This window comes from Crinia signifera, chromosome 2 (genome assembly GCF_055691185.1).
Source record: "Crinia signifera chromosome 2, ASM5569118v1, whole genome shotgun sequence".
NCBI lineage: Eukaryota > Metazoa > Chordata > Amphibia > Anura > Myobatrachidae > Crinia > Crinia signifera.
In genome coordinates this window covers 4118142-4242166 of record NC_139218.1, presented here as the reverse complement: position 1 = coordinate 4242166, position 124025 = coordinate 4118142, and the positions used below count along the sequence as shown (strand labels likewise).

General features: G+C 49.7%; 2 protein-coding genes and 1 pseudogene across 7 annotated transcripts in view; 1 reads left to right on the top strand and 2 right to left on the bottom strand.

The window, feature by feature from the left end:
• Positions 1 to 5829: 5829 nt before the first annotated feature.
• LOC146059332 (butyrophilin-like protein 3) lies at positions 5830 to 77550 on the bottom strand. Of its 3 annotated transcripts, XM_083171466.1 has the most exons (8): positions 77450 to 77550; positions 74476 to 74597; positions 40240 to 40420; positions 37358 to 37403; positions 36627 to 36947; positions 33372 to 33650; positions 32781 to 32831; positions 5830 to 7128 (listed from the first exon to the last, which is right to left on the bottom strand). In XM_083171466.1, exons 3-7 carry the CDS (start codon positions 40252 to 40254, stop codon positions 32797 to 32799), a joined length of 696 nt encoding a protein of 231 aa, XP_083027592.1. In that variant the 5' UTR covers positions 40255 to 40420; positions 74476 to 74597; positions 77450 to 77550; the 3' UTR covers positions 5830 to 7128; positions 32781 to 32796. The 3 variants fall into 3 exon arrangements, with proteins under 3 accessions (XP_083027592.1, XP_083027594.1, XP_083027593.1); XM_083171468.1 differs by lacking the exons at positions 74476 to 74597; positions 77450 to 77550 and adding an exon at positions 68408 to 68557; XM_083171467.1 differs by lacking the exons at positions 74476 to 74597; positions 77450 to 77550 and adding an exon at positions 68313 to 68551.
• Positions 77551 to 114350: 36800 nt separating this feature from the next.
• The window catches only part of CD58 (CD58 molecule), an 83720-nt gene continuing 74045 nt past the window's right edge, over positions 114351 to 124025 (bottom strand). For all 4 annotated transcript variants that reach the window (XM_083171462.1, XM_083171463.1, XM_083171465.1 and 1 more), the window contains one exon: positions 114351 to 117527. In XM_083171462.1, coding sequence (XP_083027588.1) covers positions 117517 to 117527 — 11 coding nt within the window. In that variant the 3' untranslated portion in view covers positions 114351 to 117516. The remainder of the gene's footprint in view (positions 117528 to 124025) is intronic.
• Positions 116158 to 116277, top strand: LOC146061093 (5S ribosomal RNA; annotated as a pseudogene).

Here is a 124025-nt window from a genome sequence, read left to right as displayed (position 1 = left end):
CTTAATTAGATTATCTGGTGTTCATAATGATTTGGATAATGCTATAATGGTGTCAAAAATAGCACATTCAATATACAGTATATAGGCAACTAGGTGATTCATCAAGCCCTACAGGCGCTCTTCACACCGGCGTAAGGGGATGCGCCCCCTTCATTTATGAACGTTTGTATATGAGAAATATGGTTAGAATTGTATGAAAGATGCCTGTATTGCAGCTTCTGCCAGTGGATGGGGGTAGTAGTAGTACGTTTATTTACTAGCGGGGCCCAGCGTGGAAGCACAGGAGTACAGGACGGTGGCCCTGAGTCAGTGTCTCCTCCTACTGGGTGGGAGTTAGGGTGCATGAGAGCAGGAGGCTGGGCTATGAGGCATGATAGGGGTATGTGGGCAACACAGCGTCAGCGACTCCCCAGTGGTCGAAGTTACGGTTCAGGAAAGCAGGAAGCTGGGTAGTGATAGGGGTGTGTGGGCATACGGGGGACTAAAGAGGAGGGTGGGGGACACTGTGCAGCTTCTGCCAGTGGGTGAGGGTCCAGCGTGGCAGTACAGGAGTACAGGACGGTGGCCCTGAGTCAGTGTCTCCTCCTACTGGGTGGGAGTTCGGGTGCATGAGAGCAGGAGGCTGGGCTATGAGGCATGATAGGGGTATGTGGGCAACACAGCGTCAGCGACTCCCCAGTGGTCGAAGTTACGGTTCAGGAAAGCAGGAAGCTGGGTAGTGATAGGGGTGTGTGGGCATACGGGGGACTAAAGAGGAGGGTGGGGGACACTGTGCAGCTTCTGCCAGTGGGTGAGGGTCCAGCGTGGCAGCACATGAGTACAGAACGGTGGCCCTGAGTCAGTGTATCCTCCTACTGGGTGGAAGTTAGGGTGCATGAGAGCAGGAGGCTGGGTGGTAAAGCATGATAGGGGCATGTGGGCAACACAGGGTGAGCGGGTCCCCACTGGTGGAGGTTACGGGGCAGGAGAACAGGAGGCAGGGCAGTGATATAGGTGTGTGGGCATGAGAGGTAGTGAAGGTTTTTGGCTGTTGCTGAGTAGGGATAGGCATTGGTGCAGACGCCATCAATGGTTGGCATTGATGGCGATTTTACACCCTGCCATCGATAGTAGTAAAATATTACTTGGCTAACCATCAATTGTTGTAGCTATCGATGGTCATCCATGATATCTGAGTAAATAGGCTGTGGGACAATCAGAACTCGGTGGTGGGACTTTCAGGTGTGGGGGGGGCGGAGCTATGCTCGGTGTCCCGGCACCATAAAAAAATGTGAAACTTGATCGGTTCTCCTTTGCCATCGATGTAGGGAAACCATCTGGTCCTCCCACATCGATGGCAAAAGTATTCAACATCGGCCATAAACCATCGATGATTTGAAATCATTGATGGTCGATGGGCATCCCTAAAACTGGAGGAGGGTGGGGGACAGTATGCAGCTCCCGACAGTGGGTGAGCGTCTCCTCCCACTGGGAGGGAGTGAGCGTGCATGAGAGCAGGAGGCTGTATAATAGTGGTATGTGGGCAAGACATTGATAAAAGTTGTGGCGCTGGTGCAGAGGACCGTGGGGTCACTTCTGGCAGTGGGGGAAGCTGCAGCGCGGCAGCCAGGGCTGGCTTTGCCATCTAGGGGTGGCACCTGCTTGTAGCGGTACGGGATCCCCCATTCTCACCGAGGGTACGTGAAATGCGTGAGCGGGGTTGCGGGGGGTCCGCTGGGGGGTGGAATTGCCAGAAGGGGGTCAGGGGGGTCTGCAAATTGCGGGAGAGGGTGTGGGTCCGCAAATTGCGGGAGGGGGCGCGGGGGGGCATTAATCGCGGGAAGGGGGGTCCGCAAATTGCGGGTGGGGTTGTGGGGGTGCCGTGAATCAAGGGATGGGGGGCACAGGGGGGGCTAGAATCGTGAGAGGGGGGGCGGGGGTCCACGAAACGCGGGCGGGGGTCCGCAAATCACGGGAGGCTTGCTCGGGGGGAGCGTGAATTGCCGGAGGGGGGGTGCCGTGAATCGCAGGGGGGGTGACGCGAATCGCGGGAGGGGGGGTCACGGGGGGCGTGCCTCGAATCACGGGAGGGGGGTGCGGATGGTGCAGTGAATCACGGGAGGGGGGTGCGCAGGGAGCCCGCGAATCGCAGGAGGTCGCGGGGGTCCGGGCAGACCTGACGCTCACCTGGTGGCTGTGGAGTAATGGTGGATGGTGGGTGTGTACTGTAGCCCTGGCTGGGCGGGGGGAGGTGATCTCAAGGGGGTGGTGGTGTGTAGAACACTGGTCTTTTCCCTAGGAGGGGCGGGTTTGTGTATCCCGCTGGGCGGGAATGTTATACACATAGAACACTGGTCTTTTCCCTAGGGGGGGGCGGGTTTGTGTATCCCGCTCGGCGGGAATGTAATAAACACAGGGGATGAGTGACAGATCTGGCTAAATATATAAGAGATGCCTACAAGATACAGACAGAGTGTTCACAGTAAAATAACATCTAATACACTGAAAAAATCCTGCATTGCATTTAAAGTTTATTGCATCACATAAATCATGTATATAATCATATTGTGAGAGAGAAGAAATATCACAGTGAATATATATAGCTGCAAATAAGAAACCCCAGAAAGCAGAGTTACTATCTATACGGAACTTCCTTATCTTTGCAACCAACGCTACGTCAGTTACGTTAGCTGCTACGTAAGGCTTTTCAGCGAGGGAACCACGCCACCACCCTGCATCCACGCCACCATGTATTACCTTTAGTAAAGTTGTGGCGAGCAAAGCGGGCCCCCGAGGGTACGTAAGTACAGTAGCGTAAGCGGCGGCCGCAAAGATAAGGATGTTCTATCAATACCTGCAAAACTTCCCGAATATATATTGTTACTAATGTTATATAGAAATATCTCACAACTACCATTGAAGCATAAACACGCCCATATGTGGAGCTAGACACGCCCATGTGAGCTAGACATGCCCATATGTGGAGCTAGACACGCCCATGTGAGCTAGACACGCCCATATGTGGAGCTAGACATGCACATGTGAGATAGATACGCCCATATATGGAGCTAGACACGCCCATGTGAGCTAGACACGCCCATGTGAGCTAGACATGCCCATGTGAGCTAGACACGCCCATGTGAGCTAGACACGCCCATGTGAGCTGGACACGCCCATATGTGGAGCTAGACACGCCCCTCGTCACCTGTGAATCTCTCTGACCTTTTGACCATGTCACCCTAATGTATTCTGACCCATTGATGGTCGACCTAATTACTGTCTACCCTCCGCCTCATACCAGGTACAGCACAGGTCTGGCGGCCTCCTAATAACCGGGCAATAAGTGGCAGGCTGGCTTTACCAAATATATGGCTCCGCGTCCCAGGAACCAGTCCGGGATGTGAAGTATTCAGTGCTGGGTGAGCGCCCCCTATGGACAGCTTTTGTACATCACAGAGTGTAACGTGGGAAGGGAAAACAAGACGTGTGTTATTATTACCAGTTATCTCCATGGCGCACATTGGGGCTGATTCAGAGATATGCGCTAATGCAGCTGTGTACTTCCACAATACGCAGCTGCTAACGTCAGCACGTGACTCTGCTTCGAGCCGGTATATGCAGACTGGATGCGGCAGTGGTGACGCAGACGCCATGGGTGTGTACACAGCAGCTGACACACACACCCGACACGCCTGCGGTTTTACAACACCGTATTATCACCAACAAACCGTTGCTTCCTGTCAATCACTTTGTAACTGAAACCTCATTGCGAGCGTCACCTGCTGAGTCTGATGATAATCATTCACTTGCGAATACATCGGAATAGCGCACAAATCTGAAGTGGCCCTTCCGTAGCGCTGTAGAGGATATCTGGTCATTTACACCTATCCCTGCCCCAGTGGAGCTTACACTCTAGGGACCTTATTTTGTGATGGGGGGAAAGGGGTCATTGGAAAGACAAGTGCACAGGCGCGGGAAATCTGGTCTTTTCAGCCAAAATTGTGTATGTTAATCCACAAGTAACTGAAGTACGATGGTAACATAACCATATAGGTAATCGGTGTGGAGTCGCACCCTTGAGAGGAACTACGTTAGGAATTTGAAGAAGGAGAGACTCTCTTTTTGTTGGGGCGCTCAAATTGTTGAGGCAATGTAGAGGTCCAACTGAGCGTCTTCAGAAAGTGTAACCATGTATCAGATAAACAGTAACACTATAGAGAACATGTTACAGGGCCTTATTTTGGTTCATTCTTTCTGACAAAATCCTTCTTAGATGGGCAAAACCATGTGCACTGCAGGGGGGCAGATGTAACATGTGCAGAGAGAATTAGATTTGGGTGAGTAATTTTGTTTCTGTGCAGGGAAAATACTGACTGCTTTATTTTTACACTGCAATATAGATCTCACTTTGAAGTAAAACCCCACCCAAATCTAATTCTCTCTGCACAAGTTCCATCTGCCCCACCTGCAGTGCACATGGTTTTGTCCATCTAAGAAGGATTTTGTCAGAAAGAATGAACCAAAATAAGGCCCTTTGTCTGCCAGTACTTTGTATCTAGAGAGTATCCAGATGTCCGCTCAGGGTTATATAATGAGAGAGCGATGGTGCGGACATTCACTCTGCAGAGAAGATGTCATCGTTCTAGTATTGGTTTTGGAGGACAGGGATTCAAGTTAACCCAATGGTAAGTAACACTTGTTCCGTGTAATTAACACTAATTAATATCCATGTGTGAGCATCTGACGCACAAATACAACATCGATGTCACAGTGATTGTGGTAATTAGCGTTAATAATACTCAATTTATCCCCAAGGACCGTCAATGGGTTGTGTGATACTGTATATGGTTATTTTACACACAATTTATACCATAATAGTCCAGACTCCAATCAAAGCGAAACATATTCACAATAATACGGACAGCCGGCGACATTGTGCAAATACGCCAATGTGTTAATAGATTCCGCAGTTTTAAGGTAAATAGAATAATTCTAGATCATTGACTCAGGTAGACAGATATTCCACATTCGTATATGATTAATTACCCCTTTTCCACTAGCTGAAATATCCCGGGTTTTTGCACGGGAGCGCGCAAAACCCGGGATTTTAGGCAAGTGGAAACGCTCCCTGTTGAATAACCCAGGTTGTGAGACCCGGCAGAGCTGCCGTCCCCGAGGGTGACCCCAAGCCATTAGGCAGAGGGAAGCCTACCGAGGATCTCTCCTAACTTCGGTGCGGAGGACCCACCCGCCCTAACCCTTCCAGGGGTTGAGGGAAGAGGGTCTCTCTGAGCTTCTGTGAAGAGGAAACACGATCCCTATTTCAGCAGCCCCCCCGCCGTGCATGGTGGTCTCCGCAGCACTACTCCCGATCAGACACGTAGAGACGGGGTGACTGACTGCGCTTTGAGTGACGGTTTGGCACTGGGTTGCTGCTGGGTGTCTGGGTGAGACTACAAGCTACCCAATAGACATACAGTGGAAGAAGGGGGGGGGGGAACACACCTGCGCACACCTCTACCGTACAACAATATAATACACTAGACCTTCTAGGTGTATAAATAAATATTTTATTGTGACCTTTTTTTGGAGTCCAGACTCCAATTTAATATATTAATATAATGGACTTTTATGGTATAAATTGTGTGTAAAATAACCATATATGTATCACACAACCCATTGACGGTCCTTGGGGATAAATTGAGTATTATTAACGCTAATTACCACAATCACTGTGACATCGATGTTGTATTTGTGCGTCAGATGCTCATACATGGATATTAATTAGTGTTAATTACACGGAACAAGTGTTACTTACCATTGGGTTAACTTGAATCCCTGTCCTCCAAAACCAATACTATAGCGATGACATCTTCTCTGCAGAGTGAATGTCCGCACCATCGCTCTCTCATTATATAACCCTGAGCGGACATCTGGATACTGTTCATCTGATACATGGTTACACGTCACGGACCGCACTTATTCCAGTGTGTGTATAGTCCCACAGCACATCACCAATACTATAGCGATGACATCTTCTCTGCAGAGTGACTGTCCGCACCATCGCTCTCTCATTATATAACCCTGAGCGGACATCTGGATACTGTTCATCTGATACATGGTTACACGTCACGGACCGTACTTATTCCAGTGTGTGTATAGTCCCACAGCACATCACCAATACTCCTATCACTAACGTAACAATTTCATTTTCAAGAACGCCCCAACAAGCAGAGAATCTTTCCTTCTTCTTCAAACTCTAGGGACCTTATTCGTTCCATACGCTCACATGCAAATTCGCATTGAAGCGGGATGTTTTCTAAATGCGCATTTCTGTGGCTGTGCATGCGCCAGGTGCCGGTGGGAGGGGTTTATTGGGCGGCGGGCCAGGGGACTCGTCCATGGGAACGCCCAACATTTCCTGGATATTGACCGGTGACATCACTGATATTACCCGCAGATGTATGGTTGCTCTGAGCATCCTTAGATGTGCGAGTGCCTTCCACATCATTCGATGGTCAGTGAGCATCGAATGATGTGGGTGTTCCCGGCTGCGAATCGATGTTTGTGTCAAACATCCATTGTCAGCCAGTGCGTGCGATCACACGCTGAGAATGGGTGGTGGCCGGGCCTCCATTCACAAGGCAGGTTTGGTGAACTCGCAAGGCTGCGAATTCGTGCTGACTCCATTCCCCTCTATCCCCAAGTGCCCCCCCGGATGGAGCCAGAGAAACTGCTACTGTAATTACTATAAATCTTGTTATTCTATATATATATATATTTGTGCTGGTGAAACATTGGATCATCACCATCAGGCCTTCATAAACCATCATTTCCGATATGAGAGGCCGCCGGGTGCGGGGGTCCTGCTGTGCTGCCCAATAGGCAGCATGGCAGACACTGGGGGAGGGTGCGGAGTAGCGGGATGCCCCCCTGTGATTGGCGGTAGCAGGCGGATTCTCTTCTTGCCGCCGCCCACGCTGTGTATCTGTTTGGGGACAGGTCAGATAACGCACCGCCCGGCGTGGTCACAGTGAAGTTACATCATCCAAATATTCTTCTTTGGGACAGATATATAGGGGCGGGGAAACATTCACATCATGGGCGGGCAAGCCTTACACACACCGGCCAATAGCAAGAAGCCCAGTCCTGGGGAAACAAAGAATGAAAAGAGAGAACAATGTGTATTATTGTATTACTGACACCAAATAGTACAAGACACACACACACACACACATCACATACATATCACACACACATCACACACACATAACAACGACAAACACATCACAAGACACACACACACATCACACACACACACATACATATCACACACTCATCACAACGACACACATCACATCACACACACACATCACAAGCACACACACATCACACATACACACACATACATATCACACACTCATCACAACGACACACATCACACACACACACATCACAAGCACACACACATCACACACACACATCACACATACACATCACACACACACACACACATCACACACATCACAGACACACACATCACACACACACATTCATATCACACACATCACAATCACACAAACACATACATACATACACATCACACACACATTACAGACAAATACACACATACACATCCCACACACATACATACACATCACACACACATTACAGACAAATACACACATACACATCCCACACACACACATCCCACACACATACATACACATCACACACACATTACAGACAAATACACACATACACATCCCACACACACACACATACACATCCCACACACATACATACACATCACACACACACACACACATACATACACATCACACACACATCACATACATATCACACACACATCACACACACATAACAACGACAAACACATCACAAGACACACACACACATCACACACACACACACACACACATACATATCACACACACATCACACACACATCACACACACATCACACACACATAACAACGACAAACACATCACAAGACACACATCACAAGCACACACACACATCACATACATATCACACACACATAACAACGACACACATCACATCCACACATCACAAGCACACACACACATCACACATACACACACATACATATCACACACTCATCACACACACATAACAACGACAAACACATCACAAGACACACACACACATCACACACACACATCACATACATATCACACACACATCACACACACATAACAACGACAAACACATCACAAGACACACACACACATCACACACACACATACATATCACACACACATCACACACACATAACAACGACAAACACATCACAAGACACACACACATCACACACACACACACATACATATCACACACTCATCACAACGACACACATCACATCACACACATCACAAGCACACACACATCACACATACACATCACACATACACATCACACACACACACACACACACACATACATACATACATACATACATACACATCACACAGATCACAGACACATCACAATCACACAAACACATACATACATATCACACCACACACACATCACACATACACATCACACACACATTACAGACAAATACACACATACACATCCCACACACACACATACACATCACACACATAGGCGAATCTAGAAATATGCTAATGAGTGGTCCTAGACTGGAGATAATGAATTTGCGTTCGGTGAAGCGGGGGCGTAGCTTAAAAAGGGGTGTGGCCTCATTTGAAGGGTGTAGGGCCTGTAGGGCACTGGGCAGGGCATCGGGAAAGATTACAGCCTTTTTTTTTAAATTAAAGCCATTGCTGGGCACACAAACACACGTGTGCGCGCTAGTCCCGCCGCAGCAGCACAACACATGCAGGAGCCGGAGGGGGAGGAGGAGGAAGTCACGGCGGGAGCCGGCGCCGCCCGACGTCATGTGGCGCACACTCCGCAAAGGACCATGGGAGGAGCTGCATGCAGTCGTGCATGCGCGCAGCCCTCCTGGGTCCTGCGGACATATATTTAATGCAAAATCCGGGCAACGGCGGTGAAAATTTACATTTAAAGGTACAGGTGCCGGGCAGTCTAATGGGTGGTCCGGTGCACCCCCGGACCACCCCTTAGATTCGCCTATGATCACACACACATTACAAACACATATACACACAGAGACACATCACAGACACATACACATCACAAACACACAAACACACACACAGACACATACACATCACAAACACACAAAGACACACACAGACACATACACACACACACACACATCACAAACACACAAAGACACACACAGGCACATACACACACACATCACACAAAAACATCACACACACATCACAAGCACACACACTCACAGACACACAAACGCAGCACAGACAGACACACATACCACACACAGCACAGACACACACACACACAAATATACACACGTCACAAGCACATACACATCAAACACACACATACACATCACACACACATAACAGATACACACACATATACACATCACAGACACACAAACACAGCACAGACACACACACACACACACACACAGCACATGCAGGGCTGATTCTAGACAATTTATCTCCCAGTGCTAAGAAATTAAAATGCGCCCCCCCCCCCCCATACATAATGTGGTAATGAAGAAATTGTGCGCACTGCAAAAAGGGGTGTGGTTTAAACTAAGGGGTGTAGCATAGTTATAATGGGTGTGGTCTAGCAGAAAAACAATCACCTCACACCTCACTTTTGCAGCCTGCATGACCAGACATTGGTTACTGCAGGAATGGTCGTTGTCCTCCAACGCTTATAGGTTAGAAGGTTAGGCTGCAGGTGGGGAGGTTAGTGTAAAGCTGCGGGCAGGGCCGCCAAACAAGGGGGGTCTAGGGGTATTTGAGTCCGGGAGGGGAGGTTAGGGTTAGGCTGCAGGAGGGGGAGGTTAGGGTTAGGCTGTGGGAGGGGAGGTTATGGTTAGGCTGCGGGAGGGGAGGTTAGGGTTAGGCTGTGGGAGGGGAGGTTAGGGTTAGGCTGCGGGAGGGGAGGTTAGGGTTAGGATGCGGGAGGGGAGGTTACGGTTAGGCTATGGGAGGGGAGGTTAGGGTTAGGCTGCGGGAGGGGAGGTTAGGGTTAGGATGCGGGAGGGGAGGTTAGGGTTAGGCTGCGGGAGGGGGAGGTTAGGGTTAGGCTGTGGGAGGGGAGGTTAGGGTTAGGCTGCGGGTGGGAGGTTAGGGTTAGGCTGCAGGAGGGGAGGTTATGCTTCGGGAGGGGAGGTTAGGCTGCAGGAGGGGAGGTTAGGGTTAGGCTGCAGGAGGGGAGGTTAGGGTGAGGCTGCGGGAGGGGAGGTTAGGGTTAGGCTGCAGGAGGGGAGGTTAGGGTTAGGCTGCGGGAGGGGAGGTTAGGGTTAGGATGCGGGAGGGGAGGTTAGGGTTAGGCTGCGGGAGGGGAGGTTAGGGTTAGGCTGCGGGAGGGGAGGTTAGGGTTAGGATGCGGGAGGGTAGGTTAGGGTTAGGCTGCGGGAGGGGAGGTTAGGGTTAGGCTGCGGGAGGGGAGGTTAGGGTTAGGCTGCGGGAGGGGAGGTTAGGGTTAGGCTGCGGGAGGGGAGGTTAGGGTTAGGCTGCGGGAGGGGAGGTTAGGGTTAGGCTGTGGGAGGGGAGGTTAGGGTTAGGCTGCGGGAGGGGAGGCTAGGTGAAGGCTACGGGAGGGGAGGTTAGGGTTAGGCTGCAGGAGGGGATGGTTAGGGTTAGGCTGCAGGAGGGGAGGTTAGGGTTAGGCTGCAGGAGCAGAGGTTAGGGTTAGGCTGTGGGAGGGGAGGTTAGGGTTAGGATGCGGGAGGGGAGGTTAGGGTTAGGCTGCGGGAGGGGAGGTTAGGGTTAGGCTGCGGGAGGGGAGGTTAGGGTTAGGATGCGGGAGGGGAGGTTAGGGTTAGGCTGCGGGAGGGGAGGTTAGGGTTAGGCTGCGGGAGGGGAGGTTAGGGTTAGGCTGCGGGAGGGGAGGTTAGGGTTAGGATGCGAGAGGGGAGGTTAGGGTTAGGCTGCGGGAGGGGAGGTTAGGGTTAGGCTGCGGGAGGGGAGGTTAGGGTTAGGATGCGGGAGGGGAGGTTAGGGTTAGGCTGCGTGAGGGGAGGTTAGGGTTAGGCTGCGGGAGGGGAGGTTAGGGTTAGGCTGCGGGAGGGGAGGTTAGGGTTAGGCTGCGGGAAGGGAGGTTAGGGTTAGGATGCGGGAGGGGAGGTTAGGGTTAGGCTGCGGGAGGGGAGGTTAGGGTTAGGATGCGGGAGGGGAGGTTAGGGTTAGGCTGCGGGAGGGGAGGTTAGGGTTAGGCTGCGGGAGGGGAGGTTAGGGTTAGGATGCGGGAGGGGAGGTTACGGTTAGGCTATGGGAGGGGAGGTTAGGGTTAGGCTGCGGGAGGGGAGGTTAGGGTTAGGATGCGGGAGGGGAGGTTAGGGTTAGGCTGCGGGAGGGGGAGGTTAGGGTTAGGCTGTGGGAGGGGAGGTTAGGGTTAGGCTGCGGGTGGGAGGTTAGGGTTAGGCTGCGGGAGGGGAGGTTATGCTTCGGGAGGGGAGGTTAGGCTGCAGGAGGGGAGGTTAGGGTTAGGCTGCAGGAGGGGAGGTTAGGGTGAGGCTGCGGGAGGGGAGGTTAGGGTTAGGCTGCAGGAGGGGAGGTTAGGGTTAGGCTGCGGGAGGGGAGGTTAGGGTTAGGATGCGGGAGGGGAGGTTAGGGTTAGGCTGCGGGAGGGGAGGTTAGGGTTAGGCTGCGGGAGGGGAGGTTAGGGTTAGGATGCGGGAGGGGAGGTTAGGGTTAGGCTGCGGGAGGGGAGGTTAGGGTTAGGCTGCGGGAGGGGAGGTTAGGGTTAGGCTGCGGGAGGGGAGGTTAGGGTTAGGCTGCGGGAGGGGAGGTTAGGGTTAGGCTGCGGGAGGGGAGGTTAGGGTTAGGCTGCGGGAGGGGAGGTTAGGGTTAGGATGCGGGAGGGGAGGTTAGGGTTAGGCTGCGGGAGGGGAGGTTAGGGTTAGGCTGCGGGAGGGGAGGTTAGGGTTAGGATGCGGGAGGGGAGGTTAGGGTTAGGCTGCGGGAGGGGAGGTTAGGGTTAGGCTGCGGGAGGGGAGGTTAGGGTTAGGCTGCGGGAGGGGAGGTTAGGGTTAGGATGCGGGAGGGGAGGTTAGGGTTAGGCTGCGTGAGGGGAGGTTAGGGTTAGGCTGCGGGAGGGGAGGTTAGGGTTAGGCTGCGGGAGGGGAGGTTAGGGTTAGGCTGCGGGAAGGGAGGTTAGGGTTAGGATGCGGGAGGGGAGGTTAGGGTTAGGCTGCGGGAGGGGAGGTTAGGGTTAGGATGCGGGAGGGGAGGTTAGGGTTAGGCTGCGGGAGGGGAGGTTAGGGTTAGGCTGCGGGAGGGGAGGTTAGGGTTAGGATGCGGGAGGGGAGGTTAGGGTTAGGCTGCGGGAGGGGAGGTTAGAGTTAGGCTGCGGGAGGGGAGGTTAGAGTTAGGCTGCGGGAGGGGAGGTTAGGGTTAGGCTGCGGGAGGGGAGGTTAGGGTTAGGCTGCGGGAGGGGAGGTTAGGGTTAGGCTGCGGGAGGGGAGGTTAGGGTTAGGCTGCGGGAGGGGAGGTTAGGGTTAGGATGCGGGAGGGGAGGTTAGGGTTAGGCTGCGGGAGGGGAGGTTAGGGTTAGGCTGCGGGAGGGGAGGTTAGGGTTAGGATGCGGGAGGGGAGGTTAGGGTTAGGCTGCGGGAGGGGAGGTTAGGGTTAGGCTGCGGGAGGGGAGGTTAGGGTTAGGCTGCGGGAAGGGAGGTTAGGGTTAGGATGCGGGAGGGGAGGTTAGGGTTAGGCTGCGGGAGGGGAGGTTAGGGTTACGATGCGGGAGGGGAGGTTAGGGTTAGGATGCGGGAGGGGAGGTTAGGGTTAGGCTGCGTGAGGGGAGGTTAGGGTTAGGCTGCGGGAGGGGAGGTTAGGGTTAGGCTGCGGGAGGGGAGGTTAGGGTTAGGCTGCGGGAAGGGAGGTTAGGGTTAGGATGCGGGAGGGGAGGTTAGGGTTAGGCTGCGGGAGGGGAGGTTAGGGTTAGGATGCGGGAGGGGAGGTTAGGGTTAGGCTGCGGGAGGGGAGGTTAGGGTTAGGCTGCGGGAGGGGAGGTTAGGGTTAGGATGCGGGAGGGGAGGTTAGGGTTAGGATGCGGGAGGGGAGGTTAGGGTTAGGCTGCGGGAGGGGAGGTTAGGGTTAGGCTGCGGGAGGGGAGGTTAGGGTTAGGCTGCGGGAGGGGAGGTTAGGGTTAGGCTGCGGGAGGGGAGGTTAGGGTTAGGCGGCGGGAGGGGAGGTTAGGGTTAGGCTGCGGGAGGGGAGGTTAGGGTTAGGCTGCAGGAGGGGAGGTTAGGGTTAGGCTGTAGGAGGGGTGTCACACGTAGCCGCGACGGAGCGCGGCGGGTACAGTACTCACCCGTCCGCGCCCGCTGCCGGCTAGCGTGTGCAGGCTCCGGTCTGCGGTGTGCGGGTAGCGGCAGCTCTGGGTAGGGATGGCAGCAGGGGAGCGTCAGGTAGCGGTGTCTTTGCAGATAGTGGTGCTGGGAGGCCGGCGTCGCCATCTTGGTTGAGGGCAGGAGACAGATTGGCCCAGAGTGGAGGTTCCCTCCTCATCCTGCGCTGACAGCCAATGGCAGCCGTCCCCTGGGGATATAAGGGATCTGCCTAGGCTGTTCAGTGTCAGTGCAATGAGTCTTTGGAGTCATTCACAACTCCTAGCTGATTCCCGGATCCTGGCCCTTTCTCTCCTGACTCTGGTGCCTTGCTCCCTGCATCTTGCTACAAGGAAGTTTTTTCCTGACACCAATGCTGCAAGTCCTACCTAGTGCTTGTTCCTGCTTGTGTCCCAGAATTACCCTGCACAGCATTCCGCTGCCCTCCTTCATACAACTCAGTCATTCCATCATCTTTCAGTCATCCGGATCCATTTCTTCTGTCATCAAATCAACCTCTTTCCGGATCTTCCTCTATGTACTCTGGCTCGTCAAGTACACGTTTCCAGATTTACCTGCTCGTTATTAATATTGTGCTGGACTCTATTTAATTTATCCCAACTGTCACTTAAAGAAGTATTTGAGTGAAGTTTATCATTTATGAAATCTGTTATTAAACCTGCACGTTTCAATCCTACTCCTCCTGGTCCGTCTCCGGCTTCTGTGCACCACACGACTCCATCCAGCCCTTTAGCCGTGACAGTTTGCACTGACCCGATGGAATCGGGTGAAGCACAGGCCTCCATGACGGATGTTCTTCAAGGCATCATGGCTCGCTTGGAACAGGTAGAGGCTACCCAGCGTCAAGTGGCTCAATTTCTCCAGACCTTGTCACCACCTCAGGCGGCTCCCCCAGTTTCGGCAGCACCAACCTCCGGAGCTTCGACCTCTGCTGCTCCTCCTGGGCCAGCTGCTCCTCACCATCTACAACTATCAACCCCCAGTAAATATGACGGGTCCCCGAGGGGGTGTCGAGGATTCCTGAATCAATGTGACGTCCATTTTACCCTCCAGCCTTCCAATTTCCCCTCTCCCAAGACTCAGGTGGCTTACATCGTGTCCCTACTGGCGGGTCCAGCCCTGGAGTGGGTGTCCCCCCTTTGGGAGCGTGCGGATCCCATCCTCAACAACTATGAAGAATTTGTGGCCTCCTTCCGTCGCATCTTCGACGAGCCTGGCAGAGTGTCCTCCGCAGCCACGGAGATCCTAAGGATTCGTCAGGGCAGTCGCCCAGTGGGACAATATGTCGTACAATTTCAAACCCTGGCTTCCGAACTTAGATGGAACGAAGAGGCTCTCGTTTCTGCCTTCTGGAACGGCCTAGCCGGGCGCATCAAGGACGAATTAGCAACTCGCAATTCTCCTTCCACCCTGGCTGAACTCATTTCATTATGTAACAAGGTCGATCTGCGACTCCAAGAATGCCAACTTGAGAGGAATCGCTCTGATCGCCTTCGCCCTCGATTCCCTTCCAATGTCGCACCAGCTTCCAAACCAACCCCGCCTCCTGCGGTGTCAACAGATGAGCCCATGCAAATCAACCGCTCCCGTCTTTCTCTCGAAGAGAAGTCCCGAAGACGGCGAAAGAATCTGTGCATGTACTGTGGTTCCTCAGCTCACTTATTGGCTTCCTGCCCGCTGCGGCCGGGAGACGACCGCTCCTAATCTCCCCGAGGGAGGTCCGATTAGGAGTCTTGCTTCCATCTCCCTCTTCTTCTGATTCCACCATTCCGGTTACCCTTGTGTGTCCCCAAGGGAGAAAAAGAGTTCAGGCCCTATTGGACTCTGGAGCAGCGGGAAACTTCCTTTCTTCCTCATTTGTCACCCAACATGCCCTGCCTGTACAACCCCTGGATCACTCGCTGGTCCTCACTGCAGTGGATGGGAGTCGAATTCGTAGTGGACAAATCACCCATCAGACCACCCCGGTGACACTGCTCATAGGAGCTCTACATCAAGAGACCCTCGAATTCTTCATTCTTCCACAGTCCTCACACCAAATGGTCCTGGGCCTTCCCTGGCTCTCCAAACATAACCCACACATCGATTGGACCAATATGGAGGTCAAGGCCTGGGGAACAGATTGCCAGTCTACTTGCATTCCTCAGATCCTTCCGGTCTACCAGACCCATCCACAAAGTGAGGGTAACTGTCCTTCATCCTCTTCAGTTCCACCCTTGTCAATACCCGCACCATATCGTTCATTTACAGATGTCTTCAGTAAAGGTGGTGCCGACACCCTGCCTCCTCACCGTCCTTGGGACTGCCCGATAGAGCTGGTGGCCGGGAAATTCCCTCCTCGTGGCCGCATCTATCCCCTGTCGCTACCCGAGACTGAGGCCATGTCCTCGTACATTCAAGAGAACTTAAACAAAGGTTTCATTCGACCATCTACTTCTCCGGCCGGGGCCGGGTTTTTCTTTGTGAAAAAGAAGGATGGCGGTCTTCGGCCATGTATCGACTATAGGGGCCTGAACGACATCACCATTAAAAACCGCTATCCCTTACCTCTTATCGCAGAACTATTCGACAAGATCAGAGGGGCAGTAATCTTTACTAAATTGGACCTGCTAGGGGCCTACAATTTGATCCGGATCCGTCCAGGTGACGAGTGGAAGACGGCTTTTAATACGCGCAACGGTCACTATGAATACCTGGTGATGCCCTTCGGCCTTTGTAACGCCCCCGCCGTCTTCCAACAGTTTGTAAATGATATCTTTCGGGACTTGCTGTACCACTCCATCGTAGTCTATCTAGACGATATACTCATCTTCTCTCCAAATCTTCAACTTCACAGACAGACAGTGTCCGACTACGACGTCTTCGCCAAAATCAACTGTTCTGCAAGTTGGAGAAGTGCGTTTTTGAGGTCACGTCCATTCCATTCTTGGGTCACATTCTCTCCGCCACTGGGATAGAGATGGACCCAGAGAAGGTGAGAGCCATCCAAGACTGGGCAGCCCCCACAACACTCAAAGGAATTCAGAGATTCCTAGGGTTCTCAAACTATTACCGGCGATTTATCCGGAACTTCTCCACTATCGCTGCTCCCCTCACTGCTCTCACTTGCAAGGGAGCTTGTCAGCCGTCGCCGTCCCAGAGCGTCACTGCGTTCTGTCACGTCCGGGACGGGCGGCGGAGATGGAGCGCCGGGGGAGCGTCGGGGGCGTTGCCTAGCAGCGCCCCGAGCTTCCGGCTCTGTTGCTCCGGCTGCCAGGTATCGGGGCGTTGCTAGGCAACGTCCCCGAGTCTCCAGACAGCGTGCGGCGTCAGCGCAGCTGACGTCCGCACAGTCACAGGCGGCAAATTCAAATAAATAGCCGGCGTCTGCTGGGAACAGACGCCGGTTATAGCTTTGGTGTGCCCTGCAGCCTTTGTGTTCCTGGTTCCAGCAGCTCCGTTACAGTACCCCGTGCCGTGATCCTTGCTGTGATTCGGATAAGTCCTTACCTTTTGTTCCTTTATTATATTCCATCTTGTCAGCATTGTTGCTTGTATCTCATATTATTATATTCCATCTTGTAAGCATTGTTGCTAGTACCTTATATTATTCTATTCCACCCTCTGGGCATTGTTGCCTTTATTACCACTGTTATACAGTTATTCCACCTTTTCGTATTGTTACGTCTGATATACCCCTTGGGTCTGCCTTGTCCCTTGCGTGGCTACCCCGTGGGTATCCGGGGCCTCCTTGCCTTCTGTGGGTTTAGATAGTTTTACCCTTGCACTCCACTAGCCTTGGCGGTCGTGTTGTCCCTACGTAAGACCAGGTGGCATCGAGGTGGGAGCCTGACTAACGGGCTCTCACGAACGCGGCTATTATTGGTGAAGCTTAGCCCTCTGCACACGTCCGCCAATTCCGGTTGGAGGCAACGGAGTTAGGGGTGGCAAGAGAGTTCCCGGACCATAACATTATAACCGGCCACAAAATAATAGTAACACAACCATATTCCCTCTACAGTGGTTGTGTGTTTCTTGGTTTAGCATGGATCCCAATGCGGGGGTTCCGGCCCAGGTTTTTGCTGATCAGTTACACCTCCTCACTCAGCAGTTGCAGGATCTTACTCTCAGGGTAGAGTCTCAGGAAGAGGTTCGCAGAGCAGCTCCTCCAATGGCTGTGTCGGTTAAGGAACCCAAGATGAGTCTTCCCGATCGGTTCTCTGGGAACCGAAATCAGTTCTTTAATTTCAGGGAGAGCTGCAAATTATATTTCCGGTTACGGCCCCTTTCCTCCGGGTCTGAACTACAGAGAGTGGGGTTGGTGATTTCCTTGCTCCAGGGGGATCCACAGACATGGGCTTTTGGGCTGAAGGCAGACAGTCCGGCTCTTCGGTCTGTGGAGTCCTTTTTCCAGGCAATGGGGATTTTATATGATGACCCAGATAAGGCAGCCGCAGCAGAGGCTCATCTTAGATCTCTTAAACAGGGTCGCCAGGTGGCAGAAGCTTATTGCTCTGAATTCCGGCGATACGCCAAGGATTCAGGGTGGAATGATCCAGCTTTACGCTCCCAATTTAGGGTAGGGCTGTCTGACCACATAAAGGATTCTCTGGTTCAGTATCCCACACCGACGTCCCTGGACGATCTCATGCAGCTGGTTATCAGGGTGGATCGCCGGCTCCGTGAGAGACGTTCAGAACGGGGGGCAGGTTTGGCGCCATTGCCCAGTGTCTCCGAGGACTCCACCGTCGACCTCGGGGAACCCATGCAGCTGGGCGCAGCTCGCTTATCTCCACAGGAGAAGGCGAGACGGCGTTCCCAGGGCCTCTGTCTCTACTGCGGGGTCCGGGGACACTTGGTGAATTCCTGTCCTGAGCGTCCGGGAAATGCCAAGGCCTGAGGATGCAGGGAGACATCCTGTCAGGCCTATCTCTTATATCTCCCAGTAATTCTTTATTAATTCCCATATGTATTTTGTCTGAAATTCATAGGTGGGATGGCCAGGCATTTATTGATAGTGGGGCTGCGGGTAATTTTCTGGACTCACAGTTAGCTCAGGAACAGGGGATTGCTCTCATACCAGTATCTCCAGAGATTTCGGTCTATGGCTTAGATGGCAATCGCTTGCCCAGTGGGGTTATTACACAGCGTACCGTCCCTCTACTGGTCCAGGTTGGGGTCACCCATTCTGAGTTCTTATCTTTTTTTATTTTTCATAGCCCTGTTACACCCGTAGTACTGGGATTGCCATGGCTCAAATTACACAACCCACGTTTTGATTGGCAATCAGGGGAACTTGTAAGTTGGGGTGAACAATGTTCTCATAATTGTCTGGCCCTTCCAGTCCGCATGGTGACTCCCTCAGTTTCGGAGGTACCTGAACCTTATTGGTCATTCTCTGACGTGTTTTCCAAAAAGGAAGCAGACGTCTTACCCCCTCATAGACCTTATGATTGCGCCATTAATCTTGTTCCTGAGGCCAAACTTCCCAAGGGGCGACTATACTCCTTGTCTCTCCCTGAAGAGAAGGCGATGGAGGAGTATATTGAGGAAAACCTCAAAAAAGGGTTCATTAGGCCCTCAAAGTCACCCGTCGGAGCCGGCTTCTTTTTCGTGGGGAAAAAAGACGGCTCCTTACGCCCGTGTATTGATTTTAGACAGCTTAATGCCATTACAGTAAAAAATTCGTATCCTCTTCCACTCATATCTGTCCTCTTCGATCAACTACGTAAGGCATCCATTTTTTCTAAAATTGATTTGAGGGGGGCGTACAATTTAATTCGCATCAAAGCAGGTGATGAGTGGAAAACGGCGTTCAATACGCATTCTGGACACTATGAGTATCTGGTAATGCTGTTTGGTCTCGCTAATGCACCTGCTGTGTTCCAGGATTTTATTAATGACGTCTTAAGAGAGTTTTTGGGAGTTTTTGTCGTAGTGTATCTGGATGATATCTTGATTTACTCCCCATCACTGGAGCAACACCGCCTGCATGTATGCGCAGTTCTCAAAAAATTGAGAGAGAACAATTTATATGCTAAGTTGGAAAAATGCGAGTTTGAGGTGGAGAGCATTTCTTTTCTGGGATACATTATTTCCCCTCGGGGTTTTCAAATGGACCCAGGAAAGCTTCAGGCCATTAAGGATTGGGTACAACCATCAAACCTCAAGTCCACCCAGAGGTTTTTGGGGTTTGCCAACTATTATAGGAGATTCATTCCATTCTTCTCCGATATTGTGGCCCCCATAGTTGCATTAACCAAGAAGGGCGCCAATCCTTCGGTCTGGTCCGACGCCGCTGTCAAAGCCTTTACTAAGTTGAAGGCAGCCTTTCTCTCCGCCGGGGTTTTGCGGCATCCCAATCCTGAACTGCCCTTTGTTGTTGAGGTGGATGCCTCAGAGGTAGGGATTGGGGCAGTCCTTTCACAGGTGGATGGGCAAGACGGTTTCTTACATCCATGTGCTTTTTTTTCTCGGAAGTTTTCCGCAGCGGAATGTAATTATGACGTCGGCAATCGGGAACTTCTCGCCATTAAAGCAGCCTTAGAGGAATGGCGACATTGGCTGGAGGGGGCTAGGTTCCAGGTTACCATCATAACAGATCATAAAAATCTGGCATACCTCCAATCAGCCAAAAGAGTCAACGCCAGGCAGGCGAGGTGGACTTTATTCTTTGCCCGATTTAATTTTATTATCACTTACAGGCCAGGGCCAAAAAATGTCGTTGCCGATGCTCTTTCGAGAAGTTTTTCTGCTGTCCAAGACCCCCATTTACAGCTGGAGCCTATTATTCCTGCCTCTTGTATTATTGCCGGGTTTACTCATAGCCTTCTGGACCAAGTCATTTTGGCACAAGCCTCGGCTCCTAAGGCCATTCCAGAGGGTAGACTTTTTGTGCCTTTAGAGCTCCGCAAAAAAATTTTTTTTTAGTTTCATCAATGTAGATCGGCGGGACATCCAGGCATTGATAAAACGTTATCCTTGTTATCTAGAGCTGTCTGGTGGTCTACCATGAGGAGAGATGTCAAGGAATGGGTGTCTGCCTGCGACGTCTGTGCCAGAAATAAAACTCCCCGTTGTTCTCCGATTGGTCAGTTGGTTCCCTTGTCGATATCCAGGAGGCCATGGTCACATATCTCCATGGATTTTATAACCGATCTACCACAATCTCAGGGTTGTGACTCTATCTGGGTGGTGGTAGACCGGTTTAGCAAAATGGCACATTTTGTCCCCTTGACTGGTTTACCTTCCGCGGAAAGGTTAGCTTCCTTGTTTGTATGCCACATTTTTCGATTGCATGGCCTTCCCACAGATATTGTGTCAGATAGGGGCGTTCAATTTGTGGCCAAGTTTTGGAGGTCTGTTTGCTCTGCGTTACAGATTAAGCTCAGTCCATCTTCGGCCTATCACCCACAATCCAATGGGCAGACGGAACGTGTGAACCAGACACTCGAGCAGTTCCTGCGATGCTATGTATCTAAGTCCCAACAGGATTGGGTGGAGAACCTACCATTTGCAGAATTCGCCTATAACAACGGCTGGCATTCTGCCACCAAGATGTCTCCTTTTTTCTGTAACTATGGTTTCCACCCTCGGGCTAATTCTTTTGATCCTGTTCCCGCCAGAACAGGTAAGCCCAGGTGGGTGACCAGTAGGAGGAGCACCTGAGATATGGTCCGTAGGGCTCTCCTCTCTGCGACCACGGCCGCAAGGCGCTTTTCCGACCGTCACAGGAGACCTTGTTCGTTTAAAGTCGGAGATTGGGTGTGGTTATCCACCAGAAATATCAATATCCATCAGGCATCCAAGAAGTTGGGTCCTCGCTTTATTGGTCCCTACAAAATCGTTAGGAGAATCAATCCTGTGGCCTTCCGTCTCCAGATTCCACGCTCTCTGAAGGTCAATCCCACGTTCCATGCCTCTTGTGCTTACAGGCCAGCACCGGTCATTCGGCAAGGCATCAAGGAGTTTGTGATTGATAGTATCCTTGATTCGAAAATCACCCGCGGTCGTTTATTTTTTTCTTGTCCATTGGAAGGGCTATGGACCTGAGGAAAGGTCCTGGGTTCTGGACAAGGACCTTCATGCCCCATACTTAAAAGAGTTATTTCATAGGCAAAATCCGTTGAAGCCAGGATTTGGAGGTCGGTTGACCTCTCCTCAAGGGGGGGGTACTGTCAGCCGTCGCCGTCCCAGAGCGTCACTGCGTTCTGTCACGTCCGGGACGGGCGGCGGAGATGGAGCGCCGGGGGAGCGTCGGGGGTGTTGCCTAGCAGCGCCCCGAGCTTCCGGCTCTGTTGCTCCGGCTGCCAGGCATCGGGGCGTTGCTAGGCAACGTCCCCGAGTCTCCAGACAGCGTGCGGCGTCAGCGCAGCTGACGTCCGCACAGTCACAGGCGGCAAATTCAAATAAATAGCCGGCGTCTGCTGGGAACAGACGCCGGTTATAGCTTTGGTGTGCCCTGCAGCCTTTGTGTTCCTGGTTCCAGCAGCTCCGTTACAGTACCCCGTGCCGTGATCCTTGCTGTGATTCGGATAAGTCCTTACCTTTTGTTCCTTTATTATATTCCATCTTGTCAGCATTGTTGCTTGTATCTCATTATTATATTCCATCTTGTAAGCATTGTTGCTAGTACCTTATATTATTCTATTCCACCCTCTGGGCATTGTTGCCTTTATTACCACTGTTATACAGTTATTCCACCTTTTCGTATTGTTACGTCTGATATACCCCTTGGGTCTGCCTTGTCCCTTGCGTGGCTACCCCGTGGGTATCCGGGGCCTCCTTGCCTTCTGTGGGTTTAGATAGTTTTACCCTTGCACTCCACTAGCCTTGGCGGTCGTGTTGTCCCTACGTAAGACCAGGTGGCATCGAGGTGGGAGCCTGACTAACGGGCTCTCACGAACGCGGCTATTATTGGTGAAGCTTAGCCCTCTGCACACGTCCGCCAATTCCGGTTGGAGGCAACGGAGTTAGGGGTGGCAAGAGAGTTCCCGGACCATAACAGAGCTGATCCAAGCCGATGGTCGCCAGAAGCATCCTCTGCCTTCCAGCAGTTAAAGAGAGCATTCATGACAGCACCAATCCTCCTCCAACCAGACCTCGACAAGCCCTTCATTCTCGAGGTGGACGCATCCTCGGAAGGGATCGGGGCCATCGTGTCACAAAAGGGTGAGGATCAAGAATTACACCCTTGTGCCTTCCTCTCCAAAAAATTCCTCCCGGCAGAGAGGAATTACCCCATCGGGGAACAGGAGTTGCTTGCAGTCAAAACTGCGTTAGATGAGTGGCGCTACCTTCTGGAGGGGGCGCGGCATAAGATCACCGTGTATTCAGACCACAAAAATCTGTCCTTTCTCAAACAAGCTCAGTGCCTTACTGCCCGCCAAGCCCGTTGGGCCATGTTCTTTGAACGCTTTGATTTCCAAATTAAATTCCGACCTGGAACCACGAATACTAAGGCGGACGCTCTATCCCGCTCCTTTGAGACGACCTCTGACCTAGAGACACCTCCTCGTCCAATCCTCGATCCGGTGGTCTTCGCCCAAGTAACCGTACAGCCATCTCCTCCAGGTAAAACGTTCGTTCCCCCCGAACTCCGCAAGAAAATATTGTCATGGGTACACTCTTCCCGCTTCGCAGGGCACGCAGGAGCACAAAAGACCTTGATGTTCCTGTCACGTTCTTATTGGTGGCCAACCATCCGCCACGACGTAACCAACTTCGTCGCCTCTTGTGTAAAATGTGCTCAGCATAAGGTGCCCAGAACAACTCCCGCTGGTCCTCTCCGCCCTCTAACCATTCCCACAGAACCATGGACCCATCTGTCAATGGACTTCATTTGCGAACTACCTCCCTCAAAAGGTCATACTGCAATCTGGGTAGTGGTTGACCGATTCTCTAAAATGGTCCATTTCGTCCCACTAAAAGGTCTCCCCTCTGCTCCAGTACTGGCTCAGCTATTTATCTCAACCATTTTTAAACTTCACGGACTGCCCAAAGAGATTGTATCCGACCGCGGAGTACAGTTCGTTGCAAAGTTCTGGAGAGCTCTCTGTGCCGCGGTACAGGTCAAACTCAAGTTTTCCACTGCCTTTCATCCCCAGACCAACGGCCAGACAGAACGGGTGAATCAAGACTTGGAGGCCTTTATCCGACTGTTTGTCTCGTCTTCCCAAGATGACTGGGTGGATCTTCTCCCGTGGGCAGAATATATGCATAACAACTCCTATCACTCTTCCTCCGGAACCACCCCCTTCTTTACAATATTCGGCAAACATCCACGATCTCCAGATTTCTCAGAATTATCCTCTTCCGAAGTTCCTGCAGCAACCACTTCATTACAACGCTTTGCTAAAATCTGGTCGGATGTCCACACCACTCTCCTTAAATCTTCCGCCCGATACAAGAGGATGGCAGACAGGAAAAGAAGGGCAGCGCCCAGATTGAAAGTCGGAGACCGGGTATGGCTGTCTACCCGCCATATACGCCTCCGTCTGCCCTCTATGAAGCTGGCTCCCCGGTTCATTGGACCATACCCTATCACCCAAGTCATTAATCCGGTCGCTTATAGACTTCAACTTCCTCCTTCCCTAAGGATTTCCAATTCCTTCCATGTGTCCCTCCTCAAGCCTTTAAGGTTGAACTCTTACCAAAAGAAGATTCCCAAACCGCCCAAGATTAACTCCGAGAGTGGGGCTGAATTCGAGGTAAGACGCATTATAGACTCTCGCTGCCGCAATTCTCGTACCCAGTATCTGGTGGAATGGGTTGGGTTTGGTCCCGAAGAGAACTCTTGGGTGGATTCCATTGATTTGCACGCTCCGAAACTGATAAAGCAATTTCTCCAGAGAAATCCGCAAAAGGCCCATAGGCGCCCTGGGGTCACCCTGAAAAGGGGGGGTACTGTCACACGTAGCCGCGACAGAGCGCGGCGGGTACAGTACTCACCCGTCCGCGCCCGCCGCCGCGGTGTGCGGGTAGCGGCAGCTCTGGGTAGGGATGGCAGCAGGGGAGCGTCGGGTAGCGGTGTCTTTGCAGATAGTGGTGCTGGGAGGCCGGCGTCGCCATCTTGGTTGAGGGCAGGAGACAGATTGGCCCAGAGTGGAGGTTCCCTCCTCATCCTGCGCTGACAGCCAATGGCAGCCGTCCCCTGGGGATATAAGGGATCTGCCTAGGCTGTTCAGTGTCAGTGCAATGAGTCTTTGGAGTCATTCACAACTCCTAGCTGATTCCCGGATCCTGGCTCTTTCTCTCCTGACTCTGGTGAATTGCTCCCTGCATCTTGCTACAAGGAAGTTTTCTCCTGACACCAATGCTGCAAGTCCTACCTAGTGCTTGTTCCTGCTTGTGTCCCAGAATTACCCTGCACAGCATTCCGCTGCCCTCCTTCATACAACTCATTCATTCCATCATCTTTCAGTCATCCGGATCCATTTCTTCTGTCATCAAATCAACCTCTTTCCGGATCTTCCTCTATGTACTCTGGCTCATCAAGTACACGTTTCCAGATTTACCTGCTCGTTATTAATATTGTGCTGGACTCTATTTGATTTATCCCAACTGTCACTTAAAGAAGTATTTGAGTGAAGTTTATCATTTATGAAATCTGTTATTAAACCGGCACGTTTCAATCCTACTTCTCCTGGTCCGTCTCCGGCTTCTGTGCACCACACGACTCCATCCAGCCCTTTAGCCGTGACAAGGGGAGGTTAGGGTTAGGCTGTAGGAGGGGAGTTTAGGGTTAGGCTGCGGGAGGGGAGGTTAGGGTTAGGCTGCGGGAGGGAGAGGTTAGGGTTATGCTGCAGGAGGGGAGGTTAGGGTTAGGCTGCGGGAGGGGAGGTTGGCGTTAGGCTGAGGGAGGGAGAGGTTAGGGTTAGGCTGCGGGAGGGGAGGTTAGGCTGCGGGAGGGGAGGTTAGGGTTAGGCTGTGGGAGGGGAGGTTAGAGTTAGGCTGCAGGAGGGGAGGTTAGGGTTAGGCTGCAGGAGGGGATGTTAGGGTTAGGCTGCGGGAGGGGAGGTTAGGGTTAGGCTGCGGGAGGGGAGGTCAGACTGCGGGAGGGGAGGTTAGGGTTAGGCTGCGGGAGGGGAGGTTAGGGTTAGGCTGCGGGAGGGAAGGTTAGGGTTATGCTGGCCACACATCAGACAGATATCGTTCCAACCAGCCAACTTTTGGCTGGTTGGAATGATAATCTTTCTAGTGTGTGGGAGCAAACGATTATCAGCCGTTTGCTCCCACACGGCCAAAAACGCTGCTAAACGGCCCTGAACGGTCGTTCCAACTTGCTGGGAAAAATCAAACCTGTTTGATTTTTCCCAGCTGATCGTGCAGATGTGTGGGGAAAGTTCCCCCAACTGCCCGATAAGTAGGTGGACACTGACCAGCAGTGTCCACCTACTTGTGTCACCAGTGGAGTCCAGTGCCAGCAGAAGCAGGAGGAGAGGTGCCAGTGTCACACTGGCACCAGCACCCGCAATCAATACTGCCTGGCCCTCTGCCCCCCACCCGCTGCAGATCGGATATCTATTTCTGTGCAGCAGCAGCCTGCGGGAGGCAGGAATCGGTATCCCTGTTTGAGCCAACCGTGTTCGGGCTGCTGACCTGGCTGTGCCCGCGATGTGTGTCCTCCTGTCAGTCTTTTATGCGCTGCACTTTCCCTGCTCTTTTACTCGGTGCTGCTGTATGACTGCACTAATGCGCTGTGGCTGCCAGGTGCACCTTTAACAAGCGGCGCCAGCAGCATAAAGTGCAGCTCATGGGTCCTACAGATGGTTCTGGCGGCAGTAGGGGGCAGCGGCTTTGTGAGGAGGGAGGATAGGGGATGCACTGCCTACGCTCCGCTCTCACCCTGCGTCCAGGTTTCATCACTGTGCCACCGCTGGTCCTCTACCTGCTTCTGCCGGGTGCCCTGTTCTCACCCTCGGCCCTGCTGGGCTCTCATAACTGCGCCGCCACTGGACCTCTCCCTGCCGCTGCTGGGCACAAGACTCCAGCGGTGTCTCTAAGGTGAGGGCTGCTGGCGGGGGTTTCTGCTATACCTTCTCCCAAAAGGTAACTCCTGACCCCCCCCCCCCCCTTCTCTCACCCCTCCCTGCCTGACTTCCCCCTTCTCTCACCCCTCTCTGCCTGACTCCCCCCTTCTCTCACCCCTCTCTGCCTCACTCCCCCCTTTCTCTCACCCCTCCCTGCCTGACTTCCCCCTTCTCTCACCCCTTTCTGTCTGACTCCCCCCTTCTCTCACCCCACTCTGCCTGACTCCCCCCTCCATCTGTATTTCTGCCTCACCCCCATCTCTGTATGCCTGACCCCTCGTTCTGCCTCACCCCCTCCTCTCTGTTCCTGTCTGACCCCCCTCTGTTACATCTCTCTCTCTCTCTGCATAACACCACTATCTCACCTCTCTCCCTGCCTAACCCCCCACTCTATCTTTCTCTTTGTCTGTCCCCCTCTCACCCCTCTCTCTCCCTGCCCCCCCCCCCCTCTCTCTCTATCCCTTCTCCCCCCTAGATCCCCAGACATCTTCTCCTCCCCCGGAATTCAGTTGCACCTGCTCATTTCCAATCCTCATCCCTTTACCAGCAGTCCTGCGACCAACAATTAGTGGCACCAGCACCCACCTTATTTGTATGTTTGTGTATATATATTGCTGTCTCCTTGAGTGCCTTATTTCTGAATGCCACCATAACCACATATTCTAGATAAAGAGATATAGATATATACGTGTGTAGATGGATGGCGGCATTTGAAATAAGTCACTCAAGGAGAGATCTATTTTATCTATATCTATATATATATATATATATATATATATAGCAATGCGGTCCGGCACTCACTCCAATGTGGCATCTGCCCCGGTGCCCATCCAGAAAATTGATTAATGGAAGAAAGCGACTGGCACTCAGAGGTCTTTGTACAAAAACGTGTATTCACACAAAGTGAAAAAACATCCAACGTTTCGGGGCTGCGCCCCTTTGTCAGGGTTACCTCACACACCTTGACAAAGGGGCGCAGCCCCGAAACGTTGGATGTTTTTTCACTTTGTGTGAATACACGTTTTTGTACAAAGACCTCTGAGTGCCAGTCTCTTTCATATATATATATATATATATATATATATATATATATATATATATACATACACATATATATATATACACATACACACACACACACACACATGGAGTTGTTGGTGGCAGTGGCACTCTGGAGGCTGGTTTCAAAGGTACAAGTTTATTTAACAAATAACCATCATCTCATACAGGCCAACATTTTGGGAACAGTTGTACCCCATTTTCAAGGTGAGACACACCTGTACCCCAAAACGTCGGACTGTATGAGATGACGGTTATTTGTTAAATAAACCTGTTACACCTTTGAAACCAGCCTCCAGAGTGCTACTGCCACCAATACCTCTATTTCATCCACTGCGTAAGCCACCGGAGCAGCCGTTCATAGTAAGAAGAGTGCCAGACCACTTACAGAAAATATATATATATATATATGCTGTCTATATGTTTGAAATAAATATATCTATCTCCAGGAGGGCCTGCACCACCTCTGCTGCCACCCAGTCCGTCCAGCTGCTGTGTCCAGGAGGGCCTGCACCACCTCTGCTGCCGCCCGGTCCATCCAGCTGCCGCGTTTAGGAGTGCCTGCATCGCATAGCACTGGGTTAGTGTCCAAAGGCCAGGTTAATTTCCTGACCACCTACTCCACACATCTTCATTAGAAACTCTGGTACTTGTGAGTTATCTGGGCGCCCGATTTCTAAATCGGGTCGGATCGGGCACATCGCATCGCATCGCATGCGACCATCGGATGCGATGCGATGACCCGATTTTTCCATAGGAATCAATGTTAAAATGGACTGAGTCTATTTTAACATGGAATTCAATGGGAAAAAGGGGTTCTTTTCATACCCCTACTATCCAAGTGGGCATGGAGTTGGATATAAACCTGTGGCGAGCGTAGCGAGCCACCGAGCCCGAAGCGTGGCGAGCGTAGCGAGCCCCGCGAGGGGACACAGAATACCGTCCGCTCGCCACGCTTCGGGCTCGCTACAGGTTTATATCCAACTCCATGCCCACTTGGATAGTAGGGGTATGAAAAGGACCCCTTTTTCCATAGGAATCATTTTAACATTGATTCCTATGGAAAAATCGGGCGCCCAGATAACTCACAAGTACCGAAACTCTTTGGCGAACCTTGCTCTGTAGGCAGGGCTGATGCAAGATTCCTCTGGCAAACTCCCCCCACACACTATGTATGTATGTATGTATGTATGTATGTTCTAATTGTAAAGCGCAATGGAATATGCTCCGCTATATAAGAAACTGTAAATAAATAAAATGTATGCATGTGTGTGTGTGTGTGTGTGTTTGTGTGTGTATGTTAGTATTAATTCTAGCACGCCCCATCTTTGAAAACCGATGCAGTTCCTGTTCCCTGCCTGGGGTATCGCTGTCTGCAGTGGAGATTCTTGCACAGGTCTGGTTTTCATATCAGTGCTGATATACAGACCACACTGTGCTAGAAGCACTACAGAAGACAGCCTGTGTGTGTGGTTAGGGTTATAGGCTGCGGTGTGTGTGGGTAGGGTATAGGGTGTGTGTGTGGTTAGGGTTATAGGCTGCGCGGTATTGTGTGTGTGTGGTTTGGGTTTTAGGCTGGGTGTGTGTGTGTGTGTGTGGTTAGGGTTTTAGGCTGGTGTGGGTGTGTGTGTGTGTGTGAGTATGGTTAGGGTTATAGGCTGCGGAGTATGTTGTGCGGTTAATGTTATAGGCTGTGGGGTGTGTGTATGGTTATAGGCTGTGAGGTGTGTATGCTTAGGGTTATATTATATGCTGCGGTGTGTGTGGGTGACCCCAGCAGCAGACAGCTCCCCCGGTTTCTCCCCTCCGGATGTGTTGCAGCCGCCGCTGCATGGATCACAGAAATTGATAATCATTACAAAAAAAACAAGAAAAATCTAAATAATGAATGGCTTTTAGCTGCGGTAAGAGTCCCATTACCTCCATTTACATAATTGCAACAATGTTTACACAAATGATACATAGTAAGTGCAGATTTTTCAATGTATCAACAAACAAATACAATGTTCTCTTATAGTGGTGTTGAAGGCTGCAGAAAAAAAGAGCAGTCTTTCCTGATTCAGCATAAGTTGCTTTTTAAAATGATCATGCAGAATTCAGTTTATTGGGAATGGGCACAGGTGAATTCATGAATGCATAAAATTTCAAAACAGGCAGGCACTGCCCGCCTACTTCTGTGACATCAGAAGTTGGACAGAAGTTGGCTGGGAAAAAAAAGTTTACTGGTTGGAAGAAAAGTTGGTTAGATGTGTGGGGAACTGTTTTAGTTGGACTGTCAAGTTGGTTGGTTGGAGGTTTGAAGGGTTTCAGAAAAGTTGGTCTGAAGTTGGTCTGATGTGTGGCCAGCATTAGGCTGCGGGAGGGGAGGTGAGGGTTAGGCTGCGGGAGGGGAGGTTAGGGTTAGGCTGCAGGAGGGGAGGTTAGGGTTAGGCTGCAGGAGGGGGGTTAGGGTTAGGCTGAGGGAGGGAGAGGTTAGGGTTAGGCTTAGGGAGGGAGAGAGAGGTAAGTTTGCAAGAAGGGAGGATTATCCTCAGGGTCTACTGGCAGTTTGCCAATGAGATACATGAGCCATTCTCAACCATCAGATGTCCCCAACAGGTCATGTTTTTAGGAGTTTTGCCTTTGGAAGCAGGTGGGATAATTTAATAAAGCAAAACAGAATAATGCATCCAAACATGTGACCTGTGAGGTCATGCTCATCCAGGTGGTGTAGCAGCAGCCCCAACGGTGACCTATGATGATGCAGCAGTGTGACATCATAGATCAGTCAGACACGAGAGTGAGCCAGCATACGTATAGAAATATATATCAAAGCATCACTTTCATATTCATAGAATATTCACTTACAATAATGATCGGGATCCTCTTCTATGAGACATATAATTCACTTATCTTAGTGTCAGATGTACATTAAGGCTATCCTTCCATCTATATACAGTATATATATATATATATATATATATATATACAGTGGTCGAAGTGGGGCGGTATACGGGGGTATGCCATACCGCCACTTTAATCTGAAGATAAAAAAAACAACTTTTTTTTCCCCCTCAGGATGCTCTCTGATCACTCAGCAGCGCATATTGTGCTTTTGTAATACCCCTGTACAACGGGGCAGTCTGGCAGGGGACGTTGATGGACAGGGGGGTGTCCGAAGGTGCGCACTATATTCACTCTTTACTTTTCCATACCCCCACTTCAAAATGTCCACTTCGACCACTGTATATATATATATATATATATATATATAGATAGATAGATAGATAGATAGATAGATAGATAGATAGATAGCCAACTACTCCTCACCTCTATAAGGTGAAGTACCGTCAGTGACCACTAGAGGCCACTGCAATTTTTGCAGGGACACTGACCTGTTTCTAAACTTGCTGGACATGGAGAGAGGGAGCTGTAAAGACAGACATTGTATGTAGGAGCAGATAGGGACTGAGGGCGGGGTGGAGAGGTTTGGGCTAAAAACTGTCACAGTTCAAAGTGAACATACATTGCAGCAGCCGTCATTTTGATGAGCTAGTTATTGTATATAGTACAGTGAGATACAATGTATATAAGTGCACCAGGTCCTCTTGGCTGGAGTCAGTAAGCTGTGGGAGCAGTTCCCACCTCCTGGCTTCTGGGGCAGTGATCCGCCATATCTGGGGGACAGTCACATAAAGTGCAGGGTCTCCGGAAGGACGTCTCAGATATCCAGCGGCTGTTGTACAGTAATAATTAAAGTGTAAACCTCTGAGCGGCTTCCTCAGTATCCCTAACTCACATTCATTATTATAACTGGAAGCTATAACTATAGAACTGATGCTTTCATATATATTGTGATACCAACAGTGATTTAATATTGTATTTATTATTTTCCTGTGGGGAACAAATTATTTCTTTGTTTTTTTTTCCAGTGGAAGCAAATGTGTTTAGTTTTTTTCATGTGGGGGCCATTGTGTATGTTTTTTCCTGTGGGGAAGTGGGTGTGTTTTTTATATATCTATGGGAGAAATGTTTGGGGTTTTCTTTGTTTTTAAATTGTAAATAATTTCTTGCATGTGGGATTGCCTCCTTGCAACGCTGAAAACATGACCTTTTGGTGGTACCTGAGGGCTGAGGTGGAGAGCCCCTGAGAAACAGTTACAGCAGCGCATGACCGATAGCCAGGGGCACAATGAGGGGCCTGGTCCAAGTCTGTGGGCCACGTCTGCCACAGAGCGACAGCCACAACCTCAGGATGCCGAGTCCAAGTCTATCCAGTATCACCCTGGAGGCCCGGTATTCCCTGTGGGGCATAAGGCCCATACACACAGAAAGATGTGTCAGTAACGACCCATCGTTAACTATCATCTTTCATTTTCACCCTTGAAGTGAAAATGAACGACTTCAGCATTGCAGGTGCTCGCTGGTGCACGACGGCTGACAAACGACCACAAAAGATGCAGGATCTTTTCTATTGAAAAAACAAACAATGTTAACGACCATAGCCAAATTGACCTGCATGCATTGACCATGGCTATGGTCTTTAACGACCCACGGGTACGTGCATCGTTGGTAGTCGTCCATCATTCACAGCATAAACAGTAGACAATGTTAAAAGATTCACCTCCTTAACGACCCTGAACGAAGTGTTCTGGGTTGTTCAGGAGGTGATTTATAATGGGGTCGTTCATCATCATTAAGAAGACATCGTAGTGTGTGTACGGGCCTTTAGTCAGCAGTCTGGGAAGTAACAGCTGAGCAGAACATAGGCTTATATCTCTTTATAAACTACCCAATCAGAATACTCCTAACAATAGCTGACAACATGACATGTATGTAATAACACTATATGGTAAAACATATTGAGCTTTTTAATCGCACTATTTTATAACTTATCAATAGAAATGTGATGTTTTGTTTGTTGTTTTTATTTGTTTTGTGCGTTATCCTGGTTTCATCTCTGATGGATTACCCATTTATCTGTGCTGTCCATCAGTTTTGTATGTTGTCAGTAAATTTACTGACAGTAAAACATGAGCATATTGGTCTGAAATAAATACGGCCAGTGAACATTTGCTCTGGTCTGACGCCACAAACATACAGTAATGGCCGATTGTTATATTACATAGCGATGATGGAATAACTACTCTAGCCAGCTCAACCGCCGACGCGTTTCATGGCGACATTGGTCACGCAGGATAATACATATATATATAGACACAGGACAGTGATCATTAATATCATCAGATACATCTACACAATATTATCATCATCTTACCACCATTGCTCCGCCGTTACAGCTCATCAAAGGACAACACGCTCTGTCCATCTGCAACGCAAACACGAGAATGACACGCGGCTCACATGCAGTTACAAGTGATTACCAATACCACCCGCACATTGCTAGAATATTGAGGGACAGGGCCTGGTGAAGTGATAAAGTGGAAGGTGATAGCAAAGCAGCCAATCAGCTCCCATCTGTCATTTTTCAAACCCAGCCTGTAACATGATTGGAGCTGATTGGCTGCTGCGTTATCACTTCACCAGGCTTAGTACATCTGCCCCACTGTCACAGATACACTGAAGGTCACTTATCAGCCTGTGGCACTGACGCTCTTATCCGACGCGTCTCGCGCCGACTCCTGCATTACTTATCCTCCTTTATGGGGAAGAGTAAGGGTCTGGTGGCCAACAAGGGGCTCAGTCACACAGCATATGTTTGCATGGGAGGAGTCAGGCAGATTGAGGGCGTTCTCTGCTGGCGGCATGCCACGTTTGGACATTATGGCCAGATTGATGTTTTAATGTCAGCATAATATACCAACCATATACGCGATAATGATGCCTGGCGCCTAGGTGAGGCGGTTACCTGAGATCACGGCCCGGGCCGTTCTCCTCAGCCTCCCCTCCGAGATCTGACAGAAATAATGGATGTTGGTTTCCACGTCATAGTCTAGAAACGACTCCACCATCTGTCTCCCGTCGCCGAGGGCCGTAATGTTATGTGTCGCGTAGCTGGACAGATCTTCGTTATTCCTATTTGTCCATTTAACCTGCGGATCCCGGAACACACCGGTGGTGACGCACTTCATACGCCGCGTTCCATCAATGTGCACCAATGATACCTTCGGGTCATATGCGTGTAAACCTGAACAAAACCAGACATCACATGTACAGACTCCTGTAATATGCTACCTGTCCGTATATCTGATTGGGGACTTATGTAATATCTGGGCTCCCGTTTTTCTTATGAGACGGCGTCCCCTCGCCACGCTTCGGGCACGGTGGCTCGCTGCGCTCGCCACACTATATAAAATCAACTCCATGTGCAGTTGGATAGTAGGGGTATGAAAAAATGGGGTGCATTTAACATGGGAGCCCAGATAATACATAAGTACCCTGATTGGTGACCAACTGCTAACACCCCCCACCCACCCTAAAAACATCGCCCTGCTGCGTGCATCACCCGAATTTCACCGACTCTAACTGCAATACTTTAAATTCACATTTCTTCTTGTAGCTGAAATTAGGGAACATTGTGACCCGTCAGCAAGTCCCGGAGACACAGAGCGCCATTTGCAGGTGATTTTTGGGCAGCAGTAAGTCGGAGATCGTTTTGCTCACCTGATGGAATCTTCATTTATCTCATAACAATGCAGCAATCAGATTACACCTAACCATGCGCCCTGGGCGTCCATCAGGGGGCTGCTGGGACCAGGAACGAGAAAAAGAAGAATTGCGCTGTGGATGCACACCAAAGAGAAGGGTTTGATTTGGGGGGGGGGGAGGTAACGTACCCCACAAAAAATGGTATTTAAAATATAACTTTTATTATTGGTTACTAAAAAGAAAAGAGACCAACTTCTCATGCAGATTTTTTTATATATATAATCACATGGGGTGGTCCCCTTCTGAGACTTGCAAAATTATTAGAGAATTAAAAAGACTTTAAACATACAAACATGTAACATACATCTGTGACGTGCTTTGGCACGAAAGAAAGAAAAGTGATTTTTATAGGGATAAAAAGAGTTTCCCTAAGGCTGGCTACAAATTGTTGCTGTGAATTTGTTCTGCTGTATTGGATAGGTTAGATTCCTTGGTTAGGGAGGGGGATGTTTTGGGTGTCTTTATTTATAGGGGTTTTAATTCCAGGTGGCTCTAAGGAAGCAGCACTTGTGAAACACGTGTCAGCCTTAAGCTGGCTACAAATGTTTCTAATCATATTGAAATGTTTAGCTAAATGAAACAATGTTGTGGTGAATTTTATTTGCAAACTTTGAAGCGCTAGGAGGGGGAATGATCAACTGGAAGGTGTTGAAATAGACATAATCCCAAACAAGGGAGACAGCCTGAGATATCCCAAATCTGTCTGAACTTAAAACAGTCAGACATTTTGGGCACATATATTTAATATAATAATCTCAGCAGACTTAATATCAGCAATATTCTAACGCTGATAAAACAATTTGTCTAAAAAATTATATAGACAAATAAAAGTCTATTAACACTGTATCTAGCTGACCGAATGCCTGCAAAAATCTCTTATACTGATTATAGGGGCAAAGTGTCAAAAATCCAGTTATAAACATCATCTGAAACCTGTATAAATTTATGCCATTAGTCTTGGTCATAAATATTCTGGAATCTGTCAGTACCTGATTCCATGTAAATTTGGACCAACCTGCCACTGTGCATAACATCTACCCTGATCAATTACCAAGGGAGCCCTAAGACACGGTGGACATATCTAATGGCTGCACACATACCTTGATATATAATAGATGGTATAAAACATTAGACACTATAACCACCTAGGCATAGAAAAATAAAGGGATACTAGGAAACCAACAATTTATTGGTAATTTCCATCCCTAGTATCGGATAATATTAATGCTAGGTGGTCTATATATGGGATAATGAATAAATGCAGAAGTGAATGGCAACCAGCCATCCAGATGAATAAGGAATATTGAGGAATTAAACCCAATATTTGACACTCACCATTCCCTGCATTACAAAATATTCACATAAGGCAACCCATATATGAAAAACCATCTATTACATCTTTCCTAAAGCACTGAATAGCCCCATAGAAGGAAATAAAAAGTGCACAGACCCAATAATTTTGGGGGGAAAAAACCATCTACTAAATACTGACCAGGATATGGACATAAACAGGTTTTATAAAAGCGGGAATTAAAACCCCTATAAATAAAGACACCCAAAACATCCCCCTCCCTAACCAAGGAATCTAACCTATCCAATACAGCAGAACAAATTCACAGCAACAATTTGTAGCCAGCCTTAGGGAAACTCTTTTTATCCCTATAAAAATCACTTTTCTTTCTTTCGTGCCAAAGCACATCACAGATGTATGTTACATGTTTGTATGTTTAAAGTCTTTTTAATTCTCTAATAATTTCGCAAGTCTCAGAAGGGGACCACCCCATGCGATTATATATATATATATATATATATATATATATATATATATATATATATATATATATAAAAAAATCTGCATGAAAAGTTGGTCTCTTTTCTTTTTAGTAACCAATAATAAAAGTTATATTTTAAATACCATTTTTTGTGGGGTACGTTACCTTCCCCCCCCCCCCCCCAAATCAAACCCTTCTCTTTGGTGTGCATCCACAGCGCAATTCTTCTTTTTCTCATTCCTATATCTACCACATTGCCCGGATAGCACCCACTGCCACATATCTCGATAAAGGCAGCCTACTTACCTTACCCCAATAATTATTTTTGGGGCATCTGTCCTTACTGGACAAACCGTGTGCGGACCCTGAATATCCCTCTCTCCCCTACTCCCCCCTCAAAAAACTCGGCTGCTGGGACCAGACAGATAGGGGACCCAGGACTGGATATACATGAAGCGATGTAGAGTGGTGCCACCAGTGCTGGGGACAACGGACGTCTCACCAGGCACACGAGGGTCGAAGAGGGGGTCCCTATTACTGATGGCAAGCCTGCCATGCGCTATAACCCCCATGGAATACACCAGGCCTTTGTTACAGAACATGAGAGGTTCGAGCTCAATGTCCCCTCCCGTGACACTGACACTGTGGCGATGAAAGGTAATAATGGATAGGAGAGGACTTACGGTCTATGGACAGTGTCACCATGAGGTCTCCATGACCCCTCTCACTGGCGGCTCGGCAGTAGTACGTGCCCTCATCAGAGAAGGTGACATCACTCAGCCTCAGGTCAAGCTTTTGCTTTGAAAACTCTTTGGACAGTTTTGTGCGATTTCGGTACCGAGGGTCCTGATCCTCCAGACTGTCCCAACCATCACTGAATCTGTGAACCACCACTTTCCTTCCATCTTCTATCTTCTCCCAGATCACAGTCACACCATGTTCTACAAAACTGAAGTGGCAGGGGAGCTGGACGGTGTCATAGAAATAAGTCACCACTTCACCACCTGGGGGATGAAAAGGCCAATGTTACCCCAGGAATCCGCTCTCGTCCTGTTAGTCCCTATCTCTCGGGTGTAGGAACATTTGTATGTGGGACATGCCCCATGCCTCTTAGAGGTGTCTGCTTTGTGAGAACCCCAAGATGGAGGTATATAAATATGGGAAGAGATAGTGTGCTCAGGACCAGACGATGGAACAGTTATGTTCTTCAGGACTCTGAGCCCCATCCTCACTCTGGTGCGATGTATACAAACACTCTAATAATTAATGTACACTCCAGTGACACCTGAGAAGGGACAAGACGCGCTACCAGGGATTGTGGGCCCAATGGGGGGGTAATCTGGGCAAAGCTATATCTAAGCCCATGGCTATCTGGGCACATAGCCGACATACAACAGGATCCTGAGACATTTACCAGATGAGAGTCCAGTCTGGAGACATAGGTAGAGCATCACCAGCATCTGGAACACAAATGTCACCATGAGAAGATCATTCAGACGTCACTTAGAAATAATCTATTATCATATGATCATTATCATTATTTATAGAGACAATACGGAACATACAACAATCACACATACATGATGGAAAGCTGGAATATATTACTAGTAGGCAGATGCTAAGGTAGGAAAAAGAGAATCATTAACTGTGAGGCCAGGCACTCATCCAATGAGGTGGTAGCTTACAGGTGCGTACTGGTTACATCCAATGAGGGGGTAGCTTACAGGTGTGTACTGATTACATCCAATGAGGGGGAAGCTTACAGGTGTGTACTGGTTACATCCAATGAGGGGGTACTGTAGCTTACAGGTGTGTACTGGTTACGTCCAATGAGGTGGTAGCTTACAGGTGTGTACTGGTTACATCCAATGAGGGGGTAGCTTACAGGTGTGTACTGGTTACGTGCAATTAGGGAGTAGCTTACAGGTGTGTACTGGTTACATCCAATGAGGGGGTAGCTTACGTGCATGTATTGGTTACATCCAATGAGGGCGCATGTAACGATCAGATCAGGTGGTAGGCCGAATAAAGTATGCCTCCCGTTATTATTATGTGAGATCAATGTATGTCTGATATTGTTGTCAATTTATGTCTCCTGTGATTATTATGTGGGAGATCAGGACATGTCTTGTATTATGTGGGTAAACTGTAGGTGACCCTGGGATTTTGAGGTCTGTATTCCCTCAGATTGACCCTCTGTAGGAATCCTTTGAAGGTAGGATGCCAGATAAAGATCTGAGACCCTCATAAACCATGGCCCAGAAGAGAGGACAGAGCTTGTCCCCCCACCCAGTTAGATCTCTTATCAGTGAAGCCTGCCAGTTATCAATCCCTTTGAAAACAGCAGAGGAATTCTGCATGTACAGTACTGTAGAAGATCAATACATTCCCTAATGATCAGCAAGAGAAGAGTTAAAAATCCCAAGGGTGGGAGGGATGAGGGAGGCTGCAGATAAAACCTCTGTTCCTTTCAATACCTAGTTGGTACTTCTTGGGGAACAGCATCTAGCTGGGAGCAACCGTTTGATTTCATGTGGCGACCCCCCCACGTCAGGATTTGTACTTACTGTAGGTGTAAGATACAGTTCTGCCATTTCTTTTTATTCCCTTTTTATTTCTGAATTGCATTTATCTTGTGTGTACTTTTAAAATCATTGTAATATCTTGTAACCATTTTTATCACTAAAGCTCTGTAGTATTTCTAGGAATAAATCATATATAATTCTCAGTTCTGGTTTTGTGTTCTTAGGATCCTGTAAGCTAATGGAGAGAGCGTTACCATTTTTAGCTTATATGCGTGTATTGGTTACATCCAATAAGGGGGCAGCTTACAGCTGTGTACAGGTTACATCCAATGAGGGGGTAGTTTACAGATGTGTATTGGTTACATCGAGGGATATTTTTTAGCAGGCTCCAGCAGGAACTGAGGCCCTTATTCTAGTTCACTCTTTCTGACAAAATATTTCTGAAGCCCCATACACACGGGGGAGATATATTGCTCAGTTTCTCCTTTTCATCAGCGACCAGAGATGGTCGCTGATGAAAAAGAAACTGCTGGGGGGAGCCGGGCAGTGGTAATCAGCTGGTCGCAGGAGCATGTTCCTGCGACCAGCGATCACTACAGGGGTAAAAACGGGAGCGCGCACCCGGCGATATATCGCCAGTGCACACTCCCATCGTGGGCAATATGGTCGCTTAGCGACCATATTTCCCGCGATATTATACAAAATCGCCCCTGTGTGTTCACACCTTAAGATGGACAAAACCATGTGCACTGCAGGTGAGGCAGGTGTAAAACCCCACCCAAATCTAATTATCTCTGCACAAGTAAGACCTGCCTCACCTGCAGTGCACATGGTTTTGTCCATCTAAGAAATATTTTGTCAGAAAGAGTGAACTAGAATAAGGGCCTCAGTTCCTGCTGGAGCCTGCTGAAAAATAGCCCTGGTTACATCCAATGAGGGGGTAGCTTACAGACATGTATTTGGTACATCCAATGAATAGGTAGCTTACAGACATGTATTGGTTATATCCAATGAGAGGGTAGGTTACATGTTTGTATTGGTTACATCCAATGAGGGGGTAGCTTACAGACATGTATTGGTTACATCCAATGAGAGGGTAGCTTACAGACATGTATTGGTTACATCCAATGAGGGGGTATCTTACAGATGTGTACTGGGGCTTATGGCGATACCATCACTGGACCATATCGATGTGGCCAAAGCTGATCAGATGAAGCTGATGGGGCCCACGTCTGAGCGTCCTGATGACTAAAGCTGTCCCTACACCTACTGATTCATCTTCAGATCTGGCTGGTTGGAACAAAAACCTGGTTATGGATGAGAGCAAATGACAGTTGCTTGTAAATGCTGGAAAACTGACAAACTGTCATTCAGATATTACCAGATGTTTGTTCCAACCAGCCAGATCTGAAGATAAATCTGTAGGTGTTTTGCCACCTTAGCAGTATGGCTCCACTAGTGCCAAATAGTCCCTTCAGCAGTAAAGGAGAAGAAGGAAACCCTCTGGCCACCCAAGGTCACTCACAAATACTATAACATATTCTGGGCCACCCAGTGGTCCTCACCCCTGCAGTAACGCTTATCCTTCCTCCCATGGTGATATAAGCCCGGTACATAGGACCTTATTCTAATTTGCTCATTCCCCCACATGTTCGCACGGCGGACAATGTTTTCTTAATGCGCAGTGGCATTTCTGCGAATATGCATGCGAAACTCGCAGCGCTGTGTGTGGACCGGTATAAGGTCCATAGTCTCAGTTACTAAATCTTACCATCCATCCCATCATCCTCTGTAATCACAGGCTGCAGGTCCAGTGTGAGTCCTGGATAGTGCGAGTCCTGGATAGTGCGAGTCCTGGATAGTGCGAGTCCTGGGTAGTGCGAGTCCTGGATAGTGCGAGTCCTGGATAGCGCGAGTCCTGGATAGCGCGAGTCCTGGATAATGTCCACTGTCTGCATTAAAACACAAATGACCATGAGAAACTCACCTCTCACCTCTCACTCTACTTGGATGGACAGGTGGCGGGAGAGGAGGAACAAGGTCGATTAAAAAAAAAAGTCAGTAATGGCGAGAATAATGCTGCTCCATCACTATCACAGTCACAGCCCACTCTCCTCCTGGTGCCTGTGCCCGGGACCAGTATTGCAGCAGCCTCTGCACGGAGCGTTGTATACCCCCTGTGCCACTCACCTCTCTGCTCCCTGCTGCACACTGGCACCCTCCAGTGGCTGTGTCCAGGGACAACCACATGGCCATCGGCATTGTGTGTGGTTTACGATGCCAGTCGTATTCATTCATACTAAGAATACGGATACGAATTTTCATATTCGTATTCTTAGTAAATTTCCCCCTTGTGTCTTATCTTGTGATTCCTGATTACCAGTGGATGACCTCACCCTGCCTTCTGACTTCTCTCCTGTCTGACACTCGTGTCCCGTACCCCGTGACTACTAGTGTACGACCCGGCTAAGATGACTACAAGTAATTCTGAGTCCGCACTATCTGTTTCCAAGAGCTTGCCAGTGCCACATGGAGAACCTGTTCAAGGAGCCGTGACTGGTGCACCCATAGCAGCAAAGCCCAAATCCAAACTACAGGGGTCACTGGTGAAAAAATATGATGTGGTATCAGGTCTAGCCAAGCGTGATGCCTCACTCCCATGGCCTAACCCTAACCTCCCCTCCTGCAGCCTAACCCTAACCTCCCCTCCTGCAGCCTCACCCTATCCTCCCCTCCTGCAGCCTGGCCCTAACCTCTCCCTCCTGCAGCCTCACCCTAACCTCCCCTCCTGCAGCCTAACCCTAACCTCCCCTCCTGCAGCCTAACCCTGACCTCCCCACCTGCTGCCTAACCTCCCCTCCTGCAGCCTAACCCTAACCTCCCCTCCTGCAGCCTAACCCTAACCTCCCCTGCTGCAGCCTAACCCTAACCTCCCCTCCTGCAGTCTAACCTCCTCTCCCGCAGCCTAACCCTAACCTCCCCTGCTGCAGCCTAACCCTAACCTCCCCTCCCACAGCCTAACTTCCTCTCCCGCAGCCTAACCCTAACCTCCCCTCCTGCAGCCTCACCCTATCCTCCCCTCCTGCAGCCTGACCCTAACCTCTCGCTCCCGCAGCCTAACCCTAACCTCCCCTCCTGCAGCCTAACCCTAACCTCCCCTCCTGCAGCCTAACCCTGACCTCCCCACCTGCTGCCTAACCTCCCCTCCTGCAGCCTAACCCTAACCTCCCCTCCTGCAGCCTAACCCTAACCTCCCCTGCTGCAGCCTAACCCTAACCTCCCCTCCTGCAGCCTAACCCTAAACTCCCCTCCCGCAGCCTCACCCTAACCTCCCCTCCCCTCCTGCAGCATAATCCTAACCTCCCCTCCTGCAGCCTCACCCTAACCTCCCCTCACGCAGCATAATCCTAACCTCCCCTCCCGCAGCCTCACCCTAACCTCCCCTCCCACAGCATAATCCTAACCTCCCCTCCCGCAGCATAATCCTAACCTCCCCTCCCGCAGCCTAACCCTAACCTCCCCTCCCGCAGCCTAACCCTAACCTCCCTTCCTGCAGCCTAACCCTAACCTCCCCTCCCGCAGCCTAACCCTAACCTCCCTTCCTGCAGCCTAACCCTAACCTCCCCTCCTGCAGCCTAACCCTAACCTTCCCTCCTGCAGCCTAACCCTAACCTCCCCTCCTGCAGCCTAACCCTAACCTCCCCTCCCACAGCCTAACCCTAACCTCCCCTCCCGCAGCCTAACCCTAACCTCCCCTCCTGCAGCCTAACCTCCTCTCCTGCAACCTAACCCTAACCTCCCCTGCCGCAGCCTCACCCTAACCTCCCCTCCCGCAGGCTCGCCCTAACCTCCCCTCCTGCAGCCCAACCTCCCCTCCTACTGCCTAACCTCCCCTTCTGCAGCCTAACCCTAACCTCCCCTGCTGCAGCATAACCCTAACCTCCCCTCCTGCAGCCTAACCCTAACCTCCCCTCCTGCAGCCTAACCCTAACCTCCCCTCCTGCAGCCTAACCCTAACCTCCCCCCCGCAGCTTCACCCTAATCTCCCCTCCTGCTGCCTAACCTCCCCTCCTGTAGCCTAACCCTAACCTCCCCTCCTGCAGCCTAGACCTAACCTCCCCTGCTGCAGCCTAACCCTAACCTCCCCTCCTGCAGCCTAGACCTAACCTCCCCTGCTGCAGCCTAACCCTCACCTCCCCTCCTGTAGCCTAACCCTAACCTCCCCTCCTGCAGCCTAACCCTAATCTCCCCTCCTGCAGCCTCACCCTAACCTCCCCTCCCGCAGCCTCACCCTAATCTCCCTTCCCACAGCCTCACCCTAACCTCCCCTCCTGCAGCGTAATCCTACCCTCCCCTCCTGCAGCCTAACCCCAACCTCCCCTCCTGTAGCCTACCCCTAACCTCCTCTCCAGCAGCCTAACCCTAACCTCCCCTCCTGCAGCCTAACCCTAACCTCCCCTCCTGCAGCCTCACCCTCCCACTGTCTATCTGTGGGGTCCTCCTTGGGGTGTCCATTCTCTTGCTACAGGCTCCTAGTGAAGAGGCCCTGAGTCAACCAAAGCTGCTTTTAAAGAACCAGGTATGACACTGCACCAACACAGTGGTCCTGTAACATTACTACCCCTCGCACAGCACACACTGCCCTCCTCACACGAAATTGCCCCTCCTACTGCTCACACTGCACTCCTCACACCTTACTGCCCCTCCCCTCCTACAGCTCACACTGCCCTCCTCACAACTTACTGTCCCTCCTACAGCTCACACTGCCCTCCTCACACCTTAATGTCCCTCCCCTCCTACAGCTCACACTGCCCTCCTCACAACTTACTGTCCCTCCTACAGCTCGCACTGCCCTCCTCACACTTCACTGCCCCTCCTACAGCTCAAAATGCTTTCCTCACACCTTACTGCCCCTCCTACAGCTCACACAGATCTCCTCACGCCTTACTGCTCCTTCTGCAGCTCACACTGCCCCTCCTACAGCTCACACTAGTCTCCTCATGCCTTTCTGCCCCTCCTACAATCCACAGTGCCCTCATCACACCTTACTGCCCCTCCTACAGCTCACACTGCCCACCTCACACTTTACTGACCCTCCTGCAGCTCACACTGCCCTCCTCACACTTTACTGCCCCTCCTACAGATCACACTGCCCTCCTCACACCTTACTGACCCTCCTGCAGCTCACACTGCCCTCCTCACACTTCACTGCCCCTCCTACAGCTCACACTGCCCTCCTCACACCTTACTGCCCCTCCTACAGCTCACACAGATCTCCTCACGCCTTACTGCTCCTTCTGCAGCTCACACTGCCCCTCCTACAGCTCACACTGGTCTCCTCATGCCTTACTGCCCCTCCTACAATCCACACTGCCCTCCTCACACCTTACTGCCCCTCCTACAGCTCACACTGCCCTCCTCACACTTTACTGACCCTCCTGCAGCTCACACTGCCCTCCTCACACTTTACTGCCCCTCCTACAGATCACACTGCCCTCCTCACACCTTACTGACCCTCCTGCAGCTCACACTGCCCTCCTCACACTTCACTGCCCCTCCTACAGCTCACACTGACCTCCTCACACCTTACTGCCCCTCCTACAGCTCACACAGATCTCCTCACGCCTTACTGCTCCTTCTGCAGCTCACACTGCCCCTCCTACAGCTCACACTGGTCTCCTCATGCCTTACTGCCCCTCCTACAATCCACACTGCCCTCCTCACACCTTACTGCCCCTCCTACAGCTCACACTGCCCTCCTCACACTTTACTGACCCTCCTGCAGCTCACACTGCCCTCCTCACACTTTACTGCCCCTCCTACAGATCACACTGCCCTCCTCACACCTTACTGACCCTCCTGCAGCTCACACTGCCCTCCTCACACTTTAATGCCCCTCCTGCAGCTCACACTGCCCTCCTCACACTTTACTGCCCCTCCTACAGATCACACTGCCCTCCTCACACCTTACTGACCCTCCTGCAGCTCACACTGCCCTCCTCACACTTCACTGCCCCTCCTACAGCTCACACTGCCCTCCTCACACCTTACTGTCTCTCCCCTCTTACAGCTCACACTGCCCTCCTCACACCTTACTGTCCCTCCCCTCCTATATCTCGCACTGCCCTCCTCACACCTTACTGCCCCTCCTACAGCTCACACTGCCCTCCTCACACCTTACTGCCCCTCCTACAGCTCACACTGCCCTCCTCACACCTTACTGTCCCTCCCCTCCTACAGCTCGCACTGCCCTCCTCACACCTTTCTGCCCCTCCTACAGCTCGCACTGCCCTCCTCACACCTTACTGCCCCTCCTACAGCTCACACTGCCCTCCTCACACCTTACTGCCCCTCCTACAGCTCGCACTGCCCTCCTCACACCTTGCTGCCCTCCTCACACCTTACTGCCTGTGAGGATCCCGGGATCATGCAGCAGCGCCGCGTGACTTATGCCTCAAGCAGAGCCCCGAGGTCACTCCGAGTTCCAAAGATCGCACAGGAATACACAATAGCAAAGGTACAAAAGTATTACCTTTTTTTTACACACGGGTTATACATGTAAAATCAGCAATTACAGTCTATATACATTATATACAGAAAGGCCATCAGTATTACATACCTCCCAACTTTTGAAGTTGGGAGGACGGGATGTTCGCGCGGCGAAGCCGTGCGCGCTGCCTAAAAGGGGGCGTGGCCTCGAGGGAAGGGTGCGTGGCCTCACGGGGTGCCGCGAACTCTGGCCACGCCCCCGTTTTCGCCGCTCGTTGGCGCTGAATAGACGCTGTGCGCATGCGCACAGCGTCTATTCTCGGCAAGCTGGGGGGGCTCCCAACTGTCCCCCCCCACCGCAGGACAATGGCAGCCCCGGGCGGGACGCGGGAACGTCCCCGAATTTCGGGACGTTCCCGCGGTGAGCGTGACAGTTGGGAGGTATGGTATTAGACACGTTATCAGAACCTTAGCACGTTACCTTCAGATTAAGCTCAGATGGGCAGGACACGCTAGTCCATGACTCCCAGCGCTGGCTCTCATTCACATCTCTCTCCTCTCTCCCTACAAACACCAACTTACATCCCAAAGGCACCCCTCTCCCCCTCCCTCAGGAATTCTTAACCCTTCCTATGCTGGGTGCAGTTGCATGAATGTAACAGGGTCTCCTGTTACCTGTCCAGGGGCTGATTACATTGCTCCCTTCAGCTGGCTTTGAAGCTTGTGTATGTGAGGGATTTCACACCTTCATGTGAACAGATCTCTTCTCTGGAGACTGACCATAGACCTTGGGGGAAGTGTATTGGGCAGCTAGTTTTGTCTCTATTACTAACTGTATAGAGGCCCTTTGATCCCTGAACCAAAAACTATACACAAACTGACCAGATTGTAATCTAATCATTTGGTCCATTCTAGCCGGACCATTTGTCTCCACATATATAGTTACAATATTTAAGTAATACGCATTTGGGAAGACTGCCATAATTAACTTCATAGTCACAAATCCCTTATTCATGATACCATCGCAGTTTACTAAGAACAGGACCTGGAGGCAGTGACGTAACCACGGGCAACACTGATCCTCCCTACCAGTTTCTCCTGTGCCCAGAAAACTATCTTCTTGCCTTCATATGCATATGTAACAGTATGGGATACAGTATACAAAGCTTTGGGAACATATTACAGTCATTTACATAACATGAGGGAATATTTCCCTCCAGTAGCACACATACTCAGCCTAATGGAATAACCTATTTGGATTATTCAGTATAACATCCTATTATTGTCTGACATACCGCCCTGTGATGTCCCCTGTATACAGCAGTCTGGGGAACACAGCTCAGATATGAATACAGTCAGTGATAATATCCGGTTATCGCCGGCATTTTGCAATTCTCTTTGCTGAAGCGCAGAAAGAGGCGGGAGAACAACATATGACGGAAAGGGGCGTGGCCTGGTTTCGTCACACAGCACCCCTGTTGTTTACCGCCGCTGCGATTCACGGCTACACAATGTCCCTGCGCATTGCTTATCCCTGGCCCTCCTGGGCTCAGCCATTCACAGTTTGGCGCACAACCTCCAGTACTCCTTGTACAGGGTTTTCCACTTTCAGGTGGGAATGTTTCCTCCTCGCCTTCCCTTTTGGTTGTTCCTCCTCCCTCCGCCTCTGGCGCAACTGGGAGGGGCCCGATCTGCGCACGCAGACCAGCATCAGGGAACCTGGCCGCTCTTAACAATAGTGCTGATGTTGGCTGCAGAGGAGCGGCGGGTACCGACAATGTCCCTCCCTCAAACGCCTTCAAATCCACCCCACTTGGGTCTGAAACCTCCCCCAGCCCCTGAAGCTGCTGGGCCTCCCCTGGGCAAACTTCCATCCATGTCTGTTCATCCACCTTGCAGGGCCTCAGCACACTTTGCCCCCACCTGCCCTCAGCAGTAGGCAGTGGCCTAGGGAATTCTCCTTCACACCATGGCTGCAGAAGAGCAGGGGGTATCCGCAATCCTTCCCCGGCTCTTCCCTCAAAAGCGCCCCCCAAACTCTTCACTCAGGCTGAACACCTCCCCCAGTTCTAGATGGTCCTCTGGACCCTTACGTGATGATTGAAGGGCCTGGTACTTGTGAGTTATCCGGGCTGCCGATTTTGTCCTTAAGTTTAGTTAACTTAAGGACACCCGACCGACGCGATGCCCGCGATTTAGCCCCAAATCGGGGGCATCGCGTCGGTCGTGGCCGTTATAAGGGACCGCGACGCGATGCCCGCGATTTCCCATAAACAGTAATGTTAAAAGACGCGATGGACCCGATTTCCCATAGACAGTAATGTTAAAAGACGCGATGGACCCGATTTCCCATAGACAGCAACGTTAAAATAAAATGACAATGTGAAATTGGCCAATATGGCCATTTCACATTGGATATGTTTTAAAAACAAATGTTTCATGGCCCCCCACCACCGTTAACGCCGACCTTTTCATACCCCTACTATCCACTAGGGCGTGGAGTGAGAATAGAATAGTGTGGCGAGCGCAGCGAGCCCGAAGCGTGGCGAGGGGACGCGGATACCTTCACAGGTAAACGCGTCCCTTCGCGGGCTTCACAGGTGTCCGCGTCCGCTCGCCACGCTTCGGGCTCGGTGGCTCGCTGCGCTCGCCACACTATTCTATTCTCACTCCACGCCCTAGTGGATAGTAGGGGTATGAAAAGGTCGGAGGACGCGTACCGCCGCCCCTCGCGGGCTCGCTGCGCTCGCCACGCTTCGGGTTGGCGTCAATAGCGGGGTGGCGTTAACGGTGGTGGGGGGCCATGAAACATTTTTTTTTTAAAACATATCCAATGTGAAATGCCCATATTGGCCAATTTCACATTGTCATTTTATTTTAACATTGTTGTCTATGGGAAATCGGGTCCATCGCGTCTTTTAACATTACTGTCTATGGGAAATCGGGTCGGAAATCGGGTCCATCGTGTCTTTTAACATTACTGTCTATGGGAAATCGTGGGCATCGTGTCGCGGCTCCTTATAACGGCCACGACCGACGCGATGCCCACGATTTCGGGCGCGATGAAAAAAATCGGCAGCCCGGATAACTCACAAGTACCAAGGGCCTTGCTGGTGGGATCCTCCTCACCCACCTCCCAGGGCCTGAGCACACCCAGCCCCCACCTGCCCTCAGCAGTAGGCAGTGGCCCAGGGAATTCTCCTTCACACCATGGCTGCAGAAGAGCAGGGGGTATACGCAAGTCTCCCCATGATTTACCCACAATCCCCCCCTTGGGTCGAACACCTCCCCCAGCCCTTTGAGCAACAACTGCTGGGCCTCACCTGGGCAAACTTCCATCTTCCCCAGTGTGCACTGCTTCCACAGCCTGGCTATGAGAGGGACTGGTGGGGTGGCATTGTAAGGCAGCACTGCTGGCATCTCCCTTACAGCCCCAGGTGCAAACTCACATTCTCTTGCTCGTGCCATGCTGGCTGGTGAGGTGTCTTCCTCTGAGGCGCAGGGGGGTGATGAGCTATGCCTCTGACCATCCCCTCCATGTTTGCTTGCTTGGCTGCCTGTTTTCTGCAGCGGCTCCCCGGGCACATAATTACAGTCAGTCACTCTTGCAGGGGACTCACAGAAGCGCTGCACCCCAGCCTCTACTCCCTGCTCTGGCACCCCGGTCACATACCTGCCTTTTGACTTCAGATCCTCCTGGCTCTGATGGCTAAGTGGGAACAGTCCTGGATAATCCTCCTGGGGTGGTAGAGTGGCAGAGCACACACCAGACACATTTCCTTCCATCTCCCCCTGCTGAATATGCTGGGGCTCCTGGGGCAAGATGCCCTCATTCGCTGGGCCGCTGGTGGTCATGTAGGGGAGAAGTACTGCCCCCTCTGCTGGGGCACATTCATTGCAGACCCCCTGGCCGCTAGTTTCAAAGTCTCCATCTCCCACATCTGCAAAAGGGAAGATGTACTGCCATTCTTCCTGGGGTGCCATTTTTGGGTGCACCCCCATCCTTTGGCTAGCTGCTTGGAGCAGTGGCTGACCACTGCTTTGTACCTCCTGTGGCGAGGACTCAGCCATCACAGTCCCAGCCTCCGAGATCTGCTCTGCTCTGGGGCTATTCTCTGGTGCAGCCCCTGCACTGTATACTGGCACTGCTCCATCTATCACGGGCTCCGTGTGCACCAGTCCATCATCACCATGTGGGGCCACAGTGCCCAGCTCCGCCACACTACTTGGCACAATGCAGGGGGAATAAATATCCTCTCCCCGATATCCATCTGCCACAATCACAGTCCATGATGTTAGGGCTCCTTTAGAGTCCGGGGTCCCTGGTGCGATATCACAGGGACACTCCACAGCTGGTTCCTCATTTCCCAACTCACTGAATGGGAACAGTTCTGTGATTTCTCCCTGTGTCAGTGGGGGGTCTAGTTCTGTGGCTCTCTGAGGATGCATGAGCCGCAGCAGCCGCTGTTCCTCTGCCTCCCCCCGCTGACACTGGTCCAGCCACTCTGGGGAATTCAGCTGCCCCTGTGCCAGGGCGACCCTCTCTGCATACCCATAACAGTGCAGGAGACACTGCAACTGCTCCTGGACACTTCTCAGTTCTCCTGGACACAGGACACAGTTCCTATACACGCTGAATGCATGTAGCGGGTCCTCTTGTTGCTCGTACACCCATCGGATAAGAGCGCAGTGTGAGCGGTCTTCAGGGGGTGTGCTGCATCGTAGCCTCCATTCGTCAGTTAGGTCCTCCAGACTCATTCTTGCTAATGGAGCTCCAGATTCTGCAGCCCATAGTTCCTCTGCCTCCCCCCCTGGGATCTCGGTAGTGGACCCCTCGGTCATCCACCCCGGTGGCACCATCAACTCCTCCTCCCTTTGAGTTCTCTTTGCGGGCTCCTTCCCAGGAACCACTTTACCCGGTGCTGGCACGCTGGCCTCAGCGACCCGGCTTCTGTGCATTAGCTGATGCGTGGCGTTACTTACTTCTGTGACAAAAGCCTTCCACGCCACCGTATGCAGCAGGTTTCCTGCAGCAGCCTCAGATACATACTGCTCAAATTCATCGGTCAGGTAAGCTGCTTTCTCCTCTGTAGTAGCTCCTGTCCATACATTAATCCACCGATATGCTGCTTCCCAATCCTCCCAGAGGGGCTGCATCAGCGTGGATGGGCTTCTCCAGTCCCATTCCTCAGCCAGACGACTCCATGACGATTCCTCATCTATGAGCCTCACTGCTCTGGGTGACTGTGGGCACCTCTTGCCTCTCTTTGGACGTCTCTGTCCTTTTCCTGGAGCCATTCTCCACACGGGCTGCACTCGTAGAGCTTGGTCAGCGTCAGCTTCCGTTTCTGGGCCACGGCACACTCCGCCGTTCCCTCGCTTGCAGGGAAAGTCCCCCTGGACAAGCCGGCACTTAAGCGGAATTCTTCCCTCGCTTAATGCCCTCACAAATTATACTTTTTCTTCTCCCTGGCATCCCTGTTAGGAACTAGATAAAGCGAGGGCTGCCTAAGCCAGAGCGTACTTAAGAGGATTACATTTTTTGGGTTGGCAGGAAAGAGTTAATGACTGCTAGTTGCCTAAAGTTAGTTTCAGTTTTGTGGTTAGACTATGGGAGAGCTTAGGGGCGTGAGCTTAGGAGAGGGGTATATAGGCAGGTCCTTACAGGAAATGCTTCCTCTTGGAAAAGTTCTTCAGCCCAGCAGCATGCATGCAGTCACAGCCCAGCAGCATGCAGTCACAGCCCAGCAGCATGCAGCACAGCCCAGCAGCATGCAGTCACAGCCCAGCAGCTTCTCCTCAAAGCTAAGTGCCTGCCTGTGCAGCTGATATTTATCCCCGTGGCCAAGCAGTGCTGTTATCCAGCGTGTCCCATCCCCAGCACTCAGGCCCCCCTCCCTGCCTGTTTTCTGGATACCACCTTCCCTTCCAGGGATAGTGTGCCTCCTCCCCCCCCCCCACACCTCATTACAGCATGTCCCGTCTCCCCCCAAATCCGCACCCTTTCCGTTGCCCACAGCATGCTGTCCCCCCCCCCTGCCGCATACTACCAGGGCCCGATCCGGGCACCCGGATCCGGCACAGCCACTGCTGCCTCGCGGCGGCGCCATCCCCCCGCCCCTTCCCTTGTGCCTCCCGCGGGCCCTCTCTTACCGCCCGCCACTTTCCTCCGTCCCCCTACTACGTCCCCGCCGGGCGCCGGCATCCACGTGTGGCTAGCGCCCCTGTACAGCCGGTCAGCACTGGGCTATGACGCGGTGGGCGGCATTTCCGCCCGCGCGTCTATGCCCGACCCCGGCACCTCCGGGCGGGCGATCCAACCCCATCCCACTGCACTCCGCAAATCTCCCACCCGGTGCCAGGTCAGGGGGGGTGCAGCGTTTAATGCCGCCACGCAAGATGGCGGCTCCCGGGTGCACGGTCACCCGCAGGTACCCCCGTTCCAGGCCCGCCCCCACCCCCATCTGCCGCCATAAAATAAGGGGCCTCATTCAGCCCTGGTTGGGGCCGTGCCGGGCCTGCCGGGTCAGCCATCCAGCACCCCCTTTCACCCCAGCAGCGAATTCCCTGTGGTACAGGCCCCTCCTGGGCCTGGGGTCGGGTATCCCCACCCGTCCTTCCCACAAAGGGGACCGCTTATCTCACCGGTGCCTCCCCCTGCCTCGGCAGGGGTACGAGCACCGGTGACCGCTCCACCACTGCCCGCGGGGTCCAGGGGGTGGCGGACTTTGTGGCCCCCTACCTCGCGCCCTGGCCCCCTGCCGGGCAACCGTGGTGCCAGCCCCCACTCCACGCCAGGCCCCAGCGGGCTTGGCGCGGGATACCTGGGCCTGGGCCCCTGCGGCTCTGGCTCCCGGATTGCTCAGGCTGGTGTCCGCCCAGTCCCAGTGCTTGCCAATTTTGCCACACCCCTGGGCCATTCCCGGCCCAGGGATACGGGCAGGGGGACTGGTCCCAATCCAGCCCGTCCTCCTGGCGGCCATACCCCTCCCAGCAGCATACGCTCCCGGTGGCCAGGACACCTATTTCGCCCGTCCAATTTCCCGCGCTTCCCCACTCCCCTCCCCAGCCCACATGGACATTCAATTCCCACCTGTGACCATGCTATAAAAGGGCAGGGTAGGCCACCGTCGCCCTTGCCACCATTGGGGAAATGGCAACCGACCATCGATGGTGGATGACAGCCGATGGGTGTTACATATCGATGGTCGGCCATTGCCACGTAGACGGAATGCAGTGCGGGCTTCACAGGTGCCTGCTCGGAGCTTCCCTCCGCAGCCAAGGCAAAGGCCGGTACAAAAAACTATTTTATGCTTGACATCGATGGGGGGGAAGCCATCTGGCTCTTCCACATCGTGTCCAAACTAGTTGACATCGGCCATAAACCATCTATGTTTTTCCAAACTTCAAAAACCATCCATGTGGGGCCCCACCAGGCCTTGGCAACGCCCAAAATATTGGTGACAGCCCCATCGGCCGGCCTATACCTCTCTCCTGGAAATAGCTCAGATCGAGGGCGCGTTAGCTTAGCATGAGGGGGTAGCGGGGCCGGCGCTTGCATTTTCAATATTGGTATGGGTTGGTCCTCATGTCAGTGTATAGTGTTGTTGGCCAGCTGTGCCACGCATACATTACTGTGGCAACACCCCCCCCCTTCATTAGTCGCGCGCATCCCCCGTTTGTGGGAACCTTGGTCGTTACTTTAGCAGGGTTTAACATTTTCTTTTGTTTCCTCCAAGGTGTTACCCAGGATCCGGTGGAGTCTTCTGGATCCCTGCCGTCAGCCGGGTTTTACCTCCGTGGGTCCTTATTAATTTCAATTTGGCCCACCTCCCCCTTCCGGGACACACGAGAGGTTTTTATCAAGTTTTCGACTTCACTTGGGTCCATTGTACTAACTTACCTTGTCATACTAATCAATGCAATGTATAATTTCTAACGGTTAGGGACTTTTTCTTTCAGGCTCCCCTTCAATAAGGATAGGGGGTTTTGTTGAGGTATAGTTCAGTTTTAGTTTAGGATAACGGACACTTAGGTAGGTCTTCGCGGGTGGCATGCGGCGGCTCTTAGAGCTCATCTAGTTAATCTCTTAAGAGCCTGGCGGTGGCGGTAGGGCGTCACGGTCCAGCGGTCACTTGTGGCATGAGAGGGCGCTGGGAGGCACTACCCCCGGGAAAGACGGCGGGGTGTCCTGCCTTTGCGGGGGGGGGGGGCGCTGTGGGCACTTCGTCAGCGGAGTGTCCACACCAGCCAGAGAAGGGGTGGTGAGGCTTCCCAGCGTTAGGTTGTGCCTTAGTCGGATGGGGCCGTCTCAGTCGTCCCCATGTTAATATCAGTCAGTTGGGGCGTTTAAGTCGCCGCCATTTTTGATGTGACTAGAGCTGGGCGCCGTGACGCCTTATTGCCAGCCCTTTACGAAGAAGGGTCATACCACATAATAAATATACTATGCCCTTTAAATCTAATTGCTTTGGTGTCCGTGTCTTTATTGTGTCAGTGTGAGTTATTCTTTAGTTAAGCTAGCTTAAAGTGTATGCTAAGGTTCAAGCCAAATAAATGTATAGACGCCTTATGGTTAACAGGTCCCTCATACATGAGCTAATACTGGCCAATTACTGGCTATTGTGTTTCCAGAGCCTGGTCGCATCATGATACGAGCCCCTAGCTCTCCCTCCTTTGGGTGTGCGATCCCCACCGCTTGCCACCAATTGTGAGGATCCCGGGATCATGCAGCAGCGCAGCGCGACTTATGCCTCACGCAGAGCCCCGGGGTCACTCCGAGTTCCAGAGATCTCACAGGAATACACAATAGCAAAGGTACAAAAGTATTACCTTTATTTTACACACGGGTTATACATGTAAAATCAGCAATTACAGTCTATATACATTATATACAGAAAGGCCATCAGTATTAGTCACGTTATCAGAACCTTACCACGTTACCTTCAGATTAAGCTCAGATGGGCAGGACACGCTAGTCCATGACTCCCAGCGCTGGCTCTCATTCACATCTCTCCCCTCTCTCCCTGCAAACACCAACTTACATCCCAAAGGCACCCCTCTCCCCCTCCCTCAGGAATTCTTAACCCTTCCTATGCTGGGTGCAGTTGTATGAATGTAACAGGGTCTCCTATTACCTGTTCAGGGGCTGATTAACTCGCTCCCTTCATCTGGCTTTGAAGCTTGTGTATGTGAGGGATTTCACACCTTCATGTAAACAGATCTCTTCTCTGGAGACTGACCATAGACCTTGGGGGAAGTGTATTGGGCAGCTAGCACTGTATTACTAACTGTATAGAGGCCCTTTGATCCCTGAACCAAAAACTATACACAAACTGACCAGATTGTAATCTAATCATTTGGTCCATTCTAGCCGGACCATTTGTCTCCACATATATAGTTACAATATTTAAGTAATACGCATTTGGGAAGACTGCCATAATTAACTTCATAGTCACAAATCCCTTATTCATGATACCATCGCAGTTTACTAAGAACAGGACCTGGAGGCAGTGACGTAACCACGGGCAACGCTGATCCTCCCTCCCAGTTTCTCCTGTGCCCAGAAAACTATCTTCTTGCCTTCATATGCATATGTAACAGTATGGGATACAGTATACAAAGCTTTGGGAACATATTACAGTCATTTACATAACATGAGGGAATATTTCCCTCCAGTAGCACACATACTCAGCCTAATGGAATAACCTGTTTGGATTATTCAGTATAACATCCTATTATTGTCCGACATACAGCCCTGTGATGTCCCCTGTATACAGCAGTCTGGGGAACACAGCTCAGATATGATTACAGTCAGTATAACATCCTATTATTGTCCGACATACAGCCCTGTGATGTCCCCTGTATACAGCAGTCTGGGGAACACAGCTCAGATATGAATACAGTCAGTGATAATATCCGGTTATCGCCGGCATTTTGCAATTCTCTTTGCTGAAGCGCAGAAAGAGGCGGGAGAACAACATATGATGGAAAGGGGCGTGGCCTTGTTTCGTCACACTGCCCCTCCAGCTCACACTGATCTCCTCACAACTTACTGTCCCTCCTACAGCTCACACTGCCCTCTGCACACCTTACTGCCCCTCCTGCAGCTCACACTGCCCTCATCACACCTTACTTCTCCTCCTACAGCTCACACTGCCCTCATCACACCTTACTGTCTCTCCCCTCCTACAGCTCACACTGCCCTCCCCACACCTTAATGCCCTCCTCACACCTTACTGCTCTTCCTACAGCTCGCACTGCCCTCCTCACACCTTGCTGTCCCTCCTACAGCTCACACTGATCTCCTCACACCTTACTGTCCCTCCTACAGCTCACACTGCCCTCCTCAAACCTTACTGTGCCTCCCCTCCTACAGCTCACACTGCCCTCCTCACACCTTACTGTCCCTCCCTTCTTACAGCTCACACTGCCCTCCTCATATCTTACTGCCCTCCTATAGCTCACACTGCCCTCCTCACACCTTACTGCCCCTCCTACAGCTCACACTGCCCTCCTCAAACCTTACTGTCCCTCCCCTCCTACAGCTCACACTGCCCTCCTCACACCTTACTATCCCTCCCCTCCTACAGCTCACACTGCCCTCCTCACACCTTACAATCCCTCCCCTCCTACAGCTCACACTGCCCTCCTCACACCTTACAATCCCTCCCCTCCTACAACTCACACTGCCCTCTGCACACCTTTCTGCCCCTCCTACAGCTCACACTGCCCTCCTCACACCATACTGCCCCTCCTACAGCTCACACTGCCCTCCTCACATCTTACTGTCTCTCCTATAGCTCACACTGCCCTCCTCACATCATACTGCCCCTTCTACAGCTCACACTGCCCTTCTCACACCTTTCTGCCCCTCCTACAGCTCACACTGCTCTCCGCACACCTTACTGCCCCTCCTACAGCTCACACTGCCCTCCTCACACCTTACTGCCCCTCCTACAGCTCACACTGCCCTCCTCACATCTTACTGTCCCTCCTGCAGCTCACACTGCCCTCCTCACATCTTACTGCCCCTCCTACAGCTCACACTGCCCTCCTCACATGTTACTGACCCTCCAACAGCTCACACTGCCCCTCCCACAGCTCTCACTGCCCTCCTCACACCTTTCTGCCCCTCCTACAGCTCACACTGATCTCCTCACACCTTACTGTCCCTCCTACAGCTCACACTGCCATCTGCATGCCTTACTGCCCCTCCTACAGCTCACACTGCCCTCCTCACACCTTACTGCCTCTCCTACAGCTCACACATCCCTCCTCACACCTTACTGCCCCTTATACAGCTCACACTGCTCTCCTCACACCTTACTGCCCCTCCTACAGCTCACACTGCCCCTCCTACAGCTCACTGCCCCTCCTACAGCTCACACTGCCCTCTGCACACCTTTCTGCCCCTCCTATAGCTCACACTGCCCTCCTCACAACTTACTGCCCCTCCTACAGCTCACAATGCCCCTCCTACAGCTCACTGCCCCTCCTACAGCTCACACTGCCCTCCTTACACCTTTCTGCCCCTCCTATAGCTCACACTGCCCTCCTTACACCTTACTGCCTCTCCTACAGCTCACACATCCCTCCTCACACCTTACTGCCCCTTATACAGCTCACACTGCTCTCCTCACACCTTACTGCCCCTCCTACAGCTCACTGCCCCTCCTACAGCTCACACTGCCCTCCTCACATGTTACTGACCCTCCAACAGCTCACACTGCCCCTCCCACAGCTCTCACTGCCCTCTGCACCCCTTACTGCTCCTCCTACAGATCACACTGCCCTCCTCACACCTTTCTGCCCCTCCTACAGCTCACACTGCCATCTGCATGCCTTACTGCCCCTCCTACAGCTCACACTGCCCTCCTTACACCTTACTGCCTCTCCTACAGCTCACACATCCCTCCTCACACCTTACTGCCCCTTATACAGCTCACACTGCTCTCCTCACACCTTACTGCCCCTCCTACAGCTCACACTGCCCCTCCTACAGCTCACTGCCCCTCCTACAGCTCACACTGCCCTCTGCACACCTTTCTGCCCCTCCTATAGCTCACACTGCCCTCCTCACACCTTACTGTCCTCCTACAGCTCACACTGCACTCCTCACACCTCACTGCCCCTCCTACAGCTCACACCTCCCCTCCTCACACCTTATTGCCCCTCCTACAGCTCACACTGCCCTCCTCACACCTTACTGCCCCTCCTCACACCTAACTGCCCCTCCTACAGCTCACACTGCCCTCCTCACACCTTTCTGCCCCTCCTACAGCTCACACTGCTCTCATCACACCTTATTGCCCCTCCTACAGCTCACACTGCTCTCATCACACCTTATTGCCCCTCCTACAGCTCAGACTGCCCTCCTCACACCTTACTGTCCCTCCCCTCCTACAGTTCACACTGCCCTCCTCACACCTTACTGTCCCTCCCCTCCTACAGTTCACACTGCCCTCCTCACACCTTACTGTCCCTCCCCTCCTACAGCTCACACTGCCCACCTCACACCTTACTGCCCCTCCTACAGCTCACACTGCACTCCTCACATGTAACTGCCCCTCCTACAGCTCACACTGCCCTCCTCACAACTTACTGTCTCTCCCCTCCTACAGCTCACATTGCCCTCCTCACACCTTACTGTCCCTCCCCTCCTACAGTTCACACTGCCCTCCTCACACCTTACTGCCCCTCCTACAGCTCACACTGCACTCCTCACATGTTACTGCCCCTCCTACAGCTCACACTGCCCTCCTCACACCTTACTGTCCCTCCCCTCATACAGCTCACACTGCCCTCCTCACACCTTACTGCCCCTCCTACAGCTCACACTGCACTCCTCACATGTTACTGCCCCTCCTATAGCTCACACTGCCCTCCTCACACCTTACTGTCCCTCCCCTCCTACAGCTCACACTGCCCTCATCACACCTTACTGTCTTTCCCCTCCTACAGCTCACACTGTCCTCCTCACACCTTACTGCCCCTCCTACAGCTCACACTGCACTCCTCACATGTTACTGCCCCCCTACAGCTCACACCGCCCTCCTCACAACTTAGTGTCTCTCCCTTCCTACAGCTCACACTGCCCTCCTCACACCTTACTGCCCCTCCTACAGCTCACACTGCCCCTCCTACAGCTCACTGCCCCTCCTACAGCTCACACTGCCCTCTGCACACCTTTCTGCCCCTCCTATAGCTCACACTGCCCTCCTCACACCTTACTGTCCTCCTACAGCTCACACTGCACTCCTCACACCTCACTGCCCCTCCTACAGCTCACACCTCCCCTCCTCACACCTTATTGCCCCTCCTTAAGCTCACACTGCCCTCCTCACACCTTACTGCCCCTCCTACAGCTCACACTGTCCTCCTCACACCTAACTGCCCCTCCTACAGCTCACACTGCACTCCTAACACCTTACTGCCCCTCCTACAGCTCAGACTGCCCTCCTCACACCTTTCTGCCCCTCCTACAGCTCACACTGCTCTCATCACACCTTATTGCCCCTCCTACAGCTCACACTGCTCTCATCACACCTTATTGCCCCTCCTACAGCTCAGACTGCCCTCCTCACACCTTACTGTCCCTCCCCTCCTACAGTTCACACTGCCCTCCTCACACCTTACTGCCCCTCCTACAGCTCACACTGCACTCCTCACATGTTACTGCCCCTCCTACAGCTCACACTGCCCTCCTCACACCTTACTGTCCCTCCCCTCCTACAGCTCACACTGCCCTCCTCACACCTTACTGTCCCTCCCCTCCTACAGTTCACACTGCCCTCCTCACACCTTACTGTCCCTCCCCTCCTACAGTTCACACTGCCCTCCTCACACCTTACTGCCCCTCCTACAGCTCACACTGCACTCCTCACACCTTACTGTCCCTCCCCTCCTACAGTTCACACTGCCCTCCTCACACCTTACTGTCCCTCCCCTCCTACAGTTCACACTGCCCTCCTCACACCTTACTGTCCCTCCCCTCCTACAGCTCACACTGCCCTCCTCACACCTTACTGCCCCTCCTACAGCTCACACTGCACTCCTCACATGTTACTGCCCCTCCTACAGCTCACACTGTCCTCCTCACACCTTACTGTCCCTCCCCTCCTACAGCTCACACTGCCCTCCTCACACCTTACTGCCCCTCCTACAGCTCACACTGCACTCCTCACATGTTACTGCCCCTCCTACAGCTCACACTGCCCTCCTCACACCTTACTGTCCCTCCCCTCCTACAGCTCACACTGCCCTCCTCACAACTTACTGTCTCTCCCCTCCTACAGCTCACACTGCCCTCCTCACACCTTACTGTCCCTCCCCTCCTACAGCTCACACTGCCCTCCTCACACCTTACTGTCCCTCCCCTCCTACAGCTCACACTGCCCTCCTCACAACTTACTGTCCCTCCCCTCCTACAGCTCACACTGCCCTCCTCACACCTTACTGTCCCTCCCCTCCTACAGCTCACACTGCCCTCCTCACACCTTACTGCCCCTCCTACAGCTCACACTGCCCTCCTCACACCTTACTGCCCCTCCTACAGCTCAGACTGCCCTCCTCACACCTTTCTGCCCCTCCTACAGCTCACACTGCTCTCATCACACCTTATTGCCCCTCCTACAGCTCACACTGCTCTCATCACACCTTATTGCCCCTCCTACAGCTCAGACTGCCCTCCTCACACCTTACTGTCCCTCCCCTCCTACAGTTCACACTGCCCTCCTCACACCTTACTGTCCCTCCCCTCCTACAGTTCACACTGCCCTCCTCACACCTTACTGCCCCTCCTACAGCTCACACTGCACTCCTCACATGTTACTGCCCCTCCTACAGCTCACACTGCCCTCCTCACAACTTACTGTCTCTCCCCTCCTACAGCTCACATTGCCCTCCTCACACCTTACTGTCCCTCCCCTCCTACAGTTCACACTGCCCTCCTCACACCTTACTGTCCCTCCCCTCCTACAGTTCACACTGCCCTCCTCACACCTTACTGCCCCTCCTACAGCTCACACTGCACTCCTCACACCTTACTGTCCCTCCCCTCCTACAGTTCACACTGCCCTCCTCACACCTTACTGTCCCTCCCCTCCTACAGTTCACACTGCCCTCCTCACACCTTACTGTCCCTCCCCTCCTACAGCTCACACTGCCCTCCTCACACCTTACTGCCCCTCCTACAGCTCACACTGCACTCCTCACATGTTACTGCCCCTCCTACAGCTCACACTGTCCTCCTCACACCTTACTGTCCCTCCCCTCCTACAGCTCACACTGCCCTCCTCACACCTTACTGCCCCTCCTACAGCTCACACTGCCCTCCTCACACCTTACTGCCCCTCCTACAGCTCACACTGCACTCCTCACATGTTACTGCCCCTCCTACAGCTCACACTGCCCTCCTCACACCTTACTGTCCCTCCCCTCCTACAGCTCACACTGCCCTCCTCACAACTTACTGTCTCTCCCCTCCTACAGCTCACACTGCCCTCCTCACACCTTACTGTCCCTCCCCTCCTACAGCTCACACTGCCCTCCTCACACCTTACTGTCCCTCCCCTCCTACAGCTCACACTGCCCTCCTCACAACTTACTGTCCCTCCCCTCCTACAGCTCACACTGCCCTCCTCACAACTTACTGTCCCTCCTACAGCTCACACTGCCCCTCCTACAGCTCACACCTCCCCTCCTCACACCTTATTGCCCCTCCTACAGCTCACACTGCCCTCCTCACACCTTACTGCCCCTCCTACAGCTCACACTGTCCTCCTCACACCTAACTGCCCCTCCTACAGCTCACACTGCACTCCTAACACCTTACTGCCCCTCCTACAGTTTAGACTGCCCTCCTCACACCTTTCTGCCCCTCCTACAGCTCACACTGCTCTCATCACACCTTATTGCCCCTCCTACAGCTCACACTGCTCTCATCACACCTTATTGCCCCTCCTACAGCTCAGACTGCCCTCCTCACACCTTACTGTCCCTCCCCTCCTACAGTTCACACTGCCCTCCTCACACCTTACTGCCCCTCCTACAGCTCACACTGCACTCCTCACATGTTACTGCCCCTCCTACAGCTCACACTGCCCTCCTCACACCTTACTGTCCCTCCCCTCCTACAGCTCACACTGCCCTCCTCACACCTTACTGTCCCTCCCCTCCTACAGTTCACACTGCCCTCCTCACACCTTACTGTCCCTCCCCTCCTACAGTTCACACTGCCCTCCTCACACCTTACTGCCCCTCCTACAGCTCACACTGCACTCCTCAAACCTTACTGTCCCTCCCCTCCTACAGTTCACACTGCCCTCCTCACACCTTACTGTCCCTCCCCTCCTACAGTTCACACTGCCCTCCTCACACCTTACTGTCCCTCCCCTCCTACAGCTCACACTGCCCTCCTCACACCTTACTGCCCCTCCTACAGCTCACACTGCACTCCTCACATGCTACTGCCCCTCCTACAGCTCACACTGTCCTCCTCACACCTTACTGTCCCTCCCCTCCTACAGCTCACACTGCCCTCCTCACACCTTACTGCCCCTCCTACAGCTCACACTGCACTCCTCACACCTTACTGCCCCTCCTACAGCTCACACTGCACTCCTCACATGTTACTGCCCCTCCTACAGCTCACACTGCCCTCCTCACACCTTACTGTCCCTCCCCTCCTACAGCTCACACTGCCCTCCTCACAACTTACTGTCTCTCCCCTCCTACAGCTCACACTGCCCTCCTCACACCTTACTGTCCCTCCCCTCCTACAGCTCACACTGCCCTCCTCACACCTTACTGTCCCTCCCCTCCTACAGCTCACACTGCCCTCCTCACAACTTACTGTCCCTCCCCTCCTACAGCTCACACTGCCCTCCTCACACCTTACTGTCCCTCCCCTCCTACAGCTCACACTGCCCTCCTCACACCTTACTGCCCCTCCTACAGCTCACACTGTCCTCCTCACACCTAACTGCCCCTCCTACAGCTCACACTGCACTCCTAACACCTTACTGCCCCTCCTACAGCTCAGACTGCCCTCCTCACACCTTTCTGCCCCTCCTACAGCTCACACTGCTCTCATCACACCTTATTGCCCCTCCTACAGCTCAGACTGCCCTCCTCACACCTTACTGTCCCTCCCCTCCTACAGTTCACACTGCCCTCCTCACACCTTACTGTCCCTCCCCTCCTACAGTTCACACTGCCCTCCTCACACCTTACTGCCCCTCCTACAGCTCACACTGCACTCCTCACATGTTACTGCCCCTCCTACAGCTCACACTGCCCTCCTCACAACTTACTGTCTCTCCCCTCCTACAGCTCACATTGCCCTCCTCACACCTTACTGTCCCTCCCCTCCTACAGTTCACACTGCCCTCCTCACACCTTACTGTCCCTCCCCTCCTACAGTTCACACTGCCCTCCTCACACCTTACTGCCCCTCCTACAGCTCACACTGCACTCCTCACACCTTACTGTCCCTCCCCTCCTACAGTTCACACTGCCCTCCTCACACCTTACTGTCCCTCCCCTCCTACAGTTCACACTGCCCTCCTCACACCTTACTGTCCCTCCCCTCCTACAGCTCACACTGCCCTCCTCACACCTTACTGCCCCTCCTACAGCTCACACTGCACTCCTCACATGTTACTGCCCCTCCTACAGCTCACACTGTCCTCCTCACACCTTACTGTCCCTCCCCTCCTACAGCTCACACTGCCCTCCTCACACCTTACTGCCCCTCCTACAGCTCACACTGCCCTCCTCACACCTTACTGCCCCTCCTACAGCTCACACTGCACTCCTCACATGTTACTGCCCCTCCTACAGCTCACACTGCCCTCCTCACACCTTACTGTCCCTCCCCTCCTACAGCTCACACTGCCCTCCTCACAACTTACTGTCCCTCCCCTCCTACAGCTCACACTGCCCTCCTCACACCTTACTGTCCCTCCCCTCCTACAGCTCACACTGCCCTCCTCACACCTTACTGCCCCTCCTACAGCTCACACTGCCCTCCTCACACCTTACTGCCCCTCCCACAGCTCACACTGCTCTCCTCACACCTTACTGTCCCTCCCCTCCTACAGCTCACACTGCTCTCCTCACAACTTACTGTCTCTCCCCTCCTACAGCTCACACTGCCCTCCTCACACCTTACTGCCCCTCCCACAGCTCACACTGCCCTCCTCACACCTTACTGTCCCTCCCCTCCTACAGCTCACACTGCCCTCCTCACACCTTACTGCCCCTCCCCTCCTACAGTTCACACTGCCCTCCTCACACCTTACTGCCCCTCCTACAGCTCACACTGCCCTCCTCACACCTTACTGTCCCTCCCCTCCTACAGCTCACACTGCCCTCCTCACACCTTACTGCCCCTCCCACAGCTCACACTGCCCTCCTCACACCTTACTGTCCCTCCCCTCCTACAGCTCACACTGCCCTCCTCACACCTTACTGCCCCTCCCACAGCTCACACTGCCCTCCTCACACCTTACTGTCCCTCCCCTCCTACAGCTCACACTGCCCTCCTCACACCTTACTGCCCCTCCCACAGCTCACACTGCCCTCCTCACAACTTACTGTCTCTCCCCTCCTACAGCTCACACTGCCCTCCTCACACCTTACTGTCCCTCCCCTCCTACAGCTCACACTGCCCTCCTCACACCTTACTGCCCCTCCCACAGCTCACACTGCCCTCCTCACACCTTACTGTCCCTCCCCTCCTACAGCTCACACTGCCCTCCTCACACCTTATTGCCCCTCCTACAGCTCAGACTGCCCTCCTCACAACTTACTGTCCCTCCCCTCCTACAGCTCACACTGCCCTCCTCACACCTTACTGCCCCTCTTTATTGTGTAATCCTATCATCGGGATGTATGTTTCTCCACACACAGGGACAGGTGCTCCGAAAAGATCCTGTCCCTGCGATCTGATGTTCCGGCGGTCAGCGCATACACAGTTAGCGCTGACACCACAGACAGTGCGGTAAGTAGGACATAGGCTACAACTGGCTTCTGCCATCTCAGAATGGCCGTAGCTGTGGGAGCCGATGCAATGCTGCCTGATATTGGTACATGGGGTGGCACAGGTGAGATCAGACATTCCTGCTATGGTCACTCCATCTTAATTGCTGGAGGTACTTAATATTGGGGGTGGTATAGCGTTCTGTTATTTCCTATTTTGTTCCACCTGTTTTACCCAGCCCATTCATACAAGTTTGTCTCCATTATAAGAGCGCCCCTCACCCCGTTAAGCAGACGCAATTTAATTTGCACTGCCCTCGCCCAACTACACCCTGATGTGTCCTGTACTGTGATTCTGAAGGGTGCCAGACGGGGTCCTGACAGTCATTTACCCGACGTTGGGATCCCCGACTGTTAAAACACTGACAGACTGGTTTCCACGGCCACGGCTATTCTCCCTCGTGGGGATCCACGACCCCCATAAAGGGAGCATAGAATAGGTGGCGAGCACAGTGAGCCCCCAAGGGGCTTTGTTGCGCTGGCCACGCTGTCTGAGTCCGGCCAGTCGGGATCCTGACATCGGGCTAATGACTGTCGGGATCCTCACTGTCGGAACCCTATACCACACCCGATTCTGAAAAGCAGATGTGCGAGCAGGCGGATGCCACATTCGTGTGTGTGCTGTGTGCTGCAGCCTGCCTCCCACTCGAGAGAAGACGAGCCGCTGTGCTGTGCAAGGAGTCTGCCGCCCACTGGAGAGAAGACGAGCCACTACGCTGTGCAGAGAGCCGGAGCCTGACACCCACAGGAGAGACAACGAGCCGCTGCGCTGTGCAGGGAGTCTGCCGCCCTCTGGAGAGAAGACGAGCCACCGCGCTGTGCAGAGAGCCGGAGCCTGACACCCACAGGAGAGACAACGAGCCGCTGCGCTGTGCAGGGAGTCTGCCGCCCACTGGAGAGAAGACGAGCCACTACGCTGTGCAGAGAGCCGGAGCCTGACACCCACAAGAGAGACAATGAGCCGTTGCGCTGTGCAGGGAGTCTGCCGCCCTCTGGAGAGAAGACGAGCCACCGCGCTGTGCAGAGAGCCGGAGCCTGACACCCACAGGAGAGACAACGAGCCGCTGCGCTGTGCAGGGAGTCTGCCGCCCACTGGAGAGAAGACGAGCCACTACGCTGTGCAGAGAGCCGGAGCCTGACACCCACAAGAGAGACAATGAGCCGTTGCGCTGTGCAGGGAGTCTGCCGCCCTCTGGAGAGAAGACGAGCCACCGCGCTGTGCAGAGAGCCGGAGCCTGACACCCACAGGAGAGACAACGAGCTGCTGCGCTGTGCATGGAGCCTGCCGCCCACTGGAGAGACAACGAGCCACTGCGCTGTGCAGGAAGTCTACTGCCCACTGGAGAAAAGACGAGCCGATGCGCTGTGCAGGGAGCCTGAGCCTGACACCCACAGGAGAGACAACGAGCTGCTGAGCTGTGCATGGAGCCTGCTGCCCACAGGAGAGAAGACGAGCCGCTACGCTGTGCAGGGAGTCTGCTGCCAGCGGCAGCCCTGCTTAGTCACCGTACTGTCCTCGCAGCAGCCCTGCATAGTCACCGTACTGTCCCCGCAGCAGCCCTGCTTAGTCACCGTTCTGTCCCCCGCAGCAGCCCTGCATAGTCACCGTACTGTCCCCGCAGCAGCCCTGCTTAGTCAGCATAGTGTCCCAGCGGCAGCCCTGCTTAGTCACCTTACTGTCCCCGCAGCAGCCCTGCTTATTCACCGTACTGTCCTCGCAACAGCCCTGCTTAGTCACCGTTCTGTCCCCCGCAGCAGCCCTGCATAGTCACTGTACTGTCCCCGCAGCAGCCCTGCTTAGTCAGCATAGTGTCCCCACAGCAGCCCTGTGTAGTCAGCGTACTGTCCCCGCAGCAGCCCTGCATAGTCACTGTACTGTCCCCGCAGCAGCCCTGCTTAGTCAGCATAGTGTCCCCACAGCAGCCCTGTGTAGTCAGCGTACTGTCCCCGCAGCAGCCCTGCATAGTCACCGTACTGTCCCCGCAGCTGCCCTGCTTAGTCAGCATAGTGTCCCCACAGCAGCCCTGTGTAGTCAGCGTACTGTCCCCGCAGCAGCCCTGCATAGTCACCGTACTGTCCCCGCAGCTGCCCTGCTTAGTCACCGTAGTGTCCCCGAAGCAGCCCTGCGTATTCAGCATAGTTTCCCTGTCAGGCAGTGTAGTCACCGTACTGTCTCCGTTAGCTGTAGCGATGTCCCCAGTAATCCTAGTGAGTGCCTGTAACCGCCAGATCCCCTGCACTGGCGGACGCCGGTGGAGAGGCGATCATGCAGGTGCCTGTGGAGAGGCGTTCCATCTGCTTGAGACACACGAGCGATACGCGTCCTCCCGACCTGTTCATTCATCCACTATCCATATAGACATGGAGTTGATGTTATAAAGTGTGACGAGCGCAGCGAGCCACCGAGCCCGAAGCGTGGCGAGCGGACGCGTAAAACGAGCCCAAAGTGTTATGCGAGTGGACGCAGATTAAAAGTCAAGTAATCCACGTCCGCTCGCCCTGCTTCGGGTTCGTTTTACGCGTGCGCTCGCCATGCTTCGGGCTCGCCACACTTTATAAAATCAACTCACTTTATAAAATGCTGATGTGGATAGTGGGGGTATGAACAGGTTGGGAGGACGCATACTGTGTCCCCGTGCGGGGCTCGCTGCGCTTGCCACACTTCAGGCTGGAATGGATAGTGGGGGTGTTTCAGGTTAAAATGGGCAAAGGTTCCCACACAATGCAATAAGCGCTGACTGACTACACTAACTGCGTACCGCTGACTGACTACACTAACTGCGTAACGCTGACTGACTACACTAATTGCGTAACGCTGACTGACTACACTAACTGCATAACTCTGACTGACTACACTAACTGCGTAACGCTGACTGATTACTCTAACTGCGTAACGCTGACTGACTACTCTAACTGTGTAACGCTGACTGACTACGCTAACTGCATAACTCTGACTGACTACTCTAACTGCGTAACGCTGACTGACTACTCTAACTGTGTAACGCTGACTGACTACGCTAACTGCGTAACTCTGACTGACTACACTAACTGCATAACTCTGACTGACTACTCTAACTGCGTAACGCTGACTGACTACGCTAACTGCATAACTCTGACTGACTACTCTAACTGCGTAACGCTGACTGACTACGCTAACTGCATAACGCTGACTGACTACGCTAACTGCGTAACGCTGACTGACTACACTCAGGGCCGGATTTGTGCCTAGGCCAGTGAGGCACCGGCCTCAGGGCGGCACCAATTAAGGGCGGCAGGCAGGCTGACATTCTGTTAAATGGCACAGCAGGTGGGCAGTGGAGAGTGACGAGAGCCGCCGTCGCAGACATGAATTATCATTATCATGTCGGCGGCAGCAACCCCTCGTCACCCGCCACTGCCCACCCACTCTGCCATGCACATTACATCACCGCTTAGTGGCTGGGTCCGACGGTCCACCTGCGCGTCCGGAAATGGCTCAGGCTCACTGCTGCCGGCTCCCGCCCATTGGCTACTCTACACACACACACACAGTCTATTGGCTGCTGTGTATCCAGCAGCTGAGCTGAGTGGTGTGCAGATCCTCCCTGCGCTCAGTCAGTCACAGTCTGTGAGCCGGAGAGAGACTGACAGAGACACTGTGCTAATCACTGTACTAATAAGTGCCTCCCTCCGGGTCCTCCTTGCAGTGAGGACCCAGAGTGCTTAAAAAACTATTAAGGTGGGCTACAGTTAAATTTTTATGAAATATATAAATAACAATGTATATACATATATGATTACATTAAAATAGGGGGAGGGGGGGGACACAAAAATGTTGTGCCTAGGGGAGGCCTGACCCCTAAATTCGCCCCTGACTACACTAACTGCGTAACTCTGACTGACTACGCTAACTGCGTAACGCTGACTGACTACTCTAACTGCGTAACGCTGACTGACTACGCTAACTGTGTAACGCTGACTGACTACTCTAACTGCGTAACGCTGACTGACTACGCTAACTGCGTAACGCTGACTGACTACGCTAACTGCGTAACGCTGACTGACTACGCTAACTGCGTAACTCTGACTGACTACGCTAACTGCGTAACGCCGACTGACTACGCTAACTGCGTAACGCCGACTGACTACGCTAACTGCGTAACGCCGACTGACTGCGCTAACTGCGTAACGCCGACTGACTGCGCTAACTACGTAAGCTCCAGTTAGCAGCGAACGTACTGACTAAGCTGACTACGCTGGCTGCGGGAACACAACGCTGATACTGACAGGGATGCTGACTATATAAGTGGCGCTGTGAAACTACACAATTACCTCATCCTGTACTGGGTAAAGGATCCAGAGTCTCCAAGTTCTGCTCTGCCAGCTACGGAAACAGAGGCCTGGTCCGTGACCAGTGGGGAACCTACCAATGCCAGTCAGGGTTATGTCAGCAGCGTGTCCACGCATACACCTTTGGAGGTAGTACTCAGGTGCCAGCGTTTGGCTCTGAGGAGGTATCCGTGGTTCCAGCCACCATGTGGTAGGAGTCTGGTGGTGGCAGCGATATCTCCAAGCACTGCATAGTGACACAGATAAGACACAGCCCCTTACAGCCCCCAGCTTCTGTGTCTCTAGCTGAGATGTGTTACTGTGATCAGCTCTCTCCTCAGCAACCAGTGACACCTGCTAATCTCCTATTCTCATTGGTGGATGGCAGCCTCCATCGCCCTCAGTGATACAATGTAACAGAGATAAGACACAGCCCCTTACAGTCCCCAGCTCCTGCGCCTCTAGCTGAGATGTGTTACTGCAATCAGCTCTCTCCCCAGCAACCAGTGACACCTGCTAATCTCCTATTCTCATTGGTGGCCGGCAGCCTCATCACCCTCAGTGATACAATGTTACAGAGATACATACCTCCCAACTTTTGGCTTGAAGAAATAGGGACACTCCGTCCGAAAAGGGGGCGGGCGTATGCAAATGAGGGTGCGGCTTATGCTAATTAGCCGCGACCTAATTTTCATACGAGAATAGACGCTGTGCGCATGCGCACAGCGTCTATTCTACTAGATTGGGGGGTCTCCCAACTGCCACCCCCCGCAGCGGGACAATGCCTGCCGCGGGTGGGACAGATGGACAGGACCCGAAAATCGGGACTGTCCCTCTAAAATCGTGACAGTTGGGAGGTATGGAGATAAGACACATCACCTTACAGCTCCCAGCTCCTACGTCTCTAGCTGAGATGTGTTACTGCAATCAGCTCTCTCCCCAGCAACCAGTGACACCTGCTAATCTCCTATTCTCATTGGTGGATGGCAGCCTCCATCACCCTCAGTGATACAATGTAACAGAGATAAGAGACAGCCCCTTACAGCCCCGAGCTCCTGTGTCTCTAGCTGAGATGTGTTACTGCAATCAGCTCTCTCCCCAGCAACCAGTGACACCTGCTAATCTCCTATTCTCATTGGTGGATGGCAGCCTCCATCACCCTCAGTGATACAATGTTACAGAGATAAGACACATCACCTTACAGCTCCCAGCTCCTACGTCTCTAGCTGAGATGTGTTACTGGGATCAGCTCTCTCCCCAGCAACCAGTGACACCTGCTAATCTCCTATTCTCATTGGTGGATGGCAGCCTCCGTCACACTCAGTGATACAATGTAACAGAGATACTATGCCCAAAGCTTCTGTACAGTGTCTAGATCAACAGTTAATAAGGTGACACAAAACAGTCGACATACAAAAGATAAACATTGAAAAAAAAGTTGACACAAGCAAAAGGTCACTGTGGTTTTTTTTTTTGCACTATTTGGATTTTCTTATACTTTAACATCCACGTGGGGGGAGCGGTACAGTGTGTCAAGCACATGGAGCAATGCGAGGGTGCGTGCTGCATTAATTGGGTGTTTATGTCGACAGGTGTTGAAATTGACACCAAAATTCATGTTGACCTTTTCTTTGGGTCGACTTACACTGGACGCCTCCTGACACATAGGGGGAAATTTACCAATATGAAAAACCTAGTTTTTCGTATTGGTAGTTTCCCTACGACTGCATACGACTGTTTAAGTCGTATGCAAAGTCGTGTTCCGGAGGATCAGTTACAAAGCAGTCATATACGACTGCTTTGTAACCCTCCGATGGTGTAATGATTCGTATTAGCGGCCGTATATACGGCCGCTAATACGAATTATTTCTAGCAGTCTGCACGGATCAGTCAGATCCGTGCAGGCTGCAAGGTGTAAAAAAAAATAGAAAAAATAAATAAATTTTAAAAAAAAACGGCGTGGGGTCCCCCCCACAGCCGAAACCAGCACCAGGCTGAAGGAGCCGGGGCCGGTAATTAAAAATCAGGGAGCCCGACAAATAGGGGTTCCCCGATTTTTAACAACCAGCCCCAGGCTCCAGGTCCGGGGCTGGTTCCCAAAATACGGGGGACAAAATGAGTAGGGGTCCCCCGTATTTTAAGAACCAGCCCCAGGCACAACCAGCCGGCAGGGTAATGTCACAGCCAAGGGACACTTATAATATAAGGTCCCGCGGCCAAAACATTCTCCCTACCGACCAGTCAGCCTGGCCAGGGGCCCTGGGGGAGTGGGGACCCCCCCAATGAAGGGGTCCCCCCCCTCCAGGACTTACCTGACCAGGCTGAAGCCTGGTGCTGTCCTCGATGCCCCTGGGCGGTGGGCATCGAGCTGATAAATGTTGTAAAAAAAAGATGAACCTATTGTTTTTTACTGTGGCACTACAAGTGCCAGCAAGCCTCCCCAGCAAGCTGGGACTTGGAGAACCACAAGTCCCAGCCTGCTGGGCATTAAAGGGCCCGCTGGCACTTGTAGTTCTACAGTTAAAAAAATAGTGCACAAAACACACTGACACACTTTTAAAATAAAACTTTATTACACACAAAGCCCACACATACTAATACTTACCTATCTTCTTCCCATAGGTCGCCCTGGTCCTGTGTCGGCGTCTTCTGGTCCTGTGTCGTCTTCTTCCTCCATGTCGACCGTCGCTGTCGCCGTCCGGATCCGACGAAATCCATTTGGGAAGCTGTGGAAGGAAACCATACTCACCTGTCCCAGCGCGACGTAGTCCAGGTAAGGGTCTTGGCAAAAAAACAAACCAACACCCGAATCCAAGCGGACACGACGGAGACGCACGGTGTTTACATCGTGCGGCTCCGCCTCCCGAATGCCGCTATTGGCCGCCTTGCGGCCTAGCGGCCAATCAGGAGCCGCTAGGCCGCAAGGCGGCCAATAGCGGCATTCGGGAGGCGGAGCCGCACGATGTAAACAAACACACGTGCGTCTCCGTCGTGTCCGCTTGGATTCGGGTGTCGGTTTGTTTTTTTGCAAAGACCCTTACCTGGACTACGTCGCGCTGGGACAGGTGAGTATGGTTTCCTTCCACAGCTTCCCAAATGGATTTCGTCGGATCCGGACGGCGACAGCGACGGTCGACATGGAGGAAGAAGACGACACAGGACCAGAAGACGCCGACACAGGACCAGGGCGACCTATGGGAAGAAGATAGGTAAGTATTAGTATGTGTGGGCTTTGTGTGTAATAAAGTTTTATTTTAAAAGTGTGTCAGTGTGTTTTGTGCACTATTTTTTTAACTGTAGAACTACAAGTGCCAGCGGGCCCTTTAATGCCCAGCAGGCTGGGACTTGTGGTTCTCCAAGTCCCAGCTTGCTGGGGAGGCTTGCTGGCACTTGTAGTGCCACAGTAAAAAACAATAGGTTCATCTTTTTTTTACAACATTTATCAGCTCGATGCCCACCGCCCAGGGGCATCGAGGACAGCACCAGGCTTCAGCCTGGTCAGGTAAGTCCTGGAGGGGGGGGACCCCTTCATTGGGGGGGTCCCCACTCCCCCAGGGCCCCTGGCCAGGCTGACTGGTCGGTAGGGAGAATGTTTTGGCCGCGGGACCTTATATTATAAGTGTCCCCTGGCTGTGACATTACCCTGCCGGCTGGTTGTGCCTGGGGCTGGTTCTTAAAATACGGGGGACCCCTACTCATTTTGTCCCCCGTATTTTGGGAACCAGCCCCGGACCTGGAGCCTGGGGCTGGTTGTTAAAAATCGGGGAACCCCTATTTGTCGGGCTCCCTGATTTTTAATTACCGGCCCCGGCTCCTTCAGCCTGGTGCTGGTTATGGCTGTGGGGGGGACCCCACGCCGTTTTTTTTTAAATTTATTTATTTTTCTATTTTTTTACACTGTAGCCTGCACGGATCTGACTGATCCGTGCAGGCTAAAACGCAAATAGAACAGGAAAATGGTGTTCTATTTTCCTGTCGTATTTGCGTGGGTGTTTTACACCACTAAGCAGCCGTATTATCAGTACGGCTGCTTAGTAAATCAGAAACCACCATTCTTTTGAATGGTGATTTCTGTCGTATTCTATCGATGGTGTAGACATTCGTATTTGTAACTACAAATACGAATGTTCCATCTTTAGGACTACGAATTGTTGTATTTTTGGGATTGTAAATCCCGAAAATACAAATTCGTAAAAAAAGGTGTATTTCTCCCTACGAATACACCTTTTTTCTACGAATCCATTTTGGTAAATGTCCCCCATATTTTCGTTCAGCAGCTGACTTTAGAGGAGTTGGCGGCACATAGGATCATTTATATACAATTCCAGCAATGCGCGGAGAGGCAGCGGGTACCTGTGACTTAGGGCCTGATTTACACAAATGAGCCAATCTATTCTGTGCTGCAGGGGGGCAGATGTAACAGGTGCAGAGAGAGTTACATTTGGGTGGGCGGCGTGTTCAAACTGAAATCTACATTGAAGTGTAAAATAAAACTGAACAACATGTGTGGGCTACATGCGAAAGCAGCCAGTGTTTAGCCTGCGCAGAAACAATATAAATGTACAGGCTCCCCCTGCAGTGCAGCATGGTTTGTCCCAGACACAAAGGAATCAGGCCCAGAGTGCAGACTGCGTATTTGTGTGCGAGGCTCTTACAGCGGAAGCGCTATCGGTGTATCTTACTCTAGGGGCTTATTACTGCCATGTATCACAGTGTGGATGCCCCAGACCCCAGGGTGCCAGCGTAATGCACGTACCAGGCCCAAGTGGGGCTCATTCTCTGGATTTTGATATAACGCCAATTTGATACACTATGGCCGGTCTGTAGGAAATGCTGTGCCACCGGCTGATCTCTGGCATCTCTCTCCTTTGCCAATTTAATTCCAGATCTACGAAGCGCCATGGGCTCCCTCAGTTTGCAATCGGTCTTGCCGACATAACTGAGGCCTCTGACATTGAAGCAAAGTGTTGCAATCAGTGGCTTTTGAAAATAATGAGGTAGAGATCACATTGTTTTCAAGCATCGCTCCAACATCAAGAAAATTAATTTTGTATTTATCACAATTCCAAGTGAATTTTATAAAGGTTGTCAGAATTATTATGACAACTAATGAAGTCAGTGAGTTGTTGCACAGTACCACACCAGATCATAAAGAGATCATCAATATACCTTGCATATGCCACAATAAAGTTACAAAATGACGTATTCTCCAAATAAATTGAGCGCTCTTCCCCCATCATGTATGCATTGGCATACGATGGGGCTATGTTGGACCCCATTGCTCAACCTGACACCTGTACAAAGTATGATCCATCATAAAGAAAATAATGTGTAAGTACCTTTTTTTATAGTTCCAAACCAAAGACACAGATGGACCACGATACTGTGGATTGTCTGTAATTAGTGCCCCGTTGGTTAGGGATAACGGTAAATAAACGTGAAATATCGAGAGATGCCAACAGAAAATCTTCAGGAACTTCACCTACAGCCTCAACAACACATCGAGGTATACAGAGGTAGCCTGGAATAGAGAGTTTCTAGCTGATATAACTGGCCGACCTGGAGGTGCTATTAGGTCTTTATGCACCTTCGGCAACGTATATAAAATAGCAACAAAAGGTTCTAAGGTACTAAGGCATCCTTATGTGCCTGACTAATAATACTGGCATCCACCTCTTTTTGCAATAACTCACAGACATATAGATGTACAGTAGGGTCAGCATCTACTTGTGATATACATAAACATCGGGCAAGGCTCTACCAATCCACTTGTCCAGGTCCTGTATCACAATCACCCACCCTTGTCAGTGGGGAGAATGATGACGTCATTGTACCTGGACAGGTCTTTAATTGCTCCAAACTTCTTCCGAGTAAGGTTGGATTTACCAGATCCAGTCCTATTGCTATTAGCACCATCACATACAATACCACAATCAAGCATATTGCAAAAAGATTTCATTGAAACATTATTAGATACAGGTTCAGAACGGGACCTAGGATGAATTATATGCAATTGTTTAGGAATATCACTATCGTGTTGTAATAAAGGAGTATCAGAAAATGTTCATACAATTTTAATAGTCTACACAATTTCTCATTTCATGTTATCAAATCCCAGTGATCCCAGTGATGGGACAAACGAGAGTCCAAAATACAGAATACTCACCAGCAGATAGAATATGTGAGGAGACAGTGGGGACAGTCGGCTCTGCCCCAAGCTTTTCCTCTGGCCACCCACGGTGGGTACGCTACCTCCTGAATCTGGAGCCTTGTTGTGAGCGCGCACACCTAAAGGGGAACCACAAGTGTCATTATCCCTGGCAGAGATAACCTCTGAATCACTTACTGATATAACCTGCTGGGATGACACCTCCCTTCAGTGGCGTAGCTAGAAATTTTTCTCTCCCCCCCCCCCCCCAAGAATGGACGAGGCGATGGGCGCCAATGGCTGAGCTGAGAGGTGACCCAGGCAGCAGTGAGCGCTGAGATGATCCAGTTTCTTGCAGTTTCGACCCCCTATGCATATGTAATGAGTGAGACCCGCTCATTCCATATGCACGGGACGGGGACAGGCTCATTCAATATGCACTGCACTGGGTCCCCACCCATTAGATATGTTCAGGGTGGGACCAGCTCAGCGCTCACTGCTGCCTGGGTCGTCTGTCAGTTTAGTGTAGAAATAAAGCAGTCAGTATTTACCCTGCACAGAAACAAAATAACTCACACAAATCTAACTCTCTCTGCACATGTTACATCTGCCCCACCTGCATTGCACCTGGTCGCGCCCATTTTCCAAACAAATTTGTACTGAGCTGAGATCTGAATAAGGGCCATAGTCTATATTGACTTTCTAAAGTTTTTGCTTTTTTAAATGCAACAAGCTCTCACTTATATGTAACAATGTGGACAGACAATTTATCAAACCAGTCTGTCGATATATCAGCTTCAAAGGTGCTTTTATGCAGGGATTCAAATTCACCAATTTTCTCGCATATAGTAGTTTTGATGACACAGCCATTTGCATTAGGCCGTACAGGTGTAAAATCCTTCGATGTTCGCAGTCTTAGCTGAGTTTTGTCTCGCCCCAGCCCATCCCCTTGCTCCCTCTAGTCTAAGCCCTTCACATCACCCCCTTTCACCTTCCCACCTTTTAGTCTCACCTCTCTCTCTCACCCGTCTCCCCCCACCCTATATCTTTCCTCTCCTACCCCACGTCTAACACTTCTATCTGCCTGCCTGGCTGTCTCTCCTCTTTCTCTATCTCTCTCCCCTACTCTCCTCCCCCTCTTTCTCTATCTCTCTCCCCTACTCTTCTCCCCCTATTTCTCTATCTCTCTCCCCTACTCTCCTCCCCCTCTTTCTCTATCTCTCTCCCCTACTCTCCTCCCCCTCTCTCTATCTCTCTCCCCTACTCTCCTCCCCCTCTTTCTCTATCTCTCTCCCCTACTCTCCTCCCCCCCTTTCTCTATCTCTCTCCCCTACTCTCCTCCCCCCCTTTCTCTATCTCTCTCCCCTACTCTCCTCCCCCTCTTTCTCTATCTCTCTCCCCTACTCTCCTCCCCCTCTTTCTCTATCTCTCTCCCCTACTCTCCTCCCCCTCTTTCTCTATCTCTCTCCCCTACTCTCCTCCCCCTCTTTCTCTATCTCTCTCCCCCTCTTTCTCTATCTCTCTCCCCTACTCTCCTCCCCCTCTTTCTCTATCTCTCTCCCCTACTCTCCTCCCCCCTTTCTCTATCTCTCTCCCCTACTCTCCTCCCCCTCTTTCTCTATCTCTCTCTCCTACTCTCCTCCCCCTCTTTATCTCTCTCCCCTACTCTCCTCCCCCTCTTTCTCTATCTCTCTCCCCTACTCTCCTCCCCCTCTTTAACTCTCCCCTACTCTCCTCCCCCTCTTTATCTCTCTCCCCTACTCTCCTCCCCCACTTTCTCTCTAGTTTTTTCCCTCTCACTGCCTGTCTGTCTCTCCTCTTTCTCTATCTCTCTCCCCTACTCTCCTCCCCTCTTTCTCTATCTCTCTCCCCTCTACTCTCCTCCCCTCCTTTCTCTATCTCTCTCCCCTACTCTCCTCTCCCTCTTTATCTCTCTCCCCTACTCTCCTCCCCCTCTTTATCTCTCTCCCCTACTCTCCTCCCCCTCTTTATCTCTCTACCCTACTCTCCTCCCCCTCTTTCTCTATCTCTCTCCCCTACTCTCCTACCCCCTTTCTCTATCTCTCTCCCCTACTCTCCTCCCCCTCTTTCTCTATCTCTCTCCCCTACTCTCCTCCCCCTCTTTATCTCTCTCCCCTACTCTCCTCCCCTCTTTATCTCTCTCCCCTACTCTCCTCCCCCTCTTTCTCTATCTCTCTCCCCTACTCTCCTCCCCCTCTTTATCTCTCTCCCCTACTCTCCTCCCCCTCTTTATCTCTCTCCCCTACTCTCATCCCCCTTTCTCTCTAGTTTTTTTTCCTCTCACTTCTCTGCCCCTCTTTCATCACGCTTACTTTATTTCCTCCCCTCGCACCCCTCCCTCGCTTGTTCCTTCCACTTTCTCTATCTGACACGTCTCTCTCGCATTTCTCTCTTTCTCTAATTTCCTCTTTTTTCCCCAAAAAATAAGTTCAAAAGCATAATATGTGTGGGAACCCAAAACAGTGGAGTAGGACCCCAACGTTATATGGTGAAGGGTCTCTGGGACTGACACATATTTTCACTGAGCATGAACACTACTGGGGGCATTATTCAGTGGCACTACATGGGGCATTATGTATAATCAGCACTGCAGGGGGCATTAGGAAGCAGCACTACAGGGGTCTCTGGGACCGACACATATTTTCACTGACGCTGCGGCAACTTAGCCCCAAATACCCCCCTCTCCCCATCGTGGAGCAAAGTGGTGGCGATGGCCGCATCGATCCCCCCCCCCATCCTGGTGGAGAGGGTGAGCGCCGGGGTGCCCCCCCTCACACACACACACCGGCTATCAGTAAGTGCAGTCCTGATGTATCTGAGTGAATGCATATATCTATGTATGTATCATAGGATACGGGGGTGGGGGGGTGATGGCAGCATCCCAGCTCACAGTAAGAAGAACCTGCTGGCTATATACTGAATCTCACAGAACTGAGCTAATCACATATTTCCCCAAGTCCTGGTGACTTACCAGCAAAGGGTTAATGTCTCCCTCGAGCAGTGACGGGCGATGGATGTCAGACCGAGTGCTGGAGACTTTATATACACTCAGAAACAAAAGTGAAATCATTAGTACTCGCAAACACCCAATTTCCCAGCATAATGTGATTTCCCAGAAACAGTAACAGCACTAACTGCCCTGCTCCCAACTGTCCACCAGGGGGAGACCTGTGTCTCCCCTGGTTGGAGTGAATTTGCTAAAATGTAAATTTTAATTGATACACTTTTAATTAATACAAAGCTGGGCAGCAGCCGCCTGTCACCCAAGGGCCCCCAGAGCCATCTATCATTTCTCTGAGATCCCAAGGGGAGGTGCTCCCCCACAATACCCGTAAAGCCCACTAAATTGTTAGTGGCAGCTGACCAGAGGATTCGGGGGCAGTGGTGTAGCTAGGTGCCACGGCGCCCGGAGCAAGGGCATGTTTCGCGCCCCCCCCAATTTGTAGTAGGTGAGGCTCCTGTGCAGTGAAAAGTGGGCACGGACCAACATTATACCACACACCGTAATGCCCATTACACATAAGCCCACACACGATGCCCATGACATACTATATAACACACCGTAATACCCATTACATACTATATGACACACCGTAATACCCATTACATACTATATGATACACCGTAATGCCCATTACGTACTATATAACACAACCCAATGCCCATTACATACTATATAACACACCGTAATGCCCATTACATACTATATAACACTCCGCAATGCCCATTACATACTATATAACACACCGTAATGCCCATTATATACTATATAACACACCGTAATGCCCATTACATACTATATAACACCGTAATGCCCATTACATACTCTATAACACACCGTAATGCCCACTGCATACTATATAACACACCGTAATGCCCATTACATACTATATAACACACCGTAATGCCCATGACATACTATATAACACTCCGCAATGCCTATTACATACTATATAACACCATAATTCCCATTACATACTATATAACACACCGTAACGCCCATTACATACTATATAACACACAGTAATGCCCATTACATACTATATAATACACCGTAATGCCCATTACATACTATATAACACACCATAATGCCCATTACATACTATATAACACACCGTAACGCCCATTACATACTATATAACACACCGTAATGCCCATTACATACTATATAACACACCGTAATGCCCATTACATACTATATAACACACCGTAATGCCCATTACATACTATATAACACACCGTAATGCCCATTACATACTATATAACACCATAATGCCCATTACATACTATATAACACACCGTAACGCCCATTACATACTATATAACACACCGTAATGCCCATTACATACTATATAACACACCGTAATGCCCATTACATACTATATAACACACCGTAATGCCCATTACATACTATATAACACACCGTAATGCCAATTACATACCATATAACACACCGTAATGCCAATTACATACTATATAACACACCGTAATGCCCATTACATACTATATAACACACCGTAATGCCCATTACATACTATATAACACACCGTAATGCCCATGACATACTATATAACACACCGTAATGCCCATGACATACTATATAACACGACGTAATGCCCATGACATACTATATAACACACCGTAATGCCCATTACATACTATATAACACACCGTAATGCCCATTACATACTATATAACACACCGTAATGCCCATTACATTCTATATAACACTCCGCAATGGCCACGACATACTGTATAACACTCCGCAATGCCCACGACATACTATATAACACACCGTAATGCCCATTACATACTATATAACACACCGTAATGCCCATTACTGTCACACGTAGCCGCGACGGAGCGCGGCGGGTACAGTACTCACCCGTCCGCGCCCGCCGCCGGCTAGCGTGTGCAGGCTCCGGTCTGCGGTGTGCGGGTAGCGGCAGCTCTGGGTAGGGATGGCAGCAGTAGTGGTGCCGGGAGGCCGGCGTCGCCATCTTGGTTGAGGGCAGGAGACAGATTGGCCCAGAGTGGAGGTTCCCTCCTCATCCTGTGCTGACAGCCAATGGCAGCCATCCCCTGGGGATATAGGGGATCTGCCTAGGCTGTTCAGTGTCAGTGCAATGAGTCTTTGGAGTCATTCACAACTCCTAGCTGATTCCCGGATCCTGGCTCTTTCTCTCCTGACTCTGGTGCCTTGCTCCCTGCATCTTGCTACAAGGAAGTTTTCTCCTGACACCAATGCTGCAAGTCCTACCTAGTGCTTGTTCCTGCTTGTGTCCCAGAATTACCCTGCACAGCTTCCCGCTGTCCTCCTTCATACAACTCATTCATTCCATCATCTTTCAGTCATATCCGGATCCATTTCTTCTGTCATCAAATCAACCTCCTTCCGGATCCTCATCTATGTACTCTGGCTCACCAAGTATACGTTTCCAGATTTCCCTGCCCGTTATTAGTATTGTGCTGGACTCTATTTAATTTATTCCAACTGTCACTTAAAGAAGTATTTGAGTGAAGTTTATCATTTATGAAATCCGTTATTAAACCTGCACGTTTCAATCCTACTCCTCCTGGTCCGTCTCCGGTTCCTGTGCACCACACGACTCCATCCAGCCCTTTAGCCGTGACAGTTTGCACTGACCCGATGGAATCGGGTGAAGCACAGGCCTCCATGACGGATGTTCTTCAAGGCATCATGGCTCGATTGGAACAAGTAGAGACTACCCAGCGTCAAGTGGCTCAATTTCTCCAGACCTTGTCATCACCTCAGGCGGCTCCCTCAGTTTCAGCAGCACCAACCTCCGGAGCTTCGGCCCCTGCTGCTCCCCCTGGGCCAGCTGCTCCTCACCAGCTACACCTGTCAACCCCCAGTAAATATGACGGGTCCCCGAGGGGGTGTCGAGGATTCCTGAATCAATGTGACGTCCATTTTACCCTCCAGCCTTCCAATTTCCCCTCTCCCAAGACTCGGGTGGCTTACATCGTGTCCCTACTGGCAGGTCCAGCCCTGGAGTGGGTGTCCCCCCTTTGGGAGCGTGCGGATCCCATCCTCAATAACTATGAAGAATTTGTGGCCTGCTTCCGTCGCATCTTCGACGAGCCTGGCAGAGTGTCCTCCGCAGCCACGGAGATCCTAAGGATTCGTCAGGGCAGTCGCCCAGTGGGACAATATGTCGTACAATTTCAAACCCTGGCTTCCGAACTCAGATGGAACGAAGAGGCTCTCGTTTCTGCCTTCTGGAACGGCCTAGCCGGGCGCATCAAGGACGAGTTAGCAACTCGCGATTCTCCTTCCACCCTGGCTGAACTCATTTCATTATGTAACAAAGTCGATCTGCGACTCCAAGAACGCCAACTTGAGAGGAATCGCTCTGATCGCCTGCGCCCTCGATTTCCTTCCAATGTCGCACCAGCCTCCAAACCAACCCCGCCTCCTGCGGTGTCAACAGATGAGCCCATGCAAATCAACCGCTCCCGTCTCTCTCTCGAAGAGAAGTCCCGAAGACGGCGAGAGAATCTATGCATGTACTGTGGCTCCTCAGCTCACTTATTGGCTTCCTGCCCGCTGCGGCCGGGAAACGACCGCTCCTAATCTCCCCGAGGGAGGTCCGATTAGGAGTCTTGCTTCCATCTCCCTCTTCTTCTGATTCCACCATTCCGGTTACCCTTGTGTGTCCCCAAGGGAGAAAAAGAGTTCAGGCCCTATTGGACTCTGGAGCAGCGGGAAACTTCCTTTCTTCTTCTTTTGTTACCCAACATGCCCTGCCTGTACAACCCCTGGATCATTCACTGGTCCTCACTGCAGTGGATGGGAGTCGAATTCGTAGTGGACAAATCACCCATCAGACCACCCCGGTGACACTGCTCATAGGAGTTCTACATCAAGAGACCCTCGAATTCTTCATTCTTCCACAGTCCTCACACCAAATGGTCCTGGGCCTTCCCTGGCTCTCCAAACATAACCCACACATCGATTGGACCAATATGGAGGTCAAGGCCTGGGGAACAGATTGCCAGTCTACTTGCATTCCTCAGATCCTTCCGGTCTACCAGTCCCATCCACAACGTGAGGGTAACTGTCCTTCATCCTCTTCAGCTCCACCCTTGTCGATACCCGCACCATATCGTTCATTTACAGATGTATTCAGTAAAGGTGGTGCCGACACCCTGCCTCCTCACCGTCCTTGGGACTGCCCGATAGAGCTGGTGGCCGGGAAATTCCCTCCTCGTGGCCGCATCTATCCCCTGTCGCTACCTGAGACTGAGGCCATGTCCTCGTACATTCAAGAGAACTTAAACAAAGGTTTCATTCGACCATCTACTTCTCCGGCCGGGGCCGGGTTTTTCTTTGTGAAAAAGAAAGATGGCGGTCTTCGGCCATGTATCGACTATAGGGGCCTGAACGACATCACCATTAAAAACCGCTATCCCTTACCCCTTATCGCAGAACTATTCGACAAGATCAGAGGGGCAGCAATCTTTACTAAATTGGACCTGCGAGGGGCCTACAATTTGATCCGGATCCGTCCAGGTGACGAGTGGAAGACGGCTTTTAACACGCGCGACGGCCACTATGAATACCTGGTGATGCCCTTCGGCCTTTGTAACGCCCCCGCTGTCTTCCAACAGTTTGTAAATGATATCTTTCGGGACTTGCTGTACCACTCCATCGTAGTCTATCTAGACGATATACTCATCTTCTCTCCAAATCTCCAACTTCACAGACAGACAGTGTCCGAAGTCCTACGACGTCTTCGCCAAAATCAACTGTTCTGCAAGTTGGAGAAGTGCGTTTTTGAGGTCACGTCCATTCCATTCTTGGGTCACATTCTCTCCGCCACTGGGATAGAAATGGACCCAGAGAAGGTGAGAGCCATCCAAGACTGGGCAGCCCCCACAACACTCAAAGGAATTCAGAGATTCCTAGGGTTCTCAAACTATTACCGGCGATTTATCCGGAACTTCTCTACTATCGCTGCTCCCCTCACTGCTCTCACTTGCAAGGGAGCTGATCCAAGCCGATGGTCGCCAGAAGCATCCTCTGCCTTCCAGCAGTTAAAGAGAGCATTCATGACGGCACCAATCCTCCTCCAACCAGACCTCGACAGGCCCTTCATTCTCGAGGTGGACGCATCCTCGGAAGGGATCGGGGCCATCTTGTCACAAAAAGGTGAGGATCAAGAATTACACCCTTGTGCCTTCCTCTCCAAAAAATTCCTCCCAGCAGAGAAGAATTACCCCATCGGGGAACAGGAGTTGCTTGCAGTCAAAACTGCGTTAGAGGAGTGGCGATACCTTCTGGAGGGGGCACGACATAAGATCACCGTGTATTCAGACCACAAAAATCTGTCCTTTCTTAAACAGGCTCAGTGCCTTACTGCCCGCCAAGCCCGTTGGGCCATGTTTTTTGAACGCTTTGATTTCCAAATTAAATTCCGACCTGGAACCACGAATACTAAGGCAGACGCTCTATCCCGCTCCTTTGAGACGACCTCTGACCTAGAGACACCTCCTCGTCCAATCCTCGATCCGCTGGTCTTCGCCCAAGTAACCGTACAGCCATCTCCTCCTCCAGGTAAAACGTTCGTTCCCCCCGAACTTCGCAAGAAAATATTGTCATGGGCACATTCTTCCCGCTTCGCAGGGCACGCAGGAGCACAAAAGACCTTGATGTTCCTGTCACGTTCTTATTGGTGGCCAACCATCCGCCACGACGTAACCAACTTCGTTGCCTCTTGTGTAAGATGTGCTCAGCATAAAGTGCCCAGAACAACTCCCGCTGGTCCTCTCCGCCCTCTAACCATTCCCACAGAACCATGGACCCATCTGTCAATGGACTTCATTTGCGAACTACCTCCCTCAAAAGGTCATACCGCAATCTGGGTAGTGGTCGACCGATTCTCGAAAATGGTCCATTTTTTCCCACTAAAAGGTCTCCCCTCTGCTCCAGTACTGGCTCAGCTATTCATCTCAACCATTTTTAAACTTCACGGACTGCCCAAAGAGATTGTATCCGACCGCGGAGTACAGTTCGTTGCAAAGTTCTGGAGAGCTCTCTGTGCCGCGGTACAGGTCAAACTCAAGTTTTCCACTGCCTTTCATCCCCAGAACAACGGCCAGACAGAACGGGTGAATCAAGACTTGGAGGCCTTTATCCGACTGTTTGTCTCGTCTTCCCAAGATGACTGGGTGGATCTTCTCCCGTGGGCAGAATATATGCATAACAACTCCTATCACTCTTCCTCCGGAACCACCCCCTTCTTTACAGTATTCGGCAAACATCCACGATCTCCGGATTTCTCAGAATTATCCTCTTCCGAAGTTCCTGCAGCAACCACTTCATTACAACGCTTTGCTAAAATCTGGTCGGATGTCCACACCGCTCTTCTTAAATCTTCCGCCCGATACAAGAGGATGGCAGACAGGAAAAGAAGGGCAGCGCCTAGATTGAAAGTCGGAGACCGGGTATGGCTGTCTACCCGCCATATACGCCTCCGTCTGCCCTCTATGAAGCTGGCTCCCCGGTTCATTGGGCCATACCCTATCATCCAAGTCATTAATCCTGTCGCTTATAGACTTCAACTTCCTCCTTCCCTAAGGATTTCGAATTCCTTCCATGTGTCCCTCCTCAAGCCTTTAAGGTTGAACTCTTATCAAAAGAAGATTCCCAAACCGCCCAAGATTAACTCCGAAAGTGGGGCTGAATTCGAGGTAAGACGCATTATAGACTCTCGTTGCCGCAATTCTCGTACCCAGTATCTGGTGGAATGGGTTGGGTTTGGTCCCGAAGAGAACTCTTGGGTGGATTCCATTGATTTGCACGCTCCAAAACTGGTAAAGCAATTTCTCCAGAGAAATCCGCACAAGGCCCATAGGCGCCCTGGGGTCACCCTGAAAAGGGGGGGTACTGTCACACGTAGCCGCGACGGAGCGCGGCGGGTACAGTACTCACCCGTCCGCGCCCGCCGCCGGCTAGCGTGTGCAGGCTCCGGTCTGCGGTGTGCGGGTAGCGGCAGCTCTGGGTAGGGATGGCAGCAGTAGTGGTGCCGGGAGGCCGGCGTCGCCATCTTGGTTGAGGGCAGGAGACAGATTGGCCCAGAGTGGAGGTTCCCTCCTCATCCTGTGCTGACAGCCAATGGCAGCCATCCCCTGGGGATATAGGGGATCTGCCTAGGCTGTTCAGTGTCAGTGCAATGAGTCTTTGGAGTCATTCACAACTCCTAGCTGATTCCCGGATCCTGGCTCTTTCTCTCCTGACTCTGGTGCCTTGCTCCCTGCATCTTGCTACAAGGAAGTTTTCTCCTGACACCAATGCTGCAAGTCCTACCTAGTGCTTGTTCCTGCTTGTGTCCCAGAATTACCCTGCACAGCTTCCCGCTGTCCTCCTTCATACAACTCATTCATTCCATCATCTTTCAGTCATATCCGGATCCATTTCTTCTGTCATCAAATCAACCTCCTTCCGGATCCTCATCTATGTACTCTGGCTCACCAAGTATACGTTTCCAGATTTCCCTGCCCGTTATTAGTATTGTGCTGGACTCTATTTAATTTATTCCAACTGTCACTTAAAGAAGTATTTGAGTGAAGTTTATCATTTATGAAATCCGTTATTAAACCTGCACGTTTCAATCCTACTCCTCCTGGTCCGTCTCCGGTTCCTGTGCACCACACGACTCCATCCAGCCCTTTAGCCGTGACAATTACATACTATATAACACACTGTAATGCCCATTACATACTATATAACACACAGTAATGCCCATGACATACTATATAACACACCGTAATGCCCACGACATACTATATAACACTCCGCAATGCCCACGACATACTATATAACACACCGTAATGCCCATTACATACTATATAACACACTGTAATGCCCATTACATACTATATAACACACCGCAATGCCCATTACATACTATATAACACACCGTAATGCCCATTACATACTATATAACACACAGTAATGCCCATTACATACTATATAACACTCCGCGATGCCCATGACATACTATATAACACACCGTAATGCCAATTACATACTATATAACACACCGCAATGCCCATGACATACTATATAACACACCGTAATGCCCATTGCATACTATATAACACACCGTAATGCCCATGACATACTATATAACACACCGTAATGCCCATTACATACTATATAACACCGTAATGCCCATTACATACTATATAACACACCGTGATGCACATTACAAACTATATAACACACCGTGATGCACATTACAAACTATATAACACACCGTGATGCCCATTACATACTATATAACACACCGTAATGCCCATTACATACTATATAACACACCGTAATGCCCATTACATACTATATAACACACCGTAATGCCCATTACATACTATATAACACACCGTAATGCCCATTACATACTATATAACACACCGTAATGCCCATGACATACTATATAACACTCCGCAATGCCCATGACATACTATATAACACACCGTAATGCCCATTACATACTATATAACACATGGTAATGCCCATTACATACTATATAATACATCGTAATGCCCATCACATACTATATAACACACCGTAATGCCCATTACATACTATATAACATCTTAATCCCCATTACATACTATATAACACACCGTAACGTCCATTACATACTATATAACACAGCGTACTGCCCATTACATACTATATAACACACCGTAATGCCCATTACATACTATATAACATCGTAATCCCCATAACATACTATATAACACACCGTGATGCCCATTACATACTATATAACACACCGTAATGCCCATTACATACTATATAACACACCGTAATGCCCATTACATACTATATAACACAGCGTAATGCCCATTATATACTATATAAAACACACCGTAATGCCCATTACATACTATATAACACACCGTAATGCCCATTACATACTATATAACACACCGTAATGCCCATGACATACTATATAACACAGCGTAATGCCCATTACATACTATATAACACACCGTAATGCCCATTACATACTATATAACACAGCGTAATGCCCATTACATACTATATAACACACCGTAATGCCCATTACATACTATATAACACACCGTAATGCCCATTACATACTATATAACACACCGTAATGCCCATTACATACTATATAACACACCGTAATGCCCATTACATACTATATAACACACCGTAATGCCCATTACATACTATATTACACACCGTAATGCCCATCACATACTATATAACACACCGTAATGCCCATTACATACTATATTACACACCGTAATGCCCATTACATACTATATAACACACCGTAATGCCCATTACATACTATATAACACACCGTAATGCCCATGACATACTATATAACACCGTAATGCCCATTACATACTATATAACACACCGTAATGCCCATTACATACTATATAACACACCGTAATGCCCATTACATACTATATAACACAACCCAATGCCCATGACATACTATATAACACTCCGCAATGCCCATTACATAATATATAACACACCGTAATGCCCATTACATACTATATAACACACCGTAATGCCCATTACATACTATATAACACCATAATGCCCATTACATACTATATAACACACCGTAATGCCCATTACATACTATATAACACACCGCAATGCCCATTACATACTATATAACACACCGTGATGCCCATTACATACTATATAACACTCCGCAATGCCCATTACATACTATATAACACACCGTGATGCCCATTACATACTATATAACACACCGTAATGCCCATGACATACTATATAACACACCGTAATGTCCATTACATACTACATAACACACCGTAATGCCCAATACATACTATATAACACACCGTACCACCCATTACATACTATATAACACAGCGTAATGCCCATTACATACTATATAACACACCGTAATGCCCATCACATACTATATAACACACCGTAATGCCCATTACATACTATATAACACATGGTAATGCCCATTACATACTATATAATACATCGTAATGCCCATCACATACTATATAACACACCGTAATGCCCATTACATACTATATAACATCTTAATCCCCATTACATACTATATAACACACCGTAACGTCCATTACATACTATATAACACAGCGTACTGCCCATTACATACTATATAACACACCGTAATGCCCATTACATACTATATAACATCGTAATCCCCATAACATACTATATAACACACCGTGATGCCCATTACATACTATATAACACACCGTAATGCCCATTACATACTATATAACACACCGTAATGCCCATTACATACTATATAACACAGCGTAATGCCCATTACATACTATATAACATCGTAATCCCCATAACATACTATATAACACACCGTAATGCCCATTACATACTATATAACACACCGTAATGCCCATTACATACTATATAACATCGTAATCCCCATAACATACTATATAACACACCGTAATGCCCATTACATACTATATAAAACACACCGTAATGCCCATTACATACTATATAACACACCGTAATGCCCATTACATACTATATAACACACCGTAATGCCCATGACATACTATATAACACTCCGCAATGCCCATGACATACTATATAACACAGCGTAATGCCCATTACATACTATATAACACACCGTAATGCCCATTACATACTATATAACACAGCGTAATGCCCATTACATACTATATAACACACCGTAATGCCCATTACATACTATATAACACACCGTAATGCCCATTACATACTATATAACACACTGTAATGCCCATTACATACTATATAACACACCGTAATGCCCATTACATACTATATAACACACCGTAATGCCCATTACATACTATATTACACACCGTAATGCCCATCACATACTATATAACACACCGTAATGCCCATTACATACTATATTACACACCGTAATGCCCATTACATACTATATAACACACCGTAATGCCCATTACATACTATATAACACACCGTAATGCCCATGACATACTATATAACACCGTAATGCCCATTACATACTATATAACACACCGTAATGCCCATTACATACTATATAACACACCGTAATGCCCATTACATACTATATAACACAACCCAATGCCCATGACATACTATATAACACTCCGCAATGCCCATGACATACTATATAACACTCCGCAATGCACATGACATACTGTATAACACACCGTAATGCCCATCACATACTATATAACACACCGTAATACCCATTACATACTATATAACACACCGCAATGCCCATGACATACTATATAACACACCGTAATGCCCATCACATACTATATAACACTCCGCAATGCCCATTACATACTATATAACACACCGTAATGCCCATAACATACTATATAACACTCCACAATGCCCATTACATACTATATAACACACCGCAATGCCCATTACATACTATATAACACACCGTAATGCCCATAACATACTATATAACACTCCACAATGCCCATTACATACTATATAACACACCGTAATGCCCATTACATACTATATAACACAACCCAATGCCCATGACATACTATATAACACTCCGCAATGCCCATGACATACTATATAACACTCCGCAATGCACATGACATACTGTATAACACACCGTAATGCCCATCACATACTATATAACACACCGTAATACCCATTACATACTATATAACACACCGCAATGCCCATGACATACTATATAACACACCGTAATGCCCATCACATACTATATAACACTCCGCAATGCCCATTACATACTATATAACACCGTAATGCCCATCACATACTATATAACACTCCGCAATGCCCATGACATACAGAGCCAGATTAAGGTCTAAATGGGCCTGGAGCTGGAAATGATCAAGGGCCTATTATGCGCAATAATAGGGGTTGCGGGCAGCACCTAATAATGTGGGGGGCGTGACCAGTGTTCTGGTTGGGTGGTCTGCTCATGGGTGTGTCTGTATTTGTGTAAATACTTTCAACTAGTTATATATGCCTGGAAAAGGCAGGGGGCTGGCATAGGAAAAATGCAGGGAGATATATTGGCGGGTGCCCTCCAAAGGTGCACCCGCAGGACGCCGATGTCCTAAGATACTTGCAGGGTGAGGCAGCATTCCAGTCATAAAAAAAATACTGAAAGCCGAAACTTGGTAGACAACATTTCAGCACCTTTTATGTGGTCACCTAAGTTTACCACACCATATACCCCTTATACAAATCATGCAACACAATAGTAACCCCTTATACTGTACTTGCCTCTTACACATTGTGCCACATGGAATGAGTCAAAATTCACGTTATGCCACACAGATTAAGGCAAAATACACATTTTGCCACATGGATTGAGCCAAAATACACATTATTATACCAAACAGATTGAGCAATAATGCACAATATGCTTTATAAATAGGGGCATTGCGCGCTGAAGGTACGCATTAAAAATTTACACCATAATGCCCATTACATGTTAAGCCAAACACCATATTCTCCATTACGTATTATGCCAAACACCATAATGCCTATGAAAAATGATGCTACTTAAGTGTTGCTTACCAACATGTTCATTGCCAGGGGTTCCATGCTTATTGCCAGGGGCTCCATGCTCATTGCCATGTGGGATTACATGCTCATTGCCAAGGGGGAATACATGCTTGCGGTAACTGGGGGATAGCCGCCGGGCAGAAATGACAGCCATTGACAGCTGGGCAGAGAGCAGGGGGCTGCCTGGCTGTATTCAGAGCACTGCATGTCCCGGCTATTTGAAATATTATCCCTTTCACACCAGAAAATGCAGGGATTTACCCGGGAATATGGCCCCAAGATCATGCAGGGACATAGTCCCTGCATTTTATTGTGTGAGGGGGAGAGAACAGGGCCGGCGCTACCCGCTCAGCAGAGGATGCAAAGCAGGTAGGCGCCGGGCAGGAGAGGCGCCACTGTCCCTGTTCTGCATCCCCTGCTGTCTCTGACTCTCTGAGGCTGCCGGCTGCTGCTGCGCCTATCACACTGCAGGGCACGCAGCAGCGCCGGAGGCACAGAGTTCCCTCCAGGCTCCTATAGTATACATCAGGGCAGCAACTGGTGTGGGCACGTGTATAGTCAGTGCTACTAATGTCGGCAACTGGTGTGGGCACATGTATAGTCAGCGCTACTAATGTCGGCAACTGGTGTGGGCACGTGTATAGTTAGCGCTACTAATGTCAGCAACTGGTGTTGGCACATGTATAGTCAGCGCTACTAATGTCGGCAACTGGTGTGAGCATGTGTATAATTAGCGCTACTAATGTCAGCAACTGGTGTGGGCACGTGTATAGTCAGTGCTACTAATGTCGGCAACTGGTGTGAGCTTGTGTGTAGACAGCGCTAGTGATGTCGGCAACTGGTGGGGGCACATGTATAGGCAGTGCTACTGCTGTTGGCAACTGGTGTGGGTATATGGTTACACAGTGCTACTAATGTCAGCAACTGGTGTGGGCATATGGTTACACAGTAGCGCCTTTAGTCCTGTTGGAGAAAGTGCGCTATATATATTCTACTTACTTACTTACAGTGCTACTAATGTCGGCAACTGGTGTGAGCACTACGTATAAGCAGAGCAACTACTTTTGGCAACTGGTGTGGGCATTCTGAATAAGCAGCCCTTCAAATGTGGGTATATCCAGGAGTATTCGGAGCATTATGTGTAGCATAATGTGTGTCAATATCATATGGGCATTATGGTGCATGGCATATTTTGAAAGGAGAATTACGGTGTGTGGCATATTGTGTAAGGGGCATCATGATGTGTGACATAATGTATAATTTGCATTACTGTGTGTGGTATAATGTGTAATGGGCATTGAGGTGTGAAGCATAATGTGTTATGGGGATTACAGTGTAATTGGTACTTTTATGTGACGATGCCCATTCCCCATAAAGCTACGCTCCTACATTTTTGCGCGCTCCTACAGCGCAAACTCTCCCTGTTTTTTTAACTCATGGCACCACAATGGCTAGTTACAGCTTTGTAAGGTGAATAATATTGTGCTACTATGTGGTGTAATTTGGAGTGGGAGTATTATTGTGTGGCCATTCCCCTTCCTTGAGAGATCACACATTTTTCTTCTGGTGTGCGCTGTCCCTTTGTAAAGCTTGGGTGGGCGCAAATTTATAGTTTGCAGGAGGGCGCCGAACCCCTAGCACCGGCCCTGGGAGAGAAAACCACCCCGCCCCCTTTAAACAACCAGCTACATCTTCGGAACCAACTGACCGATTTACATGTAGGCTTCAAATGATTTTGGTCCCGTGAAACTGGGCCATTTGGTTCCAAAGAAATCTGTCAAACAACATGAACAGCCATGAAATTACATTTCAGAAATGAAAAAAAATTGGTTTACCCGCAATATCTCTAGAACCAATGACCCCATATGGACCAGGTATCAGATTGAAGGCCCAGCGATTTGGGTTCGACTGAGATCAACCTCAAGCTTCTGTGATGCCGGAGGGGGAACTGGCAGCCGTTGGAACCGGGTGGAGGTCGGAATTAGCGGGTCCCATGGTATCCTATGGGGAAAACGTTCCAGGTTTGCCTGTCGGTATCTCCGGTTCCCGGGGGGATACCGACACGGGGCTGGGCTCGTTGGAAAGCTCTGGCCCTCAGCTACAGAATGGGCCTATTTGGAGAATGGGCCTGGAGCTGTAGCTCCATCAGCCCCATTGTTAATCCGGCCCTGATGACATACTATATAACACTCCGCAATGCCCATGACATACTATATAACACACCGTAATGCCCATTACATACTATATAACACACCGTAATGCCCATCACATACTATATAACACACCGTAATGCCCATTACATACTATATAACACTCCGCAATGCCCATGACATACTATATAACACTCCGCAATGCCCATGACATACTATATAACACTCCGCAATGCCCATGACATACTATATAACACACCGCAATGCCCATGACATACTATATAACACACCGTAATGCCCATTACATACTATATAACACACCGTAATGCCTATAACATACTATATAACACACCGTAATGCCCATTACATACTATATAACACACCATAATGCCCATTACATACTATATAACACACCGTAATGCCCATTACATACTATATAATACACCGTAATGCCCATTACATACTATATAACACTCCACAATGCCCATGACATACTATATAACACTCCGCAAATGCCCATGACATACTATATAACACACCGCAATGCCCATGACATACTATATAACACTCCGCAATGAACATTGCATACTATATAACACTCCGCAATGCCCATTACACATTTGACACATAATTGCCACTTACCTACATGCTCAATGCCAGGGGCTTCATGCTCGATGCCAAGGGGCTTCATGCTCGATGCCAAGGGGCTTCATGCTCGATGCCAAAGGGGACTGAATTTGCTCATTGCCAAGGGGGGAAGAACTGTGCAGCGACCTGCTCCTGTCCGCTATTTTCAATTCAATGCACCAGCGGCGGTGTGCAGCAGGGTGGGAGCGGTAGTATGCAGCAAGGTAGGTGGGTGCAGCAGGGTGGGTGGGTGCAGCAGGGTGGGTGTGGGAGGGTAAGTGCAGTAGGGTGGGTGCAGTAGTGTGCAGCAGGGAGGGTTGCAGTAATGTGCAGCAGGGTGGATGCGAGGGTGGGGTGCAGCAGGGTGGGAGTACACCTGACCCTACTCACCCCCCTGCCTGTGCTGCTGTGCTGCGTGCCCCCCCTCCCCCGGGAGAGAGACGTGCTGCTGCTATGTAAAACTCATTCATATCTCCCGCTGGACCGCTAGCCAATGGGCGCTTGCGGTCCAGCAGCCAATCAACTGGTGGCTGCTGGACCGAGTGCGCCTATTGGCTAGCGGTCCAGCCAGCGGGAGCTATGAATGAATTTTATATAGCAGCACGGCCACGGAAGTCTCTCCCGCACACAGCGGGCAGGGGAGCGGGCGAGCGAGGGAGCTGGCGGTGACAGCACAGCTCCGGCGCCATGCTATGTTCCTGCGCCCGGAGCATGTGCTCCGCCGGCTCCGGGCTCGCTACGCCTCTGTTCGGGGGACCTGACCAGATCTCACTACCTTTCTGTCAAGGGTATATAAAGTAGGTTTGGGAACACCTCACATTACCCTTACAGGGATCTTCAGACCATTTTCTCTCCATCCCCTGAGTTCGGCTGAAAATATACTATTGATCTGCTGCGTAATGGAATGTGACATGATAAATGCCTAAACCAGACGCATGGAGTTGGATATAAACCTGTGGTGAGCGCAGCGAGCCACCGAGCCCGAAGCGTGGCGAGCCCCGCGAGGGGACGCGGATTCATCAAAAAGTATTCCGCATCCGCTCGCCACGCTTCGGGCTCGGTGGCTCGCCACAGGTTTATATCCAACTCCAGGCGTAGTTGGATAGTGGGGAAATGAAAAGGACCCTTTTTCCCATAGAATCCTATGTTAACCCCTTCCCGACATTTGACGTACATTTACGTCATGGTCGGGAAGCACTTCCCGACACATGGCGTAAATGTACGTCATGGATTTAAACTGTCACCGCGTCTATAGACGCGGTGACAGTTTCAACATGTCTGCTGTCCCTGACAGCAGACATGTCCGTGCATGCCCAGGGGGGGCTGCGATGCCGCCCCCCCGTCGGCGATCGCTGTGATTGGCTGTTCAGTGTGAACAGCCATTCACAGCGTTTTCCTGTGTCACCGGCGAATAACGTTCGCCGGTGACACGGGATCAGAGGTGATTGGTGCTGTAAAGTACAGCACCAATCACCGCGGGGTGTAAGGGTGACACTGGTGTCACCCCACCTCACCCCGCCCGCCCCCAAAGGCCGTGATTGGTTCGTCGGACCGACGGACCAATCACAGCCAAGGAGGGGGATTTAAACTAACGGTGACTGCACTGCAGACGCCATTCCGGTCTGGAATAGCGTGCAGTGCGGTCACCGTACCCCCCTGCCGCCATACTGACCAGAACCTTGCTCCATACTTGCTCCATACTTACCTGATCGCTGCTTCATCACTGCTTCCTGGATCCTGTTGCTACTTGTGCCTTCCTGTGAAATTGTGCTGCTGCAGTGTACTAGCTAGATAGAGAGATAGAGAGATAGAGAGAGATAGAGAGAGATAGAGAGAGATAGAGAGAGATAGAGAGAGATAGAGAGAGATAGAGAGAGATAGAGAGAGAGATAGTGTCAGAGAGTGCTATATTTTGTGCTGCTGCAGTGTGATATAGTTATAGATAGAGAGAGAGATAGAGAGAGAGAGATAGATAGAGAGGCCTAGTGACAGAGTGCTATATTTTGTGCTGCTGCAGTGTGATAGTTATAGAGAGATAGAGAGAGATAGAGAGAGAGAGATAGAGAGAGATAGTGACAGATTGTGCTATATATTTTTTATATAACTGACTGCTGCCCCCTCCTTTTGTGCTGATCAGTATAAATTAACTGATCAGCAACTTTTTGGGGGCGCAGGTTTTTTTTTATATATAGATATACCTGTCAGTGCTGCTGCTGCAGTGTCATAGAGTGATAGATAGTGAGAGATAGAGAGATAGAGAGAGATAGTGACAGAGAGTGATAGAGAGTGCTAAATTTTGTGTCTGCTGCCCCCGCCTTTTGTGCTGATCACTATATCTGAGGTGATCAGCAACTTTTTTGGGGGTACAGAGGTTTTTTTTTTTTTATATATACCTGTCAGTTGCACCAAAGGTTGTGCACCTGCTGCACCTCACTGGTAATCAGTGTCGCATCACTGATCACCTTTTTTTTTTGTGTGTGTGCTGTGGGGTCTTTTTTTAATTTTTTTTTTACACACACTGTGATTTTGTGGGTGTCCTGTGGCCGCTGTGCGCTGATCAGTGACGTACATCACTGATCATCTTTTTCGGCACAGGGTTGATCTATTTTTTTTTTTTTTTTATCAAATTCCTGTTGCCTTTGAGCGCTGTTCAGTGACAGACGTTACTGACCAACATCTGTGCTCAATTTTTTGCGCAGGACCTTTTTTTTTTTTTTTTTAACCCCTTAAATTTTTTATTTTTAACCCCTTCATTTTTTTTTTTTTTATTGGTATAAAGTATTTTTTTTTTTCTGCACCACATACACACTACACACTACATACCCCCCGGATTGAAATAAAGTTTGTACCCCCCCCTACACTATACACGTGTTGAAACATTTCACTACCAGTAACACAAAAATAAAAATGGCATCCCAAATGTCCTCCCAGTCATCCAGGAGAATGTATTCAGTGGAGGAGGCATATGCCATGCTTGCTTCTGACTCTGACACAGCCAGTGATGCAAGCGGGGAATTTGAAGGATTCGCCTTAACCTCATCTTCCTCCTCTAGTGATGAGGGACCCCCTCAAAGACGCCCCCGTAGAGCAGCTGAGACCCCCCCCCCCAATAATTGATCTCGTATGGACCCCACCACCAGACAATTTTGAGCCCCAGGTTCCTGAGTTTTTGGCCATGCCAGGAATCCAATTTGATTCCACAGGTCTCAGAGAAATTGACTTTTTCAAATTATTTTTCTCTGATGATTTTATAAATTTAATGGTGGACCAAACTAATTTATATGCCCAGCAGTTTATTGCTCAAAACCCCACGTCATCATTTGCTAGGTGGACCCCTGTAGATGCAGTAGAGATGATGACGTTTTGGGGTCTGGTGTTTCATATGGGCATAGTAAAAAAGCCAGAAATTAGGCAATATTGGAGTACAGATGTTCTGTACAGTACTCCATTTTACCGTATGGCCATGCCCCGGACTCGATTTGAGACAATTCTTAAATTTATACATTACACCGATAATGCACAGTGCCCACCCAGAGATGATCCCACCTTTGACCGGCTATTCAAAGTCAGGCCGGTCATTGATCATTTCAGTGCCAAATTTGAAGAGGTGTACATCCCTGAAAAATTTATTTGTATCGACGAGTCCCTTATACATTTTAAAGGAAGGGTTAAATTCCGCCAGTACCTTCCCAGTAAGAGGGCAAGGTATGGCATAAAAATGTATAAACTGTGTGAAAGCACCTCAGGGTACACCCACAGGTTTAGGGTTTATGAAGGGAAGGATTCAAGAATTCAACCGCCAGAATGCCCCCCCTCCCTCGTAGGTGTTAGTGGGAAAATTGTCTGGGATTTAGTGCACCCCTTCCTGGATAAAGGTTATCACCTCTATGTGGATAACTTTTACACTAGCATCCCCCTGTTTAAGGCCCTTGGTTCAAGAGGTACAGCATCTTGCGGTACTGTGCGCAAGAACCAAAGAGGCCTCCCAAAAACGCACATTGCCCAAGTAATGAGAAGGGGTGAAAGCAGGGGAATATGCAACGAAAATATGTTGTTGGTCAAATATAAGGACAAGAGGGATGTCCTTATACTGACAACAATTCACGGAGACAGTACCACCTCCGTCCCTGTACGAGGTACCAGTACCCACACCTCCAAACCTAATTGTATCCTGGATTACAATAGGTACATGGGCGGAGTGGATCTTTCAGATCAGGTACTGAAGCCGTACAGTGCCCTGCGGAAAACAAAAATCTGGTACAAGAAGGTGGCCGTGTATATCATCCAGATGGCACTGTATAACGCTTACGTGCTATTCCGTTCTACCGGCCAGAGGGGGACATTTATGCACTTTCAAGAGGAAGTCATAAAGGGCCTAATATTTGGGAACCAGCAGGCAGAGGGCCCCAGTACTTCTAGTACTGGCCCCCGTATTGTACCAGGGCAGCATTTTCCTGATGAAATCCCCTCCACTGGAAAAAAGGGCAGGACACAAAAAAGGTGCAAAGTTTGCTATAAAAAGGGAATAAGAAAGCAAACTATTTTCCAGTGTGACACTTGCCCCGACAAACCCGGCCTATGTATAAAGGAGTGTTTTAAAATATACCACACATCTATGGAATATTAGGTTCATAATTTCACCGTGCTTCGGGGGTCTTGCTAATGCCACATAGCACCCACCATTCATTCCACCAGAATCTGAGCCGCAAAATCCAAAAATCACTCCTTCCCTTCTGAGTCCTGCCATGCACCCAACTGGTATTTTTTGGTCACATGTGAGGCATTGCCGTACTCGGGAGAAATTGGGGCACAGATTTTGGGGTGCTTTGTCTCCTTCATTCCTTGTGAAAATGAAAAATTTTGAGCCAGAACTGCATTTTTGTGTAAAAAAATGTAATTTTTCATGTTCACTGCCCAGTTTTATCAAAATTGGTGAAACCCCTGGGGGTTTGAAATGTACACTATACCCCTAGATGAATTCCCTGAGGGGTGTAGTTTGCAAAATGGGGTCACTTGTGGGGGGGTTCCACTGTATTGGTGCTTTGGGGGTCTTGTTAATGCGACATAGCACCCACCATCATTCCACCAGAATTTGTGCTGCAAAATCCAAATATCACTCCTTCCCTTCTGAGTCCTGCCACTTTTTGGTCACACATGAGGCATTGCCGTACTCGGGAGAAATTGGGGCACAGATTTTGGGGTGCTTTGTCTCCTTCATTCCTTCTGAAAATGAAAAATTTTGAGCCAGAACTGCATTTTTGTGTAAAAAAATGTAATTTTTCATTTTCACTGCCCACTTGTATCAAAATTGGTGAAACCCCTGGGGGTTTGAAATGTACACTATACCCCTAGATGAATTCCCTGAGGGGTGTACTTTGCAAAATGGGGTGACTTGTGGGGGGGTTCCACTGTATTGGTGCAACATAGCACCCACCATTCATTCCACCAGAATCTGTGCTGCAAAATCCAAAAATCACTCCTTCCCTTCTGAGTCCTGCCATGCACCCAACTGGTATTTTTTGGTCACATGTGAAGCATTGCCGTACTCGGGAGAAATTGGGGCACAGATTTTGGGGTGCTTTTTCTCCTTCATACCTTCTGAAAATGAAAAATTTTGAGCCAGAACTGCATTTTTGTGTAAAAAATGTAATTTTTCATGTTCACTGCCCACTTGTATCAAAATTGGTGAAACCCCTGGGGGTTTTAAATGTACACTATACCCCTAGATGAATTCCCTGAGGGGTGTAGTTTGCAAAATGGGGTCACTTGTGGGGGGGTTCCACTGTATTGGTGCTTGGGGGGTCTTGCTAATGCGACATAGCACCCACCAAAATTCCACCAGAATCTGAGCTGCAAAATCCAAAAATCACTCCTTCCCTTTTGAGTCCTGCCATGCACCCAACTGGTATTTTTTGGTCACATGTGAGGCATTGCCGTACTCGGGAGAAATTGGGGCACAGATTTTGGGGTGCTTTTTCTCCTTCATACCTTCTGAAAATGAAAAATTTTGAGCCAGAACTGCATTTTTGTGTAAAAAATGTAATTTTTCATGTTCACTGCCCACTTGTATCAAAATTGGTGAAACCCCTGGGGGTTTGAAATGTACACTATACCCCTAGATGAATTCCCTGAGGGGTGTAGTTTGCAAAATGGGGTCACTTGTGGGGGGGTTCCACTGTATTGGTGCTTGGGGGGTCTTGCTAATGCGACATAGCACCCACCAAAATTCCACCAGAATCTGAGCTGCAAAATCCAAAAATCACTCCTTCCCTTCTGAGTCCTGCCATGCACCCAAATGGTATTTTTTGGTCACATGTGAGGCATTGCCGTACTCGGGAGAAATTGGGGCACAGATTTTGGGGTGCTTTGTCTCCTTCATATCTTCTGAAAATGAAAAATTTTGAGCCAGAACTGCATTTTTGTGTAAAAAAATGTAATTTTTCATTTTCACTGCCCACTTGTATCAAAATTGGTGAAACCCCTGGGGGTTTGAAATGTACACTATACCCCTAGATGAATTCCCTGAGGGGTGTACTTTGCAAAATGGGGTGACTTGTGGGGGGGTTCCACTGTATTGGTGCAACATAGCACCCACCATTCATTCCACCAAAATCTGTGCTGCAAAATCCAAAAATCACTCCTTCCGTTCTGAGTCCTGCCATGCACCCAACTGGTATTTTTTGGTCACATGTGAGGCATTGCCGTACTCGGGAGAAATTGGGGCACAGATTTTGGGGTGCTTTTTCTCCTTCATACCTTCTGAAAATGAAAAATTTTGAGCCAGAACTGCATTTTTGTGTAAAAAAATGTAATTTTTCATTTTCACTGCCCACTTGTATCAAAATTGGTGAAACCCCTGGGGGTTTGAAATGTACACTATACCCCTAGATGAATTCCCTGAGGGGTGTAGTTTTCAAAATGGGGTGACTTGTGGGGGGGTTCCACTGTATTGGTGCTTGGGGGGTCTTGCTAATGCGACATAGCACCCACCAAAATTCCACCAGAATCTGAGCTGCAAAATCCAAAAATCACTCCTTCCGTTCTGAGTCCTGCCATGCACCCAACTGGTATTTTTTGGTCACATGTGAGGCATTGCCGTACTCGGGAGAAATTGGGGCACAGATTTTGGGGTGCTTTTTCTCCTTCATACCTTCTGAAAATGAAAAATTTCGAGCCAGAACTGCATTTTTGTGTAAAAAATGTAATTTTTCATTTTCACTGCCCACTTGTATCAAAATTGGTGAAACCCCTGGGGGTTTGAAGTGTACACTATACCCCTAGATGAATTCCCTGAGGGGTGTAGTTTTCAAAATGGGGTGACTTGTGGGGGGGTTCCACTGTATTGGTGCTTGGGGGGTCTTGCTAATGCGACATAGCACCCACCAAAATTCCACCAGAATCTGAGCCGCAAAATCCAAAAATCACTCCTTCCGTTCTGAGTCCTGCCATGCACCCAACTGGTATTTTTTGGTCACATGTGAGGCATTTCCGTACTCGGGAGAAATTGGGGCACATATTTTGGGGTGCTTTTTCTCCTTCATTCCTTCTGAAAATGAAAAATTTTGAGCCAGAACTGCATTTTTGTGTAAAAAAATGTAATTTTTCATTTTCACTGCCCACTTGTATCAAAATTGGTGAAACCCCTGGGGGTTTGAAATGTACACTATACCCCTAGATGAATTCCCTGAGGGGTGTACTTTGCAAAATGGGGTGACTTGTGGGGGGGTTCCACTGTATTGGTGCAACATAGCACCCACCATTCATTCCACCAGAATCTGTGCTGCAAAATCCAAAAATCACTCCTTCCCTTCTGAGTCCTGCCATGCACCCAACTGGTATTTTTTGGTCACATGTGAAGCATTGCCGTACTCGGGAGAAATTGGGGCACAGATTTTGGGGTGCTTTTTCTCCTTCATACCTTCTGAAAATGAAAAATTTTGAGCCAGAACTGCATTTTTGTGTAAAAAAATGTAATTTTTCATTTTCACTGCCCACTTGTATCAAAATTGGTGAAACCCCTGGGGGTTTGAAATGTACACTATACCCCTAGATGAATTCCCTGAGGGGTGTAGTTTTCAAAATGGGGTGACTTGTGGGGGGGTTCCACTGTATTGGTGCTTTGGGGGTCTTGCTAATGCGACATAGCACCCACCAAAATTCCACCAGAATCTGAGCTGCAAAATCCAAAAATCACTCCTTCCCTTCTGAGTCCTGCCATGCACCCAACTGGTATTTTTTGGTCACATGTGAGGCATTGCCGTACTCGGGAGAAATTGGGGCACAGATTTTGGGGTGCTTTGTCTCCTTCATACCTTCTGAAAATGACAAATTTGGAGCCAGAACTGTATTTTTGTGTAAAAAAAATAATTTTTCATTTTCACTGCCCAGTTGTACCACAATTGGTGAAACCCCTGGGGGTTTGAAATGTACACTATACCCCTAGATGAATTCCCTGAGGGGTGTAGTTTGCAAAATGGGGTCACTTGTGGGGGAGGTTCCTAACTTTTAGCATCTTATGGTGCCTAGAAACCTACATGGTGCCTAAAAAATAATCTCATAAAAAGGAGGCTCCAAAATCAAGTAGGTGCTCCTTCTATTATGAAGCCTGTGGTTTGGTCACCGTGCACACTAGGGCCACATATAGGATATTTATGAAAACAAAAGAATTGGGGGAATCAATTTTCAGTCACATTTCTCTAGTAAAATGTACTGTGTTCCTTAGAAAAATGTATTAAAATTGCAAATCTGCAAAAAAAAAGAAATTTTGAAATTTCACCTACACTTTGTTTTAATTCCTGTGAAACACCTAAAGGGTTAACAAACTTCCAAAATGCTGTTTTGAATACTGTGAGGGGGGAATATCAGGAAAGAAACTCCCGGGTGGGGCACTGCCTTCTATAATATAAACGTATCAGTCTAAAATATCAACTTTATTAATACTAAAATTGATCCTGTTAATGGATCAAGAGACGAACATGAGACGAGGACATACAGATAACATAAATAGAAAAAATTGAGAAAAGATCGTGAAAATATGATATCTGGGTCTGAAAATGGGCTAAATGCCTCTGTTCAATATGGCTGTAATATCAGCGTATTCCTGTAAAGGATTATTTCAGACTAAGCACGTCTTCAATTAACCATATTGGTTATCATAAGCACATATCTAATAAATGCGTAACAAATGGCACACTGTCTGGCAGTACAACTTATTGTTATCTCAACTGTGCAGTTGTCCGGTTGCCATCATATGCACAGGCAGCAGCCACTAGGCGAGCATTTTCAACCCAGGTACTTCACCACAATTCTCAATTTCTCTTGGATCTTGCAGTCCAATTAGAGTGAGATTATACACAGTTTTCGACCATTAGAAAGTAATTAAGATAACAATAAGTTGTACTGCCAGACAGTGTGCCATTTGTTACGCATTTATTAGATATGTGCTTATGATAACCAATATGGTTAATTGAAGACGTGCTTAGTCTGAAATAATCCTTTACAGGAATACGCTGATATTACAGCCATATTGAACAGAGGCATTTAGCCCATTTTCAGACCCAGATATCATATTTTCACGATCTTTTCTCAATTTTTTCTATTCATGTTATCTGTATGTCCTCGTCTCATGTTCGTCTCTTGATCCATTAACAGGATCAATTTTAGTATTAATAAAGTTGATATTTTAGACTGATACGTTTATATTATAGAAGGCAGTGCCCCACCCGGGAGTTTCTTTCCTGATATTCTCCCTTGAATATCAATCCGTTTCCAATTGTACTTACCATACTCCCCGGGAGCACCTCCACAACGAGATTATAACATAATTTACTCACTCACATGTTGACTGGAGTTTAACCTTCTTACCTGCTAGCAAATTAGTCCTGTGCACCTGGCCCCCATCCCCTCCCCCTTTCCCCATTTTTCCAATACTGTGAGGGGTGCAGTTTTTGAAATGGCATCATTTATGGGGGTGTCTCACATACAAGTCCCTCAAAGTCACATCAGAACTGAACTGGTCCCTAAAAAAATCAGTGTTTGAAATTTTCTTGAAAATTTGAGAATTTGCTATTCATATTGTAAGCCTCCTAGTGTCCCAAAAAATTAAAAGGAAGTTGAAATAATGATGTCAACATAAAGTAGACATATGGTCTATGTTAGTTATTCACTATTTTGAGTGGTAAGATTATTTGTCTCACAAGCAGAAAATTTAACATTTTGCAAATCGCTAAATTTTCCATTTTTTCACGATATTTTGGTATTTTTCACAAAAAAACACAGACTGTATCGACCCAAATTTACCACTAATTTGAAGTACAATGTGTCACGAAAAAACAATCTCAAAATCACTGGGATAAGTAAAAGCAAAAAAAAGTTATCCCCACTTAAGTGAGACATGTCAGATTTGAAAAAAAGGGCTCTGTCAGGAACGCAAAAACTGGCTCTGTCAGGAAGGGGTTAAAATGGACTCAGTCCATTTTAACATTGAATCCTATGGAAAAATCGGGTCCATCGCATCGCATGCGATTTGGTCGCATGCGATGTGATGCGATGGACCCGATTTTTTAATCGGCCGTCCAGATACTACATAAGTACCTAAAGTTTTATTTTTCATGTGTGTCAGTGTGTGTTTATTTAACTATTTCTTTTACTGTGGATCTACAAGTTCCAGCGGGCCCTTTAATGCCCCGCATGCTGGGACTTGTGGTTCTCTAAGTCCCAGCATGCAGGGGAGGCTTGCTGGGACACATAGTTCCACAGTATTAGACAATAGCTTTTATTTGTATTTTCTACCACTTTCATCAGCCTGGTACCCACAGCCCAGGGGTACTGGGGACAGCACCAGGCTTCAGCCTGGCCAGGTAAGTTCTAGAGGGTGGGGGGGGGACCCCTTCTCCTCCAGGACCCCTGCCCAGGCTGACTGGTCGGTAGGGATAATGTTTTGGCCTCGGGACCTTATATAATAAGTGTTCCCCGGCTGTGACATCACCCTGCTGGCTGGTTGGGCCTGGGGCTGGTTCTTAAAATATTGGCTGGACCGCTAGCCAATATACCAGCAGGCCTCCCCCGGATGCTGGGACTTGGCAAAGCACAAGTCCCAGCATTAATGGGACCGTTGGGACTTTAGTCCACCTGTAAAAAGAATGTTAAAATAAAACACACACACAGAAAAGTATAACTTTATTACATACACAACCACGCACCTCACTTTTACACCAACATACTTACCGAACCAGGGTCCAGCGCTGCCCTCCCTCCCAGGACTGGCAACGGAAATCTTGGGGCCCTGTACAATGGTATTTCTGGGGCCCCCACCTAATCCCAAATCCACACAACGCTCTTCTGCATGAGCCTCATTTAACCTTTCGCTGCTCCAGATCCTGCTTTCAGGTGCGGACTTCTCTCGTTCTCAGTCCTGCTGGCTTGGCTCCTGGCTGCTGCTTCCTGCTGGCCTGTCACTTTTACAATGAATGCCGAGCACTAGAGCAGGCTGGGCAGGTCTTTTGCAGTGTGCGGAACAGACAACCCGCGCAGTAAAAGTACAGGAGCCAGTGACTGAGGCCACAGAACCAGCGGCGGGTAAGGCTGTGCGCCTGCGGCACCAGGCCATGCGCACACACAGAGTAGATGGCTCTGCGCGCCGAGTGGCAGGGTGCACACACAGTAGATGGCAGTGGCACACAGTGAGTCAGTCACACTCAGCCACACACAGATGGTGCGCAGTAGATGGCCTGGCCGCAAGGGTCACTGACAGGCCAGCTAGTACAGGCAGTGGCCGTGCCTTGGCCATGGAAGCTCTGGGGCCCTTCAGATCTCTGGGGCCCATCACACTTGTTCCCCTTGACCCCCCTGTCGCCTGCCCTGCTCCCTCCTCCACAGCCAGCTCACCCCGCACTGACAGCAGGGTGAGCCGGCTTCCTCCGTCACTGCTAACAGCTTCTATAGCGCTGTCCCAGCATCGTTGACTCTTTTACACCAAAGTATTTTGGTGTAAAGGTGAGGTGTGTGTTTCTGTGTGTAATAAAGTTATACTTTACTCTGTGTGTGTTTTATTTTAACATTATTTTTACAGGTGGACTACAAGTCCCAGCGGGCCCAATAATGCCCCGCATGCTGGGACTTGTAGTTTACCTGTATAAAGCAATGTTATGTATGAATGATTTAACACTGTCAGACCGGCGTCCAATACCCTGGGACACCGGTGACATCCCTGGATGTGTAAAGCCTGGGGGGGACCCCTTTATTGGGGGGTCCCCACTCCCCCAGGTACCCCGTCCAAGGCTGACCAGCCACAGTGCTCATGGTACGGCCGGGGGATCTTATGTAAAAAGTGTCCCCCGGCTGTGGCATGACACCGCGGGCTGTTGGAGCCCAGTGCTGGTTTCAAAATACGGGGGACCCCCAGATTTTTTTGTCCCCCAGATTTTTGGAACCAGGACCGGTCCAAGAGTCCAGGGCTGGTTTCAGAAATACGGGGGACCCCTACGCTTTTTGTCCCACGTATTTTTGGAACCAGGTCTGGCTCAATGAGTCCAGAACTGGTTATGCTCAGGAGGGGGGACCCCACGCCATTTTTTTTAAATGTTTACTTGGTACTTATGTAGTATCTGGGCTGCCGATTTTTTGATTGTATGCCTTAAGTTAAGGCATACAATCAGATGCGATGCGATGCGATATCGCATCGCATCGCATCCGATATCGCATCCGATATCGGATGCGATGACCCGATTTTTCCATAGGAATCAATGTTAAAATGATTCCTATGGAAAAATGGGTCCTTTTCATACCCCTACTATCCAAGTGGGCATGGAGTTGGATATAAACCTGTGGCGAGCGTAGCGAGCCACCGAGCCCGAAGCGTGGCGAGCGAAGCGAGCCCCGCGAGGGGACGGTATTCGTCCCCTCGCGGGGCTCGCTTCGCTCGCCACGCTTCGGGCTCGGTGGCTCGCTACGCTCGCCACAGGTTTATATCCAACTCCATGCCCACTTGGATAGTAGGGGTATGAAAAGGACCCATTTTTCCCATTGAATTCCATGTTAAAATGGACTCAGTCCATTTTAACATTGATTCCTATGGAAAAATCGGGTCATCGCATCGCATCGCATCGCATCGAATCGCATGGTCGCATGCGATGCGATGCGATCTCCCGATCCGACCCGATTTAGAAATCGGCAGCCCAGATACTACATAAGTACCGTTTACTTTTGCACTTTTTTAAAGACAGGACCATGCACAGATTGCAATGATCTGTGCAGGGTTCTGACCGGTTCGCCTGTCAGAACCTGATCTAATTTTTGGTAATGTTTACCAAAAATCGCACCCTATTACATTTGCGATTTGTATACTTTATAATGGAAAAACATCTGGATGCGAATTGAAGTGTGACTAAAAATTGCCACTTCAAAATGTGCGATTTCACGGCAAAAAGTGTGATTTTTTTCCTGCGAATCGCACCCTATTGCGATTTTCGGAAAACATGCGATTTTGCCCGTTTTTGACCAAAAATCACACGTCTACAAAATCGACCTCTATTACATTTCGCCCAAGGTGTTATTACGGCTGAATATCCAGATTAAGCAGCCAGGAGTAGTGTGAGGGTACGAGTTCCTCAATCACTCAGACACCGAGCAGATGAAACCAGAAGAATGGTTTATTTTCCACAGCACGCACAAATAGACAATAAACAGTGGCAAAGGTAAATTGCAGAGTAGAAAGATATTCAGGTAGCAGGCCCAAACAGACAGTCCTTGTATAGTCACAGTCCCAGATCAGTTCCACAGGGCAAACTATCACTTAATCCCCACAGCAGTGATAGCATATAAGTCCACACGATACCTAGACAGAGCATAACCTCTTAGTCCAGGACAGTCCATCAATTCTCTTCCTGGCTTGTGTGCGAGTCATTTTAAAAACTTCCAATTCCCACGCTTCTCCATACCATCAGTGGGCTTGCACTCAATCCCTATTGGTGGATTCAAGTCAGGTTTATCCCCCCTCCCAGGTACTGCTGCTGCCCATCTGCTTCTGCCCCCTGCTGGGGTCGGTTCCAGAAAGTCTGGAAGTGGCCAAGATATGCATAGCAGAGTCAACCCAAGATATAAAACACAGTCTGATTACATTATGTGGTGGTCACCCCCTGTGGACAACCCTCCTGTTGATAGTAGGGGAATTTGATCACCCCCTGTGGTGATTGTCCTTCAGCTATCCCCCTCATGTAAACAGCAGGAACAATAATCGGCTGATTACATTATGGGCTGATCACCCCCTGTGGTGGCCGGTTCCACAAAGTCTGCTAGAGCCCAGAGGTTTACAAAGAATTGTAAACCCCCCTGGGGAGATTGCCAATGGTACAATGCTTACATGAATAAAGTCCTGGGAAATACAGACATTACATTTGAGGTGGGATTATACAGCCTAATAATATATGATCTGGAACTACACACACATATAGGGAGTATATAGACATATATGGAGAACAAGAGGGTACCGACGGACTAAAATAGTACATTAATTACTACACCTAATAAAATATAGTAATTACAGATTTACAGTGAATCTGATAACCTCACATTCCTTCCCCTACTATTGTAGTCCCGGTACCCAGCTGTTCAGGAACCAATAACAACCTGGAATAGCGGGATGCAGAGCCGAGAATCTGGGGTTTGGATATACCACCTGAGTCCCACAGGGTGACATCATACCAAACCCATCTTGTAAAAGGCGGCTGGTTTGCAGAACCAGCAAGGGCATGATTACAGTCTAAGTCATACATTGGAACTAACAAGGGCTGTAGCAATTCCTCTTCTTCGGATTCTGGGTACCCCCCCTCTGCAACATTGTAACCTACTAATACTTTTGCCTCGGGCACAATGGGGCAGGGACCACTTTCCACCTCCCCCTCTTGCCCAAGGAACAGGGGCCAAACAGCAGGCCAATATAGGGGCTCTGGCCCTGGCACTTCCACCACCCCGTCATGTCCTTCCTCCCCCAAACCCAAACTAGGGGCATGGCACATTTCAGTCCAGCATTTGGTCTCAATGTCCAGGGCTGAGGAGGGACCCTCCATCACAAACAATTCCGCTGGTGGCTGCAGGACAGGCTGTGTCAGCTCTGTCCCCTTAAAAGCCAGATGCTCACCTGCAGCTACTTCTGCGCACACCTCCTTCTCCGCGATAGCCTCCTTCCCCAGCTGAGTATGCTGGGCAGCCCGAAACACGACGTCATCTGTGACTGGTGGGCTGGTGGCCTGGATGTTGTCGGATACTCCTCTAACCACGGCGATCTCTTCTTGGACGCAGTCCTCATAGATCCCCTGGCAGCAGGATAATAGCTCTGCATCTCCCACCTCAGCAAAAGGGAAGCAGTAGTGCAGCTCCTCCCGGGGTGCCTGGCTCAGAGGCCTCACTTCCTTCACGTTGGGGATAACCTCCCCCTGCAGAGAACACTGAGCAGCTTCCTCCCTAAGATGGGGGAGAAGCAATTGCAAACGGTGCCTTTCATCACGCCCCCTGCGACACTGATCTTGCCATGCTGGGGTATCCAGGAGCCCCCGATCAATCGCCTCTTCCTCTGCCACCACGAAGCACTCCTCCAGACACTGCAATTGTTCCCACACACTCAACTGTGCACCGAAATGGAGGATCCAGGCTCGATAATCAGCAAATGCATTTGTAGGATCTCCCTGATCGTGCAGGATCTGCTGAAGGAGTTCCCCGTGAGTGCAGGATCGGATGGGTATACCTCGCAGCTGACCTTCTGCTATCAGCTCCTCCATACTCATTTCTTCAAGGGCAGTTAGGGGCCCCCCTGACAACGACCCTTCTCTTGCGGTAACAATTAATTCTGTGGCAGACCCCTCGGTTGTCTGCCCAGATTGCAGTAGCCCCCTTCTAGACCTTTCCTCTGGTTCTATCTGGGGCATCAATTTATTCTGGACTTGTCCTTCAGCCTCAGAATATTGTCCTCTTTGTAGCATCTGGGTAACTGTAGCAATCACTTCCTCTGTAAATTCTACAAACTCTGGCTCTCCTAGCAGATTCCAAGAAGTGGCCTCACCTTTACAGTGCAGGAATGCATCCCCCAGGTAACACACTTTGTCCTGTATGCTGGATACTCTCCACCCGCTGACCATCTGCTGAGCGTCTTCCCAGTACTTCCAGATATACTGCATTTTCCTGACAATAAATAACAGATCCGGCTTCCCAGCCTGCCGATACACTGAAGAACCTCCATCCCTGAGCTCCTCTGCTACAGGGGTCTTGAGGCATCGATTTTCTTTCCTTGGAAACATTTTCCCTTTCACAGGACTGACACCTGCTCACTTGCTGAACATCACCTTATTGCATTTTCCGTTTCCTTACATATGGTCTGATCCTCTGTTCTCTGTGCTTTCTGTGCTCGATGGTTGGTGTCTGAATGATCCCACTGTCGCTGCCGCCAAATGTGAGGGTACGAGTTCCTCAATCACTCAGACACCGAGCAGATGAAACCAGAAGAATGGTTTATTTTCCACAGCACGCACAAATAGACAATAAACAGTGGCAAAGGTAAATTGCAGAGTAGAAAGATATTCAGGTAGCAGGCCCAAACAGACAGTCCTTGTATAGTCACAGTCCCAGATCAGTTCCACAGGGCAAACTATCACTTAATCCCCACAGCAGTGATAGCATATAAGTCCACACGATACCTAGACAGAGCATAACCTCTTAGTCCAGGACAGTCCATCAATTCTCTTCCTGGCTTGTGTGCGAGTCATTTTAAAAACTTCCAATTCCCACGCTTCTCCATACCATCAGTGGGCTTGCACTCAATCCCTATTGGTGGATTCAAGTCAGGTTTATCCCCCCTCCCAGGTACTGCTGCTGCCCATCTGCTTCTGCCCCCTGCTGGGGTCGGTTCCAGAAAGTCTGGAAGTGGCCAAGATATGCATAGCAGAGTCAACCCAAGATATAAAACACAGTCTGATTACATTATGTGGTGGTCACCCCCTGTGGACAACCCTCCTGTTGATAGTAGGGGAATTTGATCACCCCCTGTGGTGATTGTCCTTCAGCTATCCCCCTCATGTAAACAGCAGGAACAATAATCGGCTGATTACATTATGGGCTGATCACCCCCTGTGGTGGCCGGTTCCACAAAGTCTGCTAGAGCCCAGAGGTTTACAAAGAATTGTAAACCCCCCTGGGGAGATTGCCAATGGTACAATGCTTACATGAATAAAGTCCTGGGAAATACAGACATTACATTTGAGGTGGGATTATACAGCCTAATAATATATGATCTGGAACTACACACACATATAGGGAGTATATAGACATATATGGAGAACAAGAGGGTACCGACGGACTAAAATAGTACATTAATTACTACACCTAATAAAATATAGTAATTACAGATTTACAGTGAATCTGATAACCTCACAAGTAGTATGTTGTGAGGTTAGAATGATAGTCCTCTGGGTTTCAGAGTTGTTGTTTTCTGTCCTTCTGGTTCACTTCGGTGTAACGCCGGTATAACGCTGCAGTAATGTGTCACTTCGGTGTAACGTCGGTATAACGCTGCAGTTATGTGTCACTTCGGTGTAACGCCGGTATAACGCTGCAGTTATTTTTCAATTATGCTGAACTTTAAAATGATGCAAAATCTATGCACACAGCCTATAGCAGCCACAGCCTATGTAATGATCCCTAATTGCAGAAACAATGCATGTGCTCTCCTTAATTGGACTCTACCACCCAGTGGCGGATTCAGGGGGGGGGGGGGCACCTGGGCACGTGCCCCCCCCGTCATTTATTTTTATAGCTGAGGACCAGCGCTTTCCAACAAGCCCCCCAGCCCCGTGTCTCTAGCCCCGGGGGAACCAGAGATATCGCCTGGCAAAGCTGTAACGTTTTTTGCCCATAGGATAATATGGCACCCGTCAATTCCAACCCCCACCCGATTCCGACGGCTGCCAGTTCCCGCCCTGGCATCACAGAAGCCTGTGGTTGATCTCATTCAATTCCAAATCGCTGGGCCTTCAAAATGATACCAGGCTGGTTCATATCGGTCAATCGGTTCCAGAGATATTGCGTGTTTACCGATTTTTTTATTTTTGAAATGTAATTTCATGGCTGTTCATGTTCTTTGAGGGCAGATTACTCTGGAACCAAACGTTCCAGATTCACTGGACCAAAATCATTCAAAGCCCACTCAAAAGTTCTTCAATATGATACTTGTCTCATGTAAATGGGTCAGTTAGTTCCAAAAATATAGTCGGTTAAATAAGATAACTGGTTAAAGGGGGGAGGGGTGGTTTTCTCTCCCCCTCACACCAGAAAATGCAGGGACTAGGCTGGTGTAAAAGGGGCCAACCTGGGAATGCATTTTCTGGTGTGAAAGGGGTATTATTTCAAATAGCTGGGACCTGCAGTGCTCTGAATACAGCCAGGCTCTGCCACTGTCAGTGGCTATCATTTCTGCCTGGCGGCGGCTGTCCCCCATTTACCACAAGCATGTATTCCCCGTTGGCAATGAGCATGTAATCCCACATGGCAACGAGCATGGAACCTCTGGCAATGAGCATGGAACCCTTGGCAATGAGCATGTAGATAAGCAGCACTTACTGTATGTAGCATAATTTTTAATAGGCATTATGGTGTTTGGTATAATACGTAATGGACATCATGCCGTGTAACTTAACGTGCAACGGACATTATGGTGTAAATGTTTAATGCGAGCCTTTGGTGGACAATGTCCCTGTTTATGAAGCGTATTGTGAATTTTGGCTCAATCCGTGTGGCATTATGTGAATTTTGGCTCAATCCGTGTGGCATTATGTGAATTTTGACACAATCCGCGTGGCATTATGTGAATTTTGGCTCAATCCATTTGGCATTATGTGAATTTTGGCTCAATCCTTGTGGCATTATGTGAATTTTGGCTCATTCCATTTGGCATCATGCGTAAGGGGCAAGTATAATGGGGTCTAGTATTTTGTTGCATAATGTGTAGAAGTTGTATATGGTGTTGTACACTACACTCAAGGACACGCCCCCTGTTGAGTGGCCACACCCCTTTTCCGGAGCCCGCCTACAGCGCGCGCACAACTACATCCTTCACTTTTGTCACCATGGTGGGCCTGCGTACTTTAAATGCCAGGGCCTATTTTTAATCCCATTCCCACCCTCTCTCTGTCGCTCTCTTAGCATGTACACTGGCACCACTAACACCGCCCCTCCTCCACCTAAACCCTCTTTTATCCTGGATCCGCCCCTGCTACCACCCAATTCCCAACCCCCCCCCCCCCCCAATGAATAGTAAGAAAAGTGGCTTACATAAACACCCATGCCTTACAGCATTAACACTCAGCCCTGTTCCTCCTCCGTCTCTCTAGGACGGTAAGCGGACCTACTCTTCTCTGAAATCTAGTGGCCCCTTATACCCCATTACTGTTACCACTTGTTCCTTAGCATACCAGGCAGACATATTTCCAGCCTCCCTCCATGCATATAGCTCCCCATTTAACCAAGGATCCTCTCTCTCTCTCCAGTCAACCATCTTTGGAGATACTGTACAGTATTTTTAACTCCATTTTCAGTTGACATAAACATTTTACTCACCAACTTTACCATTGGAATGCATATGGCTCCAACCTGACATTCAGCTGAAAGAAAACAGTGATCATGGGTGACATTTAATAGGAGTCGATTTGTGTTTTTTGCGATATTTCCGCAACGAAATGGCATTTTCCCCCAAATTGCACATTTAATAGGGTGCGCAACGGGCTGTTTTTCGAATTTTTTTGGCGATAATTCGCACTTTCTAAAAGTGCGCAAAAAAAAATCGCATTTAATTCACATCCAGATGTTTTCGCACAGAAAAGTATACAAATCGCTTATTTAATGGCATGCGCAAATGGTTGTGGGAATGTTTCAGCTGAACCGCATTAACCCGTTGGACTTAAATGAGCAGGTGAGAGATGATTTGGACCCTTGTGGGGGGCCAACTAAGCAGTGTCTGGGCTGCAGAAATTAATGTGTGCCCTCTACTACTTGGCCACAGGCTCCACTCAGTCTGTGACCTCATGGGCCTTGGGGGTATCACAGGCCACTTTCTCTAAGCATTTCAATCAAGTGTTACTTGCTTTCAAGAAGTTGTGGCACACATACATCCAAGTGGCAGGACCTTAAGGTGTCTTTCTATAGACTCTCAGCATTCCCTCACGTGCTGGGAGCTATAGACTGCACACACATTGGGATTAGGGCACCGCACGTGAGGGGCCACGTCTATGTCAATAGGCGTGGCCGGCACTCCCTCAGTTGCAGGCTACCCGGAGAACTGCCATGACGCCTATACTCTGAGGCACTCAGCCCTCTGGGACCAATTCCACGAACAACAAATGCCAGAGGGCTGGCTACTTGGTAAGGATATTTTTAATTATTTAAATATCTACTCCTGTGGAGTGTCCCTATAGTCTGTGAAATGTACCCACAACTCCATTAAATCCTAATTAACATTACAATACCCATTAATTGTGTGTACAATATGCTGATAGCTGTTGTTACAACCAGTCATTACCGACAGTAATGGTTACCTGGACTAATGTGCATGTTGTTTTACATCTAAAGCGCCACTGTAGTGTTTAGCCCAGGGCTGGGCAATTGCGGCCCTCCAGATGTTGATGAACTACACATCCCAGCATGCTTTGCATTCGTTTTGCTATGTGGCCATGCTGAAACTGATGCAAGGCATGCTGGTATGTGTAGTTCATCAACATCTGGAGGGCTGCAATTGCCCAGTCCTGGTTTAGCCCCTCTACTTTTACATTTTCACATGCCTATTGCTGTTGTCCCACTTACTCGTGTTACCCCAATGCACATACCTTACCATATACTGCACTGACCGCATCTTTTCTGTAAAGGTGACTCAGGATATGGGTGTCTTCCGTGGCTCATGACACCTCTGCGATCCCCAGAAGGCCCTGCACAGCACCGCTATAACGATTCACATGTTGCCACCCGCAATGTTGTGGAACGCACCTTCGAGGTGCTGAAAGGTCGTTGCAGGTGTTTGGACAGGTCATCAGGAATACTGCTTTACCACCCAGCAAAAGTAGTGATGATCGTCCAGGCTTGCTGCATGTTACACAACATTGCCCTGGCCCAACCTTCCTATGTGGAGGACGACAATGCAGCAGTGGTGCAGGAAGCTCAAACTACCTTGGCAAGGGTAGTACGGGGTACGCAGAGGGGGGATCTGATGCGCAGGGAGATCATCAGGTGTTACTTTTCAGGTAAGTAAATGTGTCTTTTAACCTACCCTGTACCTTGCCTGTAAGTGTGCACGCATAAACTGAACCAAATACCATACTTTCTCATGATGCTGGAATGTGTACTTCCACAGCAACTGGAGGCCCATGACTTGAACTCCATAGTTGTAGAAGTAGTACAGTTACAAGGTAAGGGAGTGGAAACATGTCTAACATACCTACACATTGTGACCATTTCTATAGCATAAAACCTTTTCTGGCATATTTATTTATTTACAGTTTCTTATATAGCGCAGCAGATTCCGTTGCGCTTTACAATAATAGACAGTGATAAGACAAACTGGGTAACAACATACAGACTTGGAGGTAGGAGGGCCCTGCTGCAAGCTTACAATCTATAGGGATATAGGGGGGAAACACAAGGACAGGCACCAGTAATAGCATAGCAGTCCCACCAAGTTACAAGTCCAGAAGGGAAGCTATATAATACATAAGTGCCTCAGAGGGTTATGTGTGCGGTATATAAATATGATAGGCTTGTCTGAAAAGGTGAGTTTTCAGGGAACGCTTGAAAGTTTGGAGACTGGTGGAGAGTCTTAATGTGTGTAGCAAAAATACATTTTTATCAAATAGACCACAGAAACTTATGTTTGGTGCATGTCATTTTTACTTTAAAACTTTGCAGAAAAGCCACTTTTTTGGGGGCCAAACATGAACAATGTGTTCAAATATACATAAGCTAAATATACATAAATATACATTTACAAAATTCCCCATAAATGTGTGTGAAAATGCTTTATTTTTGGGATGGCTGAGCACGCGCACACCCTCCCTTGGCACCTGACCCCAGGCTGCCCTGGTCCTAATACTCTGACGTAGGTGTGCTGGACACACTACTAACACTAGAGGTAGGTGCCCCTAACAAATTAAGCTCCATATGGTTAATTTGCGCCTGCATAGCAATTAATGCATTTGTTTGCGCAGTTAGAGCTTGATTTTGCCCAGTAATGGTTTCTGTAAGTGTGGCAATATGAGTATTGTGCCCCCGTATGCCATTACTTATTTCGGACAAACGGGTGTCTAGGGTAGTACCCATCCGCACTTGTGTGCCCACAGCAACACGGACACTGCTGCCTAATCTTTTAACTTATATACTGGGGGTAGTGCTGCGCTCAATCTTTTGATAGTATTAACGGGAAGGAATGCCAAATAAGTAATGAATAAATAAATAAAAATATGTGGACGTGACTCAAGGTTGAACTGAACCTGAATGAATGGATCTGACACAATGTTAATCTAACTGAAATTTACTTAAAATAATATCACATAGAAAAAAGCGATACATGCATGCAGTACTGTGGTCTTAATACTCCAAGTGCACTGGTTCTCGGCCTCTGTGCACAATCTGTAATAAATATCTCTCAGTCTGTATGCTTACTATGTCCAATGGTCTAATTGCCCAATCTTACTGCACAATTGCAGCATAAACCGTCTCAGTCTCTTATCTATACTGTGTTTGCGGCGTCCCGTCAAACATTAGTGTAGAGTTGCAAAAACAAGTCTTCGGGTACCCCTTTACCTTGTTAAGGATTTACTATTTATTTGATTACATTTTCTCTGTACAGATAAATATCATCCCTCATCAAACTATCCCTACAGCATGGAGTGGTGATCAGTGAAATTAATACTGACACCAGCTATACTGCTCCCGGAATGGAGATAAGGGTACAATCATTCATTTCTTGAGACCAAGTCCTGGGACTTTTCAAATTTTCTATTTTCTGTTTGGCTTAATCTGTGACCACTATCACTCTCATCTGCCATTTGACATCTGTGATGGATGGTGGACAGCAGAAGAGGTGTCACTGATATCCATTCCTCTGTTTCTACTAACTCCTAACTTTCCGTGACTCTCATTTGTTTCGGTGAGCTTGATCCCCCTGCAATGCACTAAGCAACAGGGTGATCGAGTGTCTACTGAGCCAAAAGCAGAAGCACACCTTGGCTTCCCATTATAAGGCACTGTGGTACTCTCATCCGTGTTAAATACGGCCATACATCACTGGCCCACCTGAATTCCATCCCGCACTCAGCAGCTAAGCAGTGATTGGACTGGCTAGTACCTCATTGGGAGACCTTGTGGGAATACCAGTTGCTGTAATCAAACCTGGACAGCAGATACACCTCTGTCTGACTAAGGGAGTCCTCTATCTTTTTACTATTTCTTTGTACCGGGAACAATATCAACACCAGCAGTAAGGGACAAGGGTCATGCGTCCTTGATTCTTTCTGCTCCAGTCACCCCATACTAATTGATTTATGACATATATTTTTATATATTGTCTCATTACCAAGGGAGCATAAAAACTAAAACTTTGCCTTTTTTATTTTCGCCACTAATGTCTTGATAAATATAAGAGGTCTATGACGTGTAATTTGTTGATCTAATCTATTACGTACATTTGTTTTAGCACTAACTATTCATTAAAAGTTATGTATTAAACTGTATAATCAAATTTCAGTAAAGTGTGCCCCAAAAAGCTTTTTTGTTCTTCCTTCCTCTGTCACACAGTGACTTGTTTTTTTTTCTAGTGTATACAGTCAGTGAGATAAAGGAGAGAGACCATCAGAGGTCCACTGGCTGGCTGGATCATACGCAGTAGAATACACACACACACACACACATATTATATACATACACACATACTTATTATATATACACACACGCTTATTATACACAAACACACACATGTATTATATACATGCACACATACTTACATACACACACACACACACACACACAGGGATGCAGTTAAAATCCAGGCGGTCAGGATCCTGGCGCCGGAATCCCGACACTTTCTCCCTCCGTGGGTGTCCACGACACCCCTCGAGGGAGAATAAATTAGTGTGCCGAGCGTAGCGAGCACAGCGAGCCCGCAAGGTGAAGGGGGGGGGCGATCCACGTCCCCCCCTTGTCGGGATTTCGGCGTCAGGATTTTGAACACCAGGATCCCGACCGCCGGGATTTCATACTGAATCCCACAAACACACACACTTATATATACAAAACACTTATTATACACACACGTTTTATATACATACACACACACACACACACACACACACCTTTCCGCATACAAATTATAAAGATAAAAATCTGCAATATAAAAAGTAATAACCCCCGCAGGGATCATATTTAGGCTTTGGGGGTGCAGCCCAAGCAGATCAGGACAAGACTTTGTGAGGAGGACGCAGCACCCATCTGTCTCTGAAGATTATAGCTGATGCCCAATTTGGACAGACATCTGATCTCCACAGGCGGGAAGGACCATGAGATCCCCGGTCAGCCGTACGTACAACCAGAGATTCCTCATCAGCCAATAGACAACTCGGATCTCCAACATTAACTGGGAGCTGAGAAGGAAACAGAAGGTTATAATCCACAGTAACAGGCATACAACGGTGATAATATACAGCACGGTCTGCTCCGTATACAGCCTCAGCCACACGCGGTATACAGGTGTCACATATCACATCACTCAGAGCAGTCTGCTCCGTATACAGCCTCAGCCACATCACTCAGCACGGTCTGCTCCGTATACAGCCTCAGTCACACGCAGTATACAGGTGTCACATCACTCAGCGCAGTCTGCTCCGTATACTGCCTCAGTCACACACACAGTATACAGGTGTCACACATCACATCACTCAGCACAGTCTGCTCCGTATACATCCTCAGTCACACGCAGTATACAGGTGTCACATATCACATCACTCAGCGCAGTCTGCTCCGTATACAGCCTCAGTCACACACAGTATACAGGTGTCACATATCCCATCACTCAGCGCAGTCTGCTCCGTATACAGCCTCAGTCACACGCAGTATACAGGTGTCACATATCCCATCACTCAGCGCAGTCTGCTCCGTATACATCCTCAGTCACACGCAGTATACAGGTGTCACATCACTCAGCGCAGTCTGCTCCGTATACATCCTCAGTCACACGCAGTATACAGGTGTCACATATCACATCACTCAGCGCAGTCTGCTCCGTATACAGCCTCAGTCACACACAGTATACAGGTGTCACATATCCCATCACTCAGCGCAGTCTGCTCCGTATACAGCCTCAGTCACACGCAGTATACAGGTGTCACATATCCCATCACTCAGCGCAGTCTGCTCCGTATACAGCCTCAGCCACACGCGGTATTCAGGTGTCACATATCACATCACTCAGCGCAGTCTGCTCTGTATACAGCCTCAGCCACACGCGGTATACAGGTGTCACATCACTCAGCGCAGTCTGCCCCGTATACAGCCTCAGTCACACACAGTATACAGGGGTCACATATCACATCACTCAGCGCAGTCTGCTCCGTATATAGCCTCAGTCACACGCAGTATACAGGTGTCACATATCATATCACTCAGCACAGTCTGCTCCGTATATAGCCTCAGTCACACACGCAGTATACAGGTGTCACATATCACATCACTCAGCGCAGTCTGCTCTGTATACAGCCTCAGTCACACACAGTATACAGGTGTCACACATCACTCAGCGCAGTCTGCTCCGTATACAGCCTCAGTCACACACAGTATACAGGTGTCACATATCACATCACTCAGCGCAGTCTGCTCTGTATACAGCCTCAGTCACACGCACAGTATACAGGTGTCACATATCACATCACTCAGCGCAGTCTGCTCTGTATACAGCCTCAGTCACACGCAGTTTACAGGTGTCACATATCACATCACTCAGCGCAGCCTGCTCCGTATACAGCCTCAGTCACACGCGGTATACAGGTGTCACATATCCCATCACTCAGCACAGTCTGCTCCGTATACAGCCTCAGTCACACGCGGTATACAGGTGTCACATATCCCATCACTCAGCGCAGTCTGCTCCGTATACAGCCTCAGTCACACACAGTATACAGGTGTCACATATTACATCACTCAGCGCAGTCTGCTCCGTATACAGCCTCAGTCACACACACACAGTATACAGGTGTCACATATCCCATCACTCAGCACAGTCTGCTCCGTATACAGCCTCAGTCACATGCAGTATACAGGTGTCACATATCACATCACTCAGCGCAGTCTGCTCCGTATACAGCCTCAGTCACACACACACAGTATACAGGTGTCACATATCCCATCACTCAGCGCAGTCTGCTCCGTATACAGCCTCAGTCACATGCAGTATACAGGTGTCACATCACATCACTCAGCGCAGTCTGCTCCGTATACAGCCTCAGTCACACACAGTATACAGGTGTCACATATCCCATCACTCAGTGCAGTCTGCTCCGTATACAGCCTCAGTCACACGCAGTATACAGGTGTCACATATCACATCACTCAGAGCAGTCTGCTCCGTATACAGCCTCAGTCACACGCAGTATACAGGTGTCACATATCACATCACTCAGCGCAGTCTGCTCCGTATACAGCCTCAGTCACACGCATCACGCTGCATAGTGTACTGAGGCTGGAGGTATGAGGTATATCACGCTGCACGGTGTACTGAGGCTGGATGTATGAGGTATATAACGCTGCACGGTGTACTGAGGCTGGATGTATGAGGTATATCACGCTGCACGGTGTACTGAGGCTGGATGTATGAGGTATATCACGCTGCACGGTGTACTGAGGCTGGATGTATGAGGTATATAACGCTGCACGGTGTACTGAGGCTGGATGTATGAGGTATATCATGCTGCACGGTGTACTGAGGCTGGATGTATGAGGTATAACACGCTGCATGGTGTACTGAGGCTGGATGTATGAGGTATATCACGCTGCACGGTGTACTGAGGCTGGGTGTATGAGGTATATCATGCTGCACGGTGTACTGAGGCTGGATGTATGAGGTATATCACGCTGCATGGTGTACTGAGGCTGGATGTATGAGGTATATCACGCTGCATGGTGTACTGAGGCTGGATGTATGAGGTATATCACGCTGCACGGTGTACTGAGGATTGATGTATGAGGTGTATCACGCTGCACGGTGTACTGAGGCTGGATGTATGAGGTATATACCGCTGCACGGTGTACTGAGGCTGGATGTATGAGGTATATCACGCTGCACGGTGTACTGAGGCTGGATGTATGAGGTATATCACGCTGCACGGTGTACTGAGGATTGATGTATGAGGTGTATCACGCTGCACGGTGTACTGAGGCTGGATGTATGAGGTATAACACGCTGCATGGTGTACTGAGGCTGGATGTATGAGGTATATCACGCTGCACGGTGTACTGAGGCTGGGTGTATGAGGTATATCATGCTGCACGGTGTACTGAGGCTGGATGTATGAGGTATATCACGCTGCATGGTGTACTGAGGCTGGATGTATGAGGTATATCACGCTGCATGGTGTACTGAGGCTGGATGTATGAGGTATATCACGCTGCACGGTGTACTGAGGATTGATGTATGAGGTGTATCACGCTGCACGGTGTACTGAGGCTGGATGTATGAGGTATATACCGCTGCACGGTGTACTGAGGCTGGATGTATGAGGTATATCACGCTGCACGGTGTACTGAGGCTGGATGTATGAGGTATATCACGCTGCATGGTGTACTGAGGCTGGATGTATGAGGTATATCACGCTGCACGGTGTACTGAGGATTGATGTATGAGGTGTATCACGCTGCACGGTGTACTGAGGCTGGATGTATGAGGTATATACCGCTGCACGGTGTACTGAGGCTGGATGTATGAGGTATATCACGCTGCACGGTGTACTGAGGCTGGGTGTATGAGGTATATCATGCTGCACGTGTACTGAGGCTGGATGTATGAGGTATATCACGCTGCATGGTGTACTGAGGCTGGATTTATGAGGTATATCACGCTGCACGGTGTACTGAGGCTGGATGTATGAGGTATATCACGCTGCACTGTGTACTGAGGCTGGATGTATGAGGTGTATCACGCTGCACGGTGTACTGAGGCTGGATGTATGAGGCTGGATTAATCAACAGGGTGCCCTACTCCGAAAGCGAGACAGCAGATCACAGCATCTTTATTATATCCCTAAACTGTTAAAACCATAAAACCAGACAAGCTCGCCCGCAATACCCACCAGCCCATATCTATTGATGGCAGCTGGCAGTGGATGACTTAGGTCTGAAATATAAAGGGTGACCTTTTTTGACCATCTAATGACTCTCACTGGTTACTGTGGTATATATAGCGGAGCATTAGCAATCTGGGCGGAATAGCATATTTGGGAGACTTTTTCTTCACAAGTCCTTACTATCACTTAGGGGAGACGGTTACCCCTAACCTTAATTACATGGCATTCTCTGTTCAAATGTTATATATTATACTATAGAAATTCTCTACAACTGTTGAGATTGCTGCGGTTTGTCACACTATAATTACTGGTTGTAATTAACCTATTAAACTTTGTTATTTGATTAAAAAACTCGCTGGCTACCAGACAACGAGGAAAAACCAAGATTGCACTATCTGTCAGTAATTGTGCCTTTGGGGCAGATGTATTAAGCTTTAACAAGAGATAAATGCAAGGGTGATAAGGAGATATAAATGTCCAGCCAATCAAATCCTAACTGCCATGTTACAGGCTGTGTTTGAAAAAAGTCAGTAAGGAGGTGATTGGCTGGACGTTTATCTCTCCTTATCACCCCTGAATTTATCTCTTGTTAAGGCTTAATACATCTGCCCCACTGTTACTAAATGTGTATCCAGCAACAGACATCAGTGTCGCAACTCAGAGATTTTATACATGTAGGACTTTGTTTTGAAAAACTATCACATCCTCTACAGTGATAGTAGAAGATAAAACGTATAAATTACTCTATACACTGCTTATCAAGTGTCTTTACTAATAATGATGTACCCAGTGATTAACAATAGTGATACCATTAATTGATATCCAGGACACCGGAGCTGACTGAGAAAAAACTACCTATGCATTACTTGTCAGCAACTGTGTCTTCATTGTAAACACTGTACAGTGCTGCGATTCATTGATTCCTCACACACCTGAGTATGTAGTGAGAAGCTGTCACTATTTCCACAGTGACAGTAGTACCTAATTGTATAGCCAGACACATCATATCTGCTTTGGTTTTTCTTGTATATATATATTCAATGTTTTCCGTGTCTTTTTTCGTGTGTGTGAGTCCAATTGAGACCTTCTTTTAGATTTTTGAGCTATTAAAAGTTAAATTTTAGTAAAACAACCAGGGGCACTAGCCCACAACGCCCTTACTTCTACGCATATAGGTGGAGTCTTCCCCTAGATGCACAACCCCCAGTATACCAATCTTTAAATTAATTAAATTAATCATTCAACAGAGTGCCCCAACAAAAAGAGAGTCGTCTGTCTCAACTAATCTCACTCTCATGGGAGCACACGTTACCTGCCTAATAAAATACAACATTTTATTTATATTGTCATTATCTGTGGACCAACAGACTTGTATCTAATTAGTATCAGATCTTCTACGCTTGTGCACTTGTTTTTCCCCATTTTCCCCTACAAACATAACCCACTCTACCAATGCCTGGCGTCTCACAGGACGCTCATACCCTACCGACGCCTGAAGTCTCACAGGACGCTCATACCCTACCGACGCCTGGCGTCTCACAGGACGATCATACCCTACCGACGCCTGGCGTCTCACAGGACACTCATACCCTACCGATGCCTGGCGTCTCACAGGACACTCATACCCTACCGATGCCTGGCGTCTCACAGGACACTCATACCCTACCGATGCCTGGCGTCTCACAGGACACTCATACCCTACCGATGCCTGGCGTCTCACAGGACACTCATACCCTACCGACGCCTGGCGTCTCACAGGACACTCATACCCTACCGACGCCTGGCGTCTCACAGGACACTCATACCCTACCGACGCCTGAAGTCTCACAGGACACTCATACCCTACCGACGCCTGGCGTCTCACAGGACGCTCATACCCTACCGACGCCTGAAGTCTCACAGGACGCTCATACCCTACCGACGCCTGAAGTCTCACAGGACGCTCATACCCTACCGACGCCTGAAGTCTCACAGGACGCTCATACCCTACCGACGCCTGAAGTCTCACAGGACGCTCATACCCTACCGACGCCTGAAGTCTCACAGGACGCTCATACCCTACCGACGCCTGAAGTCTCACAGGACGCTCATACCCTACCGATGCCTGAAGTCTCACAGGACACTCATACCCTACCGATGCCTGGCCTCTCACAGGACACTCATACCCTACCGATGCCTGGCGTCTCACAGGACACTCATACCCTACCGATGCCTGGCGTCTCACAGGACGCTCATACCCTACCGATGCCTGGCGTCTCACAGGACACTCATACCCTACCGATGCCTGGCGTCTCACAGGACACTCATACCCTACCGATGCCTGGCGTCTCACAGGACACTCATACCCTACCGATGCCTGGCGTCTCACAGGACACTCATACCCTACCGATGCCTGGCGTCTCACAGGACACTCATACCCTACCGACGCCTGAAGTCTCACAGGACACTCATACCCTACCGACGCCTGAAGTCTAACAGGATGCTCATACCCTACCGACGCCTGAAGTCTAACAGGACACTCATACCCTACCGATGCCTGGCATCTCACAGGACGCTCATACCCTACCGATGCCTGGCGTCTCACAGGAAGCTCATACCCTACCGATGCCTGGCGTCTCACAGGACACTCATACCCTACCGACGCCTGAAGTCTCACAGGACGCTCATACCCTACCGATGCCTGAAGTCTCACAGGACACTCATACCCTACGGATGCCTGGCGTCTCACAGGACGCTCATACCCTACCGATGCCTGAAGTCTCACAGGACGCTCATACCCTACCGATGCCTGACATGAACCATCTGTGG

What these genes read in the sequence shown, in the direction of transcription:
- LOC146059332 (XM_083171466.1), bottom strand. An exon ending in CCAGACTGGACTCTCATCTG is followed by an intron (nt 36,948 to 37,357) that starts GTAAATGTCTCA and finishes TTCATCCCCCAG; the next exon opens with GTGGTGAAGTGGTGACTTAT. An exon ending in GGCCCGGGCCGTGATCTCAG is followed by an intron (nt 32,832 to 33,371) that starts GTAACCGCCTCA and finishes TTTGCGTTGCAG; the next exon opens with ATGGACAGAGCGTGTTGTCC.